Source organism: Leuciscus leuciscus, assembly GCF_965113295.1.
Source record: "Leuciscus leuciscus genome assembly, chromosome: 12".
Taxonomy (NCBI): domain Eukaryota; kingdom Metazoa; phylum Chordata; class Actinopteri; order Cypriniformes; family Leuciscidae; genus Leuciscus; species Leuciscus leuciscus.
In genome coordinates, this window is record NC_138736.1 from 5,170,055 (window position 1) to 5,303,395 (window position 133,341).

A 133,341-nucleotide genomic window follows, 5' to 3' on the forward strand; every position below is an offset into this window, starting at 1 on the left:
CTTTTTTTTACATAGTCAGCTTTCTTTAGTGTGTGATTTTGCAGTTTGAGCATAAAAAAAAGCTCTGCAAAGCACAAAGTCACTCAAAGAGAGTTATTCTCTATATCAGTGTCAGTGTTTCTGAACTCCCTGAAACGCCTCCATTGTAGTTCTGAGTTTTTTTCCGGTCACAATATTCCTCATTTAAATAATTTCCGTCTATATGCAAAATAAAGGGGCGGGGCCTGGTTGAGTTAGTTAGCAGTGTGTTGAAACTCGCGGTTATGGTAAGGGGCGGGACATTTCCTAAACACACTCAAAGCGGTTGACCAATCACAGTACACTAATCCAGCCGACCAATCAGAGCGCATTGTGCTTTTCAGAAGGAGGGGCTTCATGGAGACAGGAACTAAACAGAGCGTTACTGACAGACTGGGAAGAGAGGAGCTGCAACAATGGAGAATATGTGAAAAATAATGTGTTTTGAACATTCAAACATGGAAGCCTATTCTAGTAGAGCCTAAAAACAAAATCAACTTTGTAAAAGGGCATAATAGGTCGTCTTTAAAACAAAAAAACACATAAAATAAAAATGATTACAGTATTATGTAAGATAATAAGACTATTGTCATTTTCTGCAGTGCAGTGTCTTGATTCCAGGGGTCAGGTGACTTACATTGGAGGACAGTCTGTACGGTGGGGTCGACTGATAGACATCATTGTGGTAGCTGTGGCTGTTGGGACAGTGCGCTGTGGCCTGCCTCTTCCCCCGGCCCACCGCTCGAGTCTGCATCATACAGCGAGCCACTTCAGCGGGGTTTTGCTGGGCCGCAGAGAAGGGGTAACACTCCTCAGTCACTACCCTGACAGGAAAACACAGAGACAGATACTTAAACCATAAAGATTGTCTGGCATCAAATAATATTAATACTTTTTTTAAATTTTTTTTATAAGTTAGTAATAAGTTTGTGAAATGGAAATATAACATTCAATATATTGACCTTCAAAGCCACTTTTTGTAATAATGAAATGTGTTTAATTCTTCATTTAGGGGCTTTTGTCAGACAATATTGATATATGTAATTTTCTGACTTATTCATATGTTCACTAAGGCTATATTTATTTGATAAAAAATACAGTAAAAACATTAATGTAATTTATTCCTGTGATCAAAGCTGAATTTTAAGCATCATTTCAGTCTTCAGTGTCACATGATCCTTCAAACATTCTAATATGCTGATTTGAAACATTTCTTATTATTATCGCTGTTGAAAACACAGAAATATGTCAAAGTTAAAGTATTATTTGTCAAATGCACACTGAAGGGGGTGGATTGGAATCCACTGCTGCTTCAATGTATAGGTAATGAGTGATTATAATCAAGGTATTAATCAATATTTTTCCTTCTAAATATCAAATGAGTTGATTGACTTCTTTGGAGATTTTACTTTGTTATAGAAGTTACCAGTGTGATTACTGAATTGTTCTTTTCATGTATTCTTTAATGTCTGTATTTGATATCTGAACGCAGTAACAGTGCTTGCTCATTCAGCCCGGCTTCCAGAAATGAAATAGGGACTTTTTTTGTGTTTTTGAGAAACGTGTGAAAACATATAGGGGTCATTGAAGCCAATAGTTTAAGGGACCATTTCTTTCTAAAAACCTTACTTTCCAGTCAGAATAAAGTGTTGCTCTCATTGAGATAAAGAACGCATTATCTTGATGTTTTGACAGGACTCTCCTGTTTATAGATAGAGCCTGGCCAAATCAAACCTTGGAAAAGCTGTGTGTCGGTCTGTGTGTTAGTCAGGTTAAGGGGTACAGGTGTACACTGGCATTATTGGAGATTGACTGACAGTTGTTAACTGAACTGTTGTTGTTCTGGACATGCTGGCACCCAGCAACCCAAATCTGCGACCTGGAAGGCCACGACGTGCCTAACTTCAGGATCCGAGTGTCAGCTGCATAATCAAGATATGCTTCAGTCTATCTGTATATGTGACCCTGGACCACAAAACCAGTCACATGGGTCAATTTTTTGAATTGTTTCTGAAAACTGTATAAATAAGCTTTCCATTGATGTATGGTTTGTTAGGATATGACAATATTTGGCCGAGATACAACTATTTGAACATCTGGAATGTGATGGTACAAAAAAATTTAAACATTGAGAAAATCTCCTTTAAAGTTGTCCATTTATGTTCACGATTGTGCAGTATTCACTCACAAAAATAAATGTTTTATATATTTACAGTTGGAAATTTACAAAATATCTTCATGGAACATGATCTTTACTTAATATCCTTATGATTTTTGGCATAAAAGAAAAATCGATAATTTTGACCCATACAATGTATTGTTGGCTATTGCCACAAATATACACGTGCGACTTGTGACTGGTTTTGTGATCCACCCAGGGTCACATATGTGTGGAAAATTACTATGTTTATCTATTTCTTTGCCAATCAGAAACTACAACCTGAAGCAAGGACGTAGCTTAGACCTTGGTGAAGGGTATAACTGCTGTGTGTGTGTGTGTGTGTGTGTGTGTGTGTGTGTGTGTGTGTGTGTGTGTGTGTGTGTGTGTGTGTGTGTGTGTGTGTGTGTGTGTGTGTGTGTGTGTGTGTGTGTGTGTGTGTGTGTGTGTGTGGTGAAGGGTATAACTGCTGTGATCTTTGTAACTGTAAGCGGGGTGGCCTATCAACAACTCCTGTGTGAGTCTTGAAGCTGACTTCTACTGATGAAACTGCAAACTATCTTCAGTAAAACTTCTCTTCAATTTGACTCCGGGTCTTCTTTCAAACATCTGGTCCTTGGGTCCTAATCTGTTACCCCCTAACAACACCATTTGATTTGTAAGATGAACTGCTTAGATTAGATGTTGTGTGTAAAACATGCAGTGAATTACCCTCTTCTCCTCAGGTACCACCAGGCCCCGTCGATACGCCCCCCGGCGCACCCGTCCTGATGACGCTTGTCACAGGAGATCAGATTCTGAGGCGAGAGCTGAGGGGTCATGTGACCCATCGACTGAATCGAGATCCGGTCTGATGCAACAGCTAGGAGTGAATCACATATGAGCGATGCACTGCATTAGCGGTATTATATACAGTAACATACACACAACACTGTACTCTACAGTGTTCTTCTGCTGTGGTCTGTGTCATGTTTTCTCTGACTCACCTGCAGTTGAGAAAGCCCAGGATGCATTGCAGTTCCCCTGGTCCAATGGCTCATGGATTTTCCCTGGCCATTTATTCACTGCGTTGAAGTTACTTGGCAGATGATCGTTTCCATTCATATTCATCTGCAGAACATAAAGCAAGAGTGAATGTTTTTTATCCCTTCACATAAAGTGTCTTTTTGTGACGTAATGGTACTATTTGGCATAGAAGACATGAATAACACAGAATTAAAGATTTCCATAAATTCATCCATGGTGTGATTATGAGTGATTTTGGTGGCATACTATAATTATTTCCATATGTGTTCTCTTTCACAGGGTCAGTGGATGGAGGAGAGGCTGTCTGAGTCTCCAAAGTCCATGGTTTACAGGAGCAAAATACTACACAGCCTTAGTGTGGTTATATAACGATGATTTGTTCATTTTGAGTGTTTTTGGGAATTATCCCGATGGAAGTTCTAGGAAATTACTTTCTTTTCTGTTCCATCAATAATAAAAAAAGTCAAAGTAAACATCCCAGTAATATCCTTTATCATTACAAAGGCTCACTTTATACCAGGTTTTAATATCTGTCTCAGGTGATTCGATAACAAGTGGTCAGCTGACACACATTTACATATGGTATTTACAATACAGTAATATTGTGAAATATTATTAAAATTTTAAATGACTGTTTTCCATTTTAAAATATAAAAAATAATAATTGAATCCTGATATCAAAGCATCATTACTCCAGTCTTCAGTGTCACATGATCATTCAGAAATCATGCTGATACGTTGATTTGCTGCTCAAGAAACATTTCTGATTGTTATCAATGTCATATTTTTGTGGAAACTGTAATAAAACAAGTCCCTTTATTTGAATATTTTTTTTTTTTTGACATTATAAATATCTTTACTGTCACTTTTGGTAAATTTAATGCATGCTTGCTGAATATTAAGTCTAGTGTCAGTTCTGGCTGGTCACGTTAGTCAAGCTCTCAGCGGATCCACGTCTACCTATAGGAATACGACGCCTATCACTGTGTACATATATAAGCTCCTTCAGTATTATCAGGAGCTATCGCGTTTCTCAGGAGCGAATTACCCTCCTCCCTCCCCAGCTCCTCCTGTCGCCAGTCAGGATTTGGCATTCTGATTCTTGCTATGCTAATTGTCAATCGTATTCGACGATAGTGGTCCTGACAGAAAAAAGTATTTATAAAATCGTACTGACCCCAAACTTTTGAATGGTAAATACATCTCCTGTGACCACTTATGATCATACTTCATCGAAGGGAGGGTCTCTGAATTTATGACTTTATGCATTCATTACATCCAGTGTATTGATGTAGATCAAGTAAAAAAAATAAAAAAAGCTTAGAAAAGTCACTGTTCCTCCCAAATGTATTGGACCCTGTTTACACCTGTGATTAGCCATCCACTTATGATCGAACTGACCAAAACTGATGTTAATAGCAGGAGGGAACATATAACCCTAAACTTAAAGGGATACTTCACCACTGGAAAGATGAATGTGTATTTAAATTGGGTCATTTATGTAATAGAAATGTGAAATTATTTTAGAAGTTGGTGCCTTCTAGACTGAGAAAAGCCTTAAAATGTATTTTTGGCTCATGTGGATGAAAGACAACAACTCCCAGAATGCACTTGCTTCGCTGCCCTAAGAGGCCACTCCCAAGCCACACCTACCGGTTACAGAGGGCAGTGTCGGAAGAAATGATACAACTAGGCTACTAGTCGACTCGAAACTGAAAAGATGCCGTTTTATCGTGAGATCCCCCTATGGGCGGGTTGAAGACATGCGGAACGAGCTCCTCCTACTGGCTGTTGTCTCTCGCCTCTGGACTACAAAGCCTCTGATGATGCTAAATGACGATTTTTGCGTCATCTGAGGTTTTTTTTTTAGACACACAATACAGAAATCTCTTGTCTCAGGGGGACATGAGGGAGGGAAGCACGGTCACTCGAAAATACTACCGAGTTTCTACTGATACAAAGCTCAATGCTAATCGGTGAAGTATCCCTTTAACTTTCTGTAATGCAGAGACATATTCATGCTTGTCTTACATCTCCCAAATCTATAAGACCCCAGAATTCTTGTGTCATATTTTGCATCCCAAGGATTCACAAGTCCTGGATGAGGAATGCATTAGCACTTTGTGTGCCTCTCCCTCTTTGGTAATGCACAGCAGCTTGATGCCGTCCTCCTACATTCCAGCCTGTGATATCGTCATGATTCTCCCTGACAACTAGCAGATATGATCCCTGGAATGCAGGTGCTTGTCAAGTGACCGCCGCTGCAGTGGTAAATCGTGGTGGTTAAAGGGCCCCTGAAGGGCCACGTCTCGCAGCAACACTTGACCCGATGGGGAACGTAAGCAATCGCACTGAGCAAAGACAATACACCAATGAGAAAGTAAAGTGTGTGCGGCACTCAGTCCACTCATTAGTGTGCATGTCGAGAGGGTTTTAGGCAGATAGAGGCTTTATAAACAGCCCAGGCTCGACAGGTGGAGACGTGTTGGAGAATGTGGGATGGAGAGTAAAGAGAAAAGGGGAAGTGGAGGAGGGCTACGGCACCACAGCGGTTTCTTCTTAAGTTGAGACGCTTTAGTTGATATCATACGGAATATCCGCTATATATATGTTATTAGTATCTGATTTTGTATATAGTTCGCTTTTGAATATAAAAATGTCAACACAATGTAGAGTACTTGCTCTGGCCCTTGTTTTGGATGATTATCATAAATACGAGTTTCCTAGGTAAAAAATTGGACATGAACGCCCTCTCAAGTCGTTTTTACCACTGAGAGGCTCTGGGATAATCTTGATACCCAAGCTCCCGAATTGAGCGGTGTGACGGGTGCGTATCCCACCTCACATATTTGGCCTCTACCATGGTTTACATTGGTTGTTTTGAAGGTTAATTAGGGGTTCAAGCATGAAATGCTGAAACCCTATTGTAATTGTAAGGATTTGTAAAACTGATAGTGCAGGGCAAACCGTAAGGCCTAGAGACTTGAAACCTGGCCAGATGGTAGGCCTCAATTTGGGGAGAACCTATCAGAGTATGACCCCGATTGGCCCATAGGTGGCGCAACAGCAACCAAAAGTACAAAATCGGCCATAACTCTTAGACCGTTTGTCCTAGGCTCAAGTCTTACACCACTGTGACCCCTGGCTCGAGGCGGACACAATGCGTATCTCCAATTTCGATTTAGGCAGGGAAAATTTTCTGCTATGTCGAATTTTGTCCAAAAGCTACTTTTGCGAACTAGTCCCTGGTTTTTCGCCCGATCGGAACCTAACCAGTCTAGGGCAATTTTCTGGACTCTCTAGATCAATAATTGAAAAAATATAATTTCTCTAGAAAAAAAGTTGAACTTTTGCATTTGGGTGGCTGTAACAGGGTCATTTAGAAAAGGGGCGTGACAAAATACACTCAAAAGCCTATAAATCCGAAAGGAAAACTCAGAACTTCACAGATGTGACATAACATCCTTAATAAGCATGCAGAATTTCATGGAGATCGGACCATAGGTGGCGCTATAACTGTTAAAAAGCTTAAAAAAAACGTACTTCCTATGGTAAATTGCCTGTATTGGCTGTATATGGTCTTTTCCATCTATGATGTCAGTGGTTAAAAGTTTGCTAAATAAAACTTTGTCTTTTGATGCTTATGTGCTTAAAAGCCTTAAATGCTTGAACCCCGATAAATGCCGCTTGCAGCTTTAATTTATTATGTTTTTGTTACTTTATTTAAATCCAAAACATTGCAAATAATACAATACAAAAATATATAATTTAATACAATATAATAATTTAAAAAATATAATACAAAACAAAAACCTTTTTTTCAGGCTTCTGATTGGCCAACATGGCTTTAGGGTTCGGGTTATATCGCCACCTGTTGGTTTGGCATGCTCCTGACAGCGCTTCCTAGCGTGTTTTTGCGTTTTCATGTGGACAGACATTTTGTTTAACCGTGCTTTTGTGGATGAGATTTTTTTTTTAACGAAGGAGGAAAAAACTGTGTGTCCAAACTGTTCTTGGTCACGACCGCCACGAGCGAGCTTTAAAGTTTAAACATGGCGGCGGGGAGAACGACTGCTACTGTGTGTGACTGGTATTCTTTACATCGTCTTGTCACAAGTCACAAAATTTGTTAAACTAGTGCATATTTACATGTTTATTTGAAGCATATTATGTCTTATACACAACAAAAATAGCCTGTATTTGACAGAAATTCCAGAATTCTAGATATTGAATCTAGATATTATTACAGTGAATGTTTATATGGTTGTCAATGAATGGGTCACTAAATATCATTTTGGCTTTAATAAGAATTTCCCCGAAAAATAGGCAAGAATAAAAATGGTGTCCTCCAGGATTCCTGTTCTCTCAGACAACAAAGCAACGAGCTCGTAATCACGACTTCAGAAGTGGGAAGTACACTTCCGATAGCACATAAAGGCAGAATAAATACGCAGAGAGAAACTGAAAGCCTCAGTGAGCCACATCAAATAGCACACATCCAGACAGACACATCCAGGATTCATTCACTGTACCATAATGCACTGCAACCAGCTGATGCACAGTAAAGATCAAACAACAGTCTGATTTCCGAATGATTCTCTTATTCTTGCTTTGATGATTCCTAACAGCACACTGCATTACACAGAAGACCGTTGAACAGAGCGTGAGAACGGACTATCAGAGAGCCGTCGATGGGCATAAACAGATGAATAAAGAGATTATTCTACATTCTTGATTATGACTGGTCAGTCGTGGCATTCTGGGCTAGCTTCGTTTCTCATTCAACTCAAATTAATGTTCTATGTTCATTTATTTATTTAGTAAGTAGCCATTAAATAAATAGATATTTAACATGGCAAATCAAATACTTAATTTTTTTTTTGTCTAAAATAATAAGAAAATACATTTTGAAGTTAATTTTTTTTTTTTTTTTTTTTGGCACATATTACTGTTCAAAAGGTTCGGGTCAGTAAAAAAAAAAAAATATTTGAAAGAAAGTATACTTTTATTTTTGATCAAATAAATGCAGGCATGGTGAGAAAGAGGCTTCTTTAAAAAATAAAATAAAAAAAAGGTGAAAAAATCTTACTGACCCAAACATTTGATTGTGTAAATCTCACAAAATGTCTGTATATGTGTGTGTAAAACAACAATAACAAAAACCTAATTCAAGAAATAGTCTCAGAAATCAAGCAAAAGTATCTTGTTTTAAGAATGTGTAGTTATTTTTAGTGGAAAATAAGACCAAGTGAACTCTTTCAGGATAACACATGACGTTTCTGCCTGACTACACACGAAACCGTTTACCTAACGGCTACTTATTTACACTAATAGAAGATGTCTTGATACTGACCGGCTGCAGAAGACTCTCACCTGCATCTCATTCATGTTCATGACGGCCCGTGAGGGGCGTTGTGTGCCCAGCCGATACCGCAGACCCTCGTCCAGGGTCATACCCCAGAACTGACTGTAGTTTGCTGCCCTCCAACTGGAGAGATAACAGAGAGAGAGTGAGTAGGAGAGAGGGAAATGTGTGCATTAGTTATATAATAACACAAGTAATAACACACTAGATGGGATCCTGATGCTCACCCGAAACTTCTCCCGTTGATATCTTGGATCATGTCATTCTCTATCAGACAGGCGTGATCCTCACATTCCCAGCGCCCATTCTGACCACATGTACTGTGGGAGACAAATAAAAACTGTAAGTGAATAACCTGTAAACTTTCAATACAAATAGGCTACGTAATAAGGCCTGGAAATTTTTTTACAATTTCTTTTTTACCAAACAAAAAATTATCTTCATATAATGTTTCTTGTCAATCTCAGGATGAAATAGTAAATATGATATAATTTTCGATTCATTTGATACAAGGTTTACCATTTTAAGGGTCAGATTTATTAAACAGGGCTAATTAGCGTGAGACAGCAATCATATAAAAGCATTGCCGGAAGTTCTGCGGCTGATCTACTGACAATGTGCAAATTAAAGAACAGCTTATTTCTATAATAACCAACACAATTCACCAACTATTGAAGCACTTCAAGAGCAAAATGGGAAAGATGTGCTTTTTATGGCATTAAATAACGGGAAACTCCTATAAATGCATACTCAATAAGGTCAGCTGCAAAAAAAAAAACTCTCCACGCCTTTTCAGAGTGTCTTTAGTAAATCCTGACAGTAGCTTTTTAACACCAAAGGGGGGTTTGTCCTGGAGTAAGTAAATCTGGCCCTTAACTGGCCCTTAAATATTGCTTTTAAAATGCAATTTAACAAATAAACTCTAGTTACAAAGTCATAATTTTGACATTATCTATCGAATAGTCAAGAAGGTTAAGATGTCTTTGGAGGTCACAATTTTAAGTGTGAGATACAAACATGTTATGTGTTCGCTTGTTCAAACATGCTAGAACTTCCCTCGTTTATGTGGTTGTAATAAAAAAAAAGTAACAAATCCTTCCCTCGTGGGTCAATATGACCCCCTTAGGAATGAATGGAATGCGAGGAATGCTTCAGTTTACATAGAAAAAACTAAAAAATCCTTAAGTGGACTTTACCAAAAAAAAAAGGGTTTTATAATATCTATATGCATATATGAATGCATCATGCAGAGATAAACTGAAGAACTGCCTTTAGGACCCAGTGGAACAGCTCATTTGCTCCATATAGAGCTATAAAGAGGTCAGAGACACCAATGTGAGATATTTTGAGCTGGTTATGCATGTATTTGGAGAGTTATTTTGAATTTCAGTCGAAAGAATGTGAAGAATGTGCTTAAATTATATAATTTATTGATGAAATCTAGTCATTTAAAAAAAATCTCCCAAAAAATTGCATTAAAAAATAGAAAAAATATTATCATTGTAAAATCATATAAGCTTGCACGACAAGAAAAAAAAAAAGAAAAAAAAGAAAAAACCTTTTTAGGTCTTCGGGTCATTTTGACCCGCGAGGAAGGATTTGTTACAGGATGCAAACTGTTTAAAATATTTCATGCTGATTCATTTTATGACAGGTCATGGGACTGTATTTGTGGAAAGTGACAGTCCCTGACTTTAAAACCCCTCATTGTTCCTTCCACTGACAGTGGCGTTTCTGAGCACTGAAGTAACTTCAAGATTAACTTTTAGAATAATAAACAACATGGTGTGTTTATATAAGTGTTTTAAAACAGAGAAGGGAAATGTAGACAGACGTCAGACCGAACCAATGAAGTTGTTCAGACGTATTCTACATTTGAGACACAAAACAAGAGGAATGAAATGAGCGAGAGAGGGTGTGAGAGAGGCCTGTGAGAGCCTTTTAAGGCTGCAGCTCTTGAAGAAATATCCATTTTTAGTCAGTCTGAGTGAGGAGAGGAGGTTCAATAGGCTTGACGTATGAGAGGAACATGGATTAAAAGAGGAAGAGCAGAGCTGCTGCTGAGGCTTTACTAGAGAGTCACGAGGAGGAGAGGAGAATTAAAGTGCCCCTGTTATGCTGTTTTTAGATATTACCTCTCATGTAGTGTGTGATAAAGCTGTATGTGAATGTAAGAGGTCTGCAGAGTTGACAGGTATGAGAGCAGGCTCTAGGAAAGGAGGGGTTTAGAGAGACCGAATCCTTTATCGAACCGTTTCAGACACTGTGAGAAATGTATGCAATGTATATTATGAGAAAATTAAAGTGTTTTTCGACCTTGGATGCATGTAAACCTATTAAATTAGAAGCCTTTTTAAAATAGCATTTTTTTTTTTTTTTTTTGCATCTGTCCAACTATGCACATGAATGAAGCCTCAAATCATGTGTGTGGCATGCAAAGGTTTGCTATAATTATGCCTTGCAGACAATAAAATAGTGGGAAAACATATTCCCTCAAACATATTTTTTTTATATTTGAGTCAGTAGGCAATGACCTAGCAACCACCCCGAACACCCTAGCAATGTAGATGTGGGTTTCACAATCACATTTTTCCTTAATAAAATTCTAGTTGCACATAGCAGATTCTTTTTCTTCTTTCTGTCAGGTGACACACATTGAAAGTCCTTGCGCTAAAGCTTCACACAGTACTTCAGAATGAGACATAAGTTCACACGCCAGCGCACACTTACTGGTTGAAAGTTACAAAAGGTCTTCAGAGTGCAAAAGTGTCAAGTGACCTGTTGTCAGCAGGAAGCCGAGTTTCCCATTCTGTCACGCTTCACTGTAATGCTCAAATCAGCATCAGAATCAACAAGCCAGGCGGTCTCTGACATGCCCTCCGTTACTGAGCAATTTATGCGCTTTCTCTGTGTTTACATTTCATAGCAATCTCTAAAAGATGCCAGCAGGTTTAATGTATGGGTTCCAGCAGGTGGCTCATATAGATACGAGATTTAGATTGATAAAACTGTCTGCAAAAAAAATATACATTTACAAATACATCCAGTAAAAATATGTAAATCCTTAAAGCAAGATAACTTAAAGTGGTTCACCCGGAAAGGAAAATTCTGTCATTAGTTACTTCATCTTCGGAACACAAATGAAGATCTTTTTGATAAAATCGGAGAGATTTCTGTCCCTCCATTGACAGCTTCGCAACTACCACTCACGCTTCAAAAAGTTCATAAAGAGATCGTAAAACTAATACATATTAATGGAGTGGTTTAGTCCAAATCTGAAGACTCGATCGCTTTATATGATGAACAGATTCAATTTAGGCTTTTATTCACATTTAAACTTAGATCAGTGAACATAAGCAGAAGCTCAACTTGCTTGACATGATAGAACAAACCTCATTGGTTCTTGCAGAAGCTCAAACGTGATGCGTAACCCGAGAATGAACCTCATTGGTTCTTGCAGGAGCTCAAACGTGATGCGTAACACGAGAACGAACCTCATTGGTTCTTGCAGGAGCTCAAACGTGCTGCGTAACCCGAGAATGAACCTCATTGGTTCTTGCAGAAGCTCAAACATGATGCGTAACCCGAGAATGAACCTCATTGGTTCTTGCAGGAGCTCAAACGTGCTGCGTAACCCGAGAATGAACCTCATTGGTTCTTGCTGAAGCTCAAACGTGCTGCGTAACCCGAGAATGAACCTCATTGGTTCTTGCAGAAGCTCAAACATGATGCGTAACCCGAGAATGAACCTCATTGGTTCTTGCAGGAGCTCAAACGTGATACGTAACACGAGAATGAACCTCATTGGTTGTCACACTTCAAGTGAACATGCTTGAGCTTAAGTTTACCACAACTGTGGTGCGCTGATCAATCTTTAAATGTGAATAAAAGCCTAAATTCAATCTTAAGAATCATATAAAGCGATTGTGTCTCTTCAGAAAATTTGGGCTAAACGCTCAATTCATATGGATTTTAAGCATCAAACAAAGTGGTAGTTGCGTTGCTGTCAATGGAGGGACAGAAAACTCTCAGATTTCATCAAAACAATCTTCATTTGTGCTCCAAAGATGAATGAAAGGCTTACGAGTTTGGAACGACATGAGGGTGAATAATTAATAACCGAATTTTCATGTTTGGGTGAACTATCATATAGCATATACAGTTTTAAAACATTTCTAAAATAAATCTACAAAAGAATTGAGAGGTTGTGAGCTGCAGGTTACCTTGGATAAAAGGCTTTGGATTACTGACAAATTATAAATATTTCACGTTCCTCTCAGTAACTACAAAGATTGCAATGCTTATGGCTGTTATATTTACACTGATAGTGCCAACAGAGACTAATGGGACATTACATCCAGGTGTTTGTGAGAGAGAAAGGGCGAGAGAGATGTGGTTACGTTGCTCATCCCATGACTGACAGAAGGACAGATCCTACAGGAGCCGCCGGGTCTGCGGCCGATACGCGCTAAACCTACGGCACAGTCCAGTGAGGCAACTCAGGAAATCTCAGGATTACAGAGGTGAATGTGAACCAGAGGGAACAACTCAACTGGGACGGCAGCCAGTATTTCATCTATCTTTACCACCACAGGAACCAGGAGAACGTGAAAAAGATCCTGATATAATCAGAGCTGAAAAGAGGCGAGATAACGTGGCAATGCCAGGAGGTCTGTGGTTGGTGTGATCACAGAAAGCACCGTCACGCCAAACTATCAGAAACAATCAACAACAGTCTGAGTATACAAACAAGAACACATCTAACAAGCAGAACACAAAACATGAGCATTTCGGAGTACGTTTTTACATGCCGAGGCTCTGAAAAAATCCTCACATTAAAATTCCTTCATGGCAAATTTGGATTTGTTTGTCTTGTTGCCCAGAAAAACTATTAAAACATCAAGGTACAATTATTAACTAAAGATTACATTTTAAAGTCAAATTTAACAAAGATTATGTTTTAACAACCTGACCCTGTATGTACAGTAGTCAGTGGGAAAGCACCAGGGCATCGCAAGGATTGACGGCTCCCATATTTATGTCATAATATATATTAAAATATACAGTGTTAGGGAGTTACTTTTAAAAGTAATGCATTACAATATTGCACTACTTTCTGAAAAAAGTAACTAACTAATTGAAGGTAATGCGTTACGATACTTTTGCGTTACTTGTTCTCACCTGGGCTGGGCTTGCTTGTTTGTGTTTCAATAACAACAAAACTAAAGCTAATTTATTTAGCAAATGTAAAGGCCCTTTCACAGCAAACGTGAAATTAATAAGCCTCATGCTGAAGGAAATGCGAATTCAAGTCTGTACAGTAGAGGCCAATAAATGAGAAGACAAAATAACTTGCGTTATTTATTTGAAAAAGTAACTCAGATATTTTGTTGTGGATTTAAAAGTAATGCATTATTTTGCTTGTTATACTTTAATCTGAAAAGTAATCTGATTACATAACTCAAGTTACTTGTAATGAGTTACCCCCTGCCACAAACAGATATATGCACTATGTGACGACCACGTGCACACGCCACACCGAAAACAAGCAGAACTGGAGACGACGCCACACACCACATATTCCCAGAGACAATACTCATATCACTGCTGTGTGAAAAAGCTTTAGCATTGGGGTAAGGAATTCCTGCTTTACTGTTTTGTCTAACCATCACTAGTTTCATCTGTACAAAACAATTCTCACTAAATATAGTGCAACAGCACTTTATGACAATGGAAGGTAAGACGCTTTTAAAACAATAAATATTTTCAGTGAATGTGCGAGACTTCTGATACTTTAGCTGCTATTGGTAAATAACTAGAAAGGGCAGTAATCTTTGTATACTGTATGATTATGATAATACATTAAAATTATATGGTAAGAAATAGAGTATTATGAAGCATAACAAGTTGTTTTGTACAGATGAAATAACTGAAGCAGATGACAACATTCATTACTTATAAATAAGGTGATTTTTATTTCTTGCAAATGTGACTTATTCAAAATAAAATCATTTTAATTTCACAAATAATTACAAAAGAAATGGCAAGTGGCACATTACATTAAACATCAAATATTGAAGTAGAAAGACTGAAATAGTATTTTCTTGATAAATGTACTCCAATAATCTCAATTTTTCCATATTTCCAACTGTGCCTATTTTATTATTTAATTTAATTTAATTTAATTTTATTTTATTTTATTTAATTTAATTTAATTTAATTTTATAAATTTTATTAAGTTTATAAATTTTATAAATTTTATAAATTTTATTTTATTTTATTTAATTGTATTTAATTGTATTTAATTTAATTTAATTTAATTGTATTTAATTTAATTGTATTTAATTTAATTGTATTTAATTTTATTTTATTGTATTTAATTTTTGCTTTGCATGTATGGGTAGCTGACAAGCGAGTGTTTTAAATGTAAGCAGCTTGTTGACTTGTACTGGAGAGATGTGTGGAATCGTTCAGCAATTATCAGTAATTTTCACAGCAGATCTCAGCTGGAGGTTTTGTAGCACGCATGAAGAGTTCAGTCCGTCAGCTTTAGAGCGAATAACTGCCTCTTCATGCAAAACAAACATACAATCCATCACCAATAAAAAAAATTAATAAAAATTATTTTACAGCCAAAGCAGATTGTTTACTAATTTATATTCTGTAGCAAATAAAATGATGTATTCCTACATATTGGTCATTAACCAAGAAGGTTTATGTGTCCACTGACTCCTCAAACGGTGAAAGGGAATGTGCTTCGACTGTGGCTGGTGCGACGGATTAGATTCTATGAGGAGAGATAATCCTATTAGCGAGGGGTCTTATTGTAGGGAGAGAGACACGCGGTAAATATTACGGATGTATATGTGCTGTACATGATCCTGCGGTGTGTTTGTACTGCTCACACTGTCGGGATCACAAGGTCGCTGAAGGTGAAGCACATGTATGGATCTGCGGGAGTTTAGGAATGTGTATAATCTTTCCAGGACCCGAGGGGTCCCACTGTCCTGCCCTCCGAAGACCAATCGAGACTGATAAACCCTGCCAACATGTGTGGTGATACAGCCAACAATGGCCTTGGATTGAGAGATCCACAGTGCCCTTGGAAAGGCTGTGTTGTCTGTGCTATGAAAATACTGGGAGAGAGAGAGAGAGAGAGAGAGAGAGAGAGAGAGAGAGATAGAGAGAGAGATGATATGCAGAGTTCAAACTCACCATAAATTACAGTTCTCTTTGTATGTTGCTCCTGAGTGAAACCTTTGGCCATTCCTTTCACAAGAACCTGAAATCAACAAACAATCATGATTATGAATCAATCATGTGATAAGAGGAAGAACAGCGGCTAACTACATTTGGATTAAAACATTTACATTTTATGCATTTGGTAGACGCTTTTATCCAAAGCGCCTTACATTGCATTTCAAGGTACACATTTACATTCTTATCAGTTCTTGCTTTCCCTGGGAATCGAACCCATGACCTTTAGCGTTGCAAGCGCCAACCAATGCTCTACTGTTTGAGCTACAGGAAAGCTTCAAGAAAGATCTTTCTTTCATTTATGTCTGATGTAGACTTCAGTGCCTGGCAGAGGAATGTTTCCTTGGCTTTCCCAGAGACTCTGCTGTCGTCATGCCTTGACGAGTTTAATCAGAGGTTTCCACATTGCCTGTCTGGAAGTGGGCAGGCCATCTCTCCTCTTCTCCTAATACACCAAGTACAACTACAAACTACAGTAAGTAAGTATACACTTAAGAGGAGCGTGTGCATATGCCGGACGGCTACATCCAACTATCACCTTTTGACACAGACACGCGCATACAATCTCAATGCTAGTAAGCAAGGCCTTAACCATGTCTTGAATGTTGGCAGGAGTCTTTTATTTTAAAGGAATTAACTGATTAAAGGATTGAAAGAGGTTTAAAGGAATAAAGAAAAGGGAATAAGAATTGTAAAAGAATTTCTAGGCCTAATTGTAGTTGTGAATTAGCCCTAATGAATGTAACTATTTTTTATTTAAACACATTCATTTTTTTTAAAGTATGCCGACATTCACTCTTATTTGTGTGTCTAATATGTCGAAAACGCAAAACGTGTCTTGTCTCGTCACATTAAGTTATAAATGACATGAATCAAGTAAATTATAGCATATTTTCAATTCAAAACGGCAAGATTTCATTAAAGTTGAGTAGTTTGCATCGCTGGATATTACTGTCAGTCATTTAACATTTCTATTGTGAAACTGTTTTCAGATACACTTTTAGTCAAAGCCACTTGAAGGAAAGACTGCAAGGTTAGCAACTAGGGGTGTAACGATTCAGCAAGCAAGTTGGCCTTCCGGACGACATATATCGATCTAATATCGTTTTAAAAGGTAATGAATCGATTGTATCGATACTAGGAAATAGTGCGTTAAACGTGACTTGATTCAGTCTGCCTATCTGTGTCGTCGTCGCCATGCGTGACGCGCCAGCAGCAGCGCGACAACAGTCAAGCAGCGCAAAGTCTCTCACCTCAGAAAAACGGACTTTCCTGTCCTCTCAGCCGCTATACTGCAGGAGCGCGCACTCTTCAACTGCACGCGCAAATGCGGCGGAGCGTGCTGTATCACTTCACTAAAGTCATACGAGAATGCAACGTCGTAAATTAGTAAGTTAAGAAATACAAGTAAAATACCAATAAATTACATTATTGGTAGCCTACGCCATGTGTGTTGCTATTTATCAGGAGCAGTTTCCATGTTTCTTTACCAGTGTTTCTAAGTATTGTGTATCAGCTAATTGTTGTTTGTTTCCATAACAAAATGCCACTTACTGGTTATTTTGTATATTTTTATATGACTGTGGTGGCTCATACCAAGATTGTATTAACAAAAACTAGTTTGGGACTGCTATTTAATAGCTTAACCTCGCAGTGCCTACATGTCTATCAGTATTTGTCATATTCTTAAATTTTTTTGGTTAAGTAAAGGGGGACAGAACTTGTGTGTCAACAATTTTTGTGTAAACAAATGTATTATAATAGGCTTCCTAAAAAGGTGGGTCGCGGCTTGATGACCATGGGGAAATGTGGGTCCCATAGCCAAACTATTCAAAACATCATTCAATGTTGTGATAATCGTAATTTAATAATCACAATTACAATTTCAAGGGAATAATCAACAATTATCATTTTTGTCATAATCGTTCAGTCCTACCTATTAAAATAAAATGTGAATGCATTTGACATTAATTTGTGTTTTACTTGTTTGTTTATATCCATAATTAATTGATACCTGATTCACTTACAATAATTTTTGGCTAAAAAGTCACTGAATCGTTTCGGATCGTATCGTTCTAAATGAACCAATATCGTCCTTGAATCGTATCGACAACCATGAATCGTGAATCGAATCGAATCGTTGTTAAAACGAATCGTTACACCCCTATTAGCAACACACAAAAAAGCGTAACGTCGCACAACTCTGAATGAAAGTCAATGACGTCAATGCTGTAATGTGATTGGATATCAAGGCACACGTGATCCACGTTAGCCATTACACTTTCTCCAATGGTAGAGCCACAGACCCTTGTATATCCCAATAATAAGACTGGTTTAGCTACTCACATCTTACCATACACACTTCCAGTGTTAATACGCTTTAATACACTTGTCCCCAATGTCTATAGTGGTTACAACCCTGTCTTGAAGTGAAGTGTGTGATTTCTGCACCATTAGCAGCACCAAATAGAGTTACATAACAACAAACATTGAAAGATGGGAGGAGGGCTTGAAACTTCTGTGGAAACCGAAGACGGGGTTAAGAAGTCATTAGGTAAATCATGGCCACGTTGAACGAATTCGTCCCTTTGATTTAGTTAAATCGTTGTCTGGGAACAAATTAATAAGTCATATGAACAAATTCTTAATTCATGTCCACAATAGCTAGTTTCCCCCATAACTTTTTAATAAAACATGGTCACAATTGATCTAAAATGAGGAAACACGGGCAGATAATTCATAAATCGTGGCCGAGAATTCATAACTCATAACTCACAAATCACAAATATTATATGCATGTTTTACCAGAGCCAAATTTTTGCGAGGGCCCTCACAAAAGTGTGATACGTGACATTTCCTGTTTGCTTCCTTTAACAGCAAAGTTCAGGAAGACGCTAGGGAAGAGTTTGGGACTGTGTGTTCTTTTAGCATGTTTATGTTCTTATTATTAATTTTACAATTCTGTGGTCCACACACAAATTGCAAACATTACTAAACAAATCACTTGCGTTTATTTTTTGTTCATCTGTAAAATTACAGGTAGACGTTTTTTAAATGTTTAAAAGATTTAAAAGGTCACGCTTTAGCCCTAAGTTCTTCAAAGAATAGGAAGCATGAACTATCAGATGTTATTTTAACTGTAAATGAAAGTGGCTTTTCCAGAGAAAACATTTACTGAGATTTAGCAACTCTCTCAGTCTGAGTAATGCCGAGCTGTGATCCGTGAAGTCATACCTGCCCTATAGACATGTCACATGACTGTCGCTCCTTTGGCAAACACACATACCTGTTGTGATCCCTCCCTTCCCTCCTCGTACATTACAGGCATTCCTTCTGCTGACCTCCATTCACTGCTCCCTGCCTTCCGCTCCCCCTCCTGCTCTTTTCATGGGAATGCCACTGTTCTCTTCCCATCATTAGGTTCATGACTGAATATTTAACACCTCAGTGGCACTACTCTACCACAGTGAGGACCGTGAAGCAAGAACTGCAGGAAAACATTAACAGGGAAGAATGTGGACTTGGTTTTCCATCATGTTTCTAGAAACTATAACTAACCTTTTCTTAACGGCGTAGACTTCAAACATTGGCTGGGGGCCAAAATGTTTCTCTTTGCATACCGATGGATTTGATTTGTGACTAATGCCCAACCACATATCCTTTCTATAGGAGAACATGATTGTATGTCTTTTGTCATGGAGGAAGCTAAAACATTATTGGACTTTTAAATAAAATTATGAAAAGTATCACAAGTAGTCTGTGTGACTCACACACCATATTTCACAAATCTTCAGGATACGATATGATAGCTTTGTTTGAGGAACATACTTCTAAATCTTGATATTGGCCCTAGATATGCTCACGAGAGAAGCAGCATGAACATGATGAACAAATCATTCTTTTGAGTCAAAACTCTTCAATGAATCAATTCATCTAGTTCACAGAAGTGGTGTGAATGAATTCGAGTTCTAGTTCTATTAAAATTGCTTTCAAATAAAGTTAGTTCACTCAGAAGGCCATAGCCAAGAGTGACCTATGACCCGAAACTCGACTTGTGTACGGCCGTTACCGGAAGCCAGTGAACTATAAAGTTTATAAAGTTATAAATATGGATATTTTTCTTACAAAAATGCTTTGTTTTTGCTTCAGAAGGCCTTTATTAATACCCTGGCGCCATTATTTTTATGATGGATGGATGTGCTTTTTTGGGTATAAAATATATACCATTCACTCCTATTATAAAGCTTGGAAGAGCCAGGATATTTTTTTATATAACTTTGATAGTGTTCGGCTGAAAGAAGAAAGTCATATACACCTAGGATGGCTTGAGGGGAGTAAAATTATGGGATAATTAAAATGCTTGTGTGAACAAACCCTTTGAACTTTTTAATTAAATTAGGGGAAGTTTTCTTTTACATTGATACTATATAAGTCGTGATTGACAGTTATTAGAAATATGCCAAAGACTTTGCTACTATTGGGATCTTCCCGAAGCCTAAATCCGAATTCGGAAAGGCACAGAAAAGGAATAACGCATTCTACAGAGCACCTAAAGGGACACGGTTACATTACAGTAGACTACATCAGATTTCTCTTATCACGTGAAGATAAGGAGGGATGACTGGGAGATAGGGAAGATAAGGAGGGATGACTGGGAGATAGGGAAGATAAGGAGAGATGACTCACAGGATGATGTCACTGCTCCCTGTACGGAGTATGCATGATTGCGAAATGGAAAGTGAAAGTAAAAAGTGAGCGAGCATTTCAAAAGCGATTTCAATACCCCGCATATTGATAACGGCTCCCTGATGCCCGCAAATTATATATAATATTACCAAACTATAATTATGAGAGAACGCAAAAGCATTGAAATATATATTTTTCCTTCTATCTCATGTTTTTTTCATTCACCATGTCCCTTTAGGGGCTCCGTACATGGGAGTAGTAACTGCTATGGGAGAATACTATACTGGAGGCTATACATAGGCGTAAGCAGTCGATAATATGCATATTTCTTTTTGAAGTTTGAAAGTCTCACTCCCCATTCTTTGTTGCATGGAAAAGAACAAACAGCACAGTCTTCTTTATGTTCTCATTCAACTTACTGGGAGGGTATGGAGGATTTGTTCCCAGGCAGTGGCTCCAGAAGTCAGGACAACAGTCGGACACGGTGCGGTTGCAGAACAGGTCGCAGTAACAGATGGTGTCCAGGTACGGGACAGTGCACTGGTCGTCCCGGCCGGGGCAACAGCCTCCTCTCCTCTGGCAGTAGGAGCCGAAGGGGTCCCGGATCCCCGTGCGGTGCAGCGGGCCGGCCAGTTCTCTCCTAGTGCGGGACTGAGTCCTCGCCGTCATTCCCTCTTCTGACAGCAGGAGGAGCGCTGCAACGGCGGCCAGCATCAAGAGCTTCAACATTGCTTCTCTGCTATAAAGAAATCAATATAGCAAAACATCAGCCATTAGGGTCAACTTGCAAATCAAAATTGAATTCAAAGCAACATTATGCTCCATCATGCTGCAAAAAAAAACCCCAACCACAACGATATAGATATGATTAGAGCAGAAATAACATTTGAGTGAAAACAGAAATGACAGATACTGGAAACAGAGCTATAATGGAGTGTTAGGCAAAGCAATGCGATTCCTAACGGCGATCATTTGTTTTCCACTTTCCTGAAACACACTGAACTCGAGGCCATGAGCCAACAATCTGCAATATAAACAACACTGATAAACAGACGTTCCTCTTGTTCTTATTTTAATAACGCACTCATCCTGGAAACACAATCACAGCACAGCGGTAGATGAGCACAGACAGAAGTTAGAAATTATTTTCCACTTTTGTCCATGACTTCTATTGAAACTTCTACTTGAGTTTCTGTGGGTTGATCTATATGTTGAGGTGTGCAGGAAGGGTGCGGTCATGTGACTCAGGCCTCGAGTTACTGTAGACGTCCATTAGTCTTTATTTACTTGCTAAATTGTCCAGGAAAGACTCACAGCAGTGACTACTGCAATGTAAATATTGTCTAACACTAAACTCATCCTTGCCATGGAGAGCACACACAATGCCCACTATCTGCATTGTCTATATTTGATCTCACTTGAGACATTTTGTCACGTTTATAATATTTGAGCTATGCGTGAAAAGATATTTGCAGCACAGTTATCATGTCAACATACTTGGCACCACCATGGATCACATACTGATCAGTATAGGACAAAAAGAAATGTCTGTGGAAAACAAAAATTAACCAAAACATTACATAATCCACTTGGAGTGTTTACATTTAAACAGAAATCTAGAAATGTTCTTCATATTTGATTCAACATGTTCCAAAGCTGGATGTAATTGCTCATTTATTGTGCCAGAATAATTGATATTTTGCATTCATGATGCTAATCCGATAAGTTACCTGGTTCTCTTTGAAATAATTTTTTGGAGAAATGAGGATTAAACTATAAAAGGCCAATGGTAGCTGCTATAACTTTACACTCTTGCTTAATCACTTTTAAGTTGTGCTTTGTATGGAAATGTCAGTTTAAGATGAATGTCACTTTAAAAAAGAGTGATTTTAAAAGGAAATTGGACCAGTTTATCTTCATGGAGCAAGAAAGGACATAGTAGCTGACATGCTGGAAAAATGTTACTATCAAACTAATGGAGACAAAACTTATCATTTGTTACGGAAACAGCAACTTCCTGTAGTCAAAACCAAGGCAGTCGCACATACAGGGTAAGGCTCTTATTAAGGCTGTCCTTTAAGAAGAAATGATATCAAAAAGCGCATTTTCATGTTTATTTTTTACACAGAATGGGCCTCATGAGGAATATGCATATGTATATTATACATATTATGGTAACACTTTATTTTAGTGTCCTTGTTACACATATGTTACATTTACTTACCATAGTAATAACAGTAAATTATGCATAATTACATGCAACTAACCCTCAACCAAATCTTAATCCTAATCTAACTCTATAGCAACATGTAGTTGCTTAATATTACTCAGTACTTAAATATATAATTACACTGTAACAATGACACCTTAAAATAAAGTGTAACAGATAGATAGATAGATAGATAGATAGACAGACAGACAGACAGACAGACAGACAGACAGACAGACAGACAGACAGACAGACAGATAGATAGATAGATAGATAGATAGATAGATAGATAGATAGATAGATAGATAGATAGATAGATAGATAGATAGATAGATAGATAGATAGATAGATAGATAGATAGATAGAAAACAGTATGAACCTTCAGAATTTGCTGCTCAATTATTATTGGTGATTAATTAATTATTAATAATGTCAATGCTGAAAACAGTTTTTTTTTGTTAGGATTCTTTGATGATGAAAATTTCAACGAACAGCATTTATTTGAAACAGAAATAATTTGTAATATTCTAAATATGACTTATTAGAATGATTTCTGAAGGATCATGTGACACTGAAGACTGGAGAAATGATGCTGAAAATTAAGTTTTTTGATAACAGGAATAAATTAGACTTTTACATTTAATAATATAAACAAAAAACAAGGAACTCCCGCACACATGCAAAAAAGTATAAAAAAATATTTTTATTAGGAACGTTTACGTTAGGGAAGATTTTTTGATACTTTTTTGCATGTGTGCGGGAGTTCCTTGTTTTTTGTTTATTACTTGACCTACCTACTTTACTTAAACTACTTTTCCCACGCACCTATCATCATTTCACAATATTTCTTTTTTTTTACTGTATTTTGAATCAGATGAATGCAGCCTTGGTGAGCAAAAGAGACTTCTTTAAGAAACAACAAATGGCTTTAGAGTTAAATAGGCTTCTTTTTTTTTAAAGTCATTGTTTGAGGTCCTCTTCTTCCTCATTTAATTGATCAAAAGACTTCACTTTCACTGATCCTCCTCCCTGAGAACAATATCTTGAGATCACACATAATTGCGCTCTAGCTGCCATGTGGTCTCGGGTTAAAAAGAGGAGAGCCTTGACAAAGACGAGGAGGCGGCGAGCAAATGACAGAAAAAGCATCATTAATTACCCAATCATCCCACCGGGAACAATGTCCCCCATACAGACAAAGAACAGCCCCGGAAACAAAGTCCACTGCTGTGCAGTTTTCTGCATGACTGTGCCTTTAGCGGACCAGAGCTCAGCCTCAACACTGAAACGTATGGCAGCAGTGTCGCAGTGCCATTACTAAGACACTCATTGAGTGAAAGAAATGTTTGACCCCGCTGGCATGGCGATCAGTCCAGTAAACACCAGTAATCTACAGTGATCTGGATATTTCAGCTTTTGAAAGCTGTCTGATGCTCGCCTGTTTCCTCACTGCGAGAGTGTAGCGTGTAGAGACGTGTTGACTTTAACATCACAAACGGCCCGTAGGACGATCTAATGTGCAGCAGACAGTAAAACACAGCTACTACACTGAGAGTCTGCCGTCTGACACATCCCTTTCATCGAGACTAACATCACTGCTTTTGATCACACCATTCAACCAATGAGCTGATGAACACAATATAGTCATAAAGTCATATCTCCAACCTCACATACACTACCGTTCAAAAGTTTGGGGTCAGTTTTTATGTTTTTAAAAGAAGTATCTTCTGCTCACCAAGGCTGCATTTATTTGATAGATAAAAAAAAAAATATAATAATAATATTGTGAAATATTATGACAATTTAAAATGACTGTTTTCTATTTTAATATGTAATTTATTCCTGTGATCAAAGCTGAATTTACAGCATCATTACTCCAGTCTTCAGTGTCACATGATCCTTCAGAAATCATTCTAATATGCTGATTTGATGCTCAAGAAACATTTATGATTATTATCAATGTTGAAAACAGTTATTTACATTTTTATTTCATGATGCTATGATGAATAGAAAGTTCAAAAGAACAGCATTTATCTGAAATCTAACGCATTTATCTGAAAAACACGACCGTTCAAAAGTTTGGGGTCAGTAAGAATTTTTATTTTATTTTTGGGGGAAATAAATAAAATAAATCAATACTTTTATTCATCAAGGATGAGATAAACTGATCAAAAGTTATAAGTAAAGATATTTATAATGTTAGAAAATATTCTATTTTAAATAAATGCTGTTCTTTTGAACTTTCTATTCATCTAAGAATTTTGAAAACAAAATTTACACAACCGTTTTTAACATTGATAATAATCATAAATTTTTCTTGAGCATCAAATCATCATATTAGAATGATTTCTGAAGGATCATGTGACACTGAAGACTGGAGTAATGATGCTGAAAATTTAGCTTTGATCACAGGAATAAATTACAGTTTAAAATATATTAAAATAGAAAACAGTTTTTTTTTTTTTTTATCAAATAAATGCAGCCTTGGTGAGCAGAAGATACTTCTTTTAAAAACATTAAAAAATCGTACTGACCCCAAACTTTTGAACGGTAGTGTACATGTACAGGTGGTTCAACACAATAAACAGAGCAGACGAAAAATACAAATACAGGCATTATTACCTCCTCTCAGTCTCGTCTGATGGATCACATTAAGTTTAACTATGAAAAATTAAAGCTTGACTAACAAATTTTAAGCTCCATTTAAATAATCAACAGGTTGATATTTAAAGTACACCATTATGATTGTAGAATGACACGGCATGGACTTTGAGAGCGGGTCAAGAAGCTTTCACATGCAGGATTAAATAACATTAGATAGCAGACGGAAGAGACTTTCTAGAGGTTTCCATGTATATCAGAGGTGACTCAGGTTCATGAGCTGTCAAAGACACACAACCTACTTATGATTTACATGCATTGTAATACTGGATACAGACACCAGTGTAACTGCTTTATTTCAATGGTCCACTTTAGACATTCTGCTAACTATAAGTAACTTTACAACTACATTTCAACTTATTCTACTAAACCTAACAGTCTACTAATACTCAGAGTTAGCTGACATGTAGTTGCAAAGTTACTCATAGCCAGTAGAATGTCTAAAGTGAACCATCGAAATAAAGTGTTAGCACATTTATGGTTTTGTACATCAAAAATGATTATTTTATGGCTTTGCAATGTAAGGATCATAATAAAGTATATAAACATTCAACATATATATTTTTTATAATTATAGGCTTTCAATGCAACACTTAATTGGCTTGAAAAAGGTTCAAGACTGATGTAGAATATTCTAGATTCAATAGCAGCAGAAGTAAAATGAGTCAAAATGCTTCACATTTCATAACTTTAACTGCTTTTACTTTAAGAAACGACATCATTGGAACACATAAAGAGAATAATGAGTGTTGTACTGTAATCGTACTGTAACTACGCACCTGTTTGACACATTAGAAAGGGAGGGAGGGAGGAGGTTACACAGAAAAGCACAGGATTTAAATAGCTGGAGAAACTAACAAAAATCCCCCACCTTGTTTAGTGAAATAAAATCCTTCTTCTGGTTGTATCCAGTGAGCAAACTGTGAGCAGGTCTGTTTCAGCTACAGGTAGAAGTAGTGAACACAGTCGTACACACACTCTCTTCAGCCTCCTGTCTGGCCTCTATTCACTCTCTATATAGAGGCAGGACAAGCCCTCCAACCCAACCCTCCTGTTGCTATTCCCTCCTTCTTTCTCCCACCCACACACCCAGACACAACACACACACACACACACTGAGCTACTTCAGGTTAAACCCCTTTCCCGTAGGTTTTTGACTGCTTGTGTCACTTATCTTTCCATGCCACACTTTTCCTGTTGGTTAATACATCACAGATCATTGTGTTATTCGTCTAACACATTACAACCTCTCTTTCTTTACTTCTGTAGCTATACACAAAGCTCATTCATGTCTGAGGTACTTATTTCAATCACCACCTGCTGGTCAGTCGGACAACTACATTTACGGATTACCTCAAATAAAGTTTTCAGGAGTAAAAATAATAAAAATTTTAAAGTGGAAAAAATTATTAACAGTAAAAGATATTGACATTGCTCAGAACTGAGGGAATATCTGTGTTTATAATACTCAATATCAGGAGTTGTGAGGCACATGTACATGCTGATGTATCCTGGCAACTGATCTTGATTACACAATTTGACACTCATTTATGCAAATGTTGCAATTCACTTTACAACACGAGCTGGCATGCCCTTTACAGCTTTGACAAGAGGATACATTATAGTACATTATAGTGTATAGTCCAGATATATAAACAGCTGAAAACTTTTTTTTTTTTCTGTAAAGTGTTCTTGCAATGTGTTTATCAGAAGTGTCTTTCCAAAATTAGACATAAAATGAATATGCAGTAGAAGCCAAAGGTGATATTTCTTTTAATGACCCTACAAGTTTGATGAAACCATCAAAATACTGTATAAGGAAAATACTGTTTTAAAAAAACACTAAACTTGGTTAAGTTATTTACCTGACCAAATTATTTGGCAAATAAAAGCAAAAATTACAGCTACAGGTTTTATTATACAATGCAAAAAGTGCATAGAAAAACAAAAAAACTCAGAGGAAAAAGCATTGACTACAGCATAATCAGTTATTAATATTTAGTTGGTTCTCTCTTGTTTTTGCATGTGTTTATAATTGATCTGTATGACAGCCTGGCCCAAAATTAATTGCTTTACTACAAAAAAAAAAAAAAAAAAAAAAAAAAAAAACACTATTATAATTAATATGTTAGATAAACTATAACATCAGAATGAACCTAGCTTAGAACATAACTTGTTTTAAATGCATCAAACATCAGCACCTCAAATCCACAACACCCCACAGCTCAAAAATGATGTCTTTGTCATGTCCCGCCTCAGAGGTCGTGACCTTTCTGACTGAACTGAACAATTAAAATCATACAATGTCATAATTTCAAATTGAACTCTATTCAATTCAAAAATCTATTGAACTGACGGTCAACTCACTGAATTTTTAAATATAACTCAATTTAATTTTGAAAAAAAGTTGCACATTTTGCATGCAAGATTGTTACTGCAAAATTTCTCCCCACTTTTAATAAAAAATATTTTTTTCTTACATTTTTTTAAATTTGGCTAATTAAATTTGTGCTACCCCTAAAACCAAATATTTATTTCTAAATATGGTTGTATAAATATAGTTTTTAAATAGGTGGTCATAGGGGTGACATACATATACATACATATATAGTTTAATATGTACATGTATATTCAGTATAATGTTTAAGATGAAACTGAAAATCAAACGGCTCAAATAAAGTTTGTTTGACCTTTTGAGGATGACGAACAACATCAGCACCCTCTTTCACTGACTATTGGCAAAAAACAACAACAAAAAAACATATTAATAGAAGTTTAAACACCATTTTAACAAAAGATTAAAAGAAAAACTTCCACATCACAAATTTGAATGCATGCTCCCTCTTGTGACTACTTGCATTGATCTAAACTGGCGGTATTGTTTGACTTGTTCATGTGAGTCACATACAGTAACCTCCTACATATTTCTGTAACATTACATTAAAGCTGACTGAGTGGATGAGTCAGTTTGGGAGCCCACCACATATTTACGTTTAGCCACAGATGTGAGCGAAGAAGCATGTGTCCGCCCGTGCCGAGATAACCCTGAGGGTCACCACTGCCATCCTTTCATTAGCCTTATGAGCTCCATGGATGTGTGATTCAGAGACTATGCATGATGATTCACATAATACACATGACAAGTGTGTGTGGGTTTGCAAGACCTGTGTGTCGGTTTTCCATCAAGACTGAAAAATCAGTTCCCAAAAACTGTGCTGATAGTGCATGTGTCAAAGAAAGTTGGTGAAGTGTCGAACATGTGGCCCATCGTAAAGTCATTCTGGGACAATGTGTCTCCTTCAGAAGAAGAAACCCACATTAGACCCTCAGAACAGATGCGATGTGTCAGCATGACAACAGGCTCTCAATGCTCCCCTTTAACAACTGCTGGTGTGTGTGTGTGTGTGTGTGTGTGTTTGTTGGCATGTGTAAGTGTTCGGTAGTGACAGAAGCTCGTAACACGGTTTCAACTAACTCAATCTCGGATGCTTCAAAGTGTCCTGAAACTTACTCGTGGAAATATCCGAAGGAATTTGGCTTTATTTCATGTGTCCCTATGAACACTGTTCCCATAATTTTAGATCTTCATGTTCTAGATTTAAATAGAAAAGAAAAATAACACAATATGCTGTTTGTTCTCAGTGCCTGATCTTCAAAATAATACTTTCTCCAATCCCAGCTCAATGTAAGCCATCTTATAAGTAGGGTGAACGTGATACATGTTCCAGGATCAACATCAATAACATTCCAATCATCCGATGAGATTGAAGTTTATGTCAAGTTTAGGCTTACAACCGGTTAGGTGCTTCTACAACTGTGTTATTCACATTTCCCTCTGAATTTAGGGATAAGTTATGGTTGGGTTAGGTTTAGGGGTAGGGATAGGGTTAGGACTAAATTTTCGGACAGGAATGTTGTTCCAGGATCAAACAAATATGTTGATATCTATGGCAAGCCGTTTTAGCTTAAATTGTACCCAGCGTTACTCGTCGTAATTGCATTTTTACTAGTAAGAATTCAATTAGAGAGCTCTACAATTCAATTCTTACTAGTAGCAATTACATTTACAGAGCTCTCTAATTGAAATTTTACTAGTAAAAAAAAAACGAATTAAAGGGATACTTCACCTCTGGAAAGATGAATGTGTATTTAAAATAGGTCATTTATGTGGAAGAAATGTGAAATTATTTTTGAATTTGGAGCTTTCTAGACTGAGAAAAGCCAGAAAATGTATTTTTGGCTTATGTGGATGAAAGACAACAACTCCCAGAATGCACTTGCTTCGCTGCCCTAGGAGGCCACTCCCAAGCCACGCCTACCGGTTAGAGAACGCAGTTGAAAACAACAAGGCTAGGCTACTAGTGAGTCTCCGTGATGAGTTTGCCTGGGATTTCGATTTCGAGATCGCCCAAAATGTCGGGGATTCGGCTTTTGCGTTCTACTGTCGCCATACATTATGTTTACTGTGGTGAGCAGGACGAGGCTGAGGGGCGCGGGAGAACGGCGCGAGGCCGGTGGCATCATTACTGAGATGCACCGGTCTCGTATCTCTCACGGAGGAGCAGGAATTTTCTCAGCAATGTTAAAACGCACATCAATCGATCACTTGTTTAGCGTTCATGTAAACACTACATTCAGATTCACCAATCGGAATGAATTCAGTTAGATTGAAACAAAAGGTGTGCATGTAAACAATGAATGGCGACTGCAGAAAGCAAAAGCCGAATCCCGGACATTTTGGACGATCTCGACGGCCGGACATGTCCGGGAAAAAGAGGATGGTAACCCCTAATACTCGGCTATCTCCTACTACTCAGCTTTCTCCACAGAACAAGAGCCTGCTAGCTTAGCTTCCAAAGAAAGACAGCTGACACTATGTGTACATTCTGTGAGTGAGATCCCACCCTCTATGGGCGGGTTGAAGACATGCGGGACAGCTCCTCCTACTGGCTGTAGTCTTTAGCCTCAAAAAATCCTCCGATGACGCAAAATGACGATTTTTGCGTCATCAGAGGATTTTTTCCAGACAAAAAATACAGAAATCTCTCGTCTCAGGAGGATATGAGGGAGGAAAGCATGGTAATTCGAAAATACTACAGGTTTTCTACTAATACAAAGCTTAATGCTAAATCCTGAAGTATCCCTTTAAAGATATGTATAATTGCAGAGCTCTGTAATTGAATTAAAGAGCTCTGCAATTGCATTCTTACTAGTAACAATTCAATTGTAGAGCTCCGTAATTAAAAATGAAGACATATGACATATGACTAGTAAAAATTCATTTGTAGAGCTCTCTAATTGTAATTGCTACTAGTAAGAATTGAATTGTAGAGCTCTCTAATTGAATTCTTACTAGTAAAAATGCAATTACGACGAGTAACGCTGGGTACAATTTAAGCTAAAACACCTTGCCATAGATATTTGACCCATAAGTACACCGTTTTTGGGTTGTTTTCCTTCGAAAGACTAAGGCTCTGGGTCGCTATCAAATCATTTCTCTCTTTGTCAGTCGATCAATCCAAAATAACAACATTGACTCAACCAATAATGTGAGTTTGGGGACAAAAGTATCCATTTGCCTGACCACTTATGGGAGTTTTTAGGGAAACCTGTTTGAAAACAGTCATTACTACCAATCCCTAATGGCACAGACTTCCCCTTTAACTATGACAAAGTCACCAGAATATGCATTAGCCGAGGTTCTGCTATCACAGCTATGCTAACAACTTAATAAAAAAAGCTAGACTGCACAAAGTGCACACCTATCTCAGAGCGTCCTTTGTTCGGAAAGACTATTTGTGGCTTACTCATGATGTGTGGCTTTTATTACTTCAGAGTCACGACTAAGATAAAGAGATTACGTATGACTCTCAGTTTCTATTTAGCTTACTACTATTCTGGGTTTTGACATTTAAAGCTGCTTCCTGAACACCCGGCCTAAAGACTTTTTGTTCCAAAATTAAACTAAAAGACTGGTTTTAACATTCAAGGATTTTTTAAAATACTCCTTGGAAAAAAATACCCCTTGCCAAAAAACAAACAAACAAAATACTTTAGAGATGCGGCTGGAATTATATAACAATTTGGAACCAATCCTAATGGATCATACAAACGAGTCATTTTTGAATGAAATAAGATCATACCTAAATAAATAAGTGAATGAACAAAATGTTACTGATTATAATCTTTTTTGGTTATTGTTTGATTCTCAAATGTTCCCTTTGGATACTTGACAATGTGAATTTGGGTTTGAAGTCCACAATTGAGAATTTCATGATTCCGGCTTGATTGAGAAATCTTTATATTAAAGAGCTGACAACGTGCAAAAGATTTACAGGAATATCTGCTCTATTTCAGCGGAAAAAAAGGTGTCACATGACCTACTCTGAGTAATTTTCTCCTTAGCCCATCATTCAGCAGTTCAGTCTGCAGACTTTCTTTTTATACATTTACATTTACATTTAGTCATTTAGCAGACGCCTTTCTCCAAAGCGACTTACAAATTAGGACAAAATTCAGCGAGTCATCATAAAGAGGCAAAAGCAACAACAACGCAAGAAGTGCTCAAAGTACGAAGTTCAGGTATTATTCAGAGTAGCATAAGCCTGATAAGTGATGTTACAAAGGGAAAGGAAAACATTTTTTTTTTTTTTTTTTACAATTTTTTTTTACAATTTTTTTTATATATAATTGTCTGACTAGTTAATGTTAAGCTTTTTTGCACTCTTAACGGCACCATTTGTTTATAATGGTATGATTATATTTTTACACACTTTCAACAGGCCTGTACCTGCTTTCATCCCACTTGTTTGTTTTCTCAAGCTGGTTCATCAAGGGCTCTGCACTCTTGTACCCTCACTTGTCATCTTTGTTGATGGTTACTCAACATTCAAGCACACCTTCTATTGCACAACAAGAAAACAACAAGTTGTTTTCATTTTTATGCGTCGCTTCAACAAGGCTGATGATCAAAGTATTATAGTACTGTAATTAACACATGCTGAGACATGCTGCCCTTTTCCAGCATCAACTATATGTGTGCAAACTCTTGCTTTATCTCGTTATTTCTGTCAGCTTAACCATCCTCTCTTTCTCATTTAAAGGGATAGTTCAGCAAAAAAATTGTTTACTCACCCATATGACATTTATGAAACTCTAAGCTGCTTTGCTGGTCTTATGACCAGTTTCACAGACAAGGCTTAAGTCTAGTCCCAGACTAAAATGCATGTTTGAGATGGTTTAACTGAAAGCAAATTGCACTGACATATCTTAAAATATGTCAGTGCCATTGTTTTGTCTCAAGATGCAAACCAGTAATGTTTTTTACTAAGGTACGTGTATAAGGGTGCTTTCACACCTGCCTCATATTTAGTTTGGTTGAATCGCACTAGAGTTCGTTTTCCCCAGTGGTGCGGTTCGTTTGGGCAGGTGTGAATGCGGCAATTGCACTCGGGTGCGCGCCAAAAGCGGACCAAACAAGCGTACCGAGACGTCTCGGTCTCGGTACGCTTTGAAACGAACTCTGGAGAGGTTCGTTTGTGGCGAGACCGTGATCCGACCTTGAACAGAACCAACTGCCAAAGAACTGCGCTTTTTGGACTAAACCAGTTGCCGTAGTCGGCTGCGCTGTGTATTATGGGATGAGGAGAAATGTTTGTTGACAGTTTGCACTTTAAGCATGGAATTTTCCCGCACGCCAAACGAAGTGCAGTTATGGAAATGCGTTCAAGACACATCTGGCCAACGAGTGATGTGGATGTTGTCACGGGACTGCATTTTGGTTTGTTTTATCAACTCATAAACTGATTCGGACCTGAGCGATCAGTGTGGTGTGAAAAGGAACCAAAATGCCTGAAAAATGCTACAAAGTATAATTTTTCGCCCTTGGTCCGGACCAAATGAACCAAACTACAGATGTGAAAGCACCCTAAAAGCTACTTAAATATCTTAATTTAACTAAGGCCTAATCCTGGCCTGTCTGTGAAACCGGGCCTTAGTCGCATAGCCTGGTCAGAATAGCCTACTGGCTGGTTTAAGAGGGGTTTCGGCAGTCTTCACCAGCTTGGCATCTTTAAGGAACTTTGGTTGTTTTCAAAAGAGCTAGTGGAAAACCAGCAAACTTCCTCATAACAGGAAATCTAATTGTGAACATTCTCCCTGCGGCTGATCCCAAAAAAATTCGAATGCACTATAGGTAGACACAATTCCTTTTAAGTCAACTGAAATGAGGGATGCAATCCGGAAAGCAGATCTCCCTCTGAGGGCCAAATGTCTCCAGAGGAGACCAAAGCAGAATCTCACTGACCACAAAAACAAATCCTCCACTTTTCAGCCAAAGCAAGCAAAGCGCGGGCCCCCGAACGACTTCTCATCTCCCTCAATGCTGCTGCTTTTACAGTCCAATCATATTAGTATTAGATTTGGAGAGTTGGGGTCTCAGGTGGTCAGAGAGGTCCACAGGGACTGTCCCAACTCCTGTTGTCCATCAGCGTGTGATCAATGTCTGGCACCCCAGTCCAAACATCCCCCCCACCCTGCCCGATACACACTGTTCAGGTGCTCTGACTGTGCCTGATGACTAATTCATGGGCTCAGAAGTGCAAACACTAGATAAATGAGACACAAGATCAGAGAAAGTACTGTATGCTGGCCTAGAGGTAATCATTAAAGGAATATACTGGGTTTAATTCAAGTTAAGCTTAACTGTGACATACTGCTGACTGCCACACACACATAAAAAAAAACTGCAACTAGTCTGTTTTCTTATAATGAGGCACTTTTTGAAGGATTTACATTGCATTTTATATTTATATTTATTAATTTAGCAGACATTTTTATCAAGTTGAGGAACACAAGTGATTCATCTTAAGAAGTTAATGAACACGAGAAGTGCAAGTAATACAAAGTTTCATCTTTTGTTCAAGTTTCAGATTTAAAAGCAGAAATGCAAAACTTACAATTTTAAAAAAGCACATACATTAAAGGGGTCATATAAATGGTACATGCACTTTTACAAGTTGATTGTACTGAAATGTGTGTTGGCAGTGCCTGTACACAACCATCATAAAATGATAGAAATCCATCCAGTGTTTTTTTTTTTTATCTTCTTATACGTTTCCCCCCCATCTCAAATCAAGCTGTTCGATATTGTGACGTCACAAAATCGACGCCCCTCCCACAATTGCTGATTGACAGGAGCGTTTCAACACAGACCCGCCCTTGCTCGTGAGCGAGCTGTCAATCATAGACCACGCGGACCGGCACGGTCATTGTTGATAGCTGGAGCACTGTCTGTCTATGAGCAGAATGGCGGTGTTCTGTTCTTCGGTGCAATAACGAACACAGCATCATATTGATGTTCCTAAATCCGAACCGAAGGGAATATTCCCCACGATCAACGTCAATGCTTTCATGTTTGCGAGCGTGAATCATTTCACACACACCAGACTGCTTTATAAACTAGGTCAGTATAAAGCTGTTTTTGCTAAGAAGCTGCTCCTGAAAAAAGGATCGGTACCAACTATTCGTGTTCCTGCTGCACCTCCAGGAGAACTGAAGTGAGTGTAACGTTTTATTAACCTTTATATTAATCTTTGCAAATCGCTTGCACGCTTCACGAATGCGGCTATTTTTACACTCAGGGTACATTACGGCATGTTTTCTATGTACGACGTTCTAAATATAATTCATAATCCCACGTTTATAATGAACAACGCGTTATGGTTATTGTGTTATTATTACAAACGGTGTACGCACAGAGCAGAGGGGCGGGGTCAGCAAAGCTCATTATCATTTAAAGACACATGCACTCAAACGGCGTGCTGAAAACAGAGCTGTTTTTGACCATGTAAAATGAGTGTTTTCTTACAATACTAATGAGAATTTTTAATTAAAGTGTATTACAAACTTTTAATTTAGACCCTAAAGAATCATATTAGCTTGTACAAAAAGGGCATTATATGACCCCTTTAAGACTTGCATTTAAAAACTGAGCTGTAAAGTTGTTCTTTTGATGGTCTTTTAGGCGTTCCGTTGCCATGGATCGGATATAACTTTACACAGAAAAGGTTGGTCCGTCTTGTGTACATCTTGTGTTTGAGAATTTTAGCATTTACTTCCATTGTAAGCGTAGCTAATATTCTTTTAAGCTGAATTAATTGTTTACGTTTTATCAAAACTTCCAGTTAAGTCATGCTTTTTAATCAAATCGTTTCTCCATATTTTTTTAAAACTGCTTTTGGACACTCAGTGACCTGTTTAAGTACTGAGAATCACCAAGAGGAATCAAAAGAACAAAAACAGAGAACTTTTATAAGGCCAAGATGACCCTGTGGGGGCGGATGGAACAGTCACAGTTCTCAAATGTCAACCAATCTCATTGTAAGGGTTAATATCTATAAGGAATCATTCTATTTATATCAGGACTGCTGAAATAATAGCCGATTATAAAGAAAAAGGCAATAAATGTAACATCCCAAGCACGCTTCTGTAAAGCTCGGACGTCTCTGGCCTCATATCAGCTCGTTTATCCATGTGTTCTTTTGGTTTTTCTGTTGTGTTTGTGTTTCTACACAGAGGGGAATCTTTTGATACTGGTGGATGACAGGAAGTGATGCGAAAATCTCTGTGTTCTGGACTAGTGGGTGGCTCATTCAGTTTTGTCTCAGAGCCAGAGCCGTTACAGAGAGGGAATTGTCAGTTAGGCCTATAGTTATATCTGGGACTACATTCTCCTGTGGAATAAACAGCATCAATGCTCCCTGTTTATTGTCACCATGGAGATGGAATGAAAAGTTCCAGAGAGAAAATTCCTACTTCGTAGGAACAAGTTACAGAGTCATTTCAACTAAGTTAACCCCAGCCAAGTCAAAGTTCCTTTAAGGAAAGTTAGGTATTGGATGCCATCTTGGTAACACCCATAGACAGCTCTTTTCTGTGTAGTACATCATTTATCTTCTTGCACTGGGAAAGACCAAAATCTCCCAAAACTGTTTGTATTACATTTTATTGTCTTTTTGTTTAAATCGGCAAAAAATATAACAATGGTATCATAGATTTTTTTCTTTATAGCTCAGCTAATATACAGTACCATTCAAAGTTTGGGCTCAGAAACACCTACATTAAGCAAAGATATAAATTGATCAAAAGTGAGAGTCAAGACATTTCTAATGTCACAAACAACTTATATTTCTTTTTATTCATCAAAGAATCCTAGAAAAAATGTATCAGTGTCTACAAAAATATTAAGCAGCACAACGATGATGAGACGTGTTTCTTGAGCAGCAAATCATCATATTAGAATGATTTTCTGAAGGATCATGTGACACTGAAAACTGGAGAAATGATGCTGAAAATTCAAGCTTTGCATCACATTAGTTTAAAGTTCTTTTAAATTGTAATAATATTTCAAAATATCATGCTTTTTTACTGTATTTTTGATTAAATAAATTCAGTCTTGGTGAGCATAATATACTTCTATAAATATTTTACTATAATAAATAATCATAAAAAAAAATCTGTTTTTAATAATGCGTAATTTAGAAACAGTAGAAGTCTTTAGTCATGATGAAATCACTGACACTATTTACTGTAAAAAGAAGGCCTATAGTTGTAAAGCAGTTCTATGACATACATGAGAGATGACAAACTGGATAAAATACCAATGAGAACTCTATACAATTTGCAGTGTGGTTATGTAATTACTTTAGTCTCTTGACGTTAACTTGTTCAGAGTAAAGTACGACAGTGTGCTTTATACCACTGTCAATGCAAACACGATTAAAAATATACTTGAAATAAAATAACGAATGAATAGACACAAAGTTAATACTGTTATAAAGCACAGGACACATCTGAGATAAGTAGGAACACAGAAAAGAGTCTCGAATAGCAGACCATCCCAGGAAAAACAGGGCGTCTGGTCAGTCTAATCCTGACCTGCAGTTTGACAGCTGCACTGAAAGCAAGTCCAGATTTCCGCCGACAAGAAGCTCTTCATCATCAGATGATGAAGTCAAACCCATCTCAATGACAATTTCTTCCCTTACATTTTGAAAGTGGTAAAGTCACATAAGCAGAACATTCAGAAACAGTTTAATCTCTGCTAATGACAGTCCACTCTCACTCTTAGAAGAAAAGGTTCTCTCATGGCATCATTTTATGAATTTATTTGTAATTAATTTTAATTTTATGAATTAAACGGCTCATAAACGTACTTTATCACTAGAAAAAAATTTAACAACTTGTTAAACATGAAAGTATTATGCAATAATTTAGGACATTTCTCCTTAAGGGTTCTTGGTAACACATTCGTTTAGAGTCCAATTCTCAGTATTACTAGGATATTGTCTGTTTAATAGTACTTATAAAGCACATATTAATGTGTTCTTCCGCATGACCACACTCTACATCCCTTAAACGTACCCAATACCTAAACTGAACAACTATGAATAAGCAAGGAGATTATTGAGGCAAAAGTTGTAGTTAATAGTTAGTTAATAGTGAGAATTGGACACTTATCTAAAGTGTGACCGTGTTCTTTAAAATTCTATTTAAGAACTCTAAAGTTCTATATAGAACCCCATTGAACCTTTTTTTATAAGAGTGTATAGACCTTGTGTGGCCCCGCCCCTTTTCAGCGCTGCGCTCGTTGTCTTTTGTCTTCCGGTTTGTATTTCCACAGCGATCTTACGTATTTATGAATGAACTGCCCGTTTTAAAATCTTCCCGGTCTATTTACTTTTGTTAAGACATCTGCTTTAAAAATGACAATGCTCGTGATAACTTTCGTTAACTCTACAATAAGTAAATCCACTTCACCAGCTAATTAGTCTTCGACAGCGATGCCATAGAAATATACAGAGCGACCGCAAAAACCGGAAGTTCAAAGAAATATTCTAAAGATGCTGCGCGCTTGTTTCTCTGATGCATAAGGTCTATACAACTCCCATAAATCTTCACTTCACCTTTGACCGTTTCCATGTACTTCAGTACCACTACATGCACTTTCACTGCAACCAAGACATGTTCTTGCTGCTTTATTGCAACATCTAATTTATTTACAGTTACACATACATTTGGGAAATACAGCCTCAATATATTATACACTTAGTGTTCACACTTGTAGTTTGGTTCTCTTGGTTCTTTTGGTCCAGACCAAAAAAGAACTTACTGAACATCCAAAACAATGATGTGTGCTGGACTAAATGTGCTCGTTGTATGTGCGTACATATGATGGTATTTTAACCAGCTGAGAATTCACAAAGAGCTTATAAAAGGAGTCAAAACATCACCAGCAATTCCTCCGACGCCAGTGTCGAACAGTAATGGACAACATCGTGACTATGACGAGAAGACAGGTATGCTGGAGCATTCTGTCCTTTTTAGGGTGACATCATGTCCTGTTTTTGGTTTGTTTAGATGTCATTGGTCCGTGTTGTCTTCGGGCCGAGACCCCTTGTTTGGTGGCACCAGGGTTCAGATGGCAAAGTTCATGAATAGCACTAACAGAGCAATCACACCATCAGACTTCGTTTTAATCTAACCAAACCTGCCAAGTGTGAACACACCCTAATTCTGAATATAATACAGTGAAATTAAATTAAGGTCTACGTCAGCATGACCAATGTTGAGAACATCAACTACAAGCGCTCACCATCCACAGCCACAGACCCACCAGGACAAGTTTTCACATGACCTTCCCAGCTCAAACCTTCAGAATTCCTCAGATGTGTTATCATCACGCTCAATGAAAAATAAAGCAACAGGGGAAAACAATAGAAAGCAGGGAGCCAAGACAAAGACACAACAATGTCAGAGTTGTGAGGTGGGAGGCAAAAATTTAGTTTGATACAATCCTGGATCCCTCGTGAGAGCTTCACCACACAAGAGAGCTTATTCAGGAAAATAAAGCAGATGTTAAACAGGCATAAAAAAAAGCCAGTCCTAAATATAAGACTTTGGTAGCAACATTATAACAAATTTAAATGAACTATTTTTTAGATACAGTGTTAATAATAAATCAGCTTTGAGGATGACTTCTTATCAGAATGGTGTTAGAGGTGTGGTATAATGCCAAGATGTAAAATAAGTCTCTGATGTCCCCAGAGTGTGTATGTGAAGTTTTAGCTTGAAATACCCCACAGATATTTTTATATAGCATGTTAAAATTGTCCCTTTTTGAGGGTGAGCAAAAACTCGTCGTTTTGTGTGTCCCTTTAAATGCAAATGAGCAGCTGCTCCTGGCAAAGGGGGCGGAGCTTCAACAGCTTGTGTGTTAGCAAATCCTATCACCTCTTCTCAACATGGACTCCCCCCCTTTGTTGGGCGTTCCGGGGGCAGGGTTTATGTAAATTCTAGGGTTGGTGATGTCACTAACCCGATAGGAAGCTCATGTTGTCCCTTCCAGCCGTTTGTTGTAGTCCTTAAAAAACGATTTCTTTAAAAGCAAATCTCTCCCTTTGCATTGAACTTTGAGTGTCGTAACTTTGCAGATGTTGTTTATGCTCAAACAGCAACATTACATACTAACTAAAGTTAAAAGAGTGAAATCATAATCAACCACCCCTTTAAGTAGACAAAAAGTTGATGTTCTATGATAGGGAATGGACAGAGAGAGAGTTCAGAGATGTCCTGTGGGCACATACCTTCAGAAGGGGTGTCAGGGTCATGGTATTTCTCCGAGGGACCATCATCACAGCATACCTGGACCTGAGACAGCTTGACTTAGCAGGACATGTCCAAATCATTCACTGCAAAATAAAAAATTCTCTTACTCAGTATGTTTTTATATTTCACATTCTTAAATCAAGATACATTTACTTGAGAAGCAAGATGACATAGGATATTAAGTCTTGTTTTCTAAAGAAAATAAAAAAGAAATCAAAATTTAGTGAGTTTGTACTTAAAACAAGAAGAGATTTTTATTTTATTTTTTAATTAAAAAATGACAGCAAATTACAAATTTATGTATCTGTCAGTGGGGTCAGAAAAATAAACTTAACTCAAAGGAAAAACAAGATTTTTTTTTCTTAGCCCACGAACAGATACATTCAGTTTTAATTTGGTGTAATTTTTTAATTACTTTTCAAGTAATGAACAATCCATTGTTTAATATACCACATCTAAAGATCCTTAAAACGTTTTTCTTAGTAAATAGTAATACAGTAAATAGTTGTACTGTTTTAAGTTTAACAACATTTAATGATGTTTTCATGGAAGCCCATTTGCAAATTAGAAAAAAACAAAAACATGTTTTGTAAATCATAATTATGACATTTATGAGATGAAAAGTTGAAATTCTGACATACTAAGTCTAATTTATGAGATGAAAAGTTAAATTACTCAGATACTGCATGCAGTTGGGAAACATTGATGAAATTCATGCAAACTGCAAGCAACGTTAACTATTGCAATACTGTGCATACGAGTCACCTGATTATGAATTGACAAGGTATATAAATAAAAAGAAGAAAAGAAACTGACATTTTGGCATGACCGTTTTGCTTATGAGGTGGAAAAAAAAGTTGTCACTAAATTTTTGCTATGACTGTGTAAAACAATCAGCGTAGAGCTTCATACCCGTGTGGAGATAAGACTCAAGGCTAAGAGTTCACATTCTCCAATCTCCACTAAATAAATCTTCATTGGAAATGTAGTTGAGTTTCAGAGCATCTTGACTGACAGATCAGTTCTAGTGGAAAGTTCTAGTGATCTATAAGTACATTACAGTAGATATTTGCATATTTTTTCCTTCAAAAGTTTGAAACTCCTTTGATTTAAATAGCGGTAGATTCTAAACAAAGAACTAAATTTCATTTTAGGGAAATATACACCATGAAGAAAAGCTCCTGATTTGATCAACTGTCTGCCTTATGAAAATGCAATGCTAAAACGATGTGATGAATGTACATTTTGATTTGGTCATCTTCGAAGAGGATCTGACTAAGGGAACACAAATGGACTGCAAGTGGACATTGTGTACAAGCTCTATTGCACTATACAAAGTGTCCTGTTAATTGGAGTGAAAGGAAATCAATAGAGAGGCTTTTTAAAGTCTCCTGAGCAGATGCTCAGACCCTCAAACCCTCAGACAACAATCAAAACTGTCATTACACACCGAGCTCCACCTGAACCCCACAGATACAAAGCACTCAGCCTTAGATGTGATTCTTTAGTGATTTCATCTGAATCAGGACAGAAAAAGGTTCTGTTTAGTCGATCGGATCACAAGTGGACGACGCTAATGCAGGTGTAAATGGGGTCTAAAACGTTTTGAGCTTGTCCACTTTTCACACCCTTCCAGAGGTAGTCGAAAACACATTTGACCGGATTGCTTTCGTAGTGTAAACGCTCATGAATGCGTTCAAACAGACACAAAAGACCGTCTTCTCTCCGTCTACTGACCTAATGCGTAAACATTATGGGAAGAACGCTAGCCAGGCGGGATTTAAACGTTGTCGGCTGCAGACCCAAGTTTGGTTTGAAGACGAATAACGTAACAAGCACAATATTCTCACCATTCCTGATTTCTAACACTCAGTGTTCGGCTGGTCTTTCGGCTGTCAGAGCAGAAACGAAAGCTGATGCTCTCTGTGTGTTTTTCCGTCGTCTTCAGGCACGTTCATATGTAAATCACGTGAGCTTATTTCGTCCATTAGATCGAAAGATCTGAAAAAACACATACATTTACCCGCCCATATTCCCTCCCCTCGAAGAAATCAGGACAGAAGTGTTTGAAAGTGGACAAAAGAGACAGATTAAAACACCTGGGGCCGGTTGCATAAACTGCTAAGACTAGTCTTACAAGTTAAGTCATACATTTTTTTCTTTAAGACTAGTCATGTCTTTTTCAAGTCAGTTACATAAAAACGTAGATTGGCCAAAAAGTAAGACTGATTACCCCTAACTAACTGCTAGTTCTAACCCACTAGTTCTTAAGTACTCTTACCATAATGGCTATGTTTATGCAACTGGCCACAGGTGTAAACGGGTATGTGTCTCCCTCGTCTCCTAGTGATCCGATCGACCAAAACGCATCTTAATACCAGGTGTAAACAGGGCCTAAGATCTGCAAAACATAGATGTGGCTAAAATATCATAATCATGATTATGAGTGGTCTATATCAATTAAATAGTGGGTTATTTTGACTTGGGCCGGTGAGCAACCCTCTAGCAACCACCCAGAACCCCTGGCAACTGCATAGCAACCCCTTGGCAACACCCCAAACAGCCTAGCAACTGCACAGGAATGTGCTAAAACCACCTCTTTAGCAACCACCCACAACAACCTAGCATCATTGTAGTGACCTTTGCACGGAGACAAATCTTCAGAAAATGTAAATCTAGTGTTAAATACAGATATTTTCTCTTTCATTAACAGCAATGTTTCTAAGCTAATGACAACAGAATGTGATGGTTCACCTTGGCAAAACTGTCATGCGTTTGCCTTGACATTCACAACAAGCTGCATTGAAGCTGTAACTGAGGATGATGGGCTGTTTGTTTAATAACACATCATTCCCTTCATTCCCTTTGAGGAATGTGAGGGTTGTAAGAGAAAAAGACTCACACCAGATGTATGTTGACACCAGGAGAAGAGCTGGAAGTGAGAATGCTGACAGTGAAGAGACCGGTCTGTGCTACAGCTGGCACCTGTGAGCTCACTAATGTCTCATAACCCTCTCAAGGCCAGAGGATAAGAGCCGAATGAAGACCCTATCCACCCCCTGGACTGATGTCGGAGACTCTTTTCACTATTATCTCAGCTGAAGCTGTTCTGTCTACTGAGAAATAGTGAATTATTTTCATAGGTCCTTTAATGTGTCATGCATGTCACATTACTGATTTAAATTACTACATTTTATTAAATTACTGTAAATTATACAAATTTAGTGAGTGGATGAGTCTGGTGAGAATCTTGTAGAGTCGGTTATGTTTTGGAGGATGGGTCATTAGCTAGACAACATGATCACTTTACATTAGTGTTGATGTCACAGTGTAATTGCAAAATAATAACATGTAATTATTATGTGTAAAACATCTTATTAGATTATTTAAACCCCTGACCATAAAATGTGTGCAGCAGACATGAATAATACTTCAAAATTGGTTTGCTTTTAGTTTTATGAGTCTTTTTTCATATAATTTTCACTTTGATGATAATAAAACATACTAAAACAATATTTTAGGCTACATTGAAGGAGGAACCTGAGAGACTTGTGAGTGGACTCTTTTGACTTGGACACGTTTGTAAAAACCATAAAAGATCACCCTAGCAACCACATAGTATAGGCTAATGCGTTAATAACCACTCTCAACACCTAAACTACATAGTAACACCCTGGCAACCACCCGCAAACTGTGGACCCGCAAACATTCAACGTTACTTCACATATTTCAGTTTCTTCACAGTTGATATTACCATTTCAATAGTTCACCTCTATAATTGACTCACCCTAGTGTTCTTTTATGGACAACAAAAGGAGAAGTTTTGTGTATTCTGGGGGTATACGAAAGGGTTTGATGGAAAACAAACTGAAATCTAATGTTATATTTAACAAAATTCTTGACCTTGGCCGTTGTTCTTTCTTGGCCGATGTGCGCGTCCATGACAATTAGCGCCGCCGCCGCGCAGTTCTCTCCGTCTTGCCCAGAACAAAGCACACAAGTTGTTAGAAATCAAGATTAACAAAAACAAGACATGAAATACAACACATAGAAATTCCCAAAAAGTAGGCTATCCGTGTAGGCCTACTTTCTTCACCTAGTTAAATATCACCGTACCAGAAGTCTGATGATGACAGTCAGTCAGAGTGACAGTTGACAGATGTGAACGCGATAACTTCTTGTACAACGAATATATTCACCTCAGAGAAGAAGGTACTTGGGTTTTATTTTATGTCGCGTTTTTGTTCATCTTTATTTCTCACAACTTGTGTGCTATTTCTGGGCGAGATGGAGTAAACTGGGTGGTGCTGAGAAGAAGTCTCACGAACGCGCACGTCGTGCAGAGAAGAACAATATGGCCAAAGTCAAGAATTTCGTTAATAATACATTACGGTTTTTTTTCACATTACCATAATGTTGGGGATCTGCACACTATAAGTGGCTCTTAAAAGTATTTGGACACATATATTAAACCAAAGGATAGCAAAGAAATATAGCACAAATAGGTTTCCAAGAAAACCTTTTCGTAAAAAGATGTTTGTTAGGTATTAAATGATAAAACAATAGATAGCCTATACTGTGCAAAATAGAGACAAAAAGTACTTGGATACTGTCTTTAATGTGATGAACATTTTAGACACCTGCGTGAACTTGAGGAGAGGCTACAAATGACACCAGAAAAAATAAAATAAAAAATGGTGCAAACACTATAAATAGAAACATAGTAGAAATTAAATCAAGGCATTTGCAGATGGATGGGTCAGTAAAGAATAACTCACTTGAAGGGAATAACCACAGATGCATTTCACACAGCACTGTTCAACACTGCCCTCTATTGCTGGCAAGAGACTGAAATGTATAGAATTAGGCTAAATTATCCAGTCAGAGTAGAATGCCAGTGAAGAAATGATCATTACTATAAAAAAGGGGAAATAGGATGACCAGAAAGTGGTGAGCAGACTGACTCACAGAGGAACAGGCCTTACCCTGCCCAAGCCCTGCAGCTGCTCTGGTGACAGGGATCATTCCCAACTTCACTTCATTCCAAAGTTGACATCCACTACAACCTGCAGCCTCTCCAGACACGCTTCCTGATGACTAATGAGACGTAATCGGGACTAGCTGTCACTAAACAATGTGTATGCGGGTGGAAATGACATGGAAATTACACTAGTAATGACTAATAGTTTAGAGTTTGCAGTCACTGAATGTTTTTGCAGTGGCCTGAGGGAAACATTCTTGGAAAGACAGAAAACGAATCACTCCAGATTTCCAGTGGGATGCATTTCTGGTGGATTTTGAATCTTTTCAACAAGAGCTCTTACTCAACCATTTGATTACATAACCCGTGAATAGAACTACACACACTAACATGTTAGTGTGTGACAAAGGCGTGACACACACGTTGCGACCCTGGCCGGCACAGATGTGCAGTTGTGACCCGTTACACACTCAAGGTCAGAGAACAGAATGGTCAGCGATGATCATATCGTCACCTCTGACCCCAAGCACTCCCTCTCATTCATGCATCCGCTCTACGGCCCAGGAACAGAGGTTGAGAAATACAGACATCAGAGCAGGTGGGCGCATGTCGAGCACTGAAACACACCTCAGATATTCAGCCAAAAAAGCAAGAGCACAGGAAATATGTTTGTGGGTTGATTCCAAGAACAAAATTGTGTGGGCTGCGCACAATTTTATATGTGGATATTGCTTAATACAAGCATGTCATGTCTATAAACACAAAGCAACAGATTATAAGTGCACGGTAAATGATGATGAATGAATAAAAAAAAGAGGTTGCTCACCTATTAAATTTACAAAATTACTTAAGCATTAAAGGCGTTAATAGATAATGGAATTCGTTCAATACGATGTTCACAATTCATACATATTGATATTCAGAGCCCAGGACAAAACTTATTACTATAGCCTACTTGATATTAAAGGGATAATTCACCCAAAATGTTTAATTCTGTCATTTACTCACCCTCATGTATGAGTTTCTTTCTTCTATTGAACGATAAATAAGATATTTTAAAGAATGTTGGTAACCAGACAGTCGCCATTGGCTTCCATAGTAGGAAAAAATACTATGGAAGTCAATGGCTTCAGTCTGGTTAAAGTTGCTTGATTCCCATATAGCATCTGAAGCATTTGTATACAGGGAGGGTTGGATTGCTGAAAGAAAGACCCAGTCAATAATCTATTCACCAGATAGATTCATTGAGAGAATATGATGGAATATTCAATACACATAACAGGAGGGAGTGCTGGTTTCTGTCCGTATCACTCAGATACCAGTGTTTTACAACTGCTTGTTCAAACACAAATGTTTGCTAAACACAATAATCCGTATTACTGACTATCTTTGGATCCATTTGTGAAAATACATGACTAGAAGAATTGTGACTTCATCAGGACTGCAAATTACATTTAAAAAGGAAATGACCACTAAAATAAAAAATGCTTGCCTATTGCTGTAATAATGCATAATAAGAATGAATTGAAGTAACTCACTGTCCACTTTCAGATGATCACACATGCACCTGTGTCAACTAACACTGGTTTAGTATGACCATAATAACAGCTATCATCCCTTAAAAGAGAACAACCTTGAATCTGCTGGCAGGAGACAGAAGAACAGTGATGCTGTGGAAAATAGCTATAATTGTTGTGACCGGATAAAGTCAAAGCTTTTAATGAAGCCGATTAGTCTGTAAATGAATGACCAAGGCTCAGGAGACCGTGTGTGTGTGTGTGTGTGTGTGTGTGTGTGTGTGTGTGTGTGTGTGTGTGTGTGTGTGTTGGAAGAGTGTGAGAACTCTGATCGTGGCGGCATTACCGAGGCTTTAACTTTAGAGTGACCTGACAACATTGTCAATCTGATCGTTTTAAAGGGATAGTTCACTCAAAAATGTAAAATCTGCCATTAATTACTCACCCTCATGTCGTTCCGAACCCATAAGAGTTTCTTTCATCTTCGAAACACAAATTAAGATATTTGAATGAAATCGGAGAAATGTGTCTCTCCGTTGATTGACAGTTATGCAGTCAAGATTTTGACGATTCAAAAAGTTCATAGAGATCGTAAAACTAATCCATATAAATTCAGCAGTTTAGTCCAAATTGTCTGAAGAGACCCGATCGCTTTATATGATGAACAGATTGAATTTAGTCAGATTGAATTTAACATATAAATATTGATCAGCTTGACGCGGGAGAACAAACCTCATTCATTGGTTCTTGCAGAAGCTCAAATGTGCTGCGCAACACGAGAATGAACCTCATTGGTTTTCACATGCTGATGAATGTTTATATGTTTGAATAAAAGCCTAAATTAAATCTGTTCATCATATAAAGCGATTGAGTCTCTTCAGAAAATTCGGACTAAACACCCAATTCATATAGATTAGTTTTACGATCTCTTTATGAACTTTTTGAAGTGTCAAAGTGTTAGTTGCGTAGCTGTCAATAGAGGGACATAAATGTGTTTCGAAGATGAACGAAAGTCTAACGGGTTTAAAACGACATGAGAGGGTGAGTAATTAATGACAGAATTTTCATTTTTGGCCGAACTATCCCTTTAAACATTTAAAAGAAAAGTCTTAAGTATAAAACAACAATACAATATATATATATATATATATATATATATATAATTTTTTTTTTTTTTTTTAACGTCAAAAATACTAAAGGACTTTTAAAAATGGCAAAATAGGCCAACTAAAAATGTAACAAATAACACTATAAATGAGCTGCGGACAAATGTTAACACACTCCGAGATAAACTGTTCCATCCTTTATTAAACATAGCTTGCAAGTGATAAATATTACAAAGTTATTTCCTCCAAAATTAGCTTATTTTTTTTTTTTCAGTCAATGCATAATTGTTGTTAATCAACCGGCAGTAATCAAACAGCATTTTTTCATCTCCATTTTAGACAGTTAAATATCAAGGATGTGCAAAAGGTCTGGATTAATGTTCTAAATTAAAATAAAAACTTGACAAAAAGCACTTATTTTCCTTGACTAAAATCAATAATCCTTTAAGCCAATCTCCAGTACTTTTTTTTTTCTTTTTTTTTCTTTTTTTATACTGTACACAATTTAATTAATCATAGTTTTCTTTTACAAACGGATTTCAACATATTGCCATTTGCTTTAAAATTCAAACTGGGTAAATTGCAGCTAAGTCTATTTAAAAATATATGAAAGTTCAGATGAAATTCAGAAAAGAAATGATGACCAAAAACCCTCTCTCCCACTTCAACAATAAAAAAATAAAAAAAAATAAAAAAAACTTGCAACAAATAAAAAAAATCAGGGAGAGGAGGAAAAAAAATTGCAGAGAAAAGAAAAGAAATGGAGAGAAGTAAACCCCAGCGCTAGAACTCCAGAAAAGCTGATTGTCCAGTCAGAGAATTATGGACAGTGATTCCATGACATGAAACTTCAAAAAGTATATCTAAGTCACAAACCTTAGGATCAAAACTTGCATGTGTGCGAATAGTCCATTTTTTTTTTTGTCTTATGATTTAAAGGCTGAAGGCAAGAAGCATTGGAACAGTCAAAAACAAACAAACAAGTTTTTTTTTTCTTCGTCGTATACAATGTATACAATCTTCCATGAAAACAAAAAATAAGAGCATTGTGATTTTTCCCTAGAAAAAAAAAAAATTATATATTGAAGAAAGTTTGTACTGTAAGCAATAGAAAACAAATTTACACAATCTCCCCTGTAGGGTTTTCTGCACCCAGTAATTTAGCTAAAGCATTAGCGTGCTTTGATTTTACATTTATGATGATCGCTTTGGATTTGGTCAGGTGAGGGCTAATACTGTCAAATGTTTTTATCCAGTCCATGTTCTGTAAGACCAACACTTTGTGTGGGACATTAGAGAAAGGAACTTATTCACCGAACATCTACGTAACTTCAATGCTTGAAATCAATCGTGGAAACAAATAAAAGAGGTAACAAAAAAAAAGTAACATACGAGACTGTCCCATCATGTCTCAAGTCCAAAAGACTACAGAAATGGATGGATCCACCAGAACAATGAACTTTTTTTTCCTCTGCAAATACTACATACTACAAAAAACGTACAGCCGGGGAGAAAATGCATCTAAAGAGCTCATTCAAAAACAAGAGAAGTATAATCCCATACATTTTGCACATTTGTTACACAATAATACACAGTGATCACAAAACGAAATGACAAGCTTCACAATATTCATGGCTTTTTGTTTGCTTTTCTACACAATATACAACCATTTTAATTTCATTTCATTATTTTTAATTCAAGGGAGAAAAAAAGCATATGTACAATAAGTCATTATTACTTCTGACCTAGCAAATATCGTGTCATCATCTGTTCATACATTTTTTTTTTTGATTAAATTTGATTTTTTTCTCCTTTTTTCTTTCTTTTATTTTTTTTTAAGAAACAGCTGAAATTAAACAACCAAAAAAAAAAAAAAAAAAAAAAAAAAAAAACTTAATCGAGGAGTCAAAAAGGAAGTTAAACTTCAAAATCCAACTTTCTCGTAAATACATGAACACAGGTATATGGATGCATCTAATATAGTCTACAAGAGAGAGCAGGAGAGAGAAATGAGTTATTATAAACACCCTACGTTCATTTCAACAACAAAAAAAAAAAAAAAATACAGATCATAAAATTGGAGCAAAAATAATATCAAAGACTGAACAGAATGACTAAAAGGGACTGAATTATTTTCATTATCAGGAAAAAAAAAAAGGAAAAAAAATTCATAAAAATGTAAACATCCTATCATCTAATATTGCACCTGAAAATTTAAATCCAAGGTAGCTTCAAAATTGTTTTGTTCAAAAGTTGCATCATTCCACCACAAATCAGTGGCGTTATACAGGACACAGTTTAAAAAAAAAACTGCAAGGATCAGTGACTATTCACATGACAGAAAGACGCATGTGCACAGATTCATTTCCATTAATTCACCACTTCATAGCTTCGAGTTTCCTCACGGCTATTAAACATGACAGACCTCAAAAAGTCTGATTTCCGAAAGAACCAAACGTGTCATGGTAAATGCTTAGGATCAAAAAAAAAAAAAAGAAAAAAAAAAAGTTAAGTGCTCAACTTCTAGTCAACAAGCAGATGTTAAACCCTTTGAAAGCCATTCGTGAAACACGGAGCACTGCCTCAATAACAGGCGCTGATGGGAGTCTCAAATCATCCTGCACGAAATCCCTAATACTGCATATCGACTAAACACTGCTTATATTGTCGCCATCGCCCGAAACAAACACACGTACCATATCTTGAAATGCATTCATTCAACGTGGGGGTCGAAAAAAAGCAGGTCTCTCTCGAAAAGATGAAACGCTCCACAAAATCTTTCTCCCAACTCTCTCTCCGAGACATCCGATGGCATCCATACCTTAAGCTGAAACATTCTTATCCTCTTTCGTTTAACCATTTTTTTCCCCCCACTTATTAAGAAGAAAAGTGCTCCTCCACAACGAGGCATCTCATGTGCATTGCTTTAACATGATGATTGATCCTTGTCAATGCCTTCTGTTAAAACTCACGTTAACAATCTACGCATAAACCGTTTTTTTTTGTGTGTGTTTTTTTTTTTTACCAATAATTCCACCTATTTGACATATCAATGATTATCGTCTCCCGTGGCAAGTACCTTTAAGATACACGGCCATTTCAGATGGAGACGCCGCCCGACGAAAAAATTAAAATAAAGAGTACAAAAAAAAACACCCAAGCAAGAAAGAAAAATCCAAAAAGAGACAAAGTTCATGGAGATGGAGAACTCTCTGGCTTCATTCTCTGCTGTGCAGTGAAACACGACGTCACCACACAAGGAGATATACGACATCACTGCATCCTGTGAAAGTGAAGGCATCGAGAGACACGGGAGAGATCCTGCTCGGTAACAGGACTCGGATTCTACAGTTTCTCCGTAACATTCGACGGCAGGAGACTCATCCGTCCTTTTTCAGTTCGTGTGGCCTTCTCAGATCAGCACTCTGCATAAGGATCAATCTGATCAATGTACATGAGTCTGTCTCAATCTCTCTGAACCGGAAGGTTCTTGGAGGACTTTGTAGTTTCCAAAACGTGTGTAACGCTACAAAGATTCTGCTCTCTCTCTCTCTCTCTCTTCGGGTAAGAACGCTTTAACCATTCCAACTCTGAACATATACGACGTGAGAGAGAATGAGTCTAATTTTACAAGGGCGACTGAGGGAGGAAGATTTCAAAAATGAACCAAAAAAAGATTGGAGATTTTTAAGAGACCCTGCAATCTGGCGTCCTCCCTCGAAAAAGAAAAACATTAGGGTAAGAACATAAAAAGATGCAAAAACCACTAAACCTACTAATAAGTGTAATAAGAGTAACTGTAACAGAAGCAACAATAATACTAATAATAATAACTGTGATAATAATAGAAGTAGCAATAACAACAGCAATAATAAGTTGAGATAACAATAAAGAGCTTTTGCTATAGTAGGAAACCGAAGTTTGAGATGCACAGTCTGGTGTTTATAGTCTGACTGATTGAGCTGTTCTTATGGGTTAGTTGGGTAGGCACACGGACAGGCACTGCATGCGATGGGGTGATGGTGTGCGTGTGTATGTGTTGGGGGGGGGGGTCGGGATGTTCTGATGTAGAACAGAGGGGTGGTGGGGCGTCCGAAAGGGGGGGAGGGGGGGTCTGCAGTCCCGTCGGGGCTCATTTCTGCCCGGTGATGGACTGGGATATGGAGCGCGGGGGAATCATGTCGAGCAGATACTCCCGCTGACGGTCCGCTAGGCTGGATGCCTTGTGGCCCCCAATGGCTCCCGGATTTAGATAGGCAATATTCAGACCTGCAATGGAGAGGAAAGACAAAAAGAGGGGCCGGGATAAGTAAAGGAAAAAAGTTGAGAAAAAAAAAAAAAAAAAAAAAGGTGCTCTAGAAATGAGTTCCTGACAAACACTCCAAGAATAACAATTCTCACCCCCCCCCCCAAAAAAATGGAACTAACTTTTTCACATGTGATCCTATCAAACTCCTACCCTGGTAATCCAGTTCTCGTGAGAGCACAAATTGAATTTGCTCAGCGAGTTACTCTGGTGTCTAGTAATGATGCTCATTAAATATGCCCCTCGATCTGAGCTGCACCAATCACATCAGGTTATTTGATATAGGCGGGCCAGAGGCGAGATGACGACAGCGCTGTGACGTCGAAGCCATTAGTAAACATTGCAAGATGGCTATGGATGAACACCGGTTGTTTGAAACGGCTTTGGCCGCTACAATGAACGAGTTAGACTTGGCTTTTTATCTAAAACAGGAACAGAAGACGCCGCTCGAATCGTTCCTTTGCAAGAAGGGCGTTTTTGCTGTTTTGCCGACCGGATACGGCAAGAGTCTAATCTACCAGTTAGCTCCGCTGGTAGCTAAGCGTATGGGGTTTATTGTTGTGATTGGTCGTAGTGTTATCCAATTGCGTGCAGTGAGATTTTCAAATGCACGCTTGGTGCCGCCCCTCGAGCTGGGCGATTTTCATTAGTCGACGCCAGACCATTAATCTTTTAGATTTAGGTCTGGATTTCCAGGCTATCAAACTGCAACAATCATGCCAACAAAATAAAAATAATAAAATAAGGGGGAAACGTGAATTTAAGTAAAATTAAAATGCGCTGAAATAAAGTAAATTACATTAAATTGAATAATATTTTTTTTTGCGCTATTAATCGTTTAAAAAAATTTATTTGCACATTTATCTGCAATTAAATCGCACCAAACATTAAACTTTTTTAATATAATTTCACAGTTAATCTCACAGTTTCAACACACCACAAACTCAACGAAATTAGATCTATTTTGCATATGCCTTGGGCGGGAATTATTTAAATGAGGAATATTGTGACTGGAAGAAAACTCAAGACTACAATGGAGGCGTTTCAGGGAGTTCAGAAACAGTGACACTGATATAGAGAATAACTCTCTTTGAAGTGACTTTGTTCTTTGCAGAGCTTTTTCAAGCTCAAACAGCAAAATTACACACTAAAGAAAGGTGAAAATCCTCTTTAAGGTGTACAGTGCGTTCTTAATTGAGAAGTATCATCTTACCAGGGATATTGTAGATCTGCCTGCGGCTGTCATGCTGGGCCCGACTGCCGCCACTGGAACTGCTGCTGCCGCCACAGCGCTTGCTTGTCATACCCAGCAGCCCACTGGCCACCGAGAGCTGGGAGGCCTGGGCGAAGTTAGAGAGGACTCCTCGTGCCGAGCTGGACAGGCTTCGCTGTAGAGCGGCCTGTGGCTGGGGAGTCTGAGAGCAAATCACACAGAATCAGTGTTAAATTTCACAACACCTTTTGGTACCATTAAATTTGCCATTTGGACACTGGCATTCAGAATCATCAGTCATTAAAATCTGTGATTAGCTGAAAGGCCAGAATAAAACATCCATTTCAAAATCCATAAAAATGCTCTCGTGAGATCCCATTATTAGTCCACACTGAGAGGGTTTACCTGTCGGAGGGCATGGTGTCGGATCATGGTTTCCGCTTTGCTCACGCTGGGCACAGTCTGGGCGGAGCTGGGAGACAGAGCGGCCTGTTGCTGCAACCTCTGCTCGATTTCCTGAAGCCAGCGGACAGTTACACAAACCACAGTTACCACACAAACCACCAGCTAGAAACGTCAGTATTAAATCAATAATAATAATAATAATAATAATAATAATGAATGAGTCTATATGATTAAATATAATATTAATCAATATAAATAATAAAGACAAATAAACAAGTAAAATGAAGAACAAAAACTATTAATGTATTCTTTAAAACTTGAAGAAAATGTTACTTAATAGAGAAATAAATGTAGGCTGTATGTCATTGTTTTTAATTAATTAGTTACTATTTCACTTCTGCAATTCCGCAGCACATAAGTATTATTTTAATATTATTTATATACTATTTTTAGAACTAGAATTTATGAGTTTAGTTTTTTTATTTTTCGTTTTGGTAATTTTATTTTTGTAATTTCTATTCTTTTTTTTTTTATGTATAGCTTTAATTATTATTTTTTTTGTCATTTTTTATTTTTCAAGGAGAAATACAGAAAGCAGGCCTTCAATAATTTCCTAAATCAAAGACACTTGTAAGTTTATGCAATTACATATATACCAAAACAGTATTAATAATTATAATAATAAAAAAATATATATAAAAAAAACAGTTAATCAATACAGAGTGTATTCTCTCAGGCATGGAAACAAATTTCACAAGAGTTACCAATGCTTTGTTTCCTCCTCTTAACAGTAACTATATACAACAGAACATGGGGAGCCATTACTTACAGCAAATTCCAAAAGTTGCCATATTCCTTTCATTTATTTTTATTTCAATTTGAATACCAAAACAAAATTTCTATTTATTTTATTTTTTAATCTAACATTTCTCAGTGTTCCCACACCTTGGTTAACTTCAAATTCAATGACCTTTCAAGGACTTTCCAGGTCCAATACCCTCACATTCAAGGACTTAATGTGTGTCAAACAACAAACGTTGAGGTACCATCATAGAGTAGTTTCATGAACGTCATGGCAACGTACAACACAAATACCTCACGCGGGAAACACTTAACGTAACGTGTAAATGCGCGTAACTAACGAAAATCAAGCAAGCTAGTGTGCATAGGCCACGAAGTGTTGGCGAAATAACACATTAGTGGACCGAAGCAAATAATATGGAATTTTTTCCAGAAAACTTCTTGCACAAAATAAATTCAAGCACTTTCAAGGACGTGTGTCTATGTGTGTTTATTTTCAAAAACTTTCCAGGGCCTTGATTTATTTTTAATTTTTTTCAGATTCACAAACTTTCAAGGATTTCAAGCACCCGTGGGAACCCTGATTTCTGCTTTATGACATTTTTAACTTTTTTCTAGTTTGTAGTGCGGCACTGAAACTTTTATTGAGAATCATCAAATTTCACTGTTACTGACTGCAGAAATGTTGATATCATGACAACTCTACTTCCAGCTGTGAAATGAAAGCTCAGATATCGACTGACCTGTTCTTGCTGCAGAGCCTTAACGAAAGCGTTCTTCAGCCTATTGGTGTGCTCGGCCTTCAAGGCCTTCTTCTGATTGGACGTCATGCACTGCTCACAGAGGATGCGGCCACTCTTCTCCTGCTTCCAGTGTGGGGTGAAGTCGGTCCTGCACTGGGCACAGAAGAACGGCTCCACGTGTGGCAGTGACCCCCGCATTTTACCTGATCAGTTACAAACACACAAAAGAGGAGTTTAGTGATGAACAGAATTAGACCTGCATGCAAATTGAACTGAGTGAATGTGGTTTAATAAATCACAGGTATTGTTTTATTTTTGGGTCAAGTGTGATCGGAAAATTATTCTATTTCCACAATTTTTGTAACCCTTTTGAACATTAGATCTGTGGATTAAACCATTTTGTTCTTTTAGGGTGTGTTCACACTTTTAGTCTGATTCTCTTGGTTCTCTTGGTCCGGACCAAAAAAATTAAATGATACATTTAGTCCTGGTTCGCTTAGTGTTCACAGTGCCATTTTAAAGGCCGAGTATATGCGACGGAACCTACTGAACATCCCAAAATAATGCTGCGTTCTGGACTAAATGTGCTAGTTGTATGTACATACACATGATTTTTACCAACATATCAAATGTGTAAAGGAATCAAAACAGCGCCAGAACAAAACATCTGCTGCAAGGAGACGCGTTTCCAGCGCCTGTACTGGACTATAATGGGCAACATTGTGACTATGGCGTGAACAACTAGGCAACCTGTCCTTCGTAGGATCGCATCTTGTGACATCATGTCCTGTTTTTGGTTTGTTTAGATGTGTTTGGTCCGTGTAGCGTTTGTATTTTAGTCAAACCGTACCAGAGTTCGATTGGAAGCCCTGAAAAGTTTAGTCTCGGTCTGTTTGTTTGATGCACTCCAGGGTTCAGATGGCAGCGTTCACGTTTATTCAAATGAACCGCACTAACAGAGCCATCAAATTCACTTTAATCGAACCAAACATGCAAAGTGTGTGAACACACCCTGCAATATGACTTAATGTGTATCAAACTGCAATTCAAACTATATTGCGTTTCCATATTGTGCGAGGTTCAGAATCCTCTCTCTATCCAACAGTTTTTGCGGTGTGGTTTCTTCCTCTCACTCTCACCCTGACTATCAATGACGCTCTGCACCACCTCTTCCAACCCCACCATGTAGATGAACTCAGAGTTGGCAGCAGAGGGCAGAAAGTGCAGCAGGGGTGCTGGGGGTTTAGGTGGAGGGATCTCCAGCAGGGTCTTCTCCAGCTGTTTGCGCAGGGCCAGTTTAGCGGCTGCTTGGCTGCTGGCCTGGTCGTTCAGAGAAGCGACGCTGGAGGCGCTGGAAAGGGTGGACGGGCTGACGGCACCGACCCCGCTGACACCCACCCCGACGCCAGCTCCCGCTGCCTGCATGTGGGCCAGGTTCATGTAGATCGCAGAGGAGCCCGAGCGCTGCGAGACCCCCACCTGCTGGCTGGCAGCCTGCATCACACAGAGCAAAAGGGCAAATCATCAGCGACTGACACAATCCATTTTTATCAATGATTCATGCTGCGATTTTGTCTGCGATCTGGGCGATTTGTTAAATATACGACATGATCAATATGATTTTGTTGGCGATATAAAACTAAACAACACTATGAATACTGCTGTGATTTAATGCACAATTTTTATTTGGCTATTAAGTCGAGGGCCGTTCCAGAAGGCTTGTTTTACGCACCATCCAGAGGAGGAGAAATTTTAAAAGCAAAATTTAAATCTAAGCGGCAAAATAAAAAAATGTTTGTTCTTGTATTGTAGCAAATATAGCACAAAGTTAAAATATTAAAAATACTGTTTGTTCTGTGTTCATAATGAAAACATGATTATTTTGTATTTAATTTAGTTAACTATTAACAAAAAAACTCCCACCATTTTAAGGCAATTCATAAATATATAAATACTGAGATATAGTACCATTCATATTTTTTAAAGATGCTCATCAAGGCTGCATTTATTAATTAAAAATACAGTAATATTGTGAAATTGCATTATAGCTTACACCAACTGTTTTCTATGTGAATGTATTATTTTATATATATATATATATATATATATATATATATATATATATATATATATATATATATATATATATATATATATCTAATATTAAATATATTAGATCTAATTTATTCCGGTGATACAAAGCTGAATTTCATTATTTCAATTATATGAATTTTGAGAACAGTCCTGCTGCTTTATATTTTTTGTGGAAACAGTGATACATAACTCAGGAATCTTTGAATAGGAAGTTCAAAAGAATTTCTTTACTGTCACTTTTGATCAATTTAATGCATTCTTGCCAAATAAACGTATTACGTAAAAAATCACACCCACAACTTTTGAACGTTAGTGTATATTTTGTCAAAAGCCTGAAAATATATATTTTTTCTAAATCGCCTTAGTTTATAAATTCAGTCTTTTGAAATGAGCCTGTAATAAATGATATTTAACAAAGTACAAATGTGACGCAGCAACTCCCAGAACAGATTATGAGCAGATAAAAATCTGAGTTGTTCACATTGTATAATTATTTAAAAGTTCAATGTCAATAAATTGCAGGGAGAAAAACCACAAAATGAATTAGGACTAATGTGTTTGAGCTTAACGGTGAGACCGTACCTGCTGATAGCTCACTGCATTACCCAAACCACCCGTGGAGGAGCGGCCCATGCCAGGCTTGGAGGGCATTCTCTGACCCTGAAGCTGGGCAGGATTGGGTGCAATAACCCGCTGTGACATCATCATGGGGGGCAAAGATGCATTGGCAGCAGACCTGATTACTGTGTGGCCCTAAGGGGGAAAAAAACACATACAGAGCTATTAATAAATATGCAATGCACTGTATGTCCACTAGATGTCAACAGACACTGTCAGTCACACTGTTGACATCAAATGCTTTGTTTGTACTCAACAGATGGACTGTTATTAAAAATGGTTACTGGTACCAATCTATACAGTTATGCTGATCTTAAGGTGCTGCTCCCATGGCAACCAACAGCAGGCTTTAACATGTTCAGTCTAATATATATAACATAATGAGGAGTATTCTGTGCTTGCTTTAGAAACAATCATTAATGCATGTAGAAAAAAAGCTCATATATTTAGAAAGGGAATTTTTTGGAGCGCATATCTCCTTTGCACGTACATATACCTGTGCAGTGCGCAGGTTCTGAGGCTCGGACGAGTGCATGCCGGGCCGCACGGGGAGTTTCCCGAGCCCCTGAGAGCCGTGCATGGGTGACGGCTGCACTGACGACGGGGCATTCTGGACCACCGGCACCTGAAAGACATTAAGAGGTCAAAATCCAGCTAGTACAAAGAGTGCCAATATAACTTACAACAACAACAAAATCTCTATGTATTAGAACGGTGGTTCTCAACAGGGGGCCGGGAGCCACTAGGGGCCTCGACAAACTTCCAAGGGTTGTTATATATATATCTTTTTAGTTCTGCCAAGCTGTAAAATATTTGATCAGGTAGAAATTGTGAGTGGGGGGGGGGGGGGCCTTCAAATATTGTTGTGGACAATGTGGGAACCTTGAAGTCCAAAAGGTTGAGTAAATCCACTGTATTAGAGGAACTCGAGCAACATTTTTCAGTTAACGCTGCTGTGCGATTTCCACCAATTGGAAGTAGAAAAATAGGTATTGTTCAGGATTTTACTGAACGTTTAGGATTGTTAGGATTTGTTTAAGAAACAAACACTTCCCCGTATTCCATTGTTCAACAATTTTGCTGTTCCTAACTCACCGGTTGAGGCCAGAGATATTTTTTTTTTTACAGTCTAGGGATATCACACAGATAAATGTGACTTCACACACCTATTTTAGGGATGTCTGACAGGTAACAGGGACATTTTACACACTGAAAGAATGATAAGCATATTCATCTATCATGGTATTTCATCTACGGAATTTCAAAGAATATAATACATAACCCATTTAAATGCATACGTATGTGTACACAGTGTGTGTGTGTGTGTGTGTGTGTGTGTGTGTGTGTGTGTGTGTGTGTGTGTGTGTGTGTGTGTGTGTGTGTGTGTGTATAAATGTATATATAAATATATAATTTTTTTATTATTATTGTGTATGTACAAATACAGTGGATTAACACACACACATACATATACACACATACATACATACATATACATATATATATATATATAAAATATAAAAAATTAAACCTTGCATCTCATCATCACTAATCAAACTCAATTTAGCAAATCAAAATTGCATCCTCCAGTTCAAGAGCAAGCAAAGAGTGTGTTGTGGCACTTGAACGTCAGGCGCGAGTGAGTGTTTATGGCCATTCCTGTATCTAGACAGACACTGAGTTGAGTAGTACAGACAAAACATCTCAATGACACGTACATGGACAAACATCACACAGAGCTGTGATATGGTATCTGTGAGGTTATGGCTACCTGTCTCACTCCGTTACCTTATTTCACCCTCGCTAGTAACTAACGTCCTTTCAACTACAGAACGATTTACCTCGGCAGTTTTTCCTGGCATTAATATAACACTCAGCTGGACACGAGGGGAGGTTATTTTGCTCTGTGTTTTAACAGTGAAGGTGAACATGCTGTACAGAGGATCTGCAGTGTACATGTGGAGTACAAATACAGGCAGATTTACAGCACACAACACATTTCAGACAATGCAGATTTTTTTTGTTGTTGTTGATGCTAAAGTACTTTCTCCAATTACAGTTTAATATGAAGAGACAACTATAAGAAAGACATTTGCAGGCTGATTTCACAGAAGTCACACACACATCAGCTGTAAAGTGGAAGTGTACGGGATGTGAAAAGTAACAATACTTCACTCTTTATCAACATGAAAAAAAGAAATGAGTTATAATACTCGGTATATACACGGTAATACTAGTACATGGGTGGCAAAATTATTATTCGTAATTAAGGCCCTTGCACACTGAGTCCGAAATTTTTGTATTCGTTTTTCGTATTTGTCATTCGGTGGCTCTGAATTGTCAAAACACCATTCAAAATGTTTGTTACGGATGCAAAAAACACCGAAAATCAAACCCGATACGAATTTTTTTATGATGGACGAAAGTTTCGGAGGCAGTGTGTAAGCGGGATTGACATAACGTGAGGTCGTATTTATTTTTTAACGTGCTTCAGCTGATGGACATCCCCTTCCTATTTTTTACATGCAACAGCTACTCCAGCCACTTTATTTAGCAGGACCATCTGAAATAATACGATCTTATTTACAAGCATCATGTGTGTGACTTCATTACCATGTATTTTAATACTTTAACTTCTGACAGTGACATCAAAGGTCTTAAAGGGATACTCCACCGAAAAATGAAAATTCTGTCATCATATACTCACCCTCATGTTGTTTCAAACCTGTATGAATTTCTTTCTTTTGCTGAACAGAAAGGAAGATATCTAGAAGAATGTGAGTAACCAGACAGTTTTAGATACCACTGACTTCCATAGTAGGAAAAAAAATATACTATGGAAGTCAGTGGTATCTAAAACTGACTGGTTACTGACATTCTTCTAGATATCTTCCTTTCTGTTCAGCAGAAGACAGAAATTCATACAGGTTTGAAACAACATGAGGGTGAGTATATGATGACAGAATTTTCATTTTTCGGTGGAGTATCCCTTTAAAGGCCCACTGAAGTGCCTTGAAACACGCAGCATTATTCAATGTGTTGACAATTTCCACTGAAACGGGAAGATAGGGTGGGACATATCAAACAGCTCCTCCCCTTTTTTTTTTAAATAGCCAAGTGTTTAGTTTATCACAGCTCACGCGAGAGCCGTTGAGCTCGGTAAAGCCGCAGTTTCCTCCTAATCTATAACCGTTTCTCCTCCTAATCTTCTCCATATCACTTTAAAATAAAGCATTCTGTGCAGAACTCATGCATATGATCCTCTCTGTGCTGTCGTGTCTCTGGACCGCAGACACTAACGTGAATCCAGACTTCATTCGTCCCAATGGAAAGCATATTTACACTGTGTGAATCGTTCCCTATGTAGTGCAGCACGTGCCATTCACAGTGTAGAAAATAGGAAATGTGTGAAAAGTGACATATTTTAGCCACAGCTTTAGTGTTTATTTATAATGTAGGGGCCGGGGACGCTTTAGATTCTAGAGAGCATTTAATTGGACAGAAAATCTGATGAGAAACTGAGTCATCAAAATCATTGATCCATATTGGTGGAAGTGAGAGACTGTTTTGAATGCTTATTTCTTCTAAATGCAAATTTTGACATTGTTTTGGAGCATGCTAGCTTATAGATCACCTTAAGGCTAACATATTCATACTAAAAGCCAAAACATTTTGATTTTAAAGGTCAGATCTGCATGGAGAAATCTGCATACTACACTAAACAGACACAGCAGTGTGTTAGCTATGAGGCTGAAATGTTTTCTTAACTCTGAAACGGTCTCTAATCAGCCCGTCCATCTAATTAACAGTTCAAATTCACAATTGATGATGATGATGATGATGATGAGGACATCGAGAACGGTTCTGACCTTTTGCACCACGTTCTCCTTCTGCATCTGACTCTGTCTCAGCTTCTTCAGGAGAACCAGCTTGGCCTCCTCCAGCCTGAGCTCCTCTCGGAGAGCTTTGATCATCTGCTGCCGCTCCTCGCCAGTCTTCCCCTGCAGAACAAACACACACATAAGTGCTCAGCAAACATCTTCACGAGACTCACGCAAAGCTTTAATGGTGGGTCCTGATTTCTGCATGGATCTTGTACCTTAAACAGCTCCAGGTTGGCCTGATGCTGTTTCTCCTCAGGGTGAGGCGTGCTCCGTGGGCTGGACGCCTCGTTGTCTGATAAAATGATAACGTCTGGTGACGGAGTGCGTCGCTCTCGAACCATTTCACTGCAAAGAGCAAAATCAGAGGCGGATGTCAAAAGAGATCACAGAAACAAAATCAACCATTACATTTTTTTTTTTTTTTTGAGGTACACTAACGTAACTTTTAGCACTCTAGCGGTTAATAAACCAAACTGCATGAGTCTTGCAGAAGAACATTGTAGCCGGAGCTACTTCTCTAAGAGGAGTCACACAGGTACTGGGATACTCCACAGAGGTCGTCAGTTAATCAAAATAACTTTATTACTATTACAATAGTAAAAATAACTCTGTGTTTACTGGCGTGAGGGTGGGACAACCCGTCACTCACATGAGATTGAACAATAGCATATACAGTAGTGGCCAAAAGTGATGTCCGGAGTGGATATCTGTTTTTAATGACTCGACAAGTTCGATTAAAGTTATTCTCTATATCGGTGCGCACTGTTTCTGAACGCACAATATTCCCGGACGAGGCCTGGTTGAGTTAGTTAGTAGTGTGTTGAAACTCAAGGTCATGGTAAGGGCGTGACATTTCCTAAACACGCTTAAAACAGTTGACCAATCACAACACACTGATCCAGCGGACCAATCAGAGCTCATTGTGCTTTTTGAAAGGAGGGGCTTAATAGAGACAGGAACTAAAAGCGTTAATGACAGACTGGGTAGAGAGGAGCTGCAATAATGTCAAATAAATGAAAAATAAGGTGTTCTTTGAACATTCAATCATAAAAACCTATTCTTATAGACCGCCAAAAAACTAAATCCGACTGAAATATTGCATAATAGGTCTTCTTTAAAGGATTTGCTGTGGTAAAAGGGTAACTAAAATACATGTTAATAGAGTTTGTATTGTTTGTAAATGTTTTGTTTTATTTACTGGTATTTTTACATTATTTCTGAATGTAATAGTAAAATAAGACTCCTGTGCCGATGCAAACGCAAACTCGTTGAGAGTTATGTGCAAATTTATGTGGAACAGCCTCCCAAAACCTCACCTCCTTCTTGCACTCATGTCCACTGGTTCATCTACTATGTTTTCCTTCCCATTCTTGCTGGGACCTCCATGGCCCCCGACTCTCAAACTTCCGTTCATCTTTTCCTCGTAGGGCACAGCTCCCATCAGCCCCTGGCTGCCCCCGGGACCTTTGCCCTCTGCCATGGCTGCTGCAACCGCCGCCCCCTCTAAAGCAGCCAGATCTTTACGTTTGAGGAGGGCAAGCATCTTCAGCCTCTCCATGGCCTCGTGACCCTCCATCTTCAGGCGCTTGGCCTCCCGCTCATCCGGCGCCTCCAGACCCCGCTTCAGCAGGTTCAGCCTCAACGCCTCCTCAGACATCCGCTCCATCCTGTCAGAGACACACAGAGAGAGAGAGTATCTGTGAACACACTTGTTAAGCTTTTAATCATCCACATCCAGGTGCAAAGTTCATAATACGACCGCCCCCTAATAGTCGTCGAGAAAAGGCTTACTAAGGAGTCGGGCAGGAAATCCAAACGTTCGCTTATCATCTATCGACCTCAAATATGGCTTATAATTTGAAACATGTAGTAACTTGGCTGCTCGCTCTAACGTTTACCTGGATTAATTAGGCGCATATTTAAGTGTTTTTGCGGAGAGTGGAAGCTAACGTATTAGCACGCTTACTGCATGACATCGAGGGGTCGGCGCAATCACTTGCATTTTTTCCTGTTAACAGCGGAAATGACTTTACCTACTGTGTAATTTTGGTAAGAGTAATACATCATTCAAAACTGTGAAGGGTCTCACTCTCACAACAACAAATCGTTGTGCTTTTGTAAAATAATGAAAACAAACAGAACATAACTAAAGTGCGTCACAAAAATAACAAACTCAGCGTATAGGCTACTTGATAAAACTAAATATATCTATAGAAAGCTTGAAGTGTTTGAAAAACATGCATGAAACTTAAATTAATTCAAATCTAAAAGAAATACTCTCTGCTTATGTAATCAATCCATATGAAAGATACATTTCTCTCTAAATGCGGGTCTACAATACTGTAGAGAAGGTGAGTCACGAGTCAGCATCGTCAACTTCATTCTTGATTCTTCATAATAAATAATAAATATGTCTCCTTGTTATTTTTTCCAACACATTCATAATCATCACTTTTTTGACATTGCTTTGCTGCAAGCTTTATGCGTGACCTTGAGCGCTGGAATAGGTTATATATTACACACATATATATATATAAAGTTCATTATGGTTTAGTATTATCCCCAGTAATTAAATAATATAAACGTGCAATTAGTCAACTAATGGCTAAAATGAACAACTACTAGTCGACTAGAAAATTCCTTAGTTGGGGCATCCCTAGTTGATAAAATAATAGAATTTTAAATAACTTGAGGCACTATTTACCAAGAAATATAAACATTAACAAGTTACCTTTTAAATAAAAAGGAATGTATTTGGTTCAAGAGTATATTCATTCTCGCAGCCGTATCAAGATCTGTTACTGGTTATGCTATCGGTTGCTGAAATTTTGGTTTCGTGACAGCCCTGATCTAATCTGTATGTACAAATTCCCCTGCTAGAGACCAATGCAAATCACTTAATTATTCTTTAACAGTGCAAGAGCTGAGAGCAAGAGAGAGAAAGTGAGAGAGATCGACTATGACTCCTCAACACGCCCACAGACTTTACAGAGCCATTAGTCTCGTGCTGAGGCTGTGGACTACAGTGCTTGAGAAGCAAGGCCTCTCCAGGCTTAATTGATAAATTACATGATCATTACATACAAATCAGTGTAACTTTCATGGTTTGACTGAGGAAATTAGCTTGGGCTGCTAGTAGAGAGGGTCTTCCCTACCTCACTTTAGGATTCATATCGCAACTGAGCAGAGCTTTCCAAAACTCCTGCTGACAACGTCACAAAGCGGTCACTGAGAGGGGACCGACCTTCCCCACTTGTGGGATCGTATTTCTGGCACCAAATTACTGTGACGGAAGATTCAAGCCTTACCCAAGAACTATAATTAGAGACTTTTTCTCTGATGAAGGAGAGTTCTGTTTCCATTTTATATATTTTTTTAAATAACTTTAAGTGCCCCCATTATGCTATTTTAAAGGTTCCTAATTTTGTTTTGGAGGTCTCCTGCAATATGTTTACATGCATTTAAGGTCAAAAACACTTGAATTTTCTCACAAAATACATTACACATCACCTCATTTCCCAAAGAGTCTGAAAAAGGTTAGTTTGAAGATTCAGTCTCTCTAAACGATTGCTAACTCATTGCTACACAAGTTTGTAACGGGAAGTGAGACTGGAATTGCTGATGACTCATTTCGGCAGTTCGAAATCGATTCTTTCTTTACGGAGACAATAACTTTATGTGTCATGCACTTTGATCTTTAAAACTTTGCAGACCTTTTACTATACCTGAGCCTTAAATTTAAAGGAACACGGCGACTTTTTGGGACTTATTCACCGTATCCCCCAGAGTTAGAGAAGTCCAAACATACCCTTTTCATCTCTGTGCGTGCCGTAACTCTGACGCACCCACCGCTAGCCTAGCTTAGCACAAAGACTGGAGGTAAATGGCTCCAGCTAGCATACTGCTCCCAATAAGTGACAAAATAACGCCAACATTTTCCTATTTACATGTTGTTATTTGTATAGTCACAGCGTATACAAATAACAAGGTCACATGAGACATAGCCATCTTCTAACCGTATACATACTGGGAACTATATTCTCAGAAGGCGAAGCACTGCTACTTCTGCGGAGTGACTCTGAGCGAACTCTCTGCTCCTCACCACGGGGATTCTCAGGCGCTGTGAGCAAATCACTACGCCAAAGTAGCAGTGCTTCGCAGTATGCTAGCTGGAGCCGTTTACCTCCAGTCTTTGTGCTAAGCTAGGCTAGCGGTGGGTGCGTCAGACAGAGTTACGGCACGCACGGAGATGAGAAGTGTGTGTATGGACTTATCTAACACTGGGGGATACAGTGAATAAGCTAAAGTGTCAGCGTGTTTCTTTAATCTGTTGATCATATTTGACAAAATTTGGACTAAACTGCTCAATTCATATGGATTAGTTTTACAATCTCTTTATGAACTTTTTGAAGCGTCAAAGTGGTAGTTGCGTAGTCAGGTTTGGAACGACATGATGAATGACAGAATTTTCATTTTTGGGTGAGCTAACCCTTTAACTTGCAGCGGTTTCAGAAACTATTTTGAATTCACAGAACGTGGATAAGCTACAACAACAGGTAAACATGTGAGCAGTGAGGATGCACTTCACAGTAACCAAAAATGATGCTAGAGTAGCAATAGGTGAAATTTGTTTGGCAGAAATAACAAGAGGTGGCTTGTTACCGAAGAGCTTTACTACAACTGGTTTCATTTAGGACCTGAGAACATTAACAGAATACAGATTTTAAATTTCCCAATTACCTAAACTGAACTACGCTAACCGCTACGCAACAGCTCTGCTGTCGGATAGCACAGCGAGTCTGTTTTGTGAGACCAAGGGAAAAAACGGTGCAGTAGATTGATAAAAAGCACAGTCTTGCTAAAGAGACAGTAAAGCCTGGGAGACATCCCTCGTTGTCTCCAAAAGCGTAATTTCTGGTATGATGAGACCGATCAGGACCACAAATTCTTAGGTATACAGGTAAAACTCCAAAATGATGTCCTATATAAAATAGTATAATACGTGTGTGACACATGATTAACCCAATAAACCGTGTAAACCAGCAGTGACACTCGATTACTGAAGCACAAGATGAGCCAATCTCTACTGCTGCATTCTTACAGTCAGCCATTAACTTCCTGTTCTCCCCTCCGGACAAAAGCACAACACACCACACGGGAGCCCAACAGCCAGTCTATAACATGACTGAATCACTCTGCGTGTGTGTGTGTGTGAGAGAGTGTGTACGCTCCCATGCAACGCGCACGCATACACCGCGGGGTCATGCGTGCTCAAGTGCAGATTTGATTGTGTGTACACATAAGGCTCTGTCGCGCTCTGGACATGTGTCACGTACTGCAGATCTAAATGATCATGTGTGTGTTTGCTCGTCTTTATTAGTTAGGCACGCTTGGGCGGACCCTTCATGGCCAGAGGGCAGAGAGAGGCTCTCCCCCCTCCCACACACACACACACACACACACACACACACACACACACACGGGGAGTGTCTGGACAGTGAATGTGCAGGACTCTATGCAGGCTATTGTTTGTGCTGGAACCTCTTTATCTGTCGGATACATTTGTATTCTGCTCGTAGCTCCAGTCTAAAAGGTAGAACATTATCAGGTGCTCGTCGAGCATTAATTCTTTGGACCCTGTATATTAATAAGAGAGTAAAACTTTACATAAAGACAGACATGCATTAGGGCTGTGCGATTAATCAAAATTGAGTTTCGATTTTGGCTTCCAACGATTGTGAAAATACGATAATCGAGATAAAACGATCATTGTGCCACATTCCATCCCTTTCCAGCATAAAAGCCCAAACTTAACGTGCAAAGAAGCAAAATCATGTAACGAGACTTCACAAAATGGGACGTACTTGATATTAAAAAGAGTTATTAAAAACAAGTTATTAAAGAGAACTGGCGCTGTTCGAGCAGTCCTAATACACATGTACATTTGCAGTTGAATGGGGCTGGGTATAAAAAAACCCACAATTTTAATTTTAACAACCCTGAAGTAAAAAAAAACTGATGCTCTATGCCTATTTTCAGTTGCACATTTATTTTGAGCATCGCTGTATAAATACATTACTCTGAGTCGCTTCTTTATAGTAAATGAAAAACACACAGTGTGACTAGTGGAGCCCGATTCCTGCAACAAATGACTCTTATGAATCAGTTCTCTTCATTAAAAGTTCAATATATATATATATATTATCACTATTAAACACTGCCCTGTAAAATTTAAAGCAATTTCTTATAAACACAAGACAGACATAATGACTGACTCTACCCCAAATGACCTGGAATTAAATGAAAACTAATTTAATCAAGAGCTTGTGAATGAATCAAACTGAATTCTTAAATCTAATTTGGGAATCAGAATCAAATTATAGCTTAGGAATTTGAATCGAGACAAAATTGGAATCTAATGAAATCGAGAGCTTGTAAATAAGAATCAAACTGAACTTGAAAAAAAATAAAATAATTAATAACGACAACTTGCAAATAAATTAAGATCGAATTGAGAGCTTGAGAATCAGAATCAAATCCAAATTTGAATCTAATCAAGTCGAAAGCCTATAAGTCAGAATCAAATTAAAAATCTAATTGAGAGCTTGTGAATCAGTATTGAATCTGGATATCTGGATATGTCATACTTGTATAGCTAAACAGTGGCAGCAACATATAGACCTTTAATTTTACGTTTATGAATGAAAGGATACAGCGTGCACATAGGCCAAGTCAACATTGTTTTATAGTGTGTGAAGCAGACAAAATAAAAACAGAATCTCTTCACTTCTGGAAGCAAGCACATTGTGAATGCTCATAGTTCATCTCTGACCACCCCTCTCTGTTTGAGGTCATACAGAATTCAAACATTTTCCCCAGGACTCCTTAACTTTGATTTTAGAGCATCTGCAAGCAAGGGAGTGTGTTTAATATGATGTGCCGGAGCGAGGCTGGGATCAAAGGTGCATGGAGACACACACACATCGGTCAGGAGAAGAGCAGCATGGTGCCACCCTGCCGCACTTATAGACCACATACACAGACAGAGAAGGAGAGGTTCTCATCTGTGGCTTGACAAATGATGCTCTTTGTGACGTGAGTGTCACACAGGCCCTGATACAAACACACATCAGCATTTACATCACCTAAATGCTTTTGTTCGGCTCTAATTATTATTAGTTAACATCCAGCTCCTGGAAAGATCAGTCTTACTATCCATCCAGTCCTATAAGACGGGACTCATCACGGGCAGTCATGGTGACCTTGCTGAGCCATAATATTAGGAAAGAAGGCTTTAGTGTGCGTGTGCGTGTGCGTGTGCGTGTGTGTGTGTGTGTGTGTGTGTGTGTGTGTGTGTGTGTGTGTGTGTGTGTGTGTGTGTGTGTGTGAGATTAATCTGTATGCACTTAATGGACAAGTGACACCTCCACATTTCTGGTTGCTGTATATCTAAGACCTTAGTGACCAATTGACAATGGAAATAATTTGTCGTTTTTATCCTATCGTTTACTGTATTTATTTGCTTGGTCAGTGTTCGTTCAGGGTTTTGGTTCTTTTGCTGATGTAAGGACCTTTGAAATGACTGAAATCATTTGGCGAAGTGATATGGACATGTAATGCGGTCAAGACTTGCCTGGATCTACTTTAGCCGCGTGTTTCCATGAAAATAACAGAAACCTTAGAAACGTTCATCAACCAATCAGATTTAAGCATTCAACAGCCCTGTAGTATAAGCTAAATACAACATTTGCATGTTGGTTTAATATATTTAACGTATTTTAACTACAGCAAGACGAATCTCACAACTGTCCCAAGCTAAACCAGTTCATTTATCCACTCTGAGGCCATCCTTAAAAATATTTTGGTTTGCCGTAACAGCCCCCAAAAAAAAGGATCGGTACCCTTGACTATATATATTTTTTTCAAGATTCAATGTAAAAAAAAAAGTTAAAGAGGTGTCGAGAAAAAAAACAAAAACATTTATATTTATATATTAAATAACAATTAGAAAACCTGTATAAACTGAACAGCAAAGAATAATATTAACTATTGAGCGGTGGGGACGAGTTCATGTGTAAGGGTGGCGCTGCCAATAACGCACCTAAAAGCTGTCACAAAGAACTGGGAAAAGTAATGATTTTTCTCCCGGAGTGTCGCGATTTCAGTTTCATTTCGCATATAGGCCTAGCCTAAAGCCCTTATAATCATAGATGACGCCACGGGTTTTTATTTAAAAAAAAAGAGCCTAGCCTACATTTGTATGTAGGAGTATGGGCAATTTATATTGACAATACTTACTAAAATAATTAATATAAAAAAAAAAAAAAAAAACTTACCGCAAGTTTACAATCGGCAAGTCGGTCGGACTAAAAGAAAAAAAAAAAAAAAAAGATTTGGATCGGTCCTAAATTGACAGGGTCGGTCGGGTTACGGCAAACAAGAATATTTTTAAGGATGGCCTGAAATGTCACTTACAGCATTATATCACACCATTGAGAGGTACAAGGGTACCTCCATGTTTTACCATGGTTTCCAAGTCTCCAATCTATGATTATTTTTGAAATGTAAGGGATAACATGCAGATGGTCATTATCAAAAATAAAACGTTCAAAAGTTCGGGGTTGGTGAGAATGTTTTTTTATAGCCATCTCTTATGCTCACCAAGGCTATATTTATTACAATCTAAAATAACTTTTCTCCACTCATGAGTGTCACATGGTCCTTCAGAAATCAGTCTAATATGCTGAAAACCGTGATACATTTTTTCAGGATTTCATCCATTTTTTCCTCTTTGATGAATAGGGCACACTTTGGCAGAATACAAATATTTTGCAGTTATATAAATGTCTTTACGCTCACTTTTGTTTAATTTAATGCATCCTTGTTGATTGAAAGTATTGATTTCTTTATAAAAAAAATTTTTTTTTAAAAACACTACTGACCCCAAACACACATAGATATTCCTTATGAGGATATTCCATAGGCATAATGGTTTTACTGAGCTAAAGGACATTTTCTATCGCCTAACACTAACCCTAACCATCCCTGCATTTTTACATTTTATTTTTTATAATAATACTCTAAAAACTGCTGGGTTGTGTTAACCCAATTTTGGGTCAAATATGGTCTCAACCAACGTTGGGTTAAAAAATGCAATTTAAAAATGGACAAATTGCATTTTGGACAAAATCAAAAATGGACAAAAATGCAATTTAAAAATGGACAAATTGCATTGGTTACATTAAAAATGTAAACCAACGGCTGGGTTTGTCCATTTTTAAATTTAATTTTTAACCCAACGTTGGGTGAGACCATATTTGACCCAAAATTGGGTTAACACAACCCAGCAGTTTTTAGAGTAAATAATAATCTAGTATGATTTAGAAGTCATTGGGGACCAATGTCAAAAATTACTGGTATTTGGACATCAGAAGAACAAAGGGTTAACCAGGTACACACACACACACACCTCTCAACCTGAAATAAGTTTGACATCCCTGACTGACAAATTACAGGTGTTGTCTCACAAACCTCAGCACCAAACGCTAAAGCTACGCACAAGTGACCGAACAGTCACGTTCAGCTGTAGATTACATGAAACACACAGTACTGTAGTTATTCCTAAACCCAATTAAGCTCCCGAGACCCACAAGCGACTGGTCTTAAAATGCCTTATTGTAGGGACATCCCCAATTACAAATTAAATTGAGCTGTAATTGGTCCCTTGATGACTTCATCATCTCTCCATCATCCCATTATTTTACGTGTCATCATTCGCTCTCATTACTCTTCTTGCATAGTTTAATCAAACATTGCATCGCAAATCCTAATTCTTGACACTGGCTTTATGAACACACAAATACAAACGGTTATCGCTCTTAAAAAAAAAAAAAAGTGCTAGGCTCCAGTTTTGAGTGGAGGCCTTAACAACGATTGAGACATTGAGAAGCGAGCACATAAAACCCTGATATATAATGTCGTACCTTCACAACAAGCCACCCACTTTGCACGAATGAGTGCGTGAGAGGGAAAAAAAGGGGGGAAAGAGGGTAAAGAGCGAGAAGAAAAGAAAAAAAATGTGAGTGACTGAGACAGTAGAACGGAAGAGCGAGGGAGTGCGTGAGCAATAAACGCACAAGCATATACATAACCAACAATAGCACCAGCCAGCCAATCAGAAGGTCCGTGCAGTGCACGTCAGCCTGACCCCCCCCACCCCCCCCCTTTACATAATATAATGACTGTTTCAGTCAGCTGCTACAAAAACCAGACTCTCTTTACTCTGCCCACTCCTCCTTTATCCACCCCCCTTTTTGCATATCGACGCACACACACACCCCAGCCACCCTCCTCCTCCTCCTCCTCCCCAGAAACCTGCACACGCGCACTCCACGACAGACTCACTGCTTTGGGCACTACGCCAGCCAACGCAGCAGCAGCAGCTCGGAGATGAAAAGAAAGAGAGCGAGAAAAAGAAAAAGACAGAGAGCGAAATGGTGTGCGAGTACACAGAGACACGGAGAAGCTCCACTCCGAATTTGATTATCCGGCGATCTCGCCCAACGACCCTCGCGACACCCAAAACCACAACTTTCAAATCTCCATTTTATTTAAATCAACCTTTTGTCCCGCTGTACAATCCCACTGATCCTTTACAAATGGTCCCTGGATAGTTACTTGCTCAGGAGTTCCTGGCTAGGTAGGGAGCGGGCCTGAAAAACGAGGAACAATTTGTGTGTGTGTGTGTGTGTGTGTGTGTGGTTTCACGGGCCATTCCGACACAAGACGCACTTTGTGCCCTTCAGACCCACCATTCTAATACAGCTGTGCCACACACCACAAAGCACAGCAAAAACTGACCCCTCCCTTCTCGCTCTCTTCACCCCCCTCCCTCCCCACCCCCCACTCTTTCCAAAAAAAGTATTTCTTTTTTTTCCTCCCTGCGTTGTAAAAATAAACACACACGCTCACTTTTCTGGGGGCCCCTTAAAGGTACGGACGACCACAAACTACTTTTCGGTTCTTTCTTTTTTTTTTGTTGTAAATAGATTGTAATGTACACTAGTGCACAAGATCTTCGTCGGTTCAGATGAGGGGCAGAGTCGGGGGGTTAGGGAGGACGGAGGATGAAGAGGACGCGATTGAGACGAAAAAATGAAATGGAAGAAAAAAACAAGACAGCAGCAGCACTCTCCTGACACGCTACCCTGTCATAATGCCAACCCTTAATTCCCCTCTGCCCATCCCCCACCGGCACACCATTTTCTTTATGCACACGCCACTGCTGCCTGTCGATCAGATCACTGCAAGCACAAAAATGTCCTCCTCCTTCTGCCCCCACTGCAAAACACCATCACACCCTGAAGCCCCCTGAACCGGTACACACGCACGCAGAGAGACCCTTGCCCCCCTACATAAGACAACTGATTCAGAAAGTGCGTTAAAAATCGGCAGCTAAAAGAAGTGATGGTAATAATATGGCCGGTTGCAAGTGCACGATGGAATCCGCAGCTCATTTCACGCATGATCTGCATCATGACAATTCATTTGGCTGACGTAACCCGCTGCCCCACCTCCCAGACCAAAGCGCTGGTGGCATCGCATCCCTCACCCAGAGAGGTACAAGGTGCCTTGTCTTAAACAGCACACTAGCACTCCCCCAGGACCGGGTTGATATCTGAATGCTCAGATTCCTTCACGCAAGAGTAGCGATGCATTCTCTTAATTTCCCAAGTTTCATCCTAAGGCGCAGTACTTATCGTGGAAGACCAGGGGTTTGCACCCATCTTCGCTCCCCATCCCCCACCCTCAGAGCCTGGCTCATCTCCCAAATCTGCCTGTTCGCATGCAGCCCCTCTGATCACCCACCCGCTCAATTGGCTAGATTAAGCCTTTACTGTTTGCAGCATCTGATGCCGAGCACGGAGACCTCAAAATGGCTGCTTTCACTAAAGGTGTGCATGCCCACCCAGATGAATAAAAAAAAAAAAAAAACAAGATGTATCGGGCAAGGAGCAGCTCTGGACGCTCGTTTCGTTCTCGGAAATATCCGTTTGGATGGAATCGCAGTTCTTTGGGGTTTAAATGTAAGGAGAGTGATTTATAGTGAAGGGCAGGCATTGACGCAGTAACCTAGTTAAAGCTGGAGCGAACGGGCTTGGCATAGGGTCATACAGGGTGAGCGCCATGAACACTTGGGAAATGGCGGCAATGGCTCATGTCTGGATGCAAACTTCATGATAACGTCGTCCGCTTTTGTCGGGGAAGCATTTGGGTGGCTTTTTGGCAGGAGTTAATTGATTTTAATGTGTCTGCAAGAGGTGAAACATGAATGTACTTTATGGATACAGTGGGAAGGGATAGTTAACCCAAAAATGAAGGAGAGCAAATAAAAGACGCACTAAATCTGTATGACTGACTTTCTCCTGTGGAAACACAAAAGAAGATATGAAGAGTTCAGATGCAAAAGCCTCTAAGTGCCTTCTGAAAATTTCTTCTAGAATGATCTCTTTTATTTAGCTTATATATTTAAGTTAAGTAATTTCACTGACAATTAATATGCAATTTGCATTGCCATTTAAGTGAAATTATTGAACTTAAATATACAAGCTTGATAAAAATGATCATTCTAGAAGAAAAATTCAGAAGGCACTTAGAGGCTTCTGCATCTGAACTCTTCATATTTTGAAGAAGGTTGTGTCCATAAAATGAAAGTCACTGGATTGCAAAACTCCACTGGGCCCCAATAACATTTACTGTAAAAATTAAGTTATACAGGTGTGGAACAACATGATGGTGAGTAAAGGATGAGCTAACTTTAATATTTTTAGGTGTACTGCCTCTTTAAGCAGACTTCTGTTGACTTCGGAGTAGAGGAGGATTAAAATATATTTTTTGTTGTTTATATTATTTGTGAAGAAGGGTTCGGATTTGACATTTATCATGTCAGAACTCTCGGCCCTGAATAAACACTTCATAAAGCGAATAAACATTCTCCTTACTTTCCACAGCAACAGATAGAGAGTGTAGACGTCAAACGAAAAATACAACCATAACAAAAGCCGACTTAAATATTTAAGCTAATGTGCTCGGAAAATATAACGCTGTAAATTGAAGGCAAGGGATATGAGAATAACACAAATCTGGCACCTTTAATCTGCCATAACTCATACATTGATAACCATGATGGGAAATGATGGACGACTTGGCCGCAGTTGATTTTAAGGTGACCATATGGTGACCTTGTTTGCTGCCAAGCCTGCAAAGTTTCAAATAATTACAAACAACTTTATACGACTAAAGGCTGGAATACACACTACATGACTTAAAATCTGAACAGATTTTAAAACTTAAAACTGGGGCCAGTTGCATAAACATAGCAATTATGTGTCTTAAGTACTAGTATGACCAACCAGTGATTGGTCAAGTGATAATACTTTTTGGAATCAAACTAGACCAGTTAAACAAGTTATTATGTAACCTACTTAAAAATCGTTATGGTTTTAAAGAAGGTCTTAAAAAATGTGATGTCTAAGTTGTAAGACTAGTCTAAAGGGTAAACTTCAAACGAAATCAGAGAACGAACTGATGTGACATAATTTTGAACAAAATCAGGCCGAAAAGAAGTTCATTTGGAGTTCGAAACACCTGCTAAACACCTCTGTACTACCATTGGTCCGTGGCGATTACGTAATAGGTAGGGGTGCGCTGAGGCTCCACCTTCTTTCACGTCAAAATCTTTTCCGGTTCATTTGGCCCGTTCACTCGGTCAGAGTCAGGTGTCCGGGAGAACACACTGGAGAGATGCTTTATAGTAGAAAATGAAGTTGCACTTCTAATGAAACGAGAGTGACAATGTTTAATACGGTAAAACTGCTTGATTTTAAGCCATCTATTGTATAAAGTGATATGTAAATAAATGGAAGTGTGGGCGGCGTCAGATGTTTGATAACAGTATATCATTGGTCACTTTTTTCGAACTTCGTTTTACCCCTAAACGAAGAACGAGAGAGAACTTTGCTGTGAGTATATCGGGGACTTTAGTAGTAGTGTTGTCAAAAGTACCGACTTCAGTATCAAGTCGATACTAACATTTTAAAAATGTGACGCTTTGAGCGGAATTGTAAACACCTCGGAATGGCCATTGTACTCACGCGCTCATCAAATATGTCTGTGATTGTCTACAATGATCGCAGTTCAAAAATATGTTGTAAATATACATCAATGACGCTCTTCAGCGAGCGCTTACACACAGGAGCGTTTGAAAGCAAGCGTCTATCAGTGGATCGGTCCGCTGGCGCTGATATCGACTGCTTGTGCTTTAAAAAAACTCAAACACTCCCGTGCGTTGATCATTGTAGCCAATGACAGACATATCCGATGAGCTCATGAACACAATGGCCAATCAGAGGTGTTTATGATTCCGCTCAACAGCGCCACATTTTTTTATTTCAGTACTGAAGTCGGTACTTTAGACAACACTATTTAGCAGTTTATTCAACCGGCCCCTGAGCATCATATACTAAACCACTGACGATCACACACTACCAGACTTCAACATCGTTACAAACACAAACTCGAGCAGAAACGTGTCAACTGCGACCGCCCAAAACCTGCAGACTGGCTCTGATTTTCGGCGCGTTCAGACTGCAAATCGGGGCAAAAACCTGAGCACAATCATGTAATATATTCCAAACTTAAATTTGGACAATGTGGATTTCCCAATTTTATAACTGCCGTACACCCAGGCCCTTCTGGCATGTTGCAGACCGAAATGTCAACAAGGTGACGACCCTCCATTTGCCATTAGGAGGTTTATCTTCAGCTCCTCAGCAGCTGGCTGCCACTCCGTGAACTTGCTTTCACAAGCGACAAAGCACCAGCGAGAGTGTGACCTCCCCCAGGGCACGTAAAGCAGAAATATGACTTGAGCAGCAGACCCGGGCCTCATGATCTCATGCCGCAGCCATTTCTGCAACCATGACTCCAGAGGACACGCAAAAAGCAGGTGACAGCACCTGTTTGGTCAAGACCTGCCCGATTTCTCTCATTCTGCTGTCACTTTCACTCTCGCTGCTCCTTGCACCGGTATCCACCACCTGAGGATCCCAGAATAAGTTCAACAGAATAAAAACAGCTGAACAAGGTGGTGAGAAATGTGAAAAAGATGAAAATGAGCAAACACAGCACACCAGACCACAAAAACATGCACTCTGGACCACGGAGATGCTTTAGGGTCTAACTAGCTCACAACAGTTACTTGTCACCTTTCAAATTAGACTTCCGAGTGAGTAGGCCCTCTGATCAATATGGACTGGCAGAACACTTGGGCTTAAATGTGAGAAAGATGTCAACAGAGCAGCTCCCTAAAGCCCTCAAGAACATGAATCAAATGACTTCACAGAACACGGCCTTAGATTAGAGAAGCTTTTTTGACTTTACTGAAAGCTAGGCCGGGTTTAAGAGGGACTAACATGAGTTTTTTTTTTAGGTACTTCTGGACAGAACTGATCATGCGCTCATGTCCAGCCCAGATGTTCCTCTTTTGTCACCATCAAAACAAAGCTCTGTTTGTTGGAGCATCCTGACCACCACAACACAACAACATTGGCTCAACCAAAGGCGGACTTTGGGACAGGACTATCAGATTGTCTGACCAATAGTAGATGGGGAAAATGTTGGGGAAAACCATTTAAAAAAACGTATTTAATCACGCAAATGTTCAAATAAAGTGTATTTGAAGCACATGAGTGAACCAGATCAGCAAAAGAAGGTATAGCTACCTTAAACGTTGCAGATTTCCAAATGTTGACTGGTGGTGATTGTAACGACAACAGAGTGTGATATGCACAGGTTACCATGATCCGATCAAAAAATGCTACGGATGCTAATATTTTGGACTAGTTGACGCATGCTACGTTTCTTACAGCTGGATGGGAGCAGTTTTCAGTCTCTGAAAGTCCACATGCGGCAAATCTGATAGACTGTAATATCAACATTAATTATTAGAACTGAAGCTTAGGGAAATTAAAGTACAGCACAGCAATAAAGTGATAAGAACTTAGAGGGCAGTATGCTATAGTATGGACTGATACAAGTACCAGTGAGCATTTGAGATTAGCATCAGTGCATCTCTAAAAAAAAAATCATAACCGATGACGATGTGTCCCAGAGATATAATGTTAGGCATCAATGCTCAATCAAAACATCTTCACAGTTGTACAATGAGGATGATTCTGTTGATAAAGACTACTTTTAGTAAAAGAATGGCGAAGCATTTCACTCATCATTAATCTGACAAAAAGGAATTACTATTAAAGTCACTAGGAAAATAATCTTAAAATGATGCAATACAATCTACATTCATATTAGATTGTTGGTGTTACAGCATCTCAGTACTAAATTGAGTTATTTTTCGCTGCTTATTGCGCTTAAACAGTAAAAAACACAAAATATTCAAGGCAATATTTGGCAAGAATTCACGTAAACACAATCAGTTATGTTTTAAGCGAAAAGTAAACAGTTGAGGATGAAAACAGTCTATGTGTTACAGTATAATGGATCCATATGTCAGGTCTTAAACCTGCTGCCAAATTATGAAATAATATTATTGAATATAATATATCTATATGGTACCGATGTCAAAATTATGGCCAGTGAAAATGCTGAGTGGCTAGTAACTTTGAAAACTCAAAAGTGAGCAAAAAAGTTATAGTTATATAGCTATATATATATATATATATATATATTACTTCTGAGTGAGTAGTATACATACATACATACATATATATAAATTTTTTCAAGGACAGTATCTAAGCTTTGTGTTTAATTAGCTAATTGGACCATTTTCCTAACAAAAAAAAAAAATGCTGTAATCTTAATATGAATTTAGAAATTTTCCAGATAATTTTAAGGATTAGCTTTAGTACAATGAATCAAAGCAAATTAACGATTAATAAAAAATATATAAATAAAAGTTCATCTGATTTACAATATATTTTAGGATGGGGATACCTTCCAAAGGGATCATAAAATTCTGGGATCCTTGGCACTGAAAACACCTGGCATAAAGACCTTCTTAAAACCACCATTTCAAAGCAAAACCCTGCAAATCACATTCAAGGAATCTCACTAGAGCTCTACAGCAATTGTATTCATAAGATGCTAATGAAAATGCAAGTTAAAAAAAAAAAGCTTGTTGACATATTTATCAGTTTAAATCATTTCTCACATCACACGCAATCCAGCTGCAACGTTGATGCAAGCGTAATTGAGATGTTGTAAGTCAGCTGTGCAGTGATGTCACAAAAGTAGGTTGCAGTGGGGGAATTTCAGGACAGGCGTATTAGCATACCGTCACCAAACGGCACGTTCCTACACTGACAGGAATCTCAAAAACACTTCTGGGAGGTTGAGTCGAGTACAGTATCTAAGCTTAATGGTTAATTCGCTAATTGGACCGTTGTCCTCACCAGCGACCTACACAATGGCTAACTATTACTGTATATTACTCAGAGAAGAGATCTGCTGGGAATATGACCAAAATTTGCATACGGACAGTTTCTGACACTAATGAGGCCAATTAGGCGCATGGCGCCCATGGCAACAGGGTTGTAATTGGTTGGCTTGATGCATACGGGACGTATGGGTAACAGGATGTGGGTTGAGTCAATAATGTGTTTTGGAGCTGCCAGCGTATGATGCATTTGATGCGTTACCTTAATGCACCTCTGCAGATTCAGCAAGTACCTGAGGGTAAAGCAACCAGGATGAGACTGCGACAAAGCAGATTGGTAGTCGTTACCTGCAAAGCCACACAACACACCCACAGGAGGAAGACCATCCTGCACGCGCACACAAACCATTCACGACCATCTGCATCTCGCACGACGCACACTTTTACCAGAAGGGACGAGACCACAGCTGATAATCTCCGTCCCGGCATTTGTGCACACCTAGCCAGAAATGGCGTCTCCCGCTCACTGTACTGTTCAGCCACAACACTTAAAATCTCGGTCTTCATTAAACAAGACAACAGCTCATTGTGGCCGTTGCCATGACAACAGGCCCTTCTATTTTTAAGCCGTGCCACTAATCAATTCCTGTTCTGCTGTCGCCCGAGGGAGGGAGGGGCGGTTCAGGAGGAGGGTGGGGGCAGTAGCAGGGGGCAAAGGGGAGGAAGTGTGTGGGGGAGTGAGGCTGAAGACAAAGAGACCAAATAAAGACAGCAACAAGATCTTTAAGATACCAAAAGAAGGTGGTAGACGCAACAGCGGTTAAAACAGGCCAACAGTGAGGAAATGTGCCTCGAACGCAAACCGGGTTTCCTCCTCGAATAGACCTGTGAGGAACAGTGCTAACCAGAGGCCCGAGATAGTACGCAGGTACAGAAACCACACAGAGCTGCAAACACGTGCAGGAAATACAGAACGAAACTGAACTTCAACTCTCGGTCGAACCTTGAGACTCTGATCCAGACCGCATTGACCAGTAGGGATCGTTGTCTTGGACGAGACAGGCCCGGTTCCCTTTCTGCTGCTCCTCTTCCTCAGAAATCCCCACACACTCAAACTTCAGCTCAAATACGTGGAGAGTGAGGAAAAACCCTCAACAGGAGGTTTTCTAACAGAGGCGGCGACTGTAGAGAAACGTCTGAATAAAGCTACAGGCCTATTTATACAAGATACAGACAGACTTCAAGGTTAAGGAGGAACACAATCTAATACTCATGCCAGAAGAGAGAAAATACACAAAGAGAAGAAACGTGGATGGATATTTCTATCCAAAAACAAAAACAAAAAAAAAAAGCACTAAAGGAGATGAATCGCTCTGATATTACTAAGAGGCTGAACTGAGTATTTGAAAGATGGTCACAATATAATAACGCAAGACCATTATGAGAAAGAAACACATTACCCTTGTTTTTATGCCAGTCAGGAAGATAATTTAAGTTATACGGGAGAACAGGGCAAGGTGTCACACTTTTTGAGTATTTCTCGAGGTATGCTCATTTTTAAAAGACAATCTCTATATAGATTCTTGGCTATAAAAAGCTATTGAATATTCATATCGTTACTGTCCAGGATTAAAAAAAATTATAATTTTCATATAGTTCACACTGACTCTGTGACAACATGCCCCAACAGTTGTCAAAATGGAACATGCCATTAAACAGCCTATTAAAGCCCTTCTAACTAAATTTAAATAGTAAAACATTTATGGAAAAAATGATAATTAAATAAATTCAAAATGCATAATTTTATACAATCAAATGTAAAAAGCAACCTATTAAAATATCAAACCATTGTTTTGGAATTTGATATCGATATTTAGATAAGAATGATAATTAATCATTTGTTTACATTTATAACATTCAAAATATGACAACTTACTGTACGTTTGTCCTGACAACACAAATCTGCCGTCATTATATAGTTGGCCCTTGTATGTCAGTCTGCTTTTATCATGTTCACCTACACGTTTGAAACAATTTGCATACATAACCACAGCTAAAAAATAAAAAAAAACACACATTTGTGTAACACAACCACAACCTCCACAACCTCTTGCAACTGGAGAACGAATGAGCAAAAGTGTAGCCTAATCTGAAGCCTGTGCATTATTGTGATTAAGGTAGATAATTATGCAAAATAAATAAAAAATAATCATATTTCAGAACAGAAGTCGTGCAGCTTGGTTTGCCTGGTTGTGCTTTTATGGGTATGAGCAATCCTTGTAGCATGCATAAATGCATAACATGTTTGTTTTAAGCATTGCCGACTGAACTGATGTCATTCTCGGTGAGAATTAGTTTCCTGCTTCTTTAAAAAAAAAAAAAAAAGAAAGAAAAAAAAAACAAGAAGAAAAAAAAAAAAAACAGGGAGTTACAATATCTTTTTTTTTTTTCACCCAGGGTACCCAGTGGAGTCAAAATGCGAGAGAGCCAGTCTAAGCCGGTTTGTAACCTCAGGGTATGGAATTATCTCTTAATATGTAGCCGTTAGTGGTCAGGACGTCACACGAACACAGAGAGAGAGAGAGAGAGAGAGAGAGAGAGAAAGAAAGAAAGAGAAAGACAGAACGAAAAAAGACAAAAAAGGAGGGGGCCAAAGGGGGCAGTAAGAGGAAAATGTACTTCTTATGAGACGCTGAATCTAAAACCTGGCACCTTGTCAAGACGGCTCATTGCGGAACTTCAGACCACAGGGTGGGGCATACGTTGTTTAAACAAAAAGAAAAAAAAAAAGGGAAAATGCTGGAACGTGAGCCATCTGGAGAAAGCGAGGTAGCAAAAAGATTTTAAAATGGGGTTGAATTGGGAAGGAGGCAGAGAGGACAGTCGGACGATTAAAAAAAACCTGCCTTATTCAAATCAATCACATGCAAAACACTAACAAAAAAAGAAAAATACACCAATATCCCCTAATGCACAATCCCTGCACACTACCTTTACACACGCCGACATGACCAGCGCTTTATCAAGTCGAGATAAAATCTGCGGAGGCTCCCTTCTGACGCTCAAAGTAATGGGCACACAGACATACACTCGGGGAAAACACGATTTCCACCAAGGAAACGGCCCTCTGGAAAGGCAGATAGGCCTGGAGAGATGGAGTGTGTGCGCACAGGACCAAAACTTCAAGAAAACCCAGATTCCCCGAGTTCGCATCCTCTATACCGGCTGAAGAGAGACCAGGCTTCTCAAGAATGACCCCAGAAACAAAGACCTGTGGCTGAACGGAGGGGATATGGAGAAGATGCTTAAATGTGCTAAGGTTCAATTTGTTAATCTGCTAAACACAGTAATAAGACAAAGAGGCATTTGTGGAGGGATTATGGGAATTGAATCTTGCGGTTGCGCATGTACAGAGAATCAGCTATAAATCTTAACAAGGTTAAACTACCACAGGTACAGCAGCTTTCACAGATTTCCTCAAAGGTGCTTGGCTGTGATGTTATATTTATACACTTTGGTAAACCGTAATAGTCAGCCTATTGATGCAACAATATCATGCTAAAAGCAAACTTTAACCCAGTAAAGGGGTCTTAGATTGCTACCACTGTGATCAGGGATATTTAACTTTAACTAGTTTTCCCTTTTTTTGGTATATTTAATATACTGTGCTGTTGTTTCCTTGTTTTTTTTGGACATTTGTTCATTAAAATGTTTCGTTTTAAGTCCTAGATGATATGAGGGTACAAACATCAAGTACCAGGACAGATCAGTTAAGTATTAATTAGCCTACATACTATTGCAGTATTTATAAAAAATTAATTCGTTTTTATTTAAATTTTAGTTAAAGTTAATATTTTAGAAAATATTTAGAATAATAATAATATATAGATTATATACATAAGTTAAAGTTATGTATATAATATTTTTTTATCACTGTTTATTTTTGTAATATTTCTATTTAGCTTTAATTTTGCTTCTATTACAGTTTTAGTTTTAGTCATTTTAGTCCTTTAACTTTAACGTATTCATTTCAGTTAGATATCAAGGAAACGTTTCTAATTTATTTAAAGTATTTCCATCTAATATACTTTATTTCAGCCTTAATTTGAATTAACGAAAACTTATTTTTAATAGTTTTTGTTTTAGTTGAGAATAACAACACTGGGACAGACACCTGAAACCAGTAGCCACAAACCCCTTAAGTCTGAAAAACATTTCTAATAATGCACTTCAAGGGGTTTCCCTGACTTACAGGAACGCTTTCATTTTCATAGGCTCATTTTCTAACTCCCCTATAGAGTTAAACACTGGGTTTTACCGTATTCGAATCCATAGACCCTTTTCAGTTGGTAAACATGGTGACATTTTTTGTGGGCGGAGCTTAGGTGGTGGCAGAACGATCCCTCTGGCTGGTTCACTAACGTTAGTTTGCAAGTTTTGTTAGCTTGTTTTTTTTTAACAATGACTGGAGAAAATCCGATTTTATCTTAATGTGCAAGGTCACTCACTGTCCAGGACCGCGACTGTTATTTGCAAAAGTTCATTTTAACGGACATCCCAGACTGGCTGACCCGGCATACACGCTCATTCAATGGATGTACGATCTATAACTGCGCTAAATGGTCACAAGACTTATGTGGTAGCCTACGATCCGCAGTTCTGCCTAGCCACCGCCAAGGCCAGACAGAAGACGACAATGTAAAGAGTGATTTAAGCTGGATACAGATGGATTTAACTATGTATTTGATTACACTTTCAGGTTTACAGGTTCTTCAAAAAGTCTAGTAGTCACAATCAATCAAAACAATGTATACAATCATAGATGATTCACAAATAATCACAATAATTTAAAAAACATTATGCGATAAAATTTCAAATTGGAGCCTTTACTCCGTCGATTCTTGCACACAACAAGATGACATTTAATGACAATAATAATAATTTAAGCTCCTTATTATGTAGCCAAATCTGTGCTGGTTTGTATTGGCCACCTCCAGTTTTCCCATTGTTTTGCCACCAGCTAACGCCGTGACGTAACTGTGACGTCGGCTCGGAATTGGTCTATTCAGCCGATCTCCGGGTCTGGCGGTAGCACTTTTAGCATAGCTTAGCATAGATCATTGAATCTGATTAGACCGTTAGCGTCTCTCAAAAAAAAAAAAAATTAGATATTTTTCCTATTTAAAACTTGACTCTTCTGTAGTTACATCGTGTACTAAGACCGACGGAAAATGAAAAGTTTCGATTTTCTAGGCCGAAATGGTTAGGAACTATACTCTCATTCCTGTGTAATAATCAAGGAACTTCGCTGTCGTACCATGAGTGCAGTAGGCGTAATGATATGACGCAAACTTAGTGCTGTGAGTTGGAAAATGAGCCTATTTCCCAAAAAAGTGGAGTGTTCCTTTAAAGGACAGGACACACAAAATGAAATGAAAAATGAATGACTCTCTTTCAGTGGAACACAGAATGTTTTAACTGCTCTTGTCCATACAATGAAAGTCAATGGGGTCCAATAATGCTTTCTGGACCCCATTGACTTTCATTGTATCCATGGACAACAAAAACAATTTTTATTGTGTTCTGCAGAAGAAAGTCATACGTGTTTGGATAAACATGATGGCGAGTAGAAATAATGACAGACGTTTGTCCCATTAAGGGCTATGTTGCAACTGGACACAGGTGTTGGCTGACGTCAAGATAAAAAAAAAAAATGTAATAAAAAAAGTTTACGACTCCATAGTCAAAATAAAAACAACATTTCTAAGTCTACTTTAGCTTAAATAAATGATGCAACGCCATGCACAATGTCAGGTCCATCAACTTTAATAGATAAACTAGCCCCCAGGCCATGAAAACTAAGATGGTTCCACAGAGAAATGCTTCGGATGGGTTCCGCTTGCTCTTTCATCTTGCACTGAATTAATTGTTCCAGCAGTCCTTCGATCAGCTCAACCCATCACACAGCTCTCTCGCTCCTGAAACGAGTGCAGCCGGAGAACCTCGCGCTACAAGGGCCACCTATCTAGGGACTCTCCATCTATACCTCCCTCTGTAATCACAAAACGGGTCCACGCGCTTCATATTCACTCACAGCTTCCGTCTCGCTACCAATGTAATACGTTGCGAAATGATGAAAACAGCTTGACCTGAATCAATACTTTTAAATTTTTCAACCAGAGCCAATACCTGGACCCACTGCAATTAATGCAGTCCACACCTCATCTTCAGAGAAATCCCACTTGACAGACGTCGAGCAAATTAACAACAATCCGGAGCTCTCGTGACGGCCGAGACTCGTGAAGCTTGAAAAACTCATCTATTTCACGATTGGGATGGTCAGACACCCTCCACAAGGGAAAAGGAGAGGAAAAAAGAACAAAAAACGACAACATTCTGAATCCTAAACCTAGAAACATCTTCGTCTCCAGTCGGACTCGTGCTCGCTCCTCACTCCTCACATACACAAATTCTTCAAGAAATCAACGCAAGAGGCCCGTCATGTCATTTCTTGCTGCTGTTTATCCAGCTAAAGCATCAGGGAGGCCCTCTAATTAAACTTCACAGGAAGCCATTCATCTGGGCTGATTGTTTCTGCGTGGGGTTTAATAAGCCTTGCATGAGGCCCGCAGAACGCAGCCTCCCCATTCAGGTGTTAACAAGACCGGCGCACCAACATACATTACAGTCGACTGAAACATTCCCTCTCTGTACCTTCTCGCTGTGCCCACCTAAGATCTCACAACTAAAATGGTGGAGAATAATTAATCAGCAACTGACAGAGCAGAGCGGAAAAAGCTCAGGAGTCAAAGGTCCCTCGCTGCGCAACCGTCGACCACCAAAGGGCTTCAGATACCTCTAAAACATAGAGAGGATCATTCGGGAAAACAAACAGCGATTCTTAAATGAATCGGAGACTGACATCATCATGCCCAGATTGGTTTACAAATCAGCTATTTTAGCTTAGCCATACAGACCTCTTCAACTTTATGAGGAAAAATCATGACAGTCTGATCAACAAACCTGGCTGCAAGTGGATCGAATTTAAAATGGACCTTCTAAAGGGATGGTTCATCATAAAATTAAAAAATTTAAATCTATTTACCCTCCAAAGTACAACCCATTGTTATTTTAGAATTGTAACAATATTTTAGAAAGGCAACATTTCTAATTTCGTTACTTTTTTTCATCTATTATATTTCATTTCCGCTTTATTTCAATTAACAAAAACTGATTTTAATAGTTTTGAATAACAACAACACTATTCATATTCCAACCCTGTATGACTTTCTTTCTTAAGCAGGATATAAAAGATAGCTTGAACAATGTTTCAGTGTTTTTGTTTTTTTGTTTGGAAGTCAATGGTGTCTAATGTTGTTTTGGACCCCATTGACTTTCATTGTGTGAAAAAAAAAAAAAAGAGTTGAAACCATCTCTAAACTATCTTCTTTTGTTTTCGGCAGAAACAAAAAGTCAAAGAGGTTTGGAATGACATGAGGATGAGTAATGACAATTTATCAATCATGATGATGACAATTTTAATTTCTAAGTGAACTTATCCCTTAACAAAAAATAAATAAAAATCGACTCTATACTACCGAACATTGACACAGATTGGCATCACGTCCCAAACCAGTGTGACATGCTTTTCTTTTTGTTTGACTTCTTCCACTGATCTAGATTTATCAAATTTATTAACATCCATATCAATTAGTAGCATGTACAAGCAAACCGAACAGACTTCACACCCTCAAAGGATTTTCACTTGGGAAAGATTTTTAAATAAACTTAATGTTTCTGATTAAGGGGTAATTATGCTGATTTCTTTCTTTTCAAAACATTCATGTCTCAATTTTACATAACTATGGATCATGAAATGAGCACTGATTTTGAGTAGGGATCAATCAGACCTGCTCTAGTCAATCAAAAAGGACTTTTTATCAAAGACAAATAACAAGTATGAACACCACTTGTTACAACCATAAGGAAACCATTTAGTTAAAATACTGAATGACCAGTGAATATGGATAAATCGTAAACCACACAATTATTATCGATTATTAGAAGCGTATGGTGTGTTATTAAGATTTGTAACCTTGTAACTACACTTCAAACCGCAAATCAAGTACAATCAAAAACATTCCTGCGAGCATCTGATTCATTTCTCTATGACGTCAATGGGAAGGTCTGAGGTAATGATGTTGTTTATTATGATTTATCAAGCCAAAAGTCATGTGGTCATATTGTTTCCTAGACCCATATAAGCCTTATCTGGGGAAAGGGCACGCAGCAGCCCCTAGCTTACCCAAGAGCAAATGAATCAAACCCTTTTGGACCTGACAGGTTGGTCCAGAGGGTCTTTTTTAAACCCACTATCACACAAAACCAAAAATCCACTGGACGTCGGCATCCTCTTCTCTTTTTTTACCAGCTTTAAAGCAACACTACAAACACTGAAGGTGCATTGAAGGGTAGGGGATCAATGGGAGGACATGTGAGTGTCAATGCCCCATTCTTGTCTCTCAGGACTGTCGCAGTGAGGGTTCGTTTTACAAAACTAGCACAACTTTGGTCCACATCATCATATTGCACAGCCGTAAATCTCATGGCGCATGTTTACAGTGCAAGTCGTTTTGTTGTGTCTACTCAAAGCGTTTGCCAAAGGGGCACTGCTAATTCTAAACACTACCTTTTCTGACCATTCAGCAGTCCTGAAACCCAGCCAAGTCAAGTACTCTTTCTGATCCAAGAGTCAATATGCAGTTCTAAATGTGATTTCCCAATCAAACGTCTTCAATGGCATGGTCTCTTCTTCTAGATGAACTCGTGATTGCACATCTAACACAGAGTTTCCTGAATATTGAGAGTCGTGAATTTAGGTTGTCAATAGTAATTCGGCACTTAAAAGTTCAATAAAAGTTGGATCAAGCTCAGCCAAATATGAAATCATTATCTATCCTCATGTGACTCTTTCTTCTACAGAACACAAAAGAAGATATTTTGAAGAATGCTTAAAATGCCCATACAATGAAAATCCCATTCAGCGTTGTTTTGGACCCCATTGACTTTCATTATAGAGACAAAAATTCTAAATATCTTTTTTAAGAAGAAAGTCAAACGACATAAGGGTGAGCAAAGCTAATTCTTGGGTGAACTAGCCTATCTCTTCAAGTATTTAGCCTTGAATCATGAACCGCTAACAAATATGCATTAGCATAGGCTTATATTTATTGTGAAAATCCAAGCATTCAGCATGGAAATACAAAAGTTGTTCTGAAGCACCGGTACGAACATAAGATCTGGGGTGACGCAGGTCTAAGCAGAACAGGTACTCAAACAGGTACCTCTAAACCGTGACAGATCTATGATGAAATCTACATTGATAACTTGAGCTTAGAGTCTTTGCTCAGCTCAGTGTATTCCATCTTATCATCTGGCACCGCACTTCACGGGTTTCCTTGGCTTAACAAAACCAGACAGTCACTAGCAATAAGGTGCCCATGCACCATGGAAATTAAAGAGAACAAACAGCATAAAATCCTTTCACAGGCGATGGCCATAAGCTCGGGTGCACCGACTACAGTGATGAATAGCGCAAAAAAAGGTAGAAAAATAAATACCAAGCTGCCAAGTATCTTCCGCCTGAGGGGGAGGAGGGGGAACAGTCCACACAAAATGCCTTTGAGCAAAACAGTCAATAAGAACATTGTTTGGACCCCTCTTGAGGATGTAATACTAGTGGGGCGCCCCTCACAGTATGCAGCACAGCAGCCTTTAAAAAAAATAAATTAGCAGAAAACACTCCAAATGGCGCTCATTAGATGTGCTACTTGCTAAAAAAAAATATTTCTCCTTCACATTTCTTTTGTTTACACAGATTACTTACATCAGACATTAGTATGATTTCACTACGGTAATTCTAAGAGAAGTGCATGTTCAGTGACTTCTGAGCAGAGCTTTCTCTCCGCACAATAAGTATAAATGGCTTTAATAACAGTGTGTGAGCTTTTTCTCTGTGACTTGTCAAACTGGGAAACTTTTATGTGCTATAAAAATATCAAGGAGTACATAAGCCTTTGCGTTAGTGTTGCTTAAGAAATTCCTCGAACTTAAAAGGTGCACTCGGTGCGTTTGTGTTTACATTTTGCTGGATCTCGTTTAGTGGTTTTGAACTTTATGCGGACACCTATTTGCGTGGATGTATGACGTTTATACCCAAGCTGTCGATTTTATTTTACGTCTTTCTCCATCATATACTATTTACGACATACAATCCATAATGGTCATTCTTGAATTCAAACTCATTTGGTTATGTCATGTCTAATATTAGTAGTAGTAGTAACTCTCACTTTTTCACCAGCCTTGGTTCCGAAAGTATTTTCCCATTCATATTTTTTCATATGGGGTTTTAAAGTCTTTCGTTAAAAGGTTATAAGCCACGAACTAACCCGCTACGAGGTAAATCACCACGTTACAAACTTTGATTTGAAGCAAAAAAGTATTTGAAAATTGGACAAAAAGACAAACGGCTTTAATCCCTAATCCCACAAAGCATTGCGTATGACAAACAAAATAAGAGAGAATGATAACTATAAAACTACTGATTTAAAGATGTTGATTTTGTATATATGGAACAACATATCCTAGGTTTATTGCAAAATATAAAAGTAATATTTAAGTAGTTTGAGACTGCAGGCAAGGTGACTATTGCATCATTCACAGTGCTTCATGGGAGTGGGCGGGCGCTAAGGAGTTCTTTTGGTGTGATTTGCTTGCAAAATATTAGTTAAAAAATAAGTCGAATTAATGCAGACTGATTGCTGAAAGCAAATATCATTCATTAACAAACATGTAACTCACAGTAGGTCTGTCTTTAAAGATGTATTGTTTAAGTTATTACAAATCAATTCCCCTATGGAGAAAAGGAATGGGATTTTTACTTCTGGTGTGGTGACAAATCAGGTCCTCCTCGAAATCGGGTCTATGTTAGGACCCAAAGCAATCCCATTGGCTCAAATTACTTTTAATATGCACTCGGATTACAATTCCTAAAAAAAGTCATGTTATGGTCAATTCTGTTTGATACAATGACCATCAATGTCTGTATTAGTTAGCTTATGTACTAGCATAGTAAACAGATACCCGGTTAGCCTGATAGCTTAACTTATCCACATATTTGCACTTGCCCTAAATGTATGCACAATTATCTTTAATGTAATTACGTGTTAAATTAAGTGTTACATGTCCAATTATTTCAGTTATAAAAATAATAATGATGTTAATTTATTTACCTAACAGGCTGTTATGATTTTATTTATTAACAGTTTATCAAGTGAAAGACACATTCAATTATGCACTGTAGAGTAACCCATAGATGTGCTTAGTATAACCATTAACTGATAACTGATAGAGCCCCGATTTTGCGGGAGGACCCGATTTGTCAGGACACCAGTATATGGACTGTTGCACTTTATTGCATGACACAGCAGGTCATGTGATCTCAACATGGCAGCACCCATGATTGGGCGACCCTCTCCATGTAGAACACATTTCAAACTTTTTTTTTAGCAAAAGATTACTGAGTGCACGTTTAAAAGACTTTAGGGTGGTAGGGAAAATATAATTTGGCAAAATAGTGGAATTATCTGTCAAGTGCATTTTTACTTAAAATGTTAAAAAAAAGTAAAAAGTCTCCACAAACAAACAACTGTCATGTAAATACTAAATGCATGCATATGAAAAATTCTTGAGGGGCCAAACTCTGCCAAATCAGATTGCTAGAGTAAGCCTCTGACTATATAAAGCCTATAAAGTAAACCCTGTCTCACTTTGGACTTGTCTGCAGAGAACGAACAACAGAGCGCATATATATATATATATAATTGATCAGAGTTTCTTTCTAAACGTCATCTCCCCCGATTATCAGTGACTCCCTGTTGGCTTCGATCAATACCTGCATTCACGCTGGAATTAGATTTCACTCTTCCGTCTGTCAAGTGTTGGGCAGCCATTTGCGTGCATATGGAGCAAGTTGAGAGAACGTCCTCACTTACGTAAATGGCTGATGCATTTTCGACATCTTTTTTTTCTAATTGTACAGCCTCACCGTACACTATCCGTGTGCCCTCGGCACAGTAGAGCGAACCCCCGCTCCACAGAACAGCCCTAAAACACTCACTAAACAGCCCGTTTGAGATGATATCGTTGGAATACGAGCGTTAGATAGATTTAGATGGTGCTGTGTGTGTGTATTGGGCTTTTTCATTGTGTCTGAGCTGCTACTGCACTACTGTAGCCACAGCCGGGAGGACGCGAGGCTTTCTCCGCCAATCTGGGTTAACCCCTAGAGACACCAGATGAAACAATGAACGCCGTTTCACACATTTTAAAATGCCGCTTTGGCCAATAAACTTGTCAAAGTTGCTAGCTAAATATGACGGGCTTTTCGCGGAATCGCTCTTGAAATCGCCGCTCGATGTGCGATACGCCGCGGCGCAATCCCGAGCTCATTTTAATAGTATTAGCCAGCTACTTTGAACTGCTGCGTGTTCCACGCAAAATCCGCTATGCTATTGTCTGGCTTGCTCAGCAGACTCCCTCAAAGGCATTTTTAACCGTTAAGCCCATTCAATAACAGCATATGACGGTGGATTCGTGTGGCAGCTACGATTATAAACCATATCGCTCGCAAATTCCCCAATCCGATCCGATACCGGCTAGGCCGCGCGTGAATCCCCGGACTCACCTGACTCGCCTTTACCCTTCAGGTTCCTCTGGCTCCGGGTTCACTCTCCGATCCTGAAGCGCTGCTGTAGCTCTTCACGACCAGTCCCCGGCACCGGCAGGCAACACAAAAGCGCTGATTGGGCCTCGGCGAGCGCTCATCCCCTTGGTCTCTGCCCAGACAGACGGGTTATTGGTCGGCGGCTGTGTCGGAGACGCGCCCCTATTAAGGTGTATGTTGTTGTCTGTGTCTGGAGGGGAGGGGACAAGAAGCTCTGAAATGATGGGAACTAAATGGGTTGTTATGCGCGTCGTGTCGGCAGCACAAGGCGAGCTTACTACACTGACAGATAAATTGTGGACAGCCATATTAACTCCGTCTTCTTTCCGATCGACTGGAGCATTTTTGAGGAACATTGTGGTGGGAAACCGCCGCGATTCCACACAACATTTGGACATTCTTCCAGCCGTTTCCCAAAAACTTACAGACCAACAAAACAGACTGCACTTTTTTTTCGCAATGACAGATATATGTGGTTTTAGAGGCCGCATAGGTGGACTGGAGTGAATCCTACGAAATTTCATCCTGCCATTGTGTGAAGCACCAAGGGTTAGGAAATGATTTTTTTTTAAACAAATTAGGCTGTTGTTCAGATCTGGATTATGTTGCAGGGACTGATATGACTAGGCTATATCTAATGCAGCCATAAATGATAATCAATAAAAAAGCGAGTTTATGATTTTTTTCAGTTTAAGCTATTTCGATGTCCATTACAATACATATTGGTTCTGTTCATTGAGAAAATCAAAATCATAGCAGACTGCGTTGTCTTGATAAGTGCATATTTGTAAACAAATCAAATAGCCTATGTATGGTAGCCTATTTAATGTTGATTTTCATTGAAAATGTCCATTTCAGAACAGTGAGTGTAACATGGCAAACAAGTCCATTACATTACATATTGTTTCCGTTCATAATATAATGCAATTATGATACATATATACAAGAACAATAAATGCATTTTATGCAACGTAATTGCATTGAGGTTGTTTAACCGGGGCAATCTTACAAGTGCATTTTTACTTAAAATTATGTGAAATTCATTTAAAACGACATCCTGAAAATTAGCATAATTTTGGGGGGAAATGGGGGGGATAAGGGTAAAAATTATTGTAGACTGCTTTGTTTGGATGAGCGTATAATTGTAAAGAAATCAAATATGTATATTCTATGGTATTCAGTGTTGATTTTCATTGAATTTTAGAACAGTGAGTGTAACATGGCAAACAAAGAATAATATCTCTGCAGAAACAATTATGCATGCATGTACATTTACTACACGGACAGTCCTTTATAGCATGCCTCATGCTCAAATAGTAATGTCTCCTACAGGGCTCGAACCTGCAACCTTTTGGTGAACAGCTCAGTTTTATATCTCCACAGTGCCACTTCACCACAACACATCCAAAAAAAAGACAAGTTAAATGCAATGCAATAGCCTTTGTGTTAATTTGATAGGCAAACATTTTTGCATACAAAACATCCATTTGATCAAATTTGTCAGGAGTGGACTGAAGATAATCTGACTCAGTTCTGGGGACGACTGTGGGATTTGCAGTAGTACGCTGCCAATCACAATGAACATTATTAAAAATCTGTCAAATCTTCAATAGGGTATGATCTTGCAAATGCCACCTCTTAGATTCACTTTAGAACAGTCATCCTTGTATTGCTTTATAATAAATATAACAGGTACAATTAGCTATCTCGTACCACATTTAAAATAAAATGTTCATCAGCTAAGCAACGATATGTGGTATGACAGACTGATTTAGCAATATGTGCCACTAAAATGAAAAACATCCGAGAAAAGTGACATCCACTGGAGTCTCAAGCAGAAATCAGAAGCATCTGCCCAATGTTTTCTGCAGCAAGATGCACATGTTTAATTTGCTGTGCGTGTGAGAGATCTTTTACCTTTCTTTTGCTTGCTCTCATTTATTCTTATATTCGACACACTGATGGGGCAGTAGCACACACTGACTGAACAATACGATTCTCCTGACCTACTTACACATGCATGCATTGTTGCAGCCCAGAATACAGAGTGCAACAAAGGTGTGAAACTCTGAAACTAAATGTTTCACGGAGAAAAAAAAACCCAGTTGGTTATCGTTTGCACGTGCGTATAGGGTAAAAACCATTCCCTGTGAAATCATTGTTACATGCAGGCTTTTTCTTCATCCGGGTATTGTTTACACTCACTGTTTTGATACTGTATCTCGCTCGTCATATACTGTACGGACCGCATAGCGTATGACCCGTCAGTCGCGCGAGGAGCAGCTCTCTGCCTAACTGGAGCTGTCTTTGTGTTATAGGCAAGGAGGATTAGTGACAAATCGCAACATTTGTCCACCATAAACCAGCAAATCGTTTTAACCGAAGCTGGGTATGTATTGATGTTCACATAGAACTCTTTTATTGTTTGTCAACACTGAGGCTGAGACCTCTAGCGGCGGTTTGTGCTGTTTACGGCAGATTTACAACGCACGAGCCGAGTGAGTCACTGCAATATGGAGTGCATTAATAACTCACTACTGTCTACACCTACTACCACACGGGTCTGACTTACTCCATCATGTAACATCCTAGCAGTTTACTTCATTAAATACACGAACAACTATGAGGAACTGGCCTACTTCATAAGAATGACAAAGAGATAGCTCACCAAAAAAGAGCATTCTGTCCTCATTTACTCACCCTAATTACTTTTTTTTCTTATGCAGAAACACAAAAGAAGATATTTTCCATTTCTTTTCATGTTTCTGTCCATGTTCAGTCAAAGTCCAGTGTTTGGACAGCTCTGACCTTCAGAAAGTCATACACACTCTGAGAAAAAAATGGTACAAAAGCTGTCACTGGGACGGTACCTTTTAAAAAGTTAGTAATATTTTCACTTTTGTGTACACAATGTATTACTTTGAGCTACTAATATGCACTCTTTAGGTGCAAAGGTGTACCTTTTGAAAGGGTATACCGCCCCAGTGACAGCTTTTGTACCTTTTTTTCCTGAGAGGTTCGAAACAACATGAGGGTGTGAATATGATAATATGATGATTTTTTTTGGTGGGGTGAACTATCCCTTTAAATTTAGAACGCTTGGACATTCATCATTATGAACAATTAAGATTTTCCGGTTCTCCAAAAAAAGGAAAGAAAAAAACATTAGTTTTCAATAGGAATTCAATGAGTCATAAGTTCAAAATAACCAAGAATCAAAGGAAGCTCCTTATCTGTGTCAACTATACATACCTCTTGTAGACAAAAACACCAATATATGGATGCCTGTGTTTAGATATAAAACGGAACTGAAACAAAGCACAGATCGAGTGACTTTTGTAAAGTTTAAGAGGTGTAAACAGTGTATGCTAAAAACATTTTGTCAAGCGCAACAGCATTATTTTTGGCTGTTATTTGGAGTCAGGCGATGGCTTAACTGTGATGACTTACTGTGTTTCTCAGAACAGGTTTTATGTGTAACTCATTTCAGTGAGGAGGGCCTGTTGGATTTAAGAGTACAGATTAGTGCTAAATATTCCATGCAGTGATTCTCTGAGCTAATCCAGCATTCCCTCCACGGATTGGCCATATGCATCATCACCCGCTAGTCCAATGAACACTCACTTTATGAAATATCAACAAACCAGTTTTTTTTAAGGTTCAGTGACTAAAGCCATATTCCATTCCAGTCTCTCTCTCTCTCTCTCTCTCTCTCTCTCTCTCTCTCTCTCTCTCTCTCTCTCTCTCTCTCTTCTATTTGTATAGGGTATTGCAGTCACATGGTGTCATGTGGCAAGTGTATGAGTGCAAAGTCACATGTTAGGTACTGTAACTTCCGAACCAGATTCACGTTTAAACCTTGTCATCTTAAATGCTGTTTTGCTAGAGTATTCTATCAGATTTACTGTATGTGTTTATTTGACTGTGTGGTACGTAAAAAGCCAAAGATCCTGAGACGTGTGAAGCTTTAGGTCAAATTATATTTATACTAAAATGGTGTGAACCGCCTCACTTCGTCACATCAGTGAATTCAGTCTTCTAGTTTTTGCACCACTGTTACTTGTGATGTTTTCTGTAATCCCACATTAGAAGTGTGCAGAAACACATTACGAGATGCTAAGAGCTCAATGTCGGCTTCAATATGTGGTTCATTTAGAGAGTCCCAAGTTCTACCCACAATCTAACTGGACAAATCAGCAGGGGGTCTGCATTAAAGACCAAAACTAAGCAGACTAAGCGGTTTAACTCGTGATTAAAAGACTTAAAAATCATGGAGAAAACAAAAACAACAACTACTTCCATGATGCCACCAGTTCCTTAAGCTTTTAAAGGAATATTCAATAAAAGTTAAGCTCAATCGACAGCACTTGCGGCATAATGTTGATTACCACGTTAACTTCCACTCCTTTTCTTTAAAAGAAAAAACCAGTGAGGCGCTTACAATGGAAGTGAATAGGGCCAGTCTGTAAATGTTAAAATACTCACTTCTCCAGTTGTATATAAGACGTGTGTGTTAAAATGATTTTAGTCAGAGGCTGCATCCGAAACCGAATACTTCCCTACTGTGTAAGTACGAAAAAGTAAGGATGTCTTAATTCAAAGTACTCATAAAAGAGTAGGCGAAAAGTACCGGATGACCCACTAACCAAGTCAAGACCAAGTGTGTGTTGAGACAAAGTCAAGACCAGAGCAACACTCATCTGAAAGATCCACATATGTCTTTTATTTAATCAGTAAATACTTGGCAAATACTAAAGTACCGGATGACCTACTACTTCCGGTGAGACCTGATGGACACCTTGGCTGCGTCCGAAATCACTTGAGTAGGTACTTATTTTGAATAATTATTACTTCATGACCGCTAAAAGATGCTCCATATAGTATGAGTGTGTGTAGAATGAATGTAATCCAGACGTACATTCACCATGTTGTCATTATCATGTGACCTATACCAGCGTCAGTTGCGTCGCTTCACTGTCATTCACAAATAAAGTAAATAGTAAAGGATAGTAAAGTGTCCATCATATGCACACTTCAGAATCTCACCGGAAGGAGGAAGTCATCCGGGTACTTTTTGTCTACTCTACTGTGAATTCGGCTATACTTCTTTTGTCACATACTATTTTTCGGCTACTATACAGTAGGGATGTATACGATTTCGGATGCAGCCATCGCTTTACATGAGGCCACAGGAGAAAATTTGCGTCCCTTCACAGGAGAGTGAACTGACGCTGGTATGTCACATGATAAGGACAATATGGCGAATGTTGTATCTCTGGATACACTAATATGGCAAATGTCCCAAATGGCACCCTAAACACTTTTATGAAGTAACGCCGCTTTAACTGTCAAAGAAGTTTGCTGTGGAGTGCGGGCTCGGTAAAAGTGCATCAAGGGCACATATCGACCGCAAAGGGGGCGCTCGTGAGCACACTTCTGACACCTAAAATGACAAATGGGACACTCTGCAAGTGCATATGAAGTATGCCGTTTAGGACAGGGCCATTCACACACTAATACTATATAGAACATACTTTTTCTCAAAGTAATTACTTATTTAAAATAATTACCTACTCAAGAGTGTATGCGATTTCGGACCTGGTCAATGTTATTTTATTTTTATTATTCATATTTTGAATTAGCTTTTATTTTTATATTTTTAGTTTTCATGTTAATTTTTGTTTAACTTGAATTACTTTTTTTTTCTTTTTTTTGTTAGTTATGTGCTTTTGTCATTTTATTAGTTTTTTGCTATTTAGGTTTAGTTTATTTTTTGTTTCATTTCAGTTTTAGTTTTTATTTATTTATTTTATTTTATTTTTTATTTAATCATTTTAGTGCTTCAACTTAAACCTATATCAATTCATTGCCAAGGCAACATTTCTCATTTTTAAACTACAATTTATATTAAATTTTATTTCAGCTTTATTTCAATTAACAGAAATGTTTAATAGTTTTAGTTAACGATAATTTAGTTAATATGATACTTTTCTTTTCTTTTCTTTTTTTCAACTTACTTGAAAGATGAACCCTAAAACAACTAACAATTATTGAAACAACTTTACAAGTAAAATAATACACACATTTTAACTGTGAACCTGATTTCACCGAGTGCAATATGTTGAACTTCCTTGTTGATCCTGGAACAACGTTCCAATGAATCAACCAATCAGATTTGAAGGACAAGTTTACAGTTTATGTCAAGTGTTATTCACCTTAACAGATCAGCATTGTAAATGCTTTCATGAAATTATTGGCTTCACATTTTCTGCTTTTAAAACCCCCACAAATTGACCCTATTGTAAGCACTTTGGTACTCAACATTATGCCACAAATGTTGTCGATTGAGCTCAACTCTGAACATAAATCAGTGCACATTTTGTGGGCTGCTGGTTACAGAGTAGTGTTAGAGGTGTCTATAAGCAGGCCTACTGTATAATATGCTATACATGTCATTTCATTGTCCTTCTTAGGGAGTTAGTCTCCCACCTGGTGGTCATAATATTAAACTCCACAATTCTGAGAGATAAGACAACAGTCTTTATGTAATTCACGCACATAAAGAGCATTGATATGGAGGGTTTTGTCTATAGGGCATACAATAAATGCTTCATAGAATCAGACGTCTTTCGGTGTGTTATTTTATTGGATCACTCTACATTCTCATTTATAGCATGCATGTTCTCTTCAGATTTGAACGCACATATACAGAGATTTCTGTTTGTTGTAACCTCATGCTTTATTTATTATCACTGATGTATGATTGTTCTTCGATCAAATGTTGAGATTATTTCGCATTGCTAATTAATGTTCAGAATTAAGAGGTACAGCAGACAGGGAGTAATTAAGCTTCATGTTAATGAGTTCCAGCTCAGCAAGTTTCGAATAACATTAAGTATTAGACACAACTGGAGGAGGAGGAGGGCTTCCTGTGTGTGAGCTGTCAATTCATTCAAAGGTCTGCTAACATTTGGATAGAGAACACGTCAAAATCTATATTCAGAATCAAATCCAGCACACGAGAGGATTAAGATATTATTATCAGTATCATCAATATCAGAAATGCGACATCAGTATTAGAGACAGCATCAAATCCGTTCTTAAACTCACAGACGGGAGATGTTATGTAAACACTCAAAGTGCATATTAAATAATCTCATGAATGTTATGCAATCTGTCAACTAAGACTGCAGTGTGCGCGTGCACACACACACGCGCGCGCGCAAGCACTCACGCACACACACACACACACGCACGCGTTTTCATGTTTTATGGGGACATTTCATAGACATATTGATTTTTATATTGTACAAACTGTATGCTATCCCCCTACACCAACCCTACCCCTAAACCTATACCCGTTACAGAAAACGTTATGCATTTTTACTTTTTCAAAACACTTCTTTTAGTATGATTTAAGCTGTTTTCCTCACGGGGAGCAAAAAAATAAATAAAAAACTCCCCATAAAGCCAAAATTTACTGGTATTTCTATCCGGGTCCCCATATAGGGAATACCAGGCGCGCGCACACGTACGCACGCACGCACACACACACTTGGGTGGTTAGCTAGCTTGTAATGCATGCTAAGGTGAAGAGAGGGATTAAATAAAGAGGTCATTGTGTTCTAGACAACATAATCAAGATTAACCATAAAGAAAACAGTCATTTTATTTTAATACCCCATAAAGTCAAAGTGTGATAGTTATATAGTTATAAAGAGAAAAAAAATGATACAAATAGCAGTAGATTTGAAATGAACTAATAGTCAAGTCGTCACTTTTATTTAGCGCTTTGTACAATACAGATTGTTTCAAAGGAGCTTTACAGTGATAAACAGGAAAATAATGATTCAATGATGCAAACAGAAGTAAAGCAGCTCTAAAAACAGTAGTAAACATTATTTAGTTGAAATGAGTTCAGTGTCGATTCATTTCGGTTCAATAACTGTGCAACGTACATCAATTATGAAATGAGTTCAATTCAGCAATAAAGCACAAATATTTAAATTGAAAAATTAATAAAGAGAAATAAAAAATACACATACAGATTAATTGCTTTTTTTTTATTTATCAGATATTACTTATTATGATCTGTCTCCAATATAAAATGGTTGCTTACCCACACAGACACACAATCAGTGTAAATTATTTATCCTTAACAAAAAAAAAAAAATCCAGAGACATAAATTAATTATTAAATGAATGAATATTCATTTATTCTGAGACGCTATTGGTTGTCACTGGGATCTTCCCAGCAGAGGGCAGTACAACCTAAAGTAAGATTGCCGATCACACACACTGGCTTTGCTAAATGTTTCCTATATAAAAACATGTGATTAAATGTTATAAATATTTTATTTGAAAGTATACATGTGCAAAATTAATTAAAAACGAATATAATATATATAATATTTGTTTGTTTTTCGTAGAAGTTATCTTTATGGGCATATTTGAATTGTTTACTGAAACTCCTTATGTCTCTGCAGCACCATGACATAAACATAACAGTTGATTTGCAGATTATATTTATGTGACCCCATAATCAGGATTTCTCATTTCAATCTGAGGCATGAATAACAATAGACAAAATTTGTGAATATTTTGCTAGATATACATAAATCAAATCTTTCTGAATTGCAAATTCAAATTTAAATGCAATTCTATAAAGGGTTCTTGACTCAATTTTAAAGAATGTTTTATGTAAAATAAATTCTATGTAAGGAGGAGAAATTTCTTTAATGATTGCATAATACTTTAATTTTAACGGCTTTTTCTACTGATAAATATGTTAAATAAAATTGGCATAAAATTTAAAATTAATTAATTAAAAAAGTCCATAAAATGATGGAACCCCTAAAAGGTTCTATGCATGAAGCGCCTGACTAGAACCTTTTCTTCTAAGAGTGTACTATCTTCCAGCTAAATGTATAAATGTCTCAAATGTACATGTATTTATAATTATGAAACCTTGGACAGTCTATTAAATACAGGATTAAAGACTAAAATGAACGTCTTAGGAACTTTTTGTACCATGTCCTCCACCAAAGGAACAATGGCAAATTAAACACGCCTTACATTCACTCTGTGGCTTTTTATTATTTAATTATAATTATTAATCGACTTAATCAGCAGAGCAAAAAGAATGGAGTGAAAGCCTCAACCTGCACGACATTTAATCTTTGAACTAATTCAAAATTCGCTGTCAAAATTAGCACTTCTCTGAACCAGTTAACCTGGGAGAGATGTGACAGCAGTTCATCAACACGTTCTCTGCAATTAAAATGTCTATGAGGCAGATTTAAAAGGCTGTTGCGTTTGAATGCCTCCATTAACATGTGTAATACAAAAGAAGGGTGAATGCAAATGAGGTTTAAGAAAACAAATCCCTTCATAACATTTAACACGGGAAAAATAACTCCGTAACTGTTGCAATTAAACCAGCTTGGATAGCAGTCTTTCAGAGAATCCATTAATGATGTTAGAAATAAACTGTTAATGGCGAGAGACTCCTTGTTGTTAAAGTTATGATAAAGGTTTTTTTTATTTCTGCCTCTCATAATAACTAGCTAAGCGCTTCTTTCATTTGTTTTTTACAGACAGTTTACAGTAATATTATGTTAATATTTTATTCACTGTAAAAATTATGTGCATGTGTAACATCAAACCAAAATTAAAAGCCTGTTTTGATACATATTCTCTGAGTGCAAGTCTGTGCACTGCATTAATGTTGGAAATACCAAGTATGTATAAAATACATTGATGTTACAGGCTTTACAGTAAGGCATTTAAGTTACTGTGTTTTACTGTACACTCACCTAAAGGATTATTAGGAACACCATACTAATACTGTGTTTGACCCCCTTTCGCCTTCAGAACTGCCTTAATTCTACGTGGCATTGATTCAACAAGGTGCTGAAAGCATTCTTTAGAAATGTTGGCCCATATTGATAGGATAGCATCTTGCAGTTGATGGAGATTTGTGGGATGCACATCCAGGGCACGAAGCTCCCGTTCCACCACATCCCAAATATGCTCTATTGGGTTGAGATCTGGTGACTGTGGGGGCCATTTTAGTACAGTGAACTCATTGTCATGTTCAAGAAACCAATTTGAAATGATTTGAGCTTTGTGACATGGTGCATTATCCTGCTGGAAGTAGCCATCAGAGGATGGGTACACGGTGGTCATAAAGGGATGGACATGGTCAGAAACAATGCTCAGGTAGGCCGTGGCATTTAAACGATGCCCAATTGGCACTAAGGGGCCTAAAGTGTGCCAAGAAAACATCCCCCACACCATTACACCACCACCACCAGCCTGCACAGTTGTAACAAGGCATGATGGATCCATGTTCTCATTCTGTTTACGCCAAATTCTGACCCAAACCATCTGAATGTCTCAACAGAAATCGAAACTCATCAGACCAGGCAACATTTTTCCAGTCTTCAACTGTCCAATTTTGGTGAGCTCGTGCAAATTGTAGCCTCTTTTTCCTATTTGTAGTGGAGATGAGTGGTACCCGGTGGGGTCTTCTGCTGTTGTAGCCCATCCGCCTCAATGTTGTGCGTGTTGTGGCTTCACAAATGCTTTGCTGCATACCTCGGTTGTAACGAGTGGTTATTTCAGTCAAAGTTGCTCTTCTATCAGCTTGAATCAGTCGGCCCATTCTCCTCTGACCTCTTGCACCAACAAGGCATTTTCGCCCACATGACTGCTGCATACTGGATGTTTTTCCCTTTTCACACCATTCTTTGTAAACCCTAGAAATGGTTGTGCGTGAAAATCCCAGTAACTGAGCAGATTGTGAAATACTCAGACCGGCCCGTCTGGCACCAACAACCATGCCACGCTCAAAATTGCTTAAATCACCTTTCTTTCCCATTCTGACATTCAGTTTGGAGTTCAGGAGATTGTCTTGACCAGGACCACACCCCTAAATGCATTGAAGCAACTGCCATGTGATTGGTTGATTAGATAATTGCATTAATGAGAAATTGAACAGGTGTTCCTAATAATCCTTTTGGTGAGTGTAAATGCAATTTATCATGCTGAAACAAAACAACTTGAATGTGAACATACCAAACTATCTGAGCCGATAACAATACAAGTGGTACAATGGAACGCCACATAATGACTTAAGCAAAATTGGTCTCTATATATAGCAATTTGAAAGACACATTAGAGTCGAATGTGTTTTGACCCATTAGAACTGCAACTTGCCCCCAATAAACTGTTCAATTATTTTTTGTTTATCTTAAACATTGGTAAATTGTCTCAACAGTGTGATGTATCTGTACATTTAAAACCGCTGTATATTATAATATGTTGGCTATTTTTGTGTGTATTTGTACTTAGTTATTATGTGTAGCCTATATTCATTCTCCAAAAGTGATGTCAGACCTAGGAAAATTGGTTTATTCAAACTTTTTATTAGATTTTTATTAAATGCATGTTGTGAAGTTGTGCCTGGAGTGTGCTGTGGCTGGTCAAGGAAGACTAGTGAGCATTTTGACTGAAGGATGAAAATCACCTGAATGTGGGATCACCTCAAAACAGCTTCTAAACACCTGGATGAGATCTATAACATCCAATTTCATCTCAAACCGTATAAGCCAATGGCTATAGTTGAGGCTGGATTGAGAGGCTGTGTACCAGTAAAGGAATTTTATCTGCTGCCAAAAACACACACACACACACACACAAAAAAACACCTTGTATTTGCCAAAGAAAAGAAGAACTGGAGCGTGGAAGATTAGAGCCGTGTTCTGCAGTCCAACAAGTCAAAATTGAACAGCCTAGCATTGGATGGTGTCAGGTATGTGTGCAGGAGACAGCTGAGTGGTTTAATACTAAATGCGTCGCTCCATTAAGCACGGCAGGGGAAACATAATGGTATTGGGATGCATGTCTGCATTAGGTGTTGGAATGATCTACAAAGTTGCTGGCACTTTGAAAATGGACCAATGGTAAATGGACCAATGGGAATCCATGCTGAACACAAGTATAGAGGATCTGTTCAGAGATCAAATGTGTATTTTCCAACACGATAGCGATCCCAAACACACAGCGAACAAAGTTGTGCGCCATGAAAGTGTTCATGCTCAGCATTTTGAAGACTTCAATTGGCCTCCTTAGTCCCCTGACCTTAATGCCATTGAAAACCTTTGGGAAATTATATACATGAACTGTGATAAGTTATGCAAAGCTCAACTTTGGGAAGAACTTAAGTTAAGAAAAAGTTAAGCATGACACATGCACAAAGTTTAGTGAGTCAATGCACAGGAGAATGGCTGCTAATCAAAAACAAGGGAGAAACAACAAAATATGAATGTTATAGTCAGTGAATGCTTTCCTCTGAGCTTTTTGTTTTTCTATGCCTTTTTGCATTAAACAATAAAACCCATTTATTTTGCTGGAGTTTGCCTTTCTTGCCAAATAATTTTGTACTTTTAATACCTTAACCAAATTAGTGTATTCTTCCCATTGTAAATTTATAATTTATTTATGAATGAACCGCTCGTTTTAAAATCTTCCCGGTCTACTGATATTTGTTCATATCCGCTTCCAACATTACAATGCTCATGATAACTTTCGTTCACTCTACAGTAAGTTTCCACTTCACCAGCTAATTACTCTTAGACAGCAATGCCTTAAATTTACAGAGCAATCTCAAAAACGGAAGTTCAAAGACAAAATTCTAAAAATGGCTGCGCACTTGTTTCTCTGGCGCATAAGATCTACACCGTCCACCGTATATGGTAAGCTAAATTACAGTTAAACAACTAACAGGTTTTTTTATACTGTAACTGTAGGATTTTTAAAATAGTTTTCGCTGTTTCCCGTTAATATGACGAACATGTAACGCTGTGTGGTGACGCTGAGGTTTCCTCACTGTGTGTGTTGTGTTGAGGAGGGTGCTGTGCAGTAGAGTAGTGTGTGTGTGTGTGTGTGTGTGTGTGTGTGTGTGAGAAGGTGAAGCAGCGCTGATGCTGATGCTGATGCTGTACAGACACTGATGCTCTTGGAGACTCTTCAGCACCTGGACAGCTCCGCGACTCCGTTTAAACACTCGGTTTTGGGGCAAAAAGTGCCGATAAGACAACATGTAGCTTCTTAAAAAGTGCCCTACTATCCTAAAGCGTCAAGCAACCAAACTTTTGCGCCGGGAGATCATCGTTATCACCCTGATGAGTGAATTACCGTTGACTGCGGCAAACTGTTCCCTACAGGAGTCCATGGTGCCGTCAAGCTCACGCGGGGGTCGGAGGACATTTACCCGCGTATCAACACGACATGTTCACGGACTGCTGAATGAAATGCACTTATTTTCTCCACAGCAGCATATGTTTAATATATGAATAACTGAGGGAAATATTCAAGGATTAATCTACAAATCACACATTGCAGCAAACAGGTAAGTCTAACTCTATCACTGTTTTATTTTACAGCAGGCTATACTGTAACGAGCTTATAGACAAAACCTAGAATACTAAACAACAGCATTTCTTGGCATCATAGTGCATGATAATCAAATTCAGCATGATGTCCAGAAATGCTGTCTAGGTAGACAGCTCACTAGGTTTGGAGACACAGACAAAAGGTCTAAGTTTGGAATTTGATCTCAGGATCACTTGTGTTTTAAGAAACTGATGTAAATGCAGCAAAAACTTTTCCTGATGAATCCTGGATGTGTATCAGGTGTTTTCATGATGGTTTTTGAGGCGAGACAAGGAAAACTGTCATTGATATAATGAAGATGAATTCTTACCGCACCAATACCTAGCATACATAGTCAATAAAATCTGCTCAGGTGAAGCTGATGAAGCATATGATCAATTACACACGTTCTTTTATACACATATTTGGTCAGAATCTTCTGTACATTGCATGTCTAAGCTGACTTCTGATAAAGTAAACTCCTAACAAAAATGTCCAATATAGCCAAATGTGAGAGAATACATATCTTTTTTATTGTAAATTCACAAGCTAAAGTCTTCTTTTTGGCAACTCTGCAAATATTAGCCCACTCGCACGTTAATTTGCCATCAAATCTTAATATTCTCATCACCGCTATCTTAATTAACTGGCTCCAAGTCATTAGTCATGTGAGCAAGAATATGAATGTAATTATGCAAATTCACATGCAAAGTTTCAGAGCTTATCATGACAATGATCCCTAAAGATTTGATGTGAAACCTTTTTGGTTTTCTAAACAGCTTTGAACTATTATATTGTATGATGAATCCCACAAAAAAAAACACCATTCAGTGTGTAAAAGGAAGTAAGACGTTTAAAGTCAGGTAGTTTTCTGATTCTGCATTTCTAACAGCCCTTAAGATTAGCATATTCATGACAGCACTTATGCTATATTCCAAAGAGTTATGATAGCCGACACTCTTCCTTGCATATATTTGCATAATGTTTACCAACATTAAGAGGCAGGAGTGCAAAGCCGCCATGTGGGCCGGTGGCCAGCAGTCATTTAAACAGGATGACAGCGATGCCAAGGATATCATCTATTAACATCTCTAATTTCTATACATAATCTTATTGAATTAATCACAAAGAAAATAATATCCTTCATGAAATAGATTTTTTTAAAATAAATGCATATTGATTTCGCAAGAGGCGAAAATACATTTCTCCAGGTCAAGCCACTCGTTAAACTTTGGAGAATATATTTCATTTTCAAGCATGAAGAACAATTGCAGTGCCAATAAGATGTATTACTGGAGCCCTGTGCAATTTGGTGTGAGTGTGCGGATACAGGGGAAGATGCTGCAGAGGTTGTGTTCTCTAGGGTTCTCTCTATCTATCACCTCCATGCTGTTTACCTGACTATACAAAAGACAATATCACATTCAGAGCGAAGGGAAATACTGACAACAGCCATTTATCAGCATGATAGGGCATTTATATCAGAACCCGAGCCAGCACGGGAACCCCCAAACCATTAAGCATCTTTTGTCTTCATGATGTTATCAAGCATGTAAACTACATGTTGATTTATCTAATCACGTAATCACTCAATTAGAGATAATTAAACTCATTTAATTTAAATCAGATTTGATCATAAAGGTGTAGAGTGCCAAGTGGCCAAATAAGATAGGCAGGAGAACATCTGTCCGATACTGTATTACTCGGTTGTGAATGATCTCATTCTGCCTGGGTCTGCTGTGCATAATCTCACACAGAGCTCTGATAGTTGTGTCAGAGGTTTATATATAGACCTTTAAATAACCGCCGAGGTGTAATCTATCTCCCTGACACTTAACCAAGGTCTCCCTATTTGCCAGAAGAGATCCGGAGTGAAAAAAGGCCCCCTGGCAAGAGTTTCTTATCAGTAGAGATGAGATGGCAGACGGGCACCATAAAAGCGGAGGATGTTTGACTGCGGGGGTGATGGACATTTGGGTGAAAAGTCATAAGGGTGACAAATGTCTCAGTGGTGACAGTAATGTAATGGTAATCAGGGTCTCTAGGTGATGTGATCTGAATATTCATGTCTGGGTGAACATTTTGCTGAATTTTTAGAAAGGATTATTCTGTAAAGTGCACAAAGCAATGGCAATAATCTACAGTTGGGCAAAATTAAGAATTGAAGAATTGGCTGCCTTTCAATTCATGAGTGTGACTATTTATATCTTTATCTGTCTGTCTGTCTGTCTGTCTGTCTATCTATCTATCTATCTATCTATCTATCTATCTGTCTGTCTGTCTGTCTGTCTGTCTGTCTGTCTGTCTGTCTATCTATCTATCTATCTATCTAGCTAGCTACGGTGGCTGAGAGAGCTCAACGCGCAGCAACTGAAGAAAACACATGCAAATAGAAAAAAAAATACATGCAAATACAAAGAAACACTCGCAAATTAAGAAAACATCTTCATCAGTTTCACAACACACGTGTGCTCCAAATACTCACAACACAACCAAATACAGAAACGCGCTGCAAATAGCATAGACCACAACGGAAATGTTTCCAGGGGAACCAAATAAGTGACGAACCCGGCTGGGACGTGCTTACAGCTCAAAAGTCTACTTTATTTTATTTCTTTTAACTTTTTTTTTTTTTTTTTTTGCAAAACATACAGAGATTACATTTTTATGGCATACAACTTGTATACAATATCCAAAATGTAGTAACAATACAAAATGTAGTAACTTTTGCAGCGCGTTTCTGTATTTGGTTGTGTTGTGAGTATTTGGAGCACACGTGTGTTGTGAAACTGATGATGTTTTCTTAATTTGTGGGTGTTTCTTTTCTATTTGCATGTGTTTTCTTCAGTTGCTGAGAGTTGAGCTCTCTCGGCCACCATATTATCTACAGCATCTAGTCAAACTGTGAATGATTATCATTCTTGGATGCTTTAAATTATTCAAAAGTGACAGTAAACACATTTGAAATGTTACAAATGCATGCTTATACTCTAAATAAATGCTGTTCTTTTGAACTTTTTATTTATCAATTATCATCAAAAAAGTTTTTTTTTAAAGTTTTGACAAAAATATTAAGCAGCACAATTGTTTTCAACATTGATCAGAAATGTTTCTTGAGCAGCAAATCATCATATTAGAATGATTCCTGAAGGATCATGTGACACTGAAGACTGGAGTAATGATGCTGAAAATTCATCACAAGAATACATTTCACAATAGATATTACAATAGAAAACAGGTGCTTTTAATTATAAAAAATATTTCACAATATTTCTGTTTTTACTGTTTTAAATAAAGGCTTGGTGAGCATAAGAGACTTTTTATTACAAAAATTTTACTGACCCCAAATTTTCAAATGGTAGTGTACTTCATTTATATACTGTACACTTCTTTATATTTAACAAATTTATGGACAAATATGGAAGAACACTTCATTTCCCAGTTGAATTTCTCAGAATTTTAATTCAGTATATTCCTAATGTAATTCAAATTCCAACTTATGAATTGAAAATGAGCCATTTTTTAAATTCTGAATGTTGCCCAACCCTAATATCCACATGAGACCATGTGATACTGAAATGTTGTAGAATATTACAATAATTATGCATTTGAGTGTCACAAAAATCCTTTACCGTGCAACAAAATGTCTTTTTTTTCCCCTTTCTAGGATGTCAGTAAACGTGTCTCTCCTGTCAGCGAGTCCAATTGGCATTTGGGAAAACTCTTCTCTGCCGAATGCCTCCCTTCCTCGCTCTTCTTCTGACTGGGAAACACCCACATTCACTGTGGCCGCTCGCTTCCGTGTGGCGGCCACCCTGGTGCTCTTCATCTTCGCAGCGATCAGTAACCTCTCAGTGCTGATCAGCGTGACCCGGGGTCGAGGACGCCGCCTGGCCTCACACCTGAGACCTCTCATCGGCAGCCTGGCCTGCGCTGACCTGGTCATGACTTTTGTGGTGATGCCACTCGACGCCATATGGAATATTACAGTGCAGTGGTATGCCGGCGATGCCATGTGCAAGCTCCTCTGCTTCCTCAAGCTCTTCGCCATGCATTCGTCAGCATTCATCCTGGTGGTGGTGAGTCTGGACAGGCATCATGCAATCCTGCACCCGCTAGAAGCTCTGGACGCCGGTCGCAGGAACAAGAAGATGCTGCTGGCTGCCTGGATCCTCAGCCTCCTGCTCGCCTCGCCACAGGTACGAGAACAAGATGTTATGTTAATTGGAGTTGTCATGTGTGGGACTTGTCTCGTTATGAAGCAGCACAAAAACTGTCTCGGAGGATTTATAGATGGATGATAATGTTGTTGTTTGAAAACACAAAGGTGACGTCTTTTTTTCAGTAAAATACTTTGTCCCAATTTACAGCTTAATATGAAGAGACAACTATAATCATGTTCCTTACTCTACACCATAACCAGTTTCAGAATTCACATGTGAATCCCACATGAGCCTTGCCTTTGAAATAATAGTTGATGGACTGTGTCTTGGTTAAAACAGAGCTTTTTTATATAATTAATACAGGTATTTTAGATACAATTTGTAGTGCCAATAGACCCAAATGACATAGCTATGATAATGACTTCAAATAAGTTAATAAAATCAACTGTTGTTAAACAATCAGCTGTAAAACCAAATTTAAAGGATTAGTTCACTTTCAAAAAATGTTTTGCTGATAATTTACTCACCCCGATGTCATCCAAGATATCCATGTCTTTCTTTCTTCAGTCGAAAAGAAATTAAGGTTTTTGAGGAAAACATTCCAGGATTTTTCTACACAGAATGGACTTCAATTGCAACCAACTATATCAATGTTCAAAGATGGTTCAAATGTCCGTCTCAATGCAGCTTCAAAGTCTCGTCACGATCCCAGTCGAGAAATAAGGATCTTATCTCGCGAAACGATCGGTCATTTTCGAAAAAAAAAAACATATATATATATATATATATATACATACTTTTTAACCACAAATGCTCGTCTTGTACCATGTCAGAGATGCGCCACGCATTGCGTCATCACGTTGGAAAGGTCACGCATCACGTCATCTATCTAAGTTATTTGTCTGTGTACTCCGGTTCAAAAAGGTAGGGAAGGGAAGGTAGGATCTCATTTTCTCCTCCAACGTCCGACATCTTTGTTTTAATTTATTATTATTATTATTTATTTATTTTTCGTGACCTTTCCAACATGATGACGTAATACGTGGCGCATATCAGAGATGGTACAAGACGGGCATTTGTGGTTAAAAAGTAAATATATATATTTTTTTTTTTTGAAAATGACCGATCGTTTCGCGAGATAAGACCCTTATTTCTCGACTGGGATCGTGACGAGACTTTGAAGCTGCATTGAGACGGACATTTGAACCTTCTTTGAACATTGGAATAGTTGGTTGCCATTGAAGTCCATTCTGTGTAGAAAAATCCTGGAATGTTTTCCTCAAAAACCTTAATTTCTTTTCGACTGAAGAAAGAAAGACATGGATATCTTGGGATGTCATCGGGGTGAATAAATTATCAGCAAATTTTTTTTTGAAAGTGAACTAATCCTTTAAAACCAGCGGTACAAAGCTGTTTGATGGGTGCTTGAAGACAAAAATGTTACTATTTATTGCTATTTTTCAGAATTATTTTTCTTTATTAATGTTCATAATCATTTGTATGGTGCTTATTCATCCTTTTGACCACAAGATACACCTGACACATGTTGAAAAGCTTTGAGTAATGGACCATTTTACCATCCAGTCGAGAGGAAAGCCTCTGCTTCAGCTTTAGCGAGCCGTTCGTAACTTGATTTCCCAGAAAAATGCAACGTATCCCAGCTAGTCCAACATAACACCGATTCAATACGCAATATGAGAAGGTGAAAGTACTTGTTTATCCCACCAATCATGGACAAAGTGTTCTGGAAACCTGTTTGAAAACAGCTGTGTAATTCCAGTTGGAGATGTTAGTGCTCCTTTGTGGAAGAAAAGTGGCACATAGCCAAACTGAGCCGAGTTTAGTTTTCTTTCTAATTAAAATGGTGGATGTCATTTGTTTTTAGGGAAATTACACTTTTAGTCTGCCACACACTTTTCCTGATAACCATCTAAGCTTGAGCATTTCATTAAGCAATCCGTTGTAGCTTAAAGTGGTGCAATAACTGACCCTGGATCAGTGACTCTTCCATGAGCACTTGCTGTATTGATTATAGATCCTATTTGTCAAGCTAGACTAGTCCCGGTGCATTTTCTGTAACCTTTAAAATGCCTGACTGAATCTTCTCGGTGTGTCTTTGTTTCTCTCCACACACTTAATCCCAGTAATGTCGTTTTTAGCAGCCTGTGGATGAGACCGTGGCGTTTAAAATAATTACAAGTGAGATAAAGAAGCCTGTCTGAGACAAGGTCAGTTAGGCAGCCATGGATAATGCCAAAGAGATACAACTATTAAGACGGAGTGTGTGGTGAATTGTAGATATCAATATATCTTAGCTCCTCGCTCCTGTATTCTGCTCTGAAACTTCCCCCAGAGAAAGAAAAGGGCTTCCCTCTGTCACACTGTGTGCTACCTGATAAATCGTGCTGGAGAATATAGAGATGTCACATGGAAAAATAACGCTGACATGGAGCAAATGAATTTCTTTTATCTGAAAGCACAACATGACAAGAATATACAATATTTGGTTCAAGTTCAACAGAGATAGCAGAATGTGTTTTCCCCCTATTCAAAATACATTTTACATTTCATACAGTGCCCAAATGTAAGGGAACCCCTACAATGCAGCAGCAACACTAAGGAGATTTTTTAACATCACAATCTAAGCAGCCATGACATGAAAATGCGTTGGCTTGCTGATTCAAAATGTGTAAAACGATAAAATGGGTATATTTGGATTCTTTGAAAGGTTTACCGTTCATATGGTTTCGATATTTGTAGAAGGCATGCTAATATTTTTATGCAGAACAGTTGAAAAAGCTGTTAATATTATCAGACTTAATCAGCGGATTATACAAAAGTGATTAGTTCACTGAAAAATAAAAATCATTCACTCACCCTCATGTTGTTCCAAACCTTTCTCGATCTTTCCCATGCAATAACAACTAGATGACTAAAGTTTGATGACAAACTTTGATGTTGGCTTGACAAAGATTTGAAAAGCTTTAAGTTTGAAGATTTTACTCAAAGAAGTCAATAAAATGTTGTAAATGTGTTTTAGAAAGTTGTTAGCATATTTTAACAAGTTGCTAACATGATTAAGATTGTTTGCAGCCAAGTTTCTAGCATGAATTAGATCATTGCTAACATTTTTCTAACATGATTTAACATGTTTCTTACATGAATTAGATAATTGCTAACATGTTGCTAGCATGTTTTAACACACTAATAACATGTTTATAGCATGTTATAACATTTTTCTAACATGATTTAACACGTTAATAACATGTTTCTAACATGAATTAGATAATTGCTAACATGTTGCTAGCATGTTTTAACACACTAATGACATGTTTATAGCATGTTATAACATTTTTCTAACATGATTTAACACGTTAATAACATGTTTCTAACATGAATCAGATAATTGCTAACATGTTGCTAGCATGTTTTAACACACTGATAACATGTTTATAGCATAACATTTTTCTACTATGATTTAACACAGTGCTAGCTAGCATGTTTCTAACATGATTTACCACATTCCTAGCATGATTTAACATGTTGCTAGCATGATTTGGCACGTTGCTCTGAGTGCTAGTTTCTAATAAGATTTATCACGTTGCTAGCATGTTTTATGATCAAGTTAGGCTCACAAGGCTTTTGTGAAATGAAGTTTGAGAAATAGGTTCTGTTTTGATATATTTATTGTCCCTGTGGTTTGGTTTGACCTAGTCTTCTCACAGTGGCGGCTGTAATGAAACATTACATTTCATTCTTAATGAAATCCCCACTGTCTTCTCAGGTTTTCCTGCAGCTTGTTTGTTACTATGGTTCCCGATTAGCCCTCACCTGTTCGTTGTTCTGTTGATTGCCATCCCTGTGTATTTAAGCCCTCAGTTTCTTCAGTGCTTTTTCTTGCGTTGATATTAACAGCGTTATGCTAGTGTGTTACTGTGTTCATTAAAATGCCTTGTGCTTTCATTTCCTCTTATCAACACTTTTCTTTATAAATTGCTTTTTATCGTTTCAGTTATTTATTTTCAGGGCAATTAAGGCTGAAGGAGTCGACTTTGTGCAGTGTGTAACACATGGAAGCTTCCAGCACCGCTGGCAGGAAACAGCCTACAACATGTTCCACTTTGTCACCCTGTATGTGTTCCCTTTACTGGTAATGAGCTTCTGCTATACTCGAATCCTTGTGGAAATCAACCGCCAGATGCCTCGTGGTAAAGGTAACTGACTTATGCTCTCTTCTGACATGGTATCTGTCATTGATGTACAGCGTAACTGCATCCAAATTCCCATAGTTTCATATGTACTGAATTTGATGAAAAAATTGGTTCTCAACCACTGATGATGTACAGTAGTGGCCAAAAGTGAGGTCCAGCTTAGGAAATTTGACGACAAAACTATTTGAATAAAGATTATTCAAAGTAAGTTTTCATTTGTGATAACGCAATGAAACATGCTAAATTGTGTGGACGTAATTGGCCAGGCTGTCACAAAGAAATTATGAACACATGCCAAAACAAGAGAGATCCAACAAAATATGAATAACTGACTATGATGTTGTCAATGTATGCTTTTTTTCTGTGAGCTTTTTGTTTTTCTATGTATTTTTGTGTATAGTAAAATAAAGCCTGTAGCTGTAGTTTGCCCTTTTTTGCCAAATCATTTTGTCAGATAAATAGCTTAACCAAGTTTAGTGTTTTGTTCTTCCCTCATATTTAAATAAAAAATATTTTGATGGTTTTATCAAATTTGTTATCAAAAAAGTCATTTTGAGTCTTTCATGTGGTGTGATGGATCACTGTAGCTGCCTCAATTCAAACGGGAGTACAGAGTTCAAATTATCCAACACTGCATATTTTTATTATTTATATACTGACTATATTAATTCTCGTATTAAATTCTGAAAAATGTTTGTAATCTTCAGAGGCCATTTTCTCAAAAACAGACATCATTATGATTGCTTTTATCTTGAAAACAGTTTGGAAACATAATTCATATGTAAAATATAATAATTTTCTGACCCCTCTGGGTTTAAGCACAAACTCACTTAATTTAGAATGTATATTTTTTTTAGAATACAAGACATAATATCATAAAGTCATTTATTGCTTCTGAAATAAATGTATCTTGATTTAAGATTTTTTAATATTTTTTTATTTTAATAGATATTTTTTATGAAAATAAAGACAAAAATGTGAAGCAAAATTTTTTTGTACATTTTTAATTTGATGTATAAAACTGTTTCTGGGTCAAAATGATAAAGCAGTTCAGACAGCACATGCCTCACATGTCCTCTCCTATCCTATGTTTGCTTTTGTAGGCGGAGAACCTTGTCTGAGACGCAGTGGAACCGACATAATCCCGAAGGCACGCATGAAGACCCTGAAGATGACCATCATCATTGTGGCATCATTTGTGGTGTGCTGGACGCCGTACTACCTGCTCGGCATCTGGTACTGGTTCCAGCCTCGAATGCTGCAGTTGATGCCGGAATACGTCCATCACGCCCTCTTCGTCTTCGGAAACCTCAACACGTGCTGCGATCCGGTCATCTACGGTTTCTTCACACCCTCGTTCCGAGCGGATATAGCCAGCTGCTTCTGCAGAAGGAATCACAACTCTTCTCCTAAATCATTGGACCGACTCTCCGCAAGGAAAGGGGGCGCAAGCGGAGAAGCCGAATCGGACCTGGGAAGCGGTGACCAGCCCAGCGGACAACAAGCATAGAGGGTCAAAACACCTCAGTGAGCTAGAGTTAGGTGTGGATTTAACCCTCTGAACATGAAATATGGAGCTTTCACTCTGTGTCCAGACATCTATATATCGTCGCTGTCAGACGGAAAATCATTTCTATTGGTCACCCTTTACGCCCGTCTGTGGGTTTTGCAAACATTTAACCAATGAAAATGATTAAAAGGCTTTTGACTAAACCTCCGAACTCAAACTGTCAGTCAGACCTCATAACCCCACACACCACTATCGTGAATGAAGTGCCAAACACATTTTAGACCGTCTCTGCTTGTTTGCAATGTAAGGGTAAATAAAGAACTGGTTGTTTGAATAGCACAGCATTTTCTTTACTCAAGAAACTATATATAAAGGCTAATGTTTACATATTTGAGGAACGGAGAAGAGTGTCTTAAGCCCTATTCGGACGGTAATTGTTTCTCATGGGGTCGGAAGGTATTTTCAACCTTTACAGGGGTTAGTTGGTGATTTTATTGCCATCCCAATCCAGAATGTCAGTTGTCGTAGATTTTTCCCTAAACCTAACTAAGTCCTATCTCATCTGACCTAAGTCTACCTGGTCTACCCTATAATATTTATACTCCAGCACGTCTACACATTGACGTCTGCTGAGTCTAATCCTATACTCTAGAGCGTCTACACATTGACGTCGGCTGAGTTCAACCCTATACCCTAGTGCGTCTACACATTGACGTCGGCTGAGTCTAATCCTATACTCTAGTGCGTCTACACATTGACGTCGGCTGAGTTCAACCCTATACCCTAGTGCGTCTACACATTGACGTCGGCTGAGTCTAATCCTATACTCTAGTGCGTCTACACATTGACGTCGGCTGAGTCTAATCCTATACTCTAGCGTGTCTACACATCGACGTCGGCTGAGTCTAATCCTATACTCTAGCGCGTCTACACATTGACGTCGGCTGAGTCTAATCCTATACTCTAGTGCGTCTACACATTGACGTCGGCTGAGTCTAATCCTATACTCTAGCGTGTCTACACATCGACGTCGGCTGAGTCTAATCCTATACTCTAGCGCGTCTACACATTGACGTCGGCTGAGTCTAATCCTATACTCTAGTGCGTCTACACATTGACGTCGGCTGAGTTCAACCCTATACCCTAGTGCGTCTACACATTGACGTCGGCTGAGTTCAATCCTATACTCTAGCGCGTCTACACATTGACGTCGGCTGAGTTCAATCCTATACTCTAGCGTGTCTACACATTGACGTCGGCTGAGTTCAATCCTATACTCTAGCGTGTCTACACATTGACGTCGGCTGAGTCTAATCCTATACCCTAGCGTGTCTACACATCGACGTCGGCTGGGTGCTAATACCTGTTCCCGTAACTAGCTTACTCCTGCGCTGGAATAATCGACAAACAGACCTCAACAAATGTCCTCTAAATGCTTTAATCACGGCCGGAGGATCTCTCGAGCACTTCTCAGAGAATTTCCCCCAAGAAGAAGCAAGGCCGGAGGATCTCAGACAAATCTCATTGAGAATCCCACCAGCTAAAAGAATACAACAGTTTTCATAGAATAAGGAAGTATGGCAAAAATGTCATGCTGCATTACATAATTTCCCCACAATTTGATTGGTTTTCATAGACAAACCCTTCTGTTACCAGGTAAAGCAAACTTTGTTTTAATGATTACTTCGTTGTTAATCACAAGGTTCAAATTTAGTCGTCTGTCTAGTTTCAATTCCCATATTTGTTATTTTTACACTCACACAACCAAAGTCAAAGGGGTATGGCAAAAATACAACATCCAAAAACACAGGACAGAGCGTTTTAGTACATTGTGTTTCAAAGTGTTATCATGTTAGGCCTGAAAAAGGAAGTAAGGTTAGATGTTAGAGACATGGTTAGTTTGATATACAGTTTACTATTTTATCTATTCAAAATCCACCACACAGTGTTTTTCTTCCACCACCCGTGTAAAAATCCCGGCCAAATTACGTACTGTTTTTGACAAACATCAAGGTCATGTGGTGATTTATTTACCGTCCGAATCCACATCTCTGAGTTTACAAGAAGAGATCACTTCAAAAATTCACTGTTTAAATCCTTTTTGATCACTGCCGAGCACCATATGTACGATAAATGTTGTACTTCACTGTAATATGCATGCATTTCAAAGGTGTACACTTTTATTACTGAAGTGCTGGAAAGTATTTAGCCTACATGAACAATATTTCATCACAGCTCCACCTCAGCGAACAAAAAGGAGAAAGAGAATAAAGCAAGTAAACATTTAAAATGGGCTGTTATTGTGGCAGGCAGCAATTTATGATTTTTTTTTTTTTTTAAATGTAGGCTACTAAGCACAACATTAAAAATACAAACCAAGCAGCTTTATTTATACCTCATGTAAATAAGAGGCTGCATTAACTTGTTTATGCTAATTTCAATATCTTTTAAATTAGCCTACATCCTTTTGAGATATAATGCAAGACAGAAAACCATTTCAAAAATATCGTACGCGCGTCCAGCTTCCTATTTTTAAAAATATTATTGCAATAGACCTTATTCACAGCAGCGCCATCTTTGATTTGTAATGGGAATGAAAGGGAGGCTGTGAGGGACACACATGCATCTCTTCAATGGGCTGTACTGTTATTTAATGTGTTTTTGGATTGTTCTGCTCATGAAACACTGGAAAATATATTTCCAATAAATTTCAGTTGACAAAAAACTCTTGTAAGTATAATCAGAGGAGCTTTATACAGCTTTGGAAACACGGCAAGTCTATCCCTCACAGCCTCACTTTCATACCTGTCATGGCGCTGCTCTGAATAAGGTCTATATTATTGCAAACATATGACATTTTATTTTCAGCAGACAATCATGCGACTGACCACGTGAGCAGCGCGTTCTCGGGATTACAAAACTCGCTCCTCCACCGCCAATAAATCGCCATCCGAATGCATGAGTTTTATCACTGAGGCGCCATGCATATTTATTATAACAGACGTCCACATGAGAAACAGTTACCGTCCGAATAGGGCTAGTCAGCATTTGTCGTTGAGTGAGTCACAGACAATACTGTCTTAAATAGCCAGTGCAAAGTATACTTCATCTTTTACAACATGAGATTTTGAACTGAAAAAACTGAGCGTCCACATAGCTACAATAAACTGTAGGCTATAACCGGTAAGATGATGATAAATGTATGCGATGCAGTTACTGCCTCAGATTCGGGAGGTCTAATGATGGATAAAACACATGTCTGACATTCACTGGTCAAAAACCTCATAACTCCATTTGAGCTTGATTTTGGTGAAATGTTAATGACAAATGCAAGTGTCTGAACATATATAAAGCCACAATATCAACTTTTTATTTTTTAAACAATTAAACTGTTGTCATTGTTTTTTCCATTTCCTGAAAAGTGCTAGTTTTGGACAAGCTTTCCGCCCGACAGCGACGATATGCTGCTGATGGTGTCTTGTATTTATGGTATGTGCAAGTATGATGCGTTCGCTTGAATTGGGTGAATGCACTATTGAACATAGCAAGAGTATCACATTGTGGTTTCAAGCTTGGATCTTCTAGAAAGATGTAACCACAGGTACATTTGAATGTAAAATACCAAACGGCAGCACAATATCTCAGGCAATACCTTGAATGTGAGATATTTGCCTGTCTGGAACAGGGTAATAAATATACAGTGCCTCATTAATGGACCACAAGCATAACAGCTTACGTGTTTGGAATCAGTTGACTGTGATCTCGAATTAATTATAGCTCAGAGTTCAGAGACACAACCCCAGTTAAAAGCTTCTCTGACACATTGCTTCTCCAACATTTCATTTCCACTCCTGTTTAGGAATGTCAATTAATGTTTTAAAATGGCCTTAGCACATAAATCATTCATTCAAATGTTTAGGCTTGCCGTGTTTATCTGTGGATTCACCATAGACGTGTTTCACTGAATTCATTCATTCTTGTTTGTGGTTTATTGTAGTGATGATATTGCATGGCTCTCCAGAAAACTATCTTTGTGGTGTGTGTTTGTGATTAAAAATTGATGTGGATGGACTGTCCAGCCTTAAAGGGATAGTTTACTCAACCCATGTTGTTGAAAACCTGTTTTTCTGAGGAACATGAATTGAGAATTTTGGAGAATATTTACACAAATTGTTTCTATACAAGTACAGTTTATGGTGACCTGCCGAGCTCAAAAAAAGCTTTATGTTTTATCATTTCATATTATTCACGCCATATTCCAAGCCGTATAAAAGCCTTGAAGGCCTGACATTTTAGTCATCATTCATTCTCAAATCAAATAATTCGCACTTGTATTGTTGGACAGCAGTATCATCAAAAGTCGCTGGCAATGGCAAATAGGCAACATATTTGAAAGCAGGATTGCATAAATGTTTTGATTTAAAAAGGACCTGTTATGCCCTTTTACAAAGTCTTGATTTTCGTAAAAGGGCAAGATGATTGCTTGAATGCTCAAAAAACACCTTATTTTTCACATATTCTACATTGTTGCAGCTCCTCTCTTCCCAGTCTGTCAGTAACGCTCCGTTTAGTTCCTGTCTCCATGAAGCCCCTCCTTCTGAAAAGCACAATGTGCTCTGATTGGTCGGCCGGACCAGTGTGTTGTGATTGGTCAACCGCTTTGAGTGTGTTCGAAAAATGTCCCGCTCCTTACCTTAACCGTGAGTTTCAACATTTCAAGTATGCCTTGGGCAGGAATTATTTAAATGAGGAATATTGTGGTGTTCGTTCCTGGAAGAAAACTCAAAACTACAATGGAGGCGTTTCAGGGAGTTCAGAAACACTGACACTGATATAGAGAATAACTCACTTTGAGTGGCTTTGTGCTTTGTAGCTTTGTAGACATTTTACATGTTCAAACAGCAGCATTATTACACACTAAAGAAAAGTGAAAATGTACAAAAGCATAATAGTCGGCCCCGTATAATGGCTTAAATTTTGGTTGAAGCTTGGCGGTCTATGGTCACTATGAACTGTATATGTTAAACAGATGCGTAAAGAATCAAAATTCGAATTTTGTGTTCCACAAATAGCATGACATGAATGAGGAAATAATGAGAGAATCTTTTTTGGGTGAACACTTCAGGATCTGAATGAATGTGATTGCTGTTACAATGTGCTTCAAAGATGGTCAACAGTGTATATAGTGTATATATATAAAGAAAAACAAAATCACCTTGTGTGTCTCTTTTTTTTTAAATTGACAGAAAATCGTAAAGGCATAATAATGGTCAACTCTCAAAAAAAAAAAAAAAAAACGGAAGGAAGGAAAAATGAAACAAGTCATCAATGGCCGATTAGAGGTGCTTGAAGAGATGGATTCATCAAGCAGGGTTCTCTGAGGAGCTGGATTGTGTCTAGACTATTTATGGGATAATTAGGTTGTGTGTCCTTTGTGTTTTGAAGGATAATCATGGGGATTCTTGTTAAAAAAAACAGTGATGCTTAAAAGGGCTCAGCCATCAGATGTTGTGGGGATGATTTTACTCATTCTCATAATTCATCAAGTCATCAAACTAAATAAATATTATGAAATAACACAAATGGAAATATACGTGGAACCAAAAATACCCTAAATTATCTTATATATTAGCTTGTTTAAATTTGCCACCCTGTCTAGATGGACCCTGTTTGGAGTGGACGTTCTATGGCTTTTTGGCTGTTTTTGTGGTTACTTCACTCTAAAAAACAATTTAATGGATTTGTAAACATCACAATATTACATTCCCTAAATGATATAGCTTCTTTAAAGTTGCCACCCTGTCTTGATTACAGCTCTGCTCACTCTGGGCATTGATTTCACCTGGGATGCTTTTTAAACCGAAATGATGTATCCGACGACTGCTTTTTCTTCCCTATTTAGTCCAATAAACAAATACACAAAAAAAAAACAAAAAAAAAGAAGTACTTTAAGGTTGTAGTTTGAACTGATTGCTAGTCCAATGATTTTTTCATTAAAAAGTAGGCTTCTTTAAAAGGTTTCACAGGGTTTTGGACAAAATCAGCATAAATCCTTGTAATTTCATGGGTTAAATTTGAAGATTATTAGGTCAGCACACATTTACAGCTTGAGTCACTGATTGCCAGTTAAGGTTAGTGCACCACAGGCCGATTAGAACACTGTTAAAATGTGGGTTATATATAGCTTATGTATATGTTTTCATAGATTGCATTGTCTCTTATTGATGCAAAGTAATCGCAAAAGGATTTATTATAATATTATCTAAAAACCCACTTTGCCAAGAGCATTTTCTAACATTTGTAGGGCACAGTATAATTCCACCATAAAGCACTTTAGATGCATTTAACTTAAACCTGCCTTAGTGAATTGGCCACTTAAATTCATTGAAAGTCTTTGGGATGTGCTGGAGGAGACTTTACAGAGTGCTGGACTCTTGCATTGACAATACAAGATCTTGACCAAAAATGTATATGCAACTCTTGATGGAAATAACATCACAACATTTAATGTCTGAACTCATGTGTGGAAATGATTATTTATGCTCCTCCCAACCATTCTTTCACAATTTAAGCCTACAATTATTACTAACTTCATATTAATATTCTTCATCTTTAACAACAACTTAAGAAGTTGGTCACTATTAACAATCGCACTAAAAGGATGGGAAAATTTTCCCAGCATGCTTTTATACGGACTGTAGGCTATATAATGTTATTTTGTGCGTTTTTTCACAAAAGTAATAGCCTGGTTAAAACCAGACCAGTAGTAACTGAGTTATGGTCTGGCAAAGCTTCATTAATAACTCATTTCCAAAGGGGCGTCACCAACGGACGTCGCTCAAATGCAATTGGATAGACCTAAAACCAATCAGAGCGCTCGTCATCGTGTAAAGCCATATGCTGCGTCCCAATTCGCTTAAGTTACACTACGCCATAAAAGTATGTACTCTTTTTGTGAAGAAAAGGTATTTACTTTTGAATGTGTAGCAAAAAGAGTAGGCAAGCTTTTGGACATACTACTTCGTCATCTTTATCGGACGGATCTGTCGCGTGCATCCTGTCACGTAAACTGCCCTGTCAATCATCTTGTCACAGTTAAAATCCTCTATTAAATCTAATTTAATTTCCTACCGTTTCAGAGAGAAATGTAGAAGCACGTTCATCTGCCAGTGGGTCTTTCATGGAGACTGTCCTCATGTGAATATAATAATGCATTTAAAAGTTGGTGCGCTTCACAAACGGACGTCGCTCAAATACCTCTGGGCGCAATTGGATAGACCTAAAAACCAATCAGAGCGATCGTCATCGTGTAAAGCCCGCCTCAACGTTTCTGATTGGTGCCGCGATTTGGACGGATTAAATCGGCTTGAATGGGATCTTTGCCAGACTACTTGCAGAGCAAATCTAAATTTGCCGGAAGTTTGTCCGGGTTTTCCCAGGCTACAAAAGTAATACAATATACATTTTATTGGTCATGTACAAAATGTAGTTCATTCAGATCTACTTACACTTTTACTTAAATTTACTCCATTTATAAGGTATATTTAATTGATTTTACAGCTTTAAAATGAACAAATTGTTGTCTCCAGTTAGGTCTATTTCTGCATGCGGAGTCACTTTATAAATCAATCTTTTGCTAAGCATCTAATATCTAAATAAATCTGCCACCAACACAGAAAAGCAATTAACATGGAGAGAGTGCATTTTGGTTTAATTGTTTTCAGTGGAAGGATGTGAGAAAATGTATTCAGTGACAGGATAAAATAGCAGGTCTCCTATTTTTAGGCAGTTTTAAAATTTTGACACTGAGAAGTGACTGCTAGTGGAGATGAACATTATTTAACACAAATGGTGCTGTCTGCACATAAATCACTCAGTGTGATGGCCGTGTTGCAGTGTGTGTGAGATGTTGACAGGTCTCTCTGCAGTAAACGCACCACTACTGTAATCACATCATCTCTGCAGAGTCTCTTTCACACCCGTGTTGCTGTGAGAATGAAAGCGGTCACACGTCTTGGCTTTTCTCTCCTGCTGTGACTCCCTGTTAGACAAAAACAGGTGCACGTGATTCTCTGAGTGATTAGACAGTATTTAATGAACTTTAATGAGCTAAATGAAACCAGCCCTGCCAACACATGTCGTGTCTTAATTGAACTTAATGAAAACAGAACAGGACACTTGAAACAGAACACGGCCTCATCCACTAATAAAAAATGATTACATTGTGATGTTATGAAGACTTTATGAGCTATATGGTAATAGAGCGTTTGCTAATTATCGTGGATGCATAAAGCATACGCTAAACATATGCAAACTAGCTTCCAACAACTGTGACATACATGTTTTTCATTTGCGTATTAATATGTACACACACACATATAAAAATACATTGAAAAAAAAAAAAAACATAAGAAACATTGATTATAAAAAAAAAATTTTTTATTTAAAGCTGAAAACCTGTCAAGAGTCAATATTTGTACAGTTATTTAAAAAAAAAATTCTATACCTATTAGAGTATAATAAAATGGTAACACTTTACAATAAGGTTAGTTAACTACTTTAGTTAACACGAACTACGAATGAAAAACACTTTTACAGCATTTATTAATCTTTGTTCATGTTAATTCTACTTTGGCATTTACTAATACATTATTAAAATGAAAAGTTGTGTTTGTTAACATTAGTTAATGCACGGTGAACTAACATGAACAAACAGTGAAAACATATTTTTATTAGTTAACATTAACAAAGATGAATAAATACTGTAACAAATGTATTGCTTATTGTTAGTTCATGTTAGTTAATACATTAATGTTAACGAATGAGACCTTATAAGTGTTGCCAATAAAATAAATAATTAAAACAAACAAATAACAGAAAGAGCATTTAAAAGCTCTTGAGATCTCTGCTTCCTTAATCCTTAAAGCTTTACCTCGAAGAAAACTCATTTAACCGTAGAAATAGTTCTCATGGGTGCTTGGTATAGCTTTATTTTTAATCACTCTGGTGTTAAAGAATGCTCTTCTCATTCCTGTGAAATTAAAAGAACTAATAGCAATTCAGTGTTGGCGCTAGACTGGGACTTGCTGCTGTAGCCCCACCAAAAATTAGCTTAGCACTGGCTCAGCCCCCCAAGGAATTTCTAATGATTTTCCTGTTTTTTACTCTGTCACTTTCATTAAAAAAGAAGTCATTAAAAACCTAAAAAAGGGGGGTAATAAATGTTGTAAATGTGCCTACAAAAGTTTTAATGGGGGAGGAGTCAATAGCACGCGCTGGTAGTATCGGCTGATATTGATCGGTGATCATCATATTAAAGGTATAGTGGGGGATTTTCTTTTTCCGGGTGGATCATCAAGACTATTGGTCCTCCTAATTGTCAATCATTCTGCTGATATGTTTACGTAAGGCTGTCGTACGTGCTCGTCCCTAGGTAGTTTTCGCTTTCTGCGCATGCGCACTTTCAGGTGTATATGTGTGGTGAACTACGGTTTCAGCCATTCATTGAAGCTCGCAGTTCTCACCGGGTTTATTCAAAATGTCTGAGGGGCGCAAGAGAAAAAGTGTCTACGAATTGTATGACAAGAAGAAAGAAACAAGACCAGAGTGTTTTTGGGAGAATATTTCACACGCTGGCGTGTGCTAAAAGCACAGGTTAGGCTTCCCACTGATGCCTCAGTCGCGAAGTTTCTACTCGACAGGGAAAGTTTGGCATGCTATTTGGAGAAATCCATTTAAAACCACTGCTAGTAAAAGTTAATGTAAGCTATGATTAGCGATGCTAACGTTTAATAGGCGTTCCCTCTCGGGAGCAGGTAGAGTGTTGCGCATGTAGAGTGTTAAAGCCCTGTTTACAGATCGTATCTGATGAAATAGAACGGTTAAGATTAAAATTTGGACACATGCTCCTGTCCCGAGCATTTTAGGTTTATTTCGCTTTTGTGGACCTATTTTGCCAAACGCGTCACACCCGTGATTCTTCCGTTGAGAGCTTGAATAATAAACTCTCCAGCCCAGTTGGTGGCGATAATGCACCTTTGCCAATTGCAAGCAAACCACGGGCATTTCATTGAATACACAGAAGAAGCAGAAGAAGAAGCGGCGGAGTAATACCGTAAAGGTGCTGCGGTCTCACAGCACGTCCTATTAAGTCAATGGAGTTGGACAAAAACTACGATAAAACCTGTTGGAATGCATCTTTTTCAGCGATTTTTGAGGGAACATATCAGTGAACACCCCCTGACCACTCGATGAGTTTCACGTCTTTGTAAACGAAAGTTTAATGTGTTTTTAGGACGGAATCTTCCAGTGCATATAGACAACCATTGTGGGGGTGGGGGGGGGGGGAAGCGAAATAAACCTAAAATTCTCAGGAAAGCAGCATGTGTCCAAATTTTAATCTTAACCGTTCTATTTCATCAGATACGATCTGTAAACAGGGCTTTAAGTGTAAAATACCGAACTTGTCCTTTAAGTTCCTCATCAACAACGGTCATATTGGAGAGCAATTAAATAAGAAGAAAAAGACTTAAGACTTAACACATCTCAGAATAGTTCAGAAGATAACAGACATATCGGCCTGTAATCTGCTATTGGTGAGTATAGATACCCTGATCTTTTTGAAGATTCACTCACGTTATAAACGATAAATAATGTAGATTTTAATATAAATTCTTGCACTTTGTTCGCCCTAGCGAGCATGGTGATGAAAAAATAAATAAAGAGAAATTGTTTTTTCAGATCTGAACATATAGATAAATGCGTTAAACAAGCGTCTATGGCCGTTATTGCATCTCTTCTGCTTTTTCAGTTTCTCGCGCCATGTTTTAAAACGCCTTGTCAAGTTAAAAGTTAAACTTTTGAAAACACGTCTCGACACCCGCGCTCTTTTACATAATTTGTTTGTGTTTTAAAAGCACAAGTGCGATCCTTAATTTAGCTTACTGTCGTTTTAAAGCCCTCACATGGACATAATAAATATGTATACGCCTATACACTGTAAAAAAAACCTGTAAATTTACAGGAAACTGTCTGTATTTTTTACAGAATTTTGCCGTTTTGTCATTATACAGTGAATACCTGTTATTTTACAGATATTTGTTGTAATTTAAAGATCCACTATTAAATTTACAGGTAATTGCTTTTATTGTGGTTTTACATTAATTTAACGTTTTTTAAAGGAAATTATCTGTAATTTTATACGGTTATGTGTAATTTTACATAAAAAATTAAGTAATATTTTACAGATTATTTCTGTGGAATTAGAAAACAAAGAAAATAAGGTATAACTGCAGAAATCAGCAGTCACTTAACATGTTTTCCTTAAAGATTATTAAGCATGTGGGGGTTAAAGTGAGTTTTAAGATTTGTCCACACATTAGGCAGGCCTATTTAATTATTTATAATCTTTTAATTTTGTCTTGCAAATAGATGTTCATTTTGATCATCATTTGTATTTGGCCGTAAATTTCATTTAGGCCTATATTTTATGTCTTTTATGAATCGTTTTTCCAAATCTGCGTTGCTGCACATTGCGTGGCTTTGTGTGCGTTTGAATGTGTGTGTGTGTGTGTGTGTGTGTGTGCCCGCGCGCGCGGCCGCGCGCAGATTCAAATTATCCGCCATTACGTTTCGTTGCTTAGTCCCGCCCAGCCCACAACGGTTAGCTACAAATCTGTCTCTGTCGTCGATCTGTGTCAAGGGCAAGCGGGAGATTTGAATTCAGAGCTATAATCGTATTCGACAGAAGCAGCCGTGAGCAGGAGCGCTGCTGAACACATATTAGTTGTAGTCTGGTGTCAGTCAGTCCGGAAATAACGCGCCCTTTTTCAGTGAGCCTGGTTCGTCACAGCAGACCTCATCCCGACCGATCAACGGCTGAGGTAAGAGTCTAATACTACATGTAAATGATATTTTATATTACATTTGTGTTAAGTGGTTAGACTGTTTCCATGCTAACGTTAGCATTCTTAAATTATGTTCAGTCATAACTGGCGTCGAGGGCAAAACACAAATGCAGCATGGGTCTTTTCAATTATCGATCTGTGTTAAGAAAGATCAGTTGAACCCACTCTAACTTATTTGTTAACTTATAGACCTAAAACAATCTTTAGTAGACTTGTTATTCATATTAAAGTCCATAATTGTGTATAAAATCTTCGTTATGATAGTCAGTAACATTAAACCAATCTCTTAAATGGCGGGACATTTTGAAACCATGTCTGGAAGCTGAAAACTTTATTTTTAATTTTTTTTTTTTTTTTTGTGAACTTTTTTTAAACTTTATTTTATTATAGTAAAATTGTAGTAAACACGTTTTTAGCAGATTTTTTTTTACCATTGTAATAGCCACAGTTTTACTAAAAATAGGCCTACTGTGTTTCTTTTGTTTATTTCGTAATAGTTAACATGACTAACTTTATTAAGACCGTTAAGAAATCGAAATACTGTCTGTAACTTAACGTACTTGTTGATGATACAGGAAAGCCTAGAACAGGAAGACTAGAATATGAATACAACATGATGAACCCCTAGGTGTATCTAGGTCTAGGTCACAGTAAATCATATTCATTTAATGTTACTTTCTATAAATGTAACTTAGCTAAAATCACATGGCAGCTCAAAATATTACTGCTGGCCTTTCCAGCTCAGCTTCAAGATCATAGTCAGTTGAGTTTTTGCATTGTCCCAATGGAACATATTCTGACATGTGTAAATCTAATACTGAGTTTTAAAATAACTTGTGTGTGTGTGTGTGTGTGTGTGTGTGATTTCAGGTCACGTGGAAAGCAGATGATCATGGCAAACAAGGTATGGGAAGAATTCATTAAAACATAAAAATCATAATGGTTCTGATTCCATATGTTCATAACAGTCTTCTGATTCCATATGATTGCACTAAAAGTATGCACAAGGTTTGGATTTGCTACAGCAAGATTACAATTGTGTTAGATTCCACCCATCTTTCTTTCTTTTTTTTTAACTAGGCTCTGTCATTTAGAAACATGACTTTTCCTATCACTAATATCTTAATGACACATATCTCTACCTTTTAATCCAGCCAGATGATCTGACGGTTGCTGCTCGCATCTCAGCCTACCTGATGGAAAATTCTTGCTGGATGAATGACCTTCACCTTCAAATCAGCCTTGCCAAGACAGAACTGCTTATGGTTCAACTTTCAGCCAAAACATACTTGCTGTGATCCTGCTGATTTGCCTTATCATTAGGAGGATCAGGCCCTTCCTATCGGAGCTACACAACTCTCTTGTTCTATCCAGACTGGGCTATTGTAATGCTCTCCTGGCAGCTCTTCCAGTATCAGTAAAACCTCTGCAACTGATCCAGATGCTGCAGCAAGAGTTGTCTTTAAAGGTAGCCCTATGCCTAAACTCACTGCTTCAGATCTATGTGTCCTCCAGAAGCATGTGTTCTGCAAGTGAACGGCGCCTTGTGGTGCCATCATCCCAAAGAGACACAAAACCACTTTCACTGACATTTACCTGGACTGTTTCCTGGTGGTGGAATGACCGGCGCAACTCAACACATTTTCAAGAAACTGCTAAAGATCCATCTTTTTCATAAACACTTCACCCAATAATACTATATCTTTGTAAAAAAAAAAAAAAAAAAACCTTGCTATGTGTACTGTGCGACTAACTGGGACTTGTCACTGCACTTGTTGCTTTTTATTATCTTTAATTATTATCTTAATTGGTTAGTCACTTTGGATAAAATGTAATTGTAAATGTTAAAATAAGTTATACTGTAAAGGTATACGGTAATTGCTTTTTATTGTGGATATATTTGCATGTTCTAAATTATATACTAAGCATCTATTTCCTATCAATCACTTATCTTGATGTTTAGTGTTTGTTCAATTACTAATATTGTAAATATGCAGGTATTCTGTACTCATACATTTAGTTAATTTAAAAGAAATTGACTGTACATTTGCTATTATTAAGAACTTAATTAGAGATGTTTTGAAATTGGATCGGTACAAATAAAAATAAAAACTGTAAATTTACAAACATTTGTATTTGAATTTATGTACTTGTGTGCATTTTTTATACATAATTTCATTGTTATTTTACACAGAAAAACTATATTAAAAGAAAATTACTGTAGATAGACAGCATTATTATATAAAATAATTGTATAAAACCTTACATTTACAGTATTTAATTGTTTTAAAGGTGTATATGACTTTTTTTAAACGTTAAAAATCCCCAATAATTACATAAGATTTTATGTAATATTAAAGATATAATCTGTTATTTAATTATGGAAAATTACTGTATTTTAACGAGATTGTTTTTTGCCGTTATTTTACGGTAATTTTCTGGCGCCCCAGCTGCCGGAATAATACCGTTTTTTCACAGTTTTTTTTTACAGTGTAGGCTATGTCTCTATGGGACTGCAAGTCAAGTTTCAATAAACCGTTATTGATTCAAAGAGAGCCAATAAGGTAATATATAAAGGTATTAAGCAAAATTGATTCTGTGCTTAGTTCTGTGTGCACTTTACAATGTGACCTTAAGAAAAATGGAAAATTTAATAAATAAAATGCAATAAATGCAGGGTATTGAAGTCACTGATGTAATATATCCCTGGTGAAAATAAAATATATGCCAAGTAGCCTAGCCTATGCAACCAGACTTATTCAGTATACTTCAAGTGTGTTTGTGATTAGTTAACTTGAAGTGCGCTATTTTGGACCAACTAATTTAAGTACATTTTAGTTGTAATTAAATTGTAGTAAAGCATAACTTTAAATGTATTTAGTGTACTTTTGTGTGCTAAATTGGAACAACTTCAAGTAGCCTATACCTAGTATGCATTAAGTATATGCCTGTGTATAGGGACTAATTACATGCTTGATTAGTGATTAAAGTGTACTTTATTTGTTTTCCAAGTGCATTACCAATTCATTACCAGTGTCTTCGAAACATAAAAGCAATATACCATAAGTGTGTTATATTTGAGTAAAAAGCATATGCTCAGTAATACCTTTAGCTTATTCCAAATACTACAAATTGAACACTTTGTCTTCAATAACAAATGCATATAGCTATACTTTGTACAATATACTTTTGTATACTATAATGCATTTTGAAAGTATAGCCTACTTCAATGTATTATTACAATGATCATGTCCAGTACAGTTAAAACATATACCTAAAATATATTTAAGTAAAGTGCAAATAAAACACTTTTAAAAAAATAAACAGATTTTTTACTTTTTAGAGGATATACTGAAGTACAATTATTTTACAGTGTGTAAAAAATTGTATTGTGAAAATAGGTAAAAGCATGATGCTAATATACTTTTAATATATTTAAAGATAATAATAAAAAAAAAAATGTATATTTGCAATGTAGCCTACTATTGAAAAAGGGAATACATTTCAAATACAATAAAGTATACTTTTTTTCATTAGGGATTGTTTATTCTTAGCAGCCCCAAGAAAAAAATCCTGGAGCTGCTACTGAACAGCATAGATCCATTTTTAAGGCTTTGCCGAATATGTGATAAAACAAAGCGATTTTGGCTATTAAAAAAAATGGACAAGCTCTTGGCACCTTGTGTTTTTATTCACATCTGTGTCTGGTGTAAAGATCAGTAAAACAGCCTTCAACAGCTATCTGCCTGTCCCGAGCACCCATGGTGGAGATACTCTCCTCTCCATTCATTTTAATCAATAAAAAAAAAAAAAAAAAAAAAAAAAAAAAAAAAATCGATTGAGATTCGGGAACCTCTCTGATTGTTGGATCTCACATCGGGTCATGGCGGTTTATAATCAATATAATACACACAATTCTACCATTATAGGCTATTTAGTGTTACAACATAACAACCTTACTCAAAAGCTTGTGCTGTCTGTGTTTTTTTTTTTATTATTGTTTTTTGCACAATTATAAATTGCATTTTAAATATTAACAACAAAATCATCAGGTATAGTCCTTACACTGTAAAAAAAATTGCTGCGATAATTTATCACAACTTAAAATCCAACATTGTTTCAACTTTAAAAAGTATGTGTTCATGCTTGACTTAAAATATTAAGTTTAGTTAACTTTAGTTAAGTTGGATATTTAAGTTCTCAACAAATTTTAAGTTGTTTTAACTAATCGCAGCCACATTTTTTACAGTATATGTAGCCCTGCCCCTTTTCAGCGCTGCGCTCGCTGTGTCTTGGTTTATATTTCCACGGCATGAAGGTAAGATCTTTTTACAATTTTTTGATTTATAAAGAACTCCTTTTAAATTTGTTATGACATCCGCTTCAAACATTACAATGCTCATAATAACTTTCGTTAACTCATAAGTATCCGCTTCACCAGCTAATTACTCTTTGACAGCAATGCCATAGAAATATACAGAGCTACTGCAAATAAAGGCAGTTCAAACACAAAAAAGATGGCTGCACTCTTGCTTCTCTGGCACATAAGATCAATATCAGCGAAAGAGCGACTCGCGACAACAATCGTGGAAAAAATAGGCAATGAGAATGGAGATGTGTTTTTGTTTAGTTGGTAATGTATTTGCAATCCGTGTGTTTCTCCACAAGACACTTAACCTTTGAGTAGGCTAATGAATTCATCAAGCGCACCATCACATGGAGAACAAGACTTTTCTCAGACAGAAAAAGACTGTGAGAAAAAAAGGCTAATGTTTTATGAATCTGAGGAACAGAGAAGAGTGCACCCACTTGCAGAAACATAAACCAGCGCCTATAAACAGAATACTCAAAATTCTGATTCCTGTCCTAAAGATTTCCAATAGTCAAGGCAATAAACCATTGAAAGGCCTGACTAAGCCATTATCTGCATTCAGAGAGCTGTAGAATCTTCACATTAGCACATCTCAAATAAGTACCCTCAAGATATGTGCTAAATTTAGTTTGCTTGAGGAAACCTATGCAGTCTCTATTAATAATTCATTGAAGTCTCTAAAAATCCCTGTGAATCTGATGACTGCAGGTCTCTTAAAATTAGACACCTGCTTAAAATCGATTGATTAAAATCAATCTTTACCTTTGAATTGATCCTCATGCATATTCATTCAAGCATGTTGGGATGCAGGTAAGTGTTAAAGCTCTGTGCTAGTAATAGAAGAGTTGCAGGTTCAGTCCCAGTGAGGACACTCAATCACGAAGCTGCTTTATTACCATTGTGCTTCTGAGCGGGGCATTAAAGCCCCAGAGGACCGTCCCTGTAAACAGGGTACAAGATGCTTTAGATGAAATGGAATTCAACTTTTACCCAGGAATTGTTAGGTACCTGTACAAATGAAGGATCAACCTTAAAGCTGCAGTCCGCAGTTTTTCCTCTTTGTCGCCATCTCTGTTCGAAATCTGCAATTGCAGTTATTCGCGGAATTATCAACTTTACGTGCGTTGTGCCTCGGCATGGCACAGCGCGGATGAATCCAATGTTTTGAGGAGAATGTGCAGCCGTCAATCACCGCGCTGGTGGTTTTGATACAGTCATTCGCAATCACAGATTCTACTTTTTGGAAATATGAACAACATAAGAATTTTCACCGGAAAATGTCGTCTGAACAAGTAACATCCACTTTTGTTCTGACCAACTAAGGGGAAAAAAGCATTGCAGTAAATCGCGCCGATTAAATCTAACGATCGCTTATCATCATATCACGTCAAACCGTGCAAATTATACTTTGTTCTCAAATTGTTAATGTTAAAGGAACACTCCACCGTTTTTTGAAATAGGGCTTATTCACCTTCTTTCCTACATTTAGATAGGTGGGCAAATGCATTTTTGTCTCAGTGCATGCATTGTTTTAGTTTGACAGGGTCGGCGCTAGCTTAGCTTAGCATAATGAATGGAATCCTTTGTTGCCAGCTAGCATGTCCTGAGTAAAAGTGATATAAAAAATTAAAAAAACCCACCTAATTACTTCTTGTGGCCTGCGTATTCACAACAAGTACAAATAGCGATGCAGATTAACACTAGACGATTTCCTATGCAGATATTGACTTGGGACTATATTAGGGGGAAGCACAGGTGAAGCACTGCTACTTGGGCGCAGAGATATCA

At 38.0% G+C, this 133,341-nt stretch overlaps 3 protein-coding genes and 1 long non-coding RNA gene across 6 annotated transcripts in view; 2 read left to right on the plus strand and 2 right to left on the minus strand.

Annotated features, from left to right (window-relative positions):
- Window positions 1-26,410, minus strand: part of tinagl1 (tubulointerstitial nephritis antigen-like 1) — a 33,954-nt gene extending 7,544 nt beyond the window's left edge. Inside the window, exons 1-8 of one of the 2 annotated variants that reach the window (XM_082185914.1) lie at window positions 26,252-26,410; window positions 20,930-21,249; window positions 15,783-15,849; window positions 8,795-8,887; window positions 8,576-8,690; window positions 3,163-3,286; window positions 2,888-3,038; window positions 656-842 (exon numbers count right to left, since the gene is read on the minus strand). In XM_082185914.1, the coding sequence (XP_082042040.1) occupies window positions 656-842; window positions 2,888-3,038; window positions 3,163-3,286; window positions 8,576-8,690; window positions 8,795-8,887; window positions 15,783-15,849; window positions 20,930-21,239 (1,047 nt within the window). In that variant the 5' untranslated portion in view covers window positions 21,240-21,249; window positions 26,252-26,410. The remainder of the gene's footprint in view (window positions 1-655; window positions 843-2,887; window positions 3,039-3,162; window positions 3,287-8,575; window positions 8,691-8,794; window positions 8,888-15,782; window positions 15,850-20,929; window positions 21,250-26,251) is intronic. The other variant, XM_082185915.1, reaches the window with a different exon arrangement.
- Window positions 26,411-47,833: 21,423 nt separating this feature from the next.
- On the minus strand, window positions 47,834-92,137 carry gatad2b (GATA zinc finger domain containing 2B). Of its 2 annotated transcripts, none has more exons than XM_082185879.1 (11): window positions 91,916-92,137; window positions 63,032-63,382; window positions 61,931-62,060; window positions 61,701-61,832; window positions 58,322-58,456; window positions 57,796-57,966; window positions 56,259-56,613; window positions 55,120-55,322; window positions 53,576-53,686; window positions 53,171-53,372; window positions 47,834-51,920 (listed from the first exon to the last, which is right to left on the minus strand). In XM_082185879.1, exons 2-11 carry the CDS (start codon window positions 63,379-63,381, stop codon window positions 51,784-51,786), a joined length of 1,926 nt encoding a protein of 641 aa, XP_082042005.1. In that variant the 5' UTR covers window position 63,382; window positions 91,916-92,137; the 3' UTR covers window positions 47,834-51,783. The 2 variants fall into 2 exon arrangements, with proteins under 2 accessions (XP_082042005.1, XP_082042006.1); XM_082185880.1 differs by having other exon boundaries at window positions 58,328-58,456; window positions 91,916-92,129.
- Window positions 92,138-104,765: 12,628 nt separating this feature from the next.
- Window positions 104,766-116,077, plus strand: gnrhr1 (gonadotropin releasing hormone receptor 1). The gene is made up of 4 exons (XM_082185945.1): window positions 104,766-105,368; window positions 109,059-109,590; window positions 113,567-113,768; window positions 114,869-116,077. Exons 2-4 carry the CDS (start codon window positions 109,060-109,062, stop codon window positions 115,273-115,275), a joined length of 1,140 nt encoding a protein of 379 aa, XP_082042071.1. The 5' UTR covers window positions 104,766-105,368; window position 109,059; the 3' UTR covers window positions 115,276-116,077.
- Window positions 116,078-126,774: 10,697 nt separating this feature from the next.
- LOC309510566 lies at window positions 126,775-129,102 on the plus strand. Its single transcript, XR_014210393.1, has 3 exons — window positions 126,775-127,157; window positions 128,052-128,085; window positions 128,336-129,102. It is a non-coding gene; the product is annotated as an uncharacterized lncRNA (long non-coding RNA).
- Window positions 129,103-133,341: the final 4,239 nt, after the last annotated feature.

Excerpts from the sequence above, each read along its gene's own strand:
- gatad2b (XM_082185879.1), bottom strand. The coding sequence starts at position 63,381 with ATGGAGCGGATGTCTGAGGAGGCGTTGAGGCTGAACCTGCTGAAGCGG. Across the intron at positions 61,833-61,930 it reads CCAACCTGGAGCTGTTTAAG|GGGAAGACTGGCGAGGAGCG; the intron begins GTACAAGATCCA and ends TTTGTTCTGCAG. Across the intron at positions 58,457-61,700 it reads AGGAGAACGTGGTGCAAAAG|GTGCCGGTGGTCCAGAATGC; the intron begins GTCAGAACCGTT and ends AATGTCTTTCAG.
- gnrhr1 (XM_082185945.1), top strand. The coding sequence starts at position 109,060 with ATGTCAGTAAACGTGTCTCTCCTGTCAGCGAGTCCAATTGGCATTTGG. Across the intron at positions 109,591-113,566 it reads TCCTGCTCGCCTCGCCACAG|TTATTTATTTTCAGGGCAAT; the intron begins GTACGAGAACAA and ends TTATCGTTTCAG. Across the intron at positions 113,769-114,868 it reads CCAGATGCCTCGTGGTAAAG|GCGGAGAACCTTGTCTGAGA; the intron begins GTAACTGACTTA and ends TTGCTTTTGTAG.